This window comes from Serinus canaria, chromosome 3, assembly GCF_022539315.1.
Source record: "Serinus canaria isolate serCan28SL12 chromosome 3, serCan2020, whole genome shotgun sequence".
NCBI lineage: Eukaryota > Metazoa > Chordata > Aves > Passeriformes > Fringillidae > Serinus > Serinus canaria.
Window position 1 is genome coordinate 48,237,526 of NC_066316.1, and position 127,719 is coordinate 48,365,244.

At 39.2% G+C, this 127,719-nt stretch overlaps 2 protein-coding genes and 1 long non-coding RNA gene across 6 annotated transcripts; 2 read left to right on the top strand and 1 right to left on the bottom strand.

Moving 5' to 3' along the window:
• Positions 1-12,054: 12,054 nt before the first annotated feature.
• On the bottom strand, positions 12,055-14,458 carry LOC127059462 (uncharacterized). The gene is made up of 2 exons (XR_007777341.1): positions 14,318-14,458; positions 12,055-13,557 (listed from the first exon to the last, which is right to left on the bottom strand). It is a non-coding gene; the product is annotated as an uncharacterized LOC127059462 (long non-coding RNA).
• SHPRH (SNF2 histone linker PHD RING helicase) lies at positions 13,550-61,978 on the top strand. 3 transcript variants are annotated; one of them, XM_009092774.4, is made up of 30 exons: positions 13,550-14,087; positions 16,443-17,112; positions 17,526-17,655; positions 23,523-23,741; positions 24,061-24,139; positions 24,926-25,076; positions 26,369-26,474; positions 26,949-27,205; positions 28,494-29,186; positions 31,635-31,886; positions 32,672-32,750; positions 34,664-34,827; positions 34,917-35,173; positions 37,951-38,072; positions 40,557-40,645; positions 42,425-42,514; positions 43,094-43,201; positions 43,687-43,829; positions 46,672-46,845; positions 47,158-47,220; positions 48,263-48,488; positions 49,367-49,510; positions 50,819-50,920; positions 51,755-51,826; positions 53,532-53,720; positions 57,201-57,293; positions 57,836-57,922; positions 58,369-58,547; positions 59,945-60,025; positions 61,228-61,978. In XM_009092774.4, the coding sequence occupies exons 2-30, from the start codon at positions 16,474-16,476 to the stop codon at positions 61,322-61,324; spliced, it is 5,085 nt and encodes a 1,694-aa protein (XP_009091022.3). In that variant the 5' UTR covers positions 13,550-14,087; positions 16,443-16,473; the 3' UTR covers positions 61,325-61,978. The 3 variants fall into 3 exon arrangements, with proteins under 3 accessions (XP_009091022.3, XP_050828963.1, XP_050828962.1); XM_050973006.1 differs by having other exon boundaries at positions 61,579-61,978; XM_050973005.1 differs by lacking the exon at positions 13,550-14,087 and adding an exon at positions 14,339-14,468.
• Positions 61,979-96,178: 34,200 nt separating this feature from the next.
• Positions 96,179-113,555, top strand: FBXO30 (F-box protein 30). Of its 2 annotated transcripts, XM_030236206.2 has the most exons (4): positions 96,179-96,364; positions 100,865-100,969; positions 107,719-109,807; positions 110,644-113,555. In XM_030236206.2, the coding sequence occupies exons 3-4, from the start codon at positions 107,735-107,737 to the stop codon at positions 110,845-110,847; spliced, it is 2,277 nt and encodes a 758-aa protein (XP_030092066.1). In that variant the 5' UTR covers positions 96,179-96,364; positions 100,865-100,969; positions 107,719-107,734; the 3' UTR covers positions 110,848-113,555. The 2 variants fall into 2 exon arrangements, with proteins under 2 accessions (XP_030092066.1, XP_030092065.1); XM_030236205.2 differs by lacking the exon at positions 100,865-100,969 and having other exon boundaries at positions 96,180-96,364.
• Positions 113,556-127,719: the final 14,164 nt, after the last annotated feature.

Genomic DNA, 127,719 nt, shown 5'->3' on the forward strand with positions numbered 1-127,719 from the left:
ACAGGACAAGTAATTTAACGAGAAGTCACCATCCCTTATGGAGACAGATTTGGTACTCTGTGGGAAATATGGCAGCTGAAGCATCAGCTAGCCAAATTTTCCAGTGATTTTCAAGGACAGCTCCTTGTAAAGCCATCTGCAGGAATTCAGCCTGGTACCAGTGAAAACTGGTAACACCTACATATGGAAAGGAAGTCCTTGCTGTGTGGATGAGGGAAAGGTGTTCCTGCTCTCTCCTGCCATCTCGGCTTTCAGGCTGCAGCCGAGGGTAAGAAAGACCTTATGCTGCAGATTGCAGCTACAAATGCCACCAGTGACTTGTGAAGATGGAAAGTTTACTCCAGCTGTACAATGTAACAACACAGCTCTGCACTGCTCCGAAAGAAACTGCACCCAGCTAGTAATTTCTGAAATTTTCCCCATGACTACAGCAAGCACTGAAGAAAACAGCTCTGTGTTTACTGGCTGTTTTGCCCTTCATTTCTCCACACAGAACTCTCATAAACATTTTGAAAAAAAAAAAAAGGATGGAAAAAATATTAAAAATTGCAAATATCAGAGATGGAAAAGGCTAGCAGTCTTTTCAAAATGAGAATCTTTTACATGTGACTAAAGAATCAGAGAAAGTTTTACAAATATCAGCTTAGCAATGTGTGATAAACAATGTGTAATAAATACCTGACATACTATAAAGAACTTTTCCAGTGCTTAAAAAGATTTAAAAAGAAAAGGAAAAAAAGCCCAAATTAACATGTTGAATACCTCTAGATGTTATTTTTCCTTTTGAGGTCTGTTGCTGTTTACATAACAGTGTATACAAGATACTTTATCAGCTTCCCTAAATACCTATTTTTAAAGTCTGCAACAGCAAATAAAATAAGGAGGAATGGAATACCTTAAAGATAGTAGGATTTTGTGGTGACCTTTAACAAAATGATCTCATTTTCTGCACTGCACCTCCTTTATGCATTTGCAATTGTTCAGGATGGATGGAAAGGATGCCTTAAAAATCACTGCCAGCAGACTGGTCAGCTTTATTCACTTTTTCCTTGCTATAGCTGGTTGTAAATGAACTCAGAGATGTCAGCTAGGGGAACTTCCAGCCTATTGTTCTAGTTTCACAATCATTATTTTCATTATTTTTCTAAATGTATGTAACGTGAAAGAATAGTACATCACTGAGTAGTAACTCAATAAAATGACATAAATCTTTGCTTGTTTTAGCTGGGATAGAGTTAGTTTTCTTCACAGTAGCTGGTGCAGGGCTGTGGCTTGGATTTGTGCTGGAAACAATGCAGAGATAACAGAAAGGTAACACAGAGATGTCTTTGTTACTACTGCACTCTTACAGAGCCAAGCCCTTTTCTGTCTCTCACCCCACTCCGCCAGCAAGGACACTGGGGGTGAACAAGCATTTTAGAGGGGACACAGCTGGGACAGCCAACCCCAAGTGACCAAAGGGATAATTCAAACCATGCAACATCACACTCAGCATATAGAGCCAGAGGAAGAGGGAGGAAGGAGGGAGCAATGGTGTTTTTCTTCCCAAGTGACTGCTACACATCATGGAGCTCTGCTTTCCTGGGGCTGGCTGGATACCTATCTGCTCATGGGAAGCAGGGAATGAATTCCTTATTTTGCTTTGCTTCCATGAATGGCTTTTGCTTTCCATATTAAATTGTCTTCATCTTAACCCACGAGTTTTCTCATAAAATAGCACGTAATACTGTATTTATTTTTAATATATAGCTATTACTTAAAGCAAGACATACACAACAAGAATCTGATACCCAGAAATAGATTGAGGATATGGTGCACAAACTATGCTCCTCCAACTATTTGCAAATTACTTGATACATTTGTTCAAAACATTGATGCAGAAAAGCACCGTTCCTAGTGCTTTTCTGGATGGTTCACAGCACTATAAAAAATAGTTCTCACTACGTGCTTACACATTTACTGACATCTTCTGTGCTATAATAAAAAAAGAGAACAGTATCAGATGACATATGTTTCTTTAAATACGTATTTATAGTCATCATAAGGAGTTGCCTTGATGATAGAAATTGCGCAGACTTTATCATTTTAACTTTCCATCCAAGCAATTCATTTCTGGAAGCATTTCATTACTTCAGTATCTATTAGAATCATTGTTGTAGCTCTCTTTCCCCTCATTTCCCTGACAGTATGCTGCTGTGGCTTTGATGACACATTAATTGCTTTTTCTCTGTGACTTCCTTCTGGTGAAGTGGCTGTACTGTCTCACTGGCCACCTGCCACTGCAGGGATGTCAAGACCTTGATCCTCACTGGTTTGCCTGGCTCCTCAGCCTGTTGCTATGACTGGTTGGTCCTTGGGGCGCTTCAAATCCCAGCATCCTGGTTCCTCCTGAATCAGACATTCACTCTCTTGTCCACCAATGCAACTCTGTTTGACCTAACTATGTATTTATCACAAAAGTTGCATTTATTAAGGCTGAAAAGCAAACATCAAGTGTAACACGACCACAGTGATAAAATGGCTCAAGTCCAGCTGATCCAGCAGCTTGAATTCACTGGCTGTGAATGCCTGTCCTCAGTAAGTACATTCAAATGCAAATGCTTTTTATCTTGAGTTTCCATCAACTAGTTGACTTTTGCCATTCTTTCTCAAAGCAGGCACTATTTCATTTATATCTCCTATCCACTTCTGATTAATGGCTCACATTTGGTTCATGGATTAGATCACAGTGCTCCAAACACCATACTTGGATGTTTGCTTTCCTGATTATCTTCCCTAAACATTATTATATTTTTTTGGCTCTACCTGAGCAAAACATGCTTACAAGGCATTAACAGATTCTGATTTTCTATAAACATTAAAGTAACAATGTTCTGAAATACCAGACCCTCTCAATACACTTTGAATTGGACATTAAGAATGCACTGAAAACCATTCGTTTCTTTAAAAAAATCCTACTATACTATTTGTATACATGGGGCTGAATTGAAAATGATCCAAAGGGAAGGCCAGGAGCAGTGAAGAAAACTCAAAGAGAAGAGTCTCACTCAATTAAAGAACACTTTTATTAACTTTGTCTAAGGAAATATAGTCAGCATGTTAACTGCGCCTATTGCCTCCACAGCCCTTCCTGACAAAATACCAAAAATATTCAGAAGGCAATTGAGGAAAAAAATTCACTGAAATTTGGAAAGGTCTCAAAGGTAAATACATTTGTCCAAACTTTTGAATGTCAGTAGTCAAGTAAAAGAAATAGACCAACATAGACCTCACTGGGAGAGAGACTGGGAAAATTCTTCACTCAGAGGGAAGTGAGGCACAGATACAGGTTGCCCAGAGAAGGTGTGGAAGCCCCATTCCAGGAAATGTTTAAGATTAAGTTGAATGGAGCTTTGAGCAACCTGGTCTAAGGGAAGATGTCCTGGCCTAGGGCAGGGGGCTTGGAACTAGAAGGACTTTAAGGCCCCTTCCAACTCAAACCATACTATGATTCTATGAAATAACCAGCAGTTGCAAGCAGGTGCCCAGGCAGCACAGCTCTGGGCCAGCTGCAGGATGGGGTGTCTCTGTCCTGGGGAGGTACAACTGAGTCCTCACGAGAGATGACTTTCAGGGATGGAGGGTGGAGCAATCATTAGGCAGGCTAATGATACACGTCTGATTATAAGGTTTGTGTGGGAAAGTGGGGTCCTCACAAAATCCCCTCATGTATATAAATCATGTAGATTTACAGGTAAATCATGTAGATTATTAATTGTAACTCACAGGGTGATTCTCAAATCTTGTTTAGCAATGACCAGATGAAAGGACAGAGAGAATACATGGCTGAATACATTGCCATCCTGTAAATAACAGTCATAGGTAATCAACCTTTGCTTCAATAAATTTGACAACTCACTAAAGAGAAAATGTCTAAATAGCAGCTAGTTGCATTGTTTTGAGAATGTCCACATATACAGGATGATTCTATGTAAACAGTGTGTCCTTGTGGTTTTCAAGTTTTCTGTACAAGTCTGTTGTGAAAGCACATACTAATTTCATGGCACAGTCTTTAATTTTATTCTACAGGATGTTTTCTCAATAAATATAGTATGTGCTTGTTTCCATAGCATATGCTTGGTTTTGTTTCCTCTTTTCTTAGCAACAGCTTCTAAAAAGACTCCTTTCATCACTACTGCACTTTTTATTTAGCTGCAAACCATAAGTCTCCAATAAATTAACCCAAACCAGCTCAACCAATTTGGCAGCTGCTGTCACTACAGTAATAGACAGTTATTGATTTCCATGTCTTTACTTAAATTCAACTAATGCTTGTGCTGCAGTTTATGCTGCATTTAAATTCATATTGTGTTTCTGATTTCTAAATGGTACCTGCACTTAGTTTATCTTTTCTTTAGCTGGTTTTTATTTTTCTCTAAATTCCAACCACTGTCCACAGGGTATACAAATCTGTACATCACTCTTTCTTCTTGCTCTCCTTTACCAGACAATGTAATATGCACCACTCAAACAACACATTTTCAATCAATTTTCTAAATCATCCTAAAATTTGATTCTTCAGCCCAAATCCACATGAAAATTCTTTGTGTGCTTTCATTTTGTGACTACATGTACATAGACTGATGACACATGTATAGGACTTAATCCCAAAGAATATTTGGACATATGCTTAACTCCACCCTCATTTAACATAGCTTTTAAGGTTTTGACCTCATTTTTTCTTTTAGAAATTGAGGAGGAGGGTAAGGATAGGAATTCAGGGATATGTGGTGGGAAGACGGCCTTCAGCTTTGGTTAGGTACTCCATTTTTAGTTTTGTTCATTCATTTCTAACATAGAAAAAATTAAAATTACAGTAAAACTAAAACACAAATAAGTCCGCCCAGTAAAAATTCAGAGGAAGTACTATTCTGTGAAGACCACACCTGTTTTCAGCTATGCCTTCCACCTCTGCATATACTTTCTAGTTCAAAACCCTCACAGCTGAAGAAACAGAATTCTTGGCCCATTAGGTGTCCAAGGAAGAGCTGATGCTGCAAGACCAGAGTTCACAGTGGCTCCTTGAGGCTGCAGGGTATGTGTGAGAGTGTGGAAGATTTTTAAGGAGTGTTAAAAAAAGTCTCTTAACATTTCACAGTTGTAAATTGTACTTTTTAGGATGCTGAGCTTAAACTGCTTCATCTCTTTTTCCGATTTAACTATCTTGGTTGAAGATATGAAATGTGGGTGAGAGGAAGATGTTATTCAGTTGGATGCTATTTTTAATTTTGTAGTGTAGATAATGTATTCAGAAACCTTTGCTTTGAAGGCAATCTGCATTCAGTGCTGGTAAGGAGTATCAAATCTTTACACAGTTTATGGGATAATTCTGATTAGATACAGTTCTTACTCTGTGGACAGAAGTGTACAATACCTACAATAGTTATGGTAATTGTGTATTGGAAGTCAGCTATTCAGGGGAAAGCTATTTGTTTAGCATATAATAGTTCAGGTCTGTGAGATAGGGAAGTATCTGCAGCTGAAGGACAAACAATAAAGACTGCTTGGGAGCAGGCTGTTCTTATGTTTCTTCGCTTTATAAGTATCTTAAAGATCACTGAAATTAGAGTTTTCTTGCTCCAAACAACACTAATGCCACCAGAACCCCTCAGAAATGCAAGGCATATATGGGGAACAATCAGCCTGGCTCCTCAGGAAACAACCTTGCCTGGGCAGAAGCAGACGTGAAAGGGGCATATTGCCTGGGAAAGGTGGCACCAAAACATCAAACCACACCAAACTTTCATCAGGCAAACCAAACCCAAAGAAAAATTTTGACTGAGTCCAATCAGGCCAAACTACACAAGCTTTCAAGTCACAAGAAGTTGAAACAAAAGATCTGTGAGGATTTACTTGGTGTAGATGCTACCTCTATTTCCCTTCTCAAATGGTGCTGGGTTTTGGCTTGAGAGCAAGGAGCAAAAATTTTGGAACAACACCAGTAGCTGCAATAATTCTTCTGGAGTTACCAGGGTAGCACAGCAAAACAAAACTTGGCGTCCAGGGTTACTTTTGGTGGATAGCTCATAAATAATGGTGAGTGGCTTGTTCTCTGCAAATAACCTGACCTTTCTCCACTACCAGAGATGTGCCTTCAGGTCTTCTGACATCACACTCCTCAACAATGCCCTGGTCTGTGCACAGAGTAGGACCAATCCCAGGGCAGCAGCAAGTGCAGGGAGCTCACTTGACTTTTCTCCTTTCTACGATCCCATCAGCAGCAGCACACAGCACTGCCATACTTCCAACCACTTGGGTTAAAATTGGATAATGCAGGTATTTCCCACCAGGTTAATCTTTTCTGGAAGGCTTCCTGAAAAGTGTGTTTTCCAAGCAGAAGTGAAAGGAAAAACCATCCTTGGCCTTGGTACCCTCATTGTCCTCCCTGTGGATCAGATATTGTAGGGCTCCCAGGGAGCTGGTGGTGGAAGACCTCAGCAGGTGTCTGTCAGGGCAGAGCCTGGCAGCCAGGACCCATCCCATCTCCTCAGGCCAGCAGGGATGACCAAGAAGGATCAATCTGGGCTGGCAGCAACATACCAACTTGTGCTTTGGGCAGGAGCCAGAACTGTTGCAAAATTGATCAGCCATAAACAAGATGCTTACCAAGCCAGCAGATAAGCATTCCTTGTTTTGCTGATATCTCTACACACAACAATTGTAGTATTGTTATTTATATCCTATAACATCTTAATCATTTATCACTTTCCATCTGTGCTCCAGACCCAGGATTTCTTTAGCTAGGAACATCTGCAGGTCCATAAGCATCCCAGGAGAGTATTTTTGCAAAATTTTTGTATTATGTTCCTATTGCCTAGAGAAACAAACCATAGTTATGAAAAGTAAGACTTTGTTGGAAAAAAGGGAAAATATTTATTTTGTTCTGACCTCATTACTTTCTCTTGCAATCATTTTTCAAATAAAAGCCTGTTCTCTCATCTCTCGATAGCTCCCAATTACCTCCTCAATTAAAAAGGTTTATTTTTACTCAAGCAGGGTCATGAGATGTAATATTTCATTGTTTCATCGTGTGACAAGGTGGTGCTTTTTTTTTTCCCTGAGACAGTGCTCAGTGATGCACAGTAATTTCTGCTGACTCATTTCCCCAGTCAGAGAATGTGTGTGCTACACCAAGCTCGGCCAGGAGGCATGAACACTCCTGTGGTACACAGATGGGGCACCATGAAGGACAATGCCTTGGAAAAAAAACAGTCAAAAAAGAAAACTCCTCAGAACACTAAAAGCAGGAAGGAGATTGGGTTGAAGCATGGTTTTTTATTGACCTTTGTGTACAAACTTTGGAACTGTAGGGCAACATAACAGGTTATGCATCTACCCTAGTGAGAGCACAGCAGACACAGAATTATTTTTTGTTGTTTTACAGCTGGAACAAAATCCATACATCTGGGTTTGCCTGGATGGGGAAAGGCAAAGTAGAGAGGAATAACAAGAAAATATCTACAGTTGCTGAAGATTAAGAAAAAAAATTAAAACTTGATTACAAGTTTCTGCAATTTGAAGTGGCAAATATATATAGGAGTACCAAAATATAAATACAAATATGTATAGAAGTACCAAAATACTTAAATTGCTTGTACCACTTGTGCTGGTGATAAAACCACAAACCAGAGCTGCACATTTACATGGGTCATTCCATCAGCCCCCATTAGGTTGGACTCCCTGTGGTACTATGTAGGAAAACAAACTAAAATACACATTTGGAGTCCCAGACTAACTTCTCATCGCTCATTGCATTTCTAAATTTTAGGCCAAGGACAGGCAACAAAAATATAGTTTGATTAATAAGCCTCAGTGGACACGTATTTAGACATACAATGACATTTATATCCAGAGAAAACATCCTTTCTCACTAGTTAAGGTTGTTGCCTTAGTGATCTAATGCCCTAGGAGGAAGCAAAATCTCCTCTCAGGGATGATTCAGGGGCCTTTCTACTACAGACTTGTTCCAGAGACCCACATGACAGAGGGGCTAAAGGCTTCTGCTGTCTTAACATTTCTCCCTGAACAGCAGCATCAACCAAGTACCACCACACTCTGGCCTCTCCTGTGCCAGATTTACTGCACCTTTCAGGGAATAGTTACAAGGGACCAGGTGCCAGTAGCAGCAGAAAGCAGCCGGTTCTGCTGCCAAGCTGAGATCTGCCTCTCTGCAATTCCCCTGTGGCTCAGTGTCACATCATATCCACCTCCCTGGGATACTGCAGAGAGAAATATGCCTCTGTCTCCCACAGAAATACTGCCTGGAACTAACGGCATCCAGGTAAGGAGTAGCTCCCCCGAAGCACCGGGCAGTTTGCTGACAGCAAATGCGCAGCCTGCCCTCTCTGAAACCTGCTGCTTTTCCTGACTCAGGTAGTCACCCAAGCGGGCTCAAAGGTGAATTTTGGACTGACAATTTAATATAACACTCCTCTGAAGAGGATGATTGTTAACCTTCTGCAATGAAGCTACATCAATCTTTATATACTTGTTTTAACATCAAACCTTGTTAAACTAGAGAAAACATCTGTGGAGGCAGATTTTCATCGGTGTTAAATAAATACATCGATTTCTGGCTTGACAACTGCAGATCTTTCTATACTTCTAAGTTGATAAATCAAAGAAACAACAACCCTGACAAAGTTTGTATCTTCTTTGACAGAAACTACCAAGACTGCTTATCACTTCTTTATGAGGAAAGAGACCAAAATAAAATAGTTTCAGAAGACTTCTGGACTAAACAGTTTCATTTTTGTTTCAAAATCGATTTTATTTGCCTTTTTTTCCATAGTATAAAACATAGGTAAGAATTGTGCAAGCAGTTTTGGTTTGCTTGTTTTTTATATTACAGAGCAAGTTATGAATTCAAATCTTCTCTTGCCAGAATGTGAAAATCAGCATTTTTCACTGCCAAGAAATATATCTCTAATAGATAATGTCTGAAATATCTCTTTGTTGTGAGCATCCTTCAGCTCTCTTTCAAACCATTGTGCCCTGTATTATCTTACAAACATCGATATTTTGAGCCTAAATTTCCAAAAGCTTTTACTGATTTTATTATAAAGATTTTATTTATTTAATTCCAGTTTCATTAGAAGGTTCATTTTTTCCTCAGGAACTGCAAATTTTCCTTTATGCATTTTTGTTACATTAAAAAAAAGGCTTATAAAAGGAATATTAAATCAATGAAAACATTTTATTTAGGTATATTTAAATAACTCCAAAAACTGGATTCCAAATCCTACATAGTAACTCTAGATGATGTCCTAGATGCAATGACATGGTTATTTTTTTTTTCTGCTCTATATTTAGATAGTCTTTTTAACTGTCCTTTTCTCTTGGGAAAAAAAGGGAGATGGGCTTAACTCCCACCAGTGACAGATCAGCTGCTGCTGTCAGTCCTGAGGTCAGGTGTATCACCTGGTTTTCACAAAACCAGCACGCAGCTCAGCTGAGTGGCAGATGGACAAGGGTGTACAAGAACTGTGCACACACGTGAGCTGAGACAGATGGCCTGCAGTGTGCTGTTCTGTGGGGGGCAGCTAGATTCCCCCAGGAGATTCTATGCTGAGAGGCAAAAGGGCACAAGTGATATGTTGAACTTCTCTGTTTTGAGGAAACAGAAAAGAGTGGAAGCCCTGAAGAAGTGAAAAAGGGGAAGTTTGTCAAGCTCCATAGTGTTTTTCCCATGCTGGATTCTTAGCCTACTGGCTTACATGATGGTTTCTGGCACACAATAATATTCTTCTCTTTGTAGCTCTCCAAAAAATATTTAAATCCTACACTCTTTTGTCCCAAGCAGCATTATGCACTGTGGATGGTGGCAATTATATGATAACACTTATAAAGTCCCACTATGACAGTTATACTATTTTCTATTATATATACACCAAACACTCTGGAAATTGGGTAGAGCTTAACCTACAAAAAATAGTTTCCTACTAGGCCATAGAATACTGCTCACAATGTTATTAATCTGGAGCAATATTATGCCTCCACTGGGGTTCATCTTGCCATTTCTGTCACATGGTGATTTTTATCAAAGGAGCTGATAGATTTCTCCTGCTAGTTAACCACCCGAGTAACACACGGGTTTGCTGAGGCACAGCTTAACATAGTCATTGTAGTGCAGGGAACAGAGTCTATCTGCCCTCAGTTTTATTCATTTGCTACAAACATTCACATTTCCTGCCAGAACCAATTTGGAGGCGCACAATTTTTTCCTTAGAAGATTTCTGCTTGCCTTTGCAACTAAAAAAGGATTTTAAAATACCGTAACAACTAGCATGTTGTTTTCTCCAGCCTCCCTCAAAAAAAGAAACCCTTTGCAAAGGAGCACATCTCTTGATTTTATTTGCTTACTTGTCCTGGGCTTTAACAGTTGCTACTGAAATCATAGGGGAATTTTTTTTCATAGGCAAGGGAGGCTATGTTCTCAAGTGTGGTCAAAAAAATCACACGGTCTTATGCCATATTATCCTCTCTTTATACTGCTCCTTTTTATTTTGTTGGATTAAATGGCAATTATCTTCTTTCATGCACTGAAGTTCTTTAGAACAGTAGAAAAATTACTGGGTGCTAATCCCTAGGATCCTTAGTCATTAGCTGCTGAATAGAAACAGGGATTTTTCCACCTGCTCTCAACCCTTATTTCAAAAGATAGGTTTGTAAGTGGTTAGACAGAAAAGCAAAACTCCTTCAGACAAAAGATGGACACAGTGGGTGGAGACCCCTTTGTATCCTCCTAAGAAATGCCTCAAACACTCCTGTGGAGCCATTACAGGCAAGATAACAGTCAAGTGTTCCATGAGATATGCCACGAGATATGTAGCTAAGAGATTTCCATGAGATGTGTGAATGCTGACCTGGGAGGGGGGGAATGACCCTTATCCTTGCAGCCAACTGGAAGAGGGAGTGCTGCTAAGGTGTCATGGCTCTGCTCTGCCCTTTCACTAGACCCAACGTCATCGTTATCTTTCTCTTTGTTCCTAAGTATAAATTGTTACTTTTACATATAAATTGGCTGCCCTGCCCCCATTTATGATGGCAGCATGGTCTCACCTCCACTTCTTCCAAAAGAAAAAACTAGTGTTTGAAATCATTCATGACAGAGAATACAACCACCTTACAGACTAATCAACAGGCCTGCTCCTCTTTCTTCCCCAAAGCAGGGACAGCTCTTTGGTAAGACTTGTGCCTCTGACTGTGTTGGAGTGTACTTCAGAACTAGTGCTCCTGACACTGCAAAGATCTCCACTGCTCTTAGAGATCTCCAAGATTTCTCTTGCTCTGTGCTCTATGCTGCAGGACAGATGATCTCTCTCTCTTCCCCCGTCTTTTTTCTTTTCTCTCTCTACTTTTCTCCCGCCCTCCTCTTTCTCATATGATATTGCAAAGTTTACCAACACAGTGGTTTGATAGCTGTGTGCCTTCATCTTTGTGTTAACAAATGTGAATATTTCTTCAAATAAAATCATTACTTTTTAAAGGACCTCTAGTGTTGTTTCAGTGCACCTCTACCTAAGGATATTTTCGAATCTGAGTCTCTTTCCTCTCCTTCTTGAGTTGAAAAGTACTAAGGGGTACTGAGTCTTAAGTGGGCAGGGAGAGCTGGGAAGTGACTTCTCAGCTTTAAGCCAGGAGGAGTTTGAGTAGTGCCAAGACAATGGCGATCTGGGAAAGGCCAGAGTGTAAAAGTTACCCTGTTTGGAGTTATCTCCTCCTTCCCTCCGCAGGAGGATCATGCTAAGGTTGTTCATGCTTCGAACTAGGAAAGACACTTCTTACCAAATGAGGGTGAGAGAAAAAGAGAGGCTCAGACAGATACTGTCATGTACAGCAGGCACCCTCTTGGGGCCATTGTGTTTTCCCCCTCCTCAGAAAGCAGAAATGTTACTCTCTTGCTTACTAGTTTTCATGGCATACAGATGAGAAAATAAAGTTCAGTTTCACAAATGCTTTATATTCTAAATCTTTAAAGACCATCATTACTACCAAAGAAAGCAAAAGTCCCAGTCCAGGAGAGGAAATTGTTAATAGAAGACAAGGACAATATAGAAATAGAAGAGCTAACTAAAGGGCAAGACTCATTATTAAGAAATTCATGGCCCTGTGAACAGCCCTGTAAATGAATCTATGAGCAGATTTCACTGAGTCACGAATTATTGTCCACTACTCCTACAAGAGTTCTGGAAATGTATGATTTTTTTCCTGTTTCCCTTTGCTGGCGGAGTCCAACCTCACCAAGTGGAGGAGGGTGAGCAGCAGTCACTTGTGGGACTTTCTTACGGCATCAGGTCATCAACAGCAGGTGCAGAACATTCACATGAGGAGTCACAACCTCAGCAAATGTGATGGAAGTTGTCCTTTGGCTGCCCTCACTCCTGCCATCAAGATAGCCAGTTCACAATGAGAAAATTTGATATTCACACCTTGCAACACAAACCTAGATGTCACACCTTTAAAAGTAGCTACCTGTTCCACCTATCCATATGTATAGGGATACACACCAGTAGTAGGAGTGAAACAGGGCAGCTTAATGAATTGGTGCCAAGTGCATCACTTCTGCTGCTCACTGCCCCTCAGACTGGCATCCTGGCCTGTATTGGAAGTGGTGTGAGCAGCAGGAACAGGGAAGTGATTCTCTCCCTGTACTTGTGAGGCCTCACCTCAAGTGCTGTGTTCAGTTTTGGTACACTCACTTCAAGGACATTGAGGTGCTGGAGTATGTCCAGAGAAGGAGAACAGAGCTAGGGAAGGGTCTGGAGCACAAGCCTTACGAGGAGCAGCTGAGGGAGCTGGGGGTGTTTAGACTGGACTGAATACATTGTCAGCTATACCAGTACACTAAGGGCTATGTCCAGTCTTTTTTTGAACACCTCTGGGGACAGTGACTCCACCACCTCCTTGGGAAGACCATTCCAGTGTTAATTTGCTCTTTTTATGACGAAATTCCTCTCATTGACAAACCTAAGCCCTCCCTGGTGCAGCTTGAAGGTATGTCCTTTCATCCTTCCTGATAGAAGAGGCTGACCTTCGCTTGGCTACAGGTGCCTTTCAGTGAGCTCCAGAGAGCGCTAGGGTGCCCCCTGAGCTGCCTTTTCTCCAGGCCAAACACTCCCAGCTCCCTCAGCCACTCCTCCTAGGACTTGTGCTTCAGACCCTTCAGCAACTTCACCAGCTTCCTTCCATAGTTTTTACTGCAGTGATATTTCTTGTTAAAAATTAATTGGCCTGATTCTGCCTTTTCAAAGTGCTAACAGCCCAGAAACTCGCTCTTTCCATCGCTCCTGTCAGATGCCTGAACAGTCCTCTCTCTTCTGCCAAGTGTTTCACGCTCAAAATCACAGAGGGGTTCACGATGGAAGGGACGACAGCGCTCCATCTGATCCAACCTCCCTGCTCAGGCAGGATCATCCCAGAGCGACGGCCCGGGATTGAGACCAGACGGTTCTCGGGTATCTCTAGCGAGGGAGACTCCTCAGCCTCTCCGGACAATCTGTTCCAGTGCACGACCGCCTGCACAGCAAAATTCTTCTCAGGTTCAGGCGGAACTTCCCGTACAAACCCTGGATGCAACTGCGTTCCCACGCACCCCCTCCCCCCAGAACCCGACCCTCAGCACCACCCTGAGGGAGTGCCGCGCGGCCACGCCCATCCACATGACGCCATAACACCTTCGCCCCGCCCTCCGCCACGCCCCACTGAGGGCACGTCGCTTTAGCCCCACCCCCTCTCCAGGGTGCACCCAACTCCGCCTGCGCATCCTCTCGGCCTTCCCGTCGTTGTTTTCCGCTGACATCAAGGAGGGGCGGGGCAAATGCCACGGTTCCCGGAGCCCATTGGCTGCCGCTCGGGCTAGCGCGGGTGCGCGCTCTTCCCCGTACCTGCCTGCCCCTCCACTCCCCCCGCCCCGGGGCTCCGTCCGGCACTGCCAGGGGCGGCGCGGTCTCGCGCCCCCCGGACCCCGCCCCCTGCCGCGGACGCGCGGGGACCCCGCCCGAACCGGGAGGAGCCGCGGCCGCCGGGGCAGCAGCGTCACCGCTCCGGTACGTCCGCGGCTCCTTGCCCCGCTCCCCTCACCCCAGGGCTGCCCCCCGTCCTCCGCTACGGCCGTGAGCGGCCACTCCTCCCGCCGCGCTAGTCTTTAGCCGCGCGGCGGCCGTGGTGCGGGCGGCGGCGGCGGGGCCGGGCAGCCCGCGGCCTGTGCGAGTGGCCGCGGGTAGCGGTGGATGCCGCAGGCCCGCTGCGCGGTGACCGGGAGGCGGCGGTGGGTCACCTCAGCCGCGCAGAGCCCGCCGGTGGCCGGCGTCGCGATGGTGCAGTGCCGGCTGTCGAGGGTTTTGCATTCCGCTGCTGGGCTCGCCTTCCCGAGATTCCAGTCTCTTTCCTCTTTCGAGACAACGAGAGCGTCCCTGCGGCGGAGCGCGGTGCGGGAGGCCCCGGCCCTGGGGTCGGCGGGTGCTCAGTGGGGCGGTGGAGCCGCGGTCCTCGGGGCTGCCTCTGCAGACAGCCCCGGCTGCTTCCCCTGCCCCGTGCGCGGCCGCCGCTTCCCCTCGTAGGCACGGGCGTCTTCTGGCCCCTGGAGCTGTGGGCAGAACCCACTCGCACAGAGCGGTTCCCTCCCGCTTGTCCCTCAGAGTGCGATGCCCAGGCTGGCGTTCTCGTGCAGGCCGGGATGCCTCAGGGAGCCTTTTGCCTCTGGGTTAAGCGCGGTGTGTGCTCGCCGTCGGGATTTGCTTCCAGTGCTGTCAGCATCGCTCCATGTGCATGAGCATTGTTTTGAAAAACTCGCCCTTCCTTCCCGGAAGTCTGTTGTGTAACTGTGGGAGGCTATCATTCTCTACAACTGCCCGAAGGGAGGCTGTTCTCCAGAACAACTGCGACAGTTTGAGAAGAAATGGCCTTAAGCTGCGCCAGGGAATGTTTAGATTGAACCTTTTGGAAGAATTTATTCTAAGAAAGGGTGATTAGACATTGAAATGGGCTGCCCCGGGAGGTTGGTAGAGTCACCATCCCTGAAGATGTTTAAGGCAAGATTGGATGTGGCGCTGTGTGCTGTGGTCTAGTTGACAGGGTGGTCTAGTTCAGTCACAGGTTGCACTCTATGATCTTAACGGTCTTTCCAACCTAATTGAGTCTGTGATTCTGGGTTTGAGTTTCAAACACAGGAAAATTTGTATATTCCATGATGTGTCCTTCGGCTTTCATGAATTATCAGTTCGTGTTTGTTATGTTTTTTGGGTTTTTTCCAAGACCCTTACAAAATTATTCAGTAACAGGAATTCTGTTCTGTTTCAGCACAAGCCCCTTTAACATTAGGATACGGTGTACTGGATTTAGTAGCTGGGAATATTTTCCTCTTATCTTCCTACATTCATTTAAAAGTTGTATGCACAAGCTGAGTTGACACAAATATGTATACTCACAAAGTGTAATATGAAGTCACAGACCTATTGCTATGTTCAGGCTCGTTGTAAAAAAATCTTTTGAAAAAAGTTCCTACTTGCTTGAGTATTTAATTATGAGCATGTGGTTTTGGCAGTGTAGTTATTAGCTTCCCAGATGGATCTAATATTCTATATTTTGCTTCTTCATGTATACCATTTAGTAGTTGTACTTTATTTTCTTGTATGTTATCCACAAAGTCTATTCTATGCCCAGGGTCAGTTAAGGAGTTGGATGTCTGTCTTGACTTAGGTTTGCAGTTAGTCAGTATCAGTAAGACTCTACATTTAGTTTGCTGATTGGTCCCCCTGAAATGCACAATAACTAACTAAGGGCTCTTCTGTAAGCAGTTTGTAAATCAGGGCCCAGGATGCACAGTTTCCTGGGACAATTATTCAATACTAGTAGCAAGGTCATTGGGGACTTTGAAGGACAGAACTTGATAGCTTCGGCTCTAAACCATATTTTATGTAGTGGCATCTTCAGACTAGGCCTGTGTCAAGTTTAAGTTTCAGCTCTATGTAGGCTTTAAAAGGAAAGAGGAATTTTATGTGTTTACCCCACTCCCAGATCTCCTGTACTTCTGCACTTTTGTTTGCGGAGGTTTGTTTTGGTTTTTTTTGCTGTCTTCCTCCACCCCCATCTTTGAAGGATTCCCGTGCTTCTTGGTTTATATCTATCCCACAAGATTCTGAGGAAGAGCTCTGAAATGAAGCAGTCTTGTTGATCTTTGTCTGTAGCTGTCTGGCAAATTTGTAAGATCTAGTACGAGACCATGCTTCATGTCCAGCTTCATGTGATGGCACAGGAATAGGAGGCCCTCTAAAGCTAATACTTCTGAACAGTTTGAGTGCATATTGCGTATATTTGTGTCCCAGAATTTTGCACAGTGAAATTCTAGTGTGGCCATTTGATTTTGTAATGCCTGTTGTTGACTGATTTACTTCACCTTGCAGATACTGAAAGCACCGTCGAGAAAACGGCAAAATGAGCAGTCGTCGGAAACGTGCACCTCCGTCCAAAGTGGATGAGGAGAAGAAGAAAAAGCTCTGCTGGAATATGCATGAAGACCGGGGAAATGAGATGGTGGCGTTGGATGATGAAGTAACTAATGAGGACCATATTCCAGTTCCAAGCACTTCTGCATCCTTCATTGTTATAAACGATGATAGCACTGATGATGATCTTCTACAGAAAGAAGGCAGTGGCTCAAAATCTGTTAAGTTTTTGACAGTTAACGATGAAGAAGACTCTTATTCCACCTTGACTCCTGTGTCTGTACAGCTAAATATTATAGTCTTGCCATACCCTGCAGATAGGTCCTGGAAGGCTTTGTTGGGAGAATTTGCTCTTCGTCTGCCTTCTGAGCAAATTCTAACTGATGAATTCCGTGACAGGAGCTTTACTTTAATGAGAGGAGACTCTGATGATGAGCTACAGGTCTGTGTTCATGAAAGAAGTGAAGAAGAGCACAGTAATGAAACAAAAGAATACCTGGGCACTTATGAACAACGTATTCTGGTGGAAGCAACTTTAAGTGGTGAAATACTGGAAGGTTTGAGATGGTTGCAAAAGAAGAAGATAATTGGACTTTATCAAAGACCTGGAGAGGCTCAGGCTTTAAAGGTATGTATTCATTATACTTGTTTTGCATTTTGGAAGTTCTTTTTTTTTTGTTTGAAATATAAAATAAAAACATCTGAACAAAGTCTGGCAGCTACTTTGTATTTATAATGTGATGAAAATATTTCATTTCTACATGCTTTTGTAATGTTTTCAGTGTGTTTTTTCCTATAAATATATTTTTATTTTTTTCACCATTACCAGTGTATTACCTGAAGGAATCGTAGAAGATTTTAGTTGTGTTTCCTCTACATGGTGTTTTTAGTAGATTTATTATATTTGTCTGTACCAGCTAATTTTCAAACTACTGTTATTATTTTTGTGCTCTTCTGTTTATAATATTCTTGTCAATTAAATTAAATTGTTAATTTAATTTAATTGTTAATTAAATTGTTAACTGTACAACCTTTTCACAGGTTGGAATTTACCTTCTTGAAGCTGGGCTAAGTAAACCAGAATTTCTCAGTGACGGAGGTGGAAGACCCAAAAAAGCTAATCAGATTATTCAAAAACTCATGGAAAAGTTCTACAGTTTTTTAATTCCAGGTAATGCAATAAAGTTGATTGTTGAAGAAAGAAACAGTTTTGTCTTCTGTAGTAGTTGTAAATGTAAGGGAAAGTAGTAGTTATTCCTGCCATCTAGAGCAACTCTTCTTTTCCAGGCAGCCTTATTAGGTAATTCACCCAATACTATTATATGGCAATTAATCATATATACTTATTTTTTTATGCTGAAATCAGAGGTGATAATTTTTCTCTACAGGTACTGAAGCACAGAGATGTTTTGAGTCCTTACTTTTTTGGAAGTAAATACTGTTTTCACTGTTTCTTGGGGGTAGTTTGAACAGATCTACAGTATCTTCTCCGAATCATACAGGAACAATGTAAAAGAACCACAAATTAAATTTGGAAAACTTGTTCCCAGGTTGGGGCCTATCACACAACTGCAGCAATAGATTTCTGTTTGGTTTATATTGTAAAGTAGTTACAATGTAAAATACTACAAAATGCAGCTTTATGACAGTTTTGAGAATATACCATTGCAGATTGAGAAACATCGGCCTCCCTATCATTTTAGAATTAAAGGTATGTTTGTCAGATTACCATTACTAGTAATACAGATTTATAGGGTGATAAACAATGCCTTTTATGTTGTGATGTCTTAGCCAACTTGTGGAGAAAACAAACAAACTACCCAACCCACCTTTGTCTTGTTCCTGAGTGTAGAGTTGATTCAAAATTTTGACTGAAAACTGATTCAGTGACTGTAGTATACAGGGTTTGTGTTGTGGCAAAAGCTTAGCACCCACCCCAAACAGGAGTGCACTTATTTAGAAGAGGCAGAGTTGTATAAAAATCAGGCAGCTCAGGCTAAAGAGAAGCTAAAAGGAAGCACTAACAGAATAAAATCTGAACATCCTTACCTGCTGCGAAGAACAAACATGAAGAATGGCTTGAGCTCTACCAAGGGATGGGCCAATATAACTCAGTAAGTGGGGAGGGTACTGCAGATAAGAAATCATCCTTCCAAATACTGAAGTCCAGCTGACACAAATATGCCAGTTTAGGTTTGAAAGCATGACAAATCAGATCCAAGAAGAGGTCTGAAGAATAAATAGTTTGAGATCTAGAAATGAGTAGTAGTGGTTTAAAATCCATTTGGAGAAATGCATTATCATAAATGCATTAGAAGCAGAATAGTTGCCAGAGAATTCATAGACTTGAGATGTTTAAGGCATATTAACTTGAGATATTTAAGGCATATGAAAGAGTGCTGAAATAAAAGTAATGCTATAGCAGAAAGCAGAATTTTCTTCTCTACATATCTTCTCATTGTGGAAGAGTTGGGGAAAGAGATTGTGAAGAAAATTACTAGTGACTTACTTTAAGGTCCATACTAATTTTCTGCTGGAACCTGGGATATTTGTCTTCAGTACACTAAAGGATGTGTTTGTAGGGACTACCTGGTTCAGTGTAGCTTACAGGTGTAGAGGCACTTTCTGAAAGGGAAGACATGCCCTTCAAAGTTTCTGGGGCAAGAATGTGGTCCTGAGAAGTTGAGTTGTCATGCCTTAACTTTTCAGAAGCCATGCAAGCAGCTCAGGTTCATAAAGGAGCTGTGTTGCCAGCTGGTAAAGATTTGGACTGTTTTTGAGCATGTACATTTTTATGTGCTGTAAAATAATAATAGAGTCTTGATTTCACACCAGTGAATGCCATGTAAGTGATGAAGTAAAATATCTGGCACAGAGAACAGAAATAAATGATTGCAAGTCACCAGTCAAGCCATACAAAGGCATGTGCAGCTTAATGTATTACTAATGCTTTGAGAAAAAGAATGGTTGGTGAAATGGTATCAGCAATGTTTAAATGTATTATTCAGCATAACAGAGATGAAGAAGAGCTGAAAGCTTGCAAGCAGACTAGACCATGGAGTTTCAGTAATAATTCAATAGATTAATAGAAAGCAATGCAGAAGCAAAAAATTATGGCCTTTTTGCTAACTGTTGCAAGCAGGGTTGCAGTTCAGTAGGTAGGTGTATAGCTCAGTAAATGCATCAATTTAATGTTCAGGATTAGGAAACTAAATCAATAGTAAAGAATTATCCTAAAAGTGTTAGAGAGCAAAACATGATCACTAAACCCCTGTGTAACTCCATAGTGTGCATTATGCTCTGCGCTGAATTCAGAAAAAGCATGTCACAGAGATGAAAAATATTTGTGAAGGAGGATCCAACCCCAGGTGATTATGCACTGTGAAATTAGTTTCATTTCCTAACAGTTTTTGAGCACAAACTTACTGATGTGGCATAAAATAATATAGCCTTGATCTTGTTCTGATTAATGCATTTCTCTTAAGTGTTTCTTACAACTTATTTTAAATTCCACCCATTTTTAAACAGGATCAGTTAAGGTTTTGTGAAATTACACTTCTAAGTATATATTTTAACATTTATCAATATCCATCTAAAGTGAAATCTATACAATAACATTCCAAGATGAAGCTTCTTGTTCCCCCCACTGATGAACAAATTCTCATACTGACGGGGTTTTGCTCAAGGATTTACATAAATAACGGATATAACCTCTCTACTGCTACATTTAATTTTAATATATTTTTCCTCACTCTACCCAGTTAATTCTCTTAATATCCTTCTAGATGGTTTTGAGACCTTGTGGCAGGAAGTTTGTCTGTGTTATGGCAAGAATAGCATAGGTGCATTAAGTAATCTGAAAAAAACCTGATGTTTAATATGGAATCATTGAATCATTTAGGTTTTAACCCAGCACTGCCAAGTCAATCACTCCACCATGTCCCTAAGTGCCACATTTACATGTCTTTTTAATATTTCCAGTGATGGTGACTCAACCACTTCCCTGGGCAGCCTGTTCTTATGCTTGACAACCCTTTATGGGAAGAAATTTTTCCCTGTTACCCAACCTAACCTTCCCCTGGTGCAACTTGAGGACATTTCTTCTTAGGAGAAGAGACCAACCCCCACCTCACTATGACCTAGTTGTAGAGAGGACTAAGGTCTCCTCCTCATCTGCTTTTCATCCAAATAACCCCAACTCCCTCAACTGTTCCTAATAAGATCCATTACGAACTTTATTGCTCTGCTCTGGATGTGCTCCACCACTTCCATGTCTTTCTTGTCATGTAGTGAGGGACCCAAAATTTAATACAGTAAACTCACAACGTTGTAATCCTGAACTGCCAGCCCTTTCTTCCAAAGGTCATAAACTCTGTTTTCCCTGGGTGTCAGCCAAATCTGCCTGCTCAGGCAGATGTTTTCTGCCATCTTACCTTTTCATCATATACCATTTACCCTCAGTTTTCTGAAGAAGAATAAATTCTTTGCACAAAGATGGTTTTGGTGTTTGTTTACTAACTACCATATGTGAGGCAACAAGTTTTCCGTTAATCTAAGCTGTTTTCATTAGTGCAGATATTGTTATACTGCAGTCTGGAGAAGGAAAGATCCTACTGCAGATGTAGTAGCAGAACTGTAGTTCAGTCATTGAAGGAATTAAATAGAGTACTTGAAAAGCATCAGAGAAACCAAATTTTTAGATAGTACAATGCCATCTGTTTCTCAGATGTAAAAAAGATTAAGATGAGACCTCTGTAACTGAATTACATTTTGAAATGGTTGAAAGCATAATTAAATATTCACTGTTTAATAAGTAACTGAGAGAGATAAACTTCCCTAGCATCCTTTTCAAAATCCCCATGGTATGTAGAACCATTTAATATTGAAAAAGAAATCTGAAAGAATGAACAAAACAAGAAAGGTGTGTACAAAAAAAAAAATCCAGTTGCATTAAAAAAAATTTTGCTTTAAATTATATTGGAGTCTTTGCTCTCGTGTAAAATTCTGGATACACTTAGTTTATGTAGAAGTCAATGTAGCGTGCTTAAACATGTGAGATTAGAAGACTGTTATTTTAGTGAGTATAATGATAGGTGTCATTATATATCAAATTCTTTGATCAAAGTTATACTTTGCAAATACTCTAATTTTCTGTTCTTTTCCTAAAGTGAGGGGTATGTGTTAAAAGATCCATTTGAATGGTTTCTTTAATATAAAAAGCTGAATTCTTTCTTGGTGCTTTTTATTTGGCTGGATCATTAATAACCCTACATGTGCACTCTGATTGCCTTCTTTACACTACAAGTCATATATATAGTTTTCATGAATATGTAGAAGCTTAATGTCTTTCAGTATTCTCATTTCCCTTGACAAGCTCTGGGATCATTCCTTTGATTTAGAAGAATAGGGGAAGGCACTGATGGCTGCCATTTATAGGTGTATAATTTCCTCCTTTTGTTTTGGAAATCATTCATCACCTTCACCACCCATTTGAATGAAAGAAAGCTTTTGCTTTTCAGGAAAGAGAGTCCTAATACCAGCTTCTGAACCTTGTGATAAGATTAAGCTTTTTTGGTTTTTCCCAGATACATCTCTTCCTTGTTAGCCCGAGGCATCAGAATCAAAATCTGATTTAAGTGTGCTAGCTGTTTGCTGCTTTATTAAAATGTTAAATATACTTTACGGTCACTTCCTACCGCAAACGATAGCCTTGACTTGCTTCCAGTTTTGGTGCTGGGTTTTTTGTTTGTTTGTTTGTTTGTTTGTTTGTTTGTTTGTTTGTTTGTTTGTTTGTTTTTTAAAAAAAACTTCTTCAGGGTGAGTTTATCTCCAATGCTAGCTGGGGTTAGAACTGGTCTGTATTTTTTTGATACTGATGTTTTAATTTTATGCCTAAAACACTGTTAAAACTTGGCCTGCAAGTTTTCATTCTCTCATATCTGTTTTCTAGAATGCCAACCCTTGAATTTTTTATGAATTTTTGTTCTACATTGTTTAAGTTCTGTGTATGCCCATATATCCAAATTATGTGAAAAATATGTAAGCACAAGGCCTTCTTTCTTAGAGGGTAGAAAAGAAGGGTCTGCCTTCTGTCACAAAGGGCGAGGTGGGTTTTTAATTTTGAAAGTATGCCTTGTCTGAAGTTTTGCAGTGATGCAAGTGGTGAGAGTTATATTTTGTCCTGCTGCTACAATTTTCTTAGCCAGATGAATAAGTTAAGGTTAACTTTTCTCATCTCAATAAGGTCATTTATTAATATTTAAATCAGAAGCATGAGATAATCGTGATTCTGTAACAACTGGAATTTTTTAGTGGAAGGTCTTCATTAAATAAATAAGATCTGGTCATTCTATACCTAAATTCTAAAGAAAGAGCTTTGATGATTATGTATAAATCTCTGCTCACCATAGCATGTTAACTTTTAGGTGTCCTGATTCCGGTTGGGGCAGAGTTAGTTTTCTTCTTAGTAGCTGATGAGTGCCGTGTGTTTGGGTTCACTGTGACAATAATGTTTGTAATGCAGTGATTTCTTACTTGCTGAGTGGTGCTTGCCCCAAGTCAAGGACTTTTCAGTCCTTGTTCTGCAGGTGCACAAGAAGGGAGGGAGCATTGCCAGGACAGCCAAAGGGATATTCCACACCACAGAACAACATCCTCAGTTTATAAACTAGTGGGAGTTGGCTGGGAGCTACCAGTTGCCACCTGGGGATGGGCTGGGAATTGATCAGTGAGAGGTGAGAAATTGTATTGTGCATCACTTGTTTCTTGGGTTCTTTTAATCTCTCTTTTTTTCTTTTCATTGCTATTACTGTGATTGTTACTGTTGTTATTGTTGCAATGTTTTTCTTTATTTCAGTTATTAAACTGCTCATTGTTTGCTACTGCTGCTAGCTGAGTCAGATGCAGTCATGGGCATATGTTTAAATGACACTTTGCTTATTTTCATGTGTGTAAACTAAATATGTTGCTGCAAAATTTACTGAAATGTTGTCCCAAGTTGATTGATGATGTGTGTCTTGAATTATTTGGTGTATGCAGACGAGCTGGAGGAAGATGAAGAAGAATCTGACACGGAACTAGAGCGACAAAATATTGAAGAGCTTTATGACTTCGTACGGCACACCCATCAGCAGGATATCCAATTACTGAGAAAGGATGTGCAGCATCCTGCATTAATTCCCATTCTGAGGCCATACCAAAGTGAGGCTGTGAACTGGATGCTTCACCGAGAGAACCACACAAGTACTCCAAGTAGTGGCAAGTATATCGATCTGAAAAACTTGCATAATTGTGGAAAGTGTAATTGCATTGTCAGCAGTAATGTTTCCTTGCTGTTTGATTAGAAGTTTTGAGTTATTTCATTAGTATTTTCATAAAAGTTGTTGTTTGGGTCATACGCTAAATGATAAGCTAGGTTTTGCTGAACAGCAGTAGATGTATCATGTTGGTCATGAAGCTCTGTGGAGGTGGACTTCAGCTTTTTTTCACTTAATATCACCAAAAGGCTGAATAATTATAAGGAGTGTGCTGTTAATAGAGAAACTTCATCACAGTAACGTGAACACTTTCTCCATAGAAAATGCACTGCACTTCTTATGGCGGGAGGTGATCACTCTGGATGGAATAAAGATCTACTATAATCCATTTACTGGCTGGTACGTTTTTGTAGTTACTCTTTCTGAGGACACCTCAGGGTTGTACTTTGTGAAATCCATGTTGGTGGCTTTATCCTGCAGGATATAAGATATTCCATAACTTGTTTTTCAGTTAGCAACTAAAGATTTAGAACGGTGATATCTTTAATTTGAAAAAAAGAACAAACTCGAATATGTAATGCACAGATAAATATGTAGATCTGAAGTTGAAGATGTAATTATTAAAGCTTTTCTTAAAAAAAGTCAATAATTTAGTGGCTTAATATTAACTTTTTTTAATTTGGAGTATTGGAGGCTTTGATCTTCTGATCCACTGTTTTCAAAGTCCAAGGGAAGGCAGCAGTATAAAGCTTTTTATTAATGCTAGGTATTGCATTACTAAGCCTGTTTCTCTTTTCTCATTAACTTGGTCAGAATAGAATCTTTTGATTGCTAGTTTGCTTTTTATTTTTCCCTATGTAACTTCTAGATCTTTTTCACATGTGAATATAAAACTATTTCATATTTATTGAGATTAATGCTATGATACGCTAAGGTTAGCAAGGCAAGGCTTATTAGGAGGTTAAAAGATGCTAAAAATTTTGGCATGCATATTTGTCTTGGTCAGGTTCATACACCCAAAAAGCTTGCTAGTTTTTGTTAATATCATCTTAACTAATAAAAGATAACACCTCACCTTACAAACTTTGCCTTGCTGAAGCTATGCTGTGTGTCCCTGAATGCACCCTTCTCTGTCACAACATTCTGTAGTAACTGACTTTCACTGGGAATGTACTTGAATTTTAGCATTATCCGTGAGTATCCAACTGCTGGACCCCAGTGGCCTGGAGGTATTTTGGCAGATGAAATGGGTCTTGGAAAAACAGTAGAAGTGTTGGCTCTTATTCTGAATCATACTGGACCAGAGATTAAACAAGATGATTTGACGTTACCTGAGGTAAGGAAACCAGGTTGAGTGTTTTTATTAAGAAAATGCTTTTCAGAATGAATGCAAGTACACTTTTTATTGCTTTAGAAGTCCATATTTAAAGCTCTGTTACTGTGAAAGTTTTTCCCTTGGTAGGACATGATACTTAGCAGCATAAATGGTGGAACAGTTTGCATGAGAAGCTGTTGATCCTTTGCCATTGTTCAATGGTTTTATCAGGCAATTGTGCTGTTAATATAGTTTGGACAGGCTTCAGGAATGTATAAATAATTTAATTTAGTTTACTATGTTGGAGGTCATTCTCCTTCACTTCATTGTATTGATGGATGTGAAACATCCATTAGACACATGTTCTTTGCTAAAATAGGGACGGTTTACATTCTGAATAAAGATTTCTGCTCTCTCTCTGTTTCATATAATAAATGAGCTTATCTAGCAACAGTTTTCCATCTTTTCACTTTCCTCATCATGCATACTGTGAAAACTTGGCACATCCACTAAACCCAAAAATTTTTTCTGAAGGGAAAGGACCATTATTTTTAAGTAAACTCTTACCACTTCGTGAGTTTCATCCCTTGGAAATCCTGGCATCCAGTTTCATTGCACATTTATCATAGTGATCTCCTGCCTGCTTGTCAGTTTATCAGTTAAAAGGACTCAATTCATGAGAGAGAGTAAGATGATTCTTAAATATATAAGAGGGTCAGCACCTAGTAGTGCAAACAGAGGAGTATAAGCACTAAAGTGCCTGGACACCAACTGATAACAATAGGTAGAGACCAGAGCTTTTGGAGGGCTGGAGTTATTGAAACTCTTTCATGATGTAAGTAGTTGGGACAGACATCAGCTAAAATATTACTCTAATAATAGAGTAAAATTTTGGGAGGCAATCCCTAAAAGGAGAAACATACTTTTTATACAGCTGACTAGGGGTCTTCCTCTATATTGCTTACTTCCTTTTGTGTTTCTAGCTATATATTAAATATATATTTTCCTCCCCCATCAGGAACCTAGATCACTTATATCTGTAGATTCCTGCAACTTAATGCTAAAGCAGTGGAGGACCCAAGAGGCTTTCAGAGCTGCTCTTTGTGTTTCAGTTAGGGTGCTGAATCCTGTTTGCCAAGAAATTGAACTGCATGATGTGTCACTCTGTACATTAAAAAAGAGCTATCTGAGCAAATTGGTGAGATCATATTTGTAGCAGCTCATGCTTACTTTCAAATATGAGGAGATTAATGAAGGTCAGAGGGACTGTCAAGATACATGAGCTAATAACTATTTAATGTTGTCTGCATTAGGGTAAGCTTGTGAACTTCTTTGTTCCACCTCAACCTTTAGAGGGAAATAAAAAGAAAAAACCAAAGGAAATGGAGCCTAAATTAAAGGAAAAAATACAGTATCCCAGTAAGTATTTCTGATGAGTTTTAAAATACAGTTTGCTTTTAGCGTTATATTGGCCACTGACTATGAGTTCAAGGCTATTCTTGACTTCTTCAGACTGAAGTTTTTCTTTTGCTGAGCTCTGTCATGTAGGACTGCATGCTACAAACTAGTGATCCACAGTTAAAAGTAAAGCTACTAACTCAGAGCTCTGCTACAGAGCTCCATCCAACTAGAGGTCTTTGTAAAGAGTTTATGCTATAAATGAAATAAGCTGTCTTTTTTTATGCCTCAGTAAGAAAATTGAGTGATTTATTTCTATTGCTATCCAATGTTGTTTTAGAATCACTGCAAAACAGCAATCTGTAGAGCTGCATCAAGTAAAAGCTTGTCAAAACTGCTGCCTATCTGCATTTTTTAGATGAATGCTGTGTTTAGAGTTCCCTTAATACACATTCCACGAGGTAACTTAATTTTTTGTTTTGACTCTTCATACAGGCTTACGAGTAATGATATTAGCAGCTGTAAAGGAAATGAATGTGAAGAAAGGAGCTTCCATAATTGCAATATTTAAGTACATCAGTTCTATATATAGGTACGACACGCAAAGAAATAGACGGCTTCTCAAAAGAACTCTAGAAAAACTAATTGCAGAACAGGTGGTAGAACAAGTTAAAGGACATGGTCTGGCTGGGTCTTTCAAGCTGGGAAAGAATTACAAGGAACAGAAGAAGCGAGAAAGAGCCAAAGAGCAGGTAAAACATGCTGCTGTAGTTCCTTCAAAAAATGTTGCAAAGACTGTTCTTTTTTCCTGCCAATTGCATGCTACTTTCAGCTGTACTGTCTATGTACACTAGTTCAGTGACACTGATTAAAAATGAAGAAAACTAGCAATTGCTTTGACACTCGTAAATAAAGAAGCAGAATTCATAAGTAAATAAAATTTGGGGCTAAAATATTAACTACATCTGTCATAAGTCTTCAAAATAGTGTTACTGGGAGTTGTATTGTTCTTACTATGAAGTTGTTTTTTAAACACTGGTAAACATTAAGCAAATCCTCAAATTGGAAATTGATGTAAACCCTTAATAACTATGTACTGATATGTTTTTATGTTCATTTAAAAAAAGGGTGAGGAGAAAGTTGTTTGGGTTGGAAGGGACTTAAAAACTCATCTAATTCCAAACCCCCTTACTGTGGGGACAGCTTCCTCTAGACCAGGTTTCTCAAAGCCCCATCCAACTGGCCTTGAACACTTCCAGGGCTGGGACATCATTGTCTCTGGGCAACCTGTTCCAGTGTCTCACCACCTCACAGTGAAGAATTTCCTCCTAATATGTAAATAGTACATGGTCTATTAAATAGTAATAGTAAATAGTCTCTTATAAGCTTCTCATAGCCTTTGATCAGGTACTGGAAGGCCATAATTTAGCCTGAAGCCTTCCCTTCTCCAGGCTGAACAATTCCAACTCTCATAGCCTTTCCTTGCAGGGGAGGTGCTCTAGCCCTCTGATCATCTTCATGGCCCTCCTCTGGACTTACTCCAACAGGTCCACATCCTCCTAATATAAGGAGGGGTTCCAAAGCTGGATTGCAGTACTCCAGGTGGGGTCTCACAAGAATGGATAGGCAGGATCCCCTCCCTGGGATCCTGCTGCCCATGCTGCTTTGGATACCATCCAGGACACAATTGTCTTTCCGGGCTGCAAGTGCACATTGCTGCGTCGTGTCCAGCCTCTTACCCACCAGTACTCCCAAATCCTTCTCAGCAGGGCTGCTTTCAATCTATTCATCCAGCCTATGTGCAGCACCTTGCACTTGGTCTTGTTAAGCTGCATGAGATTCCCTCTGGATGGCATCCCATCCTTCAGGTGTGTCAGCTGTACTGCTCAATTTGGTGTCATCTGCAAATATGCTGAGGGTGCACACAATCTCTCTGGCTATGTCATTAATGAAGACATTAAGTAGCACTGGTAGCTGTTAAATGTCACTGGGCAAGTCAGAATGTAAAGTCTGACATTCTTGGTTAATTTTATTTTGTAGGTAGCAAGGACTTCAGAAAACACTCAGAAGCAATTGATTGATGCTAAAGCTCAAACCAAAGAATCAAGAAACAGTGACGAAACATCTGAAAATGCCTTTAAAACTGCTTCACATGAGAACATCGCCATGGAAGAACACGATTATTGTACAACTAGTAAAAATAACAGGAAATCTGAAGCAGATCATGAGAACTCTGTAGAAGAGAAAAATGTTAAGCAAGAAACTGTGGTCCCAAAATCTCCTGATTTTAATGGCAACCTCCTTGTCTCCAGTGACATGAGCAGTCATGCTGATATTGATGTTTCTAAAACTACACCTGTTATCCAGCAGGAAATCCCAAAGGTCCAGTCCTCACATTCCCAAGAACATGCTGGCAGTAGCGTACAACATACCAGTTCTGTATTTCCATTTAATACCTCTGAATATCGTTTTGAATGCATCTGTGGTGAGCTTGGATTGGCTGACTACAAAGCTCGTGTGCAGTGCCTGAAATGTTACCTGTGGCAGCATGCAGAATGTGTAAACTACAAAGAGGAGAACCTGAAGAGCAGGCCCTTCTACTGTCCCCATTGCCTTGTGGCAATGAAACCAGTTCCCACAGGAGCGACTCTGATAATTTCTCCGAGTTCTATTTGTCACCAGTGGGTAGATGAGATCAACAGGCATGTAAGATCGTCATCTCTTCGAGTTCTGGTAAGATTATAGAGCTTCCTATTCTGGAGAGTTATTTTATCAAGGCTCAGGGCTTGCATCACTCCAAGTTCAGAAGTATTTGTCCTCTCTGCCAGGGCTCTACATTTCTTGCTGCTAGACCAGTGCTTTGGCATTATGTGGTGCATGGATGTCTCAGAAAGACAGTCTGCAATTAGTTCTTTTTTTTTTTCTGTTTTAGTTGGTCACTGGGAGATAAACTAGTGGACTAGATTGTATAGCAGCTGAAAGCAAATTTTTGTACGGTTTCAACAACATTTGTTTTCTGAGAGGGAAGGCTGTTTGAAAGATTACCAAGGAACTTAAAAAGGCTTATGGGTGTTTTGAGTGTTGTCTCACTGTAAACGTTCACTTAAGCAATTCTCAGACTGTTGCTCCTCCTTTTGTTCTAGATAAAAAAATGTTTCCATAGGTAAAGCCTGTAGTTTTGTATTTCTGGTTCTCAGGCATTGTAAAAGAAGTCTTTGGGTGCTGGTCTTTACTGGAAACAATACTGTTACAAGTTGTGTCTATAGCATCTACCAAATTTATTAGGATATTGGTTATTTAGAGACCATGTATTGTCCTTTTACTTGATTTCTAATAACCCTGTCACTAGAATAAATCTAATAATACTTAAGAGTAATAATCGCCATGCAGGTTTTTTAAAAATACCATTATCACAGTATTCAAGAGTCTTTTATTACCGATGCAGCCAGGTTTTGTCCTTCATATTTTTAGCAGTCAAGAACCTTTGTAATGATCAAGAGCTTTGAAAACCATTATTCACTTGTATTTTAAACAAAGTAGTAGCAGATTGATATAACTGTATTCAGAGATATATCCAGTACCTTTGGCTATTACACATAGTTGCCCAACATAAAAATGAATTCTAGGCCTCCAGTGCTATTTGTGTGAGTAGTCCAGTTAGACTTAATGCAGGAAATGTGTAAAACTCATGGTTTTTCTAGGGCCCAGTCCATGTTTAATACCAGCTTTAATGAAAATTAGCAGAAATAAATTTACATGGTGACAATAAAATAGTTTAAATACTGAATGTCAGTACTTTAAACAGTGTGACATCTTCCATTCTGCAAGATAATTTTCATTTTCTTTTAACAGCCAACTGTGTGACTTGTTTTCAGTGTTGCTTCAAAATGAAAATTCGGTGGTTTATTTTCTGTTAAGGTAAAATTAAAGTAATGGAGATGTTTCAAAGAATCAGTTTCCCATGTTAACAACTTTTGCATTGTATGTGACGTGCTTTTTACTCTTTAACTGCTTACAACCCTTAGGAAATTCTAATGGTTTTATGTAATAGAACAAGAAATTAAAATTTATCAGTAAGTCTTGCTTTGTAGTTATTGTCTTCCTGCTGCTGTGAAAACCAAAACTTGGTCAAGTTATAAATCTCCAGAAAATCTTCATGAGTACTTGAAGAAATCATTAGACTTTGGCAGCTGTTTGTTTCTTCTTGGTTGCTTCAGAGAGCATGCTCTTTTTGGTTAATTTGTTTCTTTTTTCTTCCCCTTCCAAGCTCCTCTTCTCTCTTTTGTTTCATGTGCAATGACCTGGGTTACTCTGTTGTCCCACTCTGGGGCTCAATAGTAAGAAATTATCTGCAGGTGTTTCTTTCAGTTGACAGAAATACTGTTGCCATATGCACAAATGTAGAGGAAGATTATTACCAGGAGAAAAAGTAGGGTTAAGAGTAAAATTAACCGTGAAATCATGTGCTGATCATCAAGGGGTAAAGAGCAGTTATTTTAACTTCTATAGGTTTCTAAAGGGATTTGGCTTAACATTATGAGGGAGATAAGAAAAGTACTTCTGGTAATAGAACAAATGTCAATATGGAGGGTTTCTGTTAGTGCACAGGGACTGTATTTTACTTCGGGTATTTTTTTTCATCTCTTAAATCTCTGTAGGTAAAACTTTACTCAGAGTGTAATTTCTGGTTTTTATATATATATTGATGCATATTTCTGTCTTTGCCTAATCATCCATTAAATTTTAGTGGGTAAAGTTTTCGGAAAAAGGTAATGATCTGCAGTAAAGGAGAGGAGAAGACCGAACATGTAACAGTAACTTGTATAATGTTGTTCCATACAACATTATGGAATACTTAATCTTCAAACAACTGTTATAACAAATAACTCTTATAGAAAATAATGAAGTCCTCTCTTCTTCAAAGGAGGAAATAAATGTTTTGCAAAGTCATAAAAAGTTAGACAAATTTTGCATCCATGACTCTATTGTATTTATTATTAGGTTACTTAGATGAATTTCCCACCATACTATTAGATGATTACAGATTTTATGAGTAGTTTCTTTTTATATGAGCAACAGTGCTAAAAGCTTGCACGTATTAAGCTGTGCTGATATGTTAGCACTTTTATCATTTTTACCTCCCTTCTTTGCTCTTGTACCGTTGCCTGTGGATCCCTGTAGGTGTATCAAGGCGTGAAGAAGCACGGCTTTTTGCAGCCGCACATGCTGGCAGAGCAGGAGGTGGTTATCACCACCTACGACGTCCTGCGCACCGAGCTGAACTACGTCGACATTCCCCACAGCAACAGCGAGGACGGGCGCCGCTTCAGGAACCAGAAGCGCTACATGGCCATCCCCAGCCCCTTGGTAGCAGTGGAGTGGTGGAGGATCTGCCTCGATGAAGCACAAATGGTTGAATGCACCACTGCAAAGGTATGACATTCCTGGTCATGCATTCATTTAACTTGAAAATGTTTGGACAAATTTATTGTAAATAGTAGAGTCCTTCCTTCCCCCCTCTTAACGTTCAGAGTATGCTCATGAAGTTTGTCCTTGTCCCTTGTTCTTCAGGAGGGAGTTTTCTGTTGGAGATAAATGGTTCTCCTGTTGGAATTTTGGCAGATTGTGAAGTATATCCAGCTCAAAAAATACTTAACATAATCTATACTGACAGTTTAAAGAACTAGGTCATCATGTTGTATATGGTGTTTGATAGTTTCAAACAAGACACTAGCCTTGTTCAGTGATGTGGTTCAGAGGCATAAATATGTCCTTTGGGTCTAGAAGCTAAAATAGTCAGCAGTCTGTCTGCAAACTCAGGGGATACAGTCTGCAGGGGGGATTATTTTAATTAGTCTTTGTCCAGTTTTTTAGCCCAACAGAGGAAAAATGCTACTTACATAATGCCTTACAGGCTTTAATGTCTAGAATTTTTTAAACATACAGTTTATTTTGCTGTTTGTTTGCCTTCTGTGAACCCTTAATTGCGCTTGATTGCTTGGAAGAGGACATGGCTTTTATCAGCTTTAAATTACCTTCTAAAAAGATCGAAAATTTTACATATGCTTTTATACTATATTGCAGCAATGCTGTTTCTAGGTCTAAGGGTACATTCTGAAAAGATGTTCAGACTTCTCAAAAATAAGATCCACGTGTTGTCAGACTGTGTTTCACTCTGTTTTTCCTTTCCCACCATTGGCTCTATGTTCTTTCACTAGGCTGCTGAGATGGCACTCCGTTTGAGTGGCATCAATCGCTGGTGTGTCAGTGGCACTCCTGTGCAGCGAGGATTAGAAGGTGAGATTTTATATAGCGGTGTAATCTCTGGGCTTTTATTATGCTGATAACTAGGTGGGGCTTTGAAGCAGTTAAAATGTCTGCTAGTTTTGTTCTGAGTTCACTAGATACTCTAACTTTGTAAGCCATAAACTTTAAGCATGATAATAAAGCCACCAATACATGTATCAATATAAAAATTGAAGACCTGAAATCTTTTTGTCTACCTGTTAGACAAATACTTTGGGGAGCAGAGAAGCTGTGTGTCTAATAGCTGACTCAAGTGTGTTCTTCAGTTTTCACTTAGTGGAGTGGATAAATATTAACCCTTCTCTATAGCAGATAGGCTGCTCTGGTTACAGAATCCTGTGAACTGTCAAATACAGCAAGCAAAGCTGTATTTGCTTTTTGCATAGCTCTGTATGAACTACTGTGGGCATCCATTGCCATGAATATAAATCCTAAAAATCATGCTAAAGCTTATGAAACTGTCTCCAGTCCTTATGTAAGGACTTCAAGAATTGAGATGTGTGGAGTAGGTAGCTGTATGTTAGCAGGTGACATTTATCTTGTCTTTTTTTTGTGTGGTGTTCAGTTTCTGTGGAGAGAGATAGAATAAAAGAAAGGGAGCTGACTTACTGCTTTGTCTCTCTGTGTTCTCTGATGGATTTTGGAATATATGGTACACATTGGGGCAATGTGTTTGGAAGAGGACGAATCAGTGTAAGCATTTGTGGACTGTTGTTTGGATACTAAGTTATAAAAAGCAATATTTCAGATAAATTCATAATGGAATTCTGAATTAAATTTATAAATATATGTAATAGTTGCGAGAATACAGCGTTAATAAAGCAAAGCTGCAGAAAGAAGTGATTGATTTTAGTGTCGTGATGAACTCCTTCAAGGCCCTGTGTGTGATAGTGTTGATTTAATACATATCTGAAATGTCATACAGTTCATAATACATGTTGACAGACTCTTAAGGCAGCCTGCCCCATCACTTCAGGGATGAAAACTGCTGACTCATTTCAATCTGTGCCACTGCTGCTGTAATGCAGTGGGATAGGAGCTCTAGGTAAACAATTGCTTCTTGCACAGAAGTGATTCCCAGGATTTTTCTTCCTCTGGTCTATGATGTATTTGGTGAATGTCTTGATGCTTTCAGCTGAATACTGAATTATGATAAAGCTAACAGAATAAGGAATGTAGCCACCAGATTTTCAAGAACTAGAAGATATCATCACATATCTCTGTTTCTACAGTATCCACATGCAGCATTTAAATGTGTGCTTCTGTATTTTTCCAGTAGGATTAAGACAGACGTTTAAAGTCAGTATGTCCTTAAATTTCATTCCAAAAAGTGACGGGTTTCTGAATTAGGCAGAATTAGCAAGATGTATTTTCTCAATTAGCAAGAAAACAACTGAAGTGTCTTTTGTTAATTTCTTATGCATTAGTAGAGAAGTGAAAATTCTTCTGAATTGCTGCCCCTTCTAGGATTGTGGGCAGCAGACAGTTGGTGCACAGCAGGCTCTGAAGTAATGATGCTGAGCAATATTGGTTTAGAAAAACCTGGCAAACCCAGTTAACCATATGCAATCATGTAATTTCTGCCTCTTGTCTCTGCTCTGAATAGGCTTAAATTCTTTGCTCTCTTCTGCAAAGCTTGAAATTATGAAAGTGTTTCACAAACAGCTAAGTTCTGTCAAGTTGTGTGGAAATCAAAAATGAGCTAAAGGAGAGAATGCCCACCTTCCACCACCCAGTCCCCTGCCTCAAATTAAATATTTTGCTGAGGGAGTGACTGGAAAACAAGTGCAAAAGATAAAGGCCAGAATGGAGATGGTTTATGCTTCATAGGCTTTGTATGACAGTTAATTTTTTTGAGACATATTGCAAAGTATTAAAACACAAACACTTTCTTTTCTTGGCAGATTTGTATGGATTAGTCCTTTTTCTTGGAGTTGATCCTTACTGGGTCAAGCATTGGTGGGACCAACTACTATATCGACCTTATTGCAGGAAAAATCCTCGGCCTCTTTACAGTCTAATTGCGAAGATTATGTGGAGATCAGCAAAGAAGGATGTGCTTGACCAAGTAAACCAAAGTTTTGAGTTTTAGAATTCCTGAACATCATTTATCAATAGTTTTATTTGCAAATTACTTACTTTATTTTTTAATTTCAGATTCAAATCCCCCCTCAGACAGAAAATATACATTGGCTTCACTTCTCTCCTGTGGAGAGACACTTCTATCATCGCCAGCACGAGGTGTGCTGCCAGGATGCATTGGCAAAACTCAGGAAGATTTCAGACTGGACTCTCAAGCTTAGCAGCCTCGATAGAAGGACTGTGACTTCTATTCTATACCCTTTGCTACGGCTCAGGCAGGCCTGCTGTCACCCACAAGCTGTTCGGGGAGAGTTCTTGCCACTACAGAAAAGGTGAATTTCTGTCATTTCTTAAATGGCCTACTTTATTCAAAGCAAAACTCTGATTGTCTCCAGCAGTGCAACTTCTTGTACAGTCCTAAAATAAGCCTAATTTAAGCTTCTTTAGTTTAACGTGTGATTATGGCATACCAGGATAATCTGACCTCAGAAGCTGTACAGGCACAGTGGGTTCATTAGTGTAATTCTTGTGTTAAAGAACATAGTACTGAAGGCATTTGATTCTCCAGTTGCATTCTAACCTTACTATGACTAGAGTGTTGCAGGTAACAGATTGTGTGAAACAAACCAGATTCTTTTTTTGTTTTAAAATAAGCCCACTGCTTTTTTTTTGTCTTGTACAAAGATCACATTCACAAATGAGAACAATGAAAGAATTGAATCAACAGAATGGAATAATTCTTTAGTTCAAAGAAAATGTTAACGTGAGGTTGCAGAATTTGTAAGTATAGATCCAAACTTGAAAGCTGTACAAATGCTCTTCTATTTGCATGCTTTCAAGATCATCTTGCCCCACAAGTGCTCTGCAAGTACCAGTTTGGTCTCAGCTTTTGTTAGAACAGAAAAGAGCATGTTGCCAGTCCTGTTGTGAAATGTAGCTGCTGCCTTTTCAGTCAGTTAGAAGGAGGTTGTGAAAGAGCAGGCTGTTTCAATTCCAGCCTCTCAGGGTGATGTCTATGTTTCTTTTTGAAGCTACAGGTAGGGAAGAACTTCAACTTTTACCACTGCCACTGTTATTGCTAGTGTTTCCTGTTCCATCCATTCAAATCAGTCACTTTCAATCCTTGTTACAAGTTTTGTGTCCTACTCCTTGCTCTTTGTTGTACAGGGCACCTGCAGTGCCTAAGAGCTGAAGCTGACTTTGCACCTACTTCAGCAGAGACCAATAGTTAGGCACTGCACTGTAGCACTTACTGTGGCAGTCTGCTAATGTAGAAGCAAGGGACTCAAACATAGGAGAAATCAATATTCTCACCCATCAAACAAGATTATTTGCATTAAAATGAGCCAGTGTAGTTTAAATAAAATATATGTAAACTGAGCAGAGTAGGGTGGGAACAGCTTCATACTATGTTGATTTTGGTGGAATGGTTGCACAATGACAGCTGCATAGTAACTGATGGAAAAGCCAGCAGTGAAAATTAAATCTTTCTTAAAATTGCGTGAAAAGAGAAAAGTCAATTCCCAGCACTGTTTACATACCTTTTTTTTTTGTGACCCAAACTTGACTGCAGCATTCTCAGTGGACATTCCCAGAATAGAGAGAAGATTTGGTTCCTGTCTTTGGTTATATGTAGGAGAATAATGAAGAAATTCTCTGCTAGGACCTTTGATGAATAAGAGAAATTACCTGAAATAAGAAGGTTGATGCTGAAGCATATAGATAAGAGACATTGTCCTAGATTAAAAACCTGAGTTTGGAGCATATTCTGTTCTGTGATAGATGACCTTTTTCTCCCACCTGTGTAGTGAAGGCACTAAATGAGATCTACTCAGGAAAAAAAAGTTCTCAAAAGAGATTTTTCTAGGTTCTCCTAATTTAACTGAGTAAAAACCCCTTCTCTTTGCCTAGTTGGTAGTCTCAGGCTGTGTATCAAATTATATATTTTATATGTACATCCTTCTGCTGTAACAGTTTTTCTTGGAACTGCTGATGGCTTTGAAAGTAAAAGGTAAGTAGCAATGGTGGAAGTATCAGTATATGTTATGTGTATTTACCATTTCCTTTGCAGAATTCAGTAATTATGAATAGTGATTATATTAATTTAAAGCTGATTCTGGTGTAAACCTGTACTACAAAACCAAGAATCGGTTTCTGCAACTGGAACAATGCAAGGAAGGTAAAATAAAGGCCTAGTGAAGGGCATCCTTCTAGCATAATTTGAGCCCAGTCAGTGCAAGAGTTCAGTACTCTGTTCCACAGTGCTGAACACCAAATAGTAAATGCTTCTCCTGAAGGTGAATGAGGCTGAGGAGCAGGGTTTCAGAGGAGGGGAGTGGTGTCTGGTCTAACAGCAGCAGTTGGGATTAGAAGCAGCCTTAGGTCAGCTGTTGTAGGCTGTTGCTATTGTTTACTCTCCTGTCTCTTCATATCAGTCCTCTGATTCTTTAACCTGTGGCTTTACTCCAAGGTACCCTTCAAGCTTCCTTCTTGCATCCTCCTCATTTCTATTCCCACTTCTCTCTTTTCTCTTCATTTCTGGTATTTTTATGTGATGATAATTCTCTTCTGGTAAAATTCCTCTCATAATCTGCAGATATGACAAATGTAGAAAAAGAAAGTTTAGAATGATTTTTGCAAGTCTTCTCTGTTCTCATTTCACACATTTTCTTCTTTACATTGACAATTCATGTGTTTTGTGTTTAGATTGGTAGCAGAGGGTAGAAGTGTAGTCTGTCATAGCTGTTTTCATCTGAACAGCTTTTTACAAAATGAGGTCTATTTTGCTTGTTTGCAGTTCACCACTAACAGAAGAAGAACAGTATTTTGCCCCATGAAGGATTATTCTACCAAGTTCAAATTTTCTTCTTGCTCCCTATTTCTTGGTGTTCCAGGAGATGGCAACCTCTGGACACACTCAAGTTAGGGTAAAGCTCTAGCAGGAAGAAAATCTGACAGCAAGAGGTTTTTTAATAAGTAAAGAAAACTCAAAAAAAACCCCAAAATGTTGGATGCATATAATGATCTACTATGCTGCTTAGCATGACCCTCTTACTTTTCTAGTACTGTGATTTTGTTTCAAATTCAAGCTATTTGGTCTCCTTTTCAGCACCATGACCATGGAGGAACTGTTGGCCTCTCTGCAAAAGAAATGTCGAACAGAGTGTGAAGAAGCTCACCGACAGTTGGTGTGCGCTCTTAATGGCTTAGCTGGTATCCACATCATTAAAGGTAAGACCAAAGGGCTGTAGCATATTCTTTACTCCTTTCAGCACAGGAGTAAAGGATATGCTCCATCTCTGTGTACTGGGAAGTTAAAAGAAGTCATACTTGTGTAATTGTACTTAACCTGCTTTTGTTTTATCAGTTCTGCTTTCTGGGCTTCCCTTGTGTCCCTGGCCATGCAAACTGCTATGCTGACTGCTAAGATTCCTTTTGCTGCTCCTACTAGACAGCTCTGTCAATGTCAATTTTGTCTGAATTACAAGGCAAAAAAAGCTTTGAATGAGAAACAAAATAATTATATGAATCTTGAGTGTCCCACAAAATAAAAATAAATTAAAATTACTCAATTATGATTGTGTAAAAATGCCACTCTTCAAAGTTCTTCTAAAGTTGACATGCTCTTTGAATTTTTCCAGCTCATGTCAAAGTCTTCCTTCAAAGAGAACAGGCAAACTGTCTTTTCTCTTACTTGCCTCACAGAAGGACAATATTCAGAATCTTTAATCTGTAGTTAGTGGGTTTGAAATACTTTGTTACAATTGAAGCATGGAGATAAGTGTTTCTGATACAGTGAAGTGCTTAAAAAGAGTTACATACAGATGTAATGCTTCTACAATGCAGTAGTAGCAAAACTTATGGTTGGCCTATTTTGAAAACCAGATTGATAAAAATTTTGTCTGATGAGAAACAAAAGCAGGACAAAAGAGGCAGAGTTCTGGTCTGTAACTCCTTCCCCAATATTACCCTTACACTCAGTCTTATTTATCAGGAAGGGGGAAGCATACTTTACATAAAAGTGAGGCTGTGAATTTAATCTTAGTATAATTGAAAACTTATAGGTCTATTATTAGTCCAAATTTATTGCTACAGGCAAAGAAAAGAGTAACAATTGCACTTACTTGTTTCTACTTGTCCTGCTTTTCTGCTCACCTTTCTACTAAGGCTCATCTGGACCCTGAGGTCAATGGTTTGGTAGATGTGGTGGCAGTGCAATTGCCAGTTGCCACTGCCTTCATCAGCAGGAATAAGATATTTGTGTTGATGGTTTCTTCCTCACACAAGAGTCCAGTGAGGGTCATTTTTATGTTTGCTAGCATGTTTGCATCTTTCTCTTTCTTCATTGGTCAGCAGCTCCATGAAAACGCCGAATTTAGTGGACATGATGCCTTTTATGAATGTTACATACTCTTTCTTTGTTCTCTTTGTTGCCCCTAAAACCAGTTTTGTCCAGCTCTAAGTCTGCATTTCTTTGACTGTGGGTGAGTTGTTTATAGCCATGGCTTTCTTATTCACTGCCAAGCCTGTGCACCATCTCTTAGCATCCCATGGCTTTATTCTACACTGCATCCTGTATCTTTACTTGTCAATAGCCTCTGCTGTTGTTACTAGGCCTGTATTTCCCTACACTACATCATTGTGGTAGTTGTAAATATCTCATTCTACATGGAATAACTGCTTGTTACTGCTGTCTATATAAAGCTGTGTTTGTACCACACAAAGATAAACAAAAGTTTAAAAATTTACTAAAAATTAGCCATAGACACCTAGTGAATTACAGAAATTGCTATCACAGCTAAGCCAAGTAAAAGGTTTAGGCAGGTGAAGAAAAATTCAAGGGCAGCCTGACAAGCTTCTAATTAGCAAATTCAGCACCAAGCTTTTGGCCAGTTTTTAGTAATTGCAATCCTATACGGTAGGACTACACCCTTACAAATGCAACTCTTTCAATGTAAGAAGCAGCAAATCTTGTTGACGTAGAATTGTTACACTTCCACATAGATAGGATGATGTTTTTTGTTTTACTTTCTTATCTGTCTTTATGCATTTCTTTTCTCTGTGCTTCTCCATGTTTTAAGAGTCTCTAAGATTATTACTGGCTAAGTAAATTTCCATCAGTTGAGAAAAGCAAATTAAGATGGATTTATTTTTTCACTGCTTTTCCATAAACAACTTCAATTTTGTATTTCTTTTTAATTGATACAAGCTATTTTCTGAGGAGTAATTGTGATTCTGGCAGCTTACATCAGTAGTTATGCTCCCTGCATGTACCTAATCATTTCTGCATTTCTGAAGTATGACACAACTTTCATGATTTTGACTGTGAGAGTGAATAATTTGCAGTGCAAATTTAGCAATGCATCACTGCAGTGAGTTGTAGATGATTTTTTTAAGCACAACATGAGATTTTTTTTATTAATGCAACTATGAATACGTATTTAAAGATTAAGAGGTTTACAGATCCTACAGTCACAAAAGATTTAATTTGAATACCGCATTAGTCTTTGTAGAATATCATATTCTGTCTTTTACCAATTTTTGGGTGAAAGGAGTGACTAGGAAAGAATTGCTTGAAGACAGGCACTTAATATAGAGACTCTCTGAGAACATCTTAGTATGTTACAAGTAATGTAACACTTGTAAGGTCATAGCTGTTTGTATATTTAAAAACTAACACAATGTGTCTGTTTTTGCTACTCTTTTTTAATTCAGGAGAATATGAGTTGGCTGCGGAACTGTACAGAGAAGTACTAAGATCATCTGAAGAGCACAAAGAAAAGCTCAAAACAGATTCCTTGCAAGTGAGTGAGCATTGAAATGTAAAGAGACATAGTTAAGAACTGGAATGCTTTAGATTTAATTTAACAGGTCAGTCTTCTCTTCATTCCAGTGGTGTGCTGAATTACTCTTTCAGCCTGCAGTAATGATAACAATCTTTTGATCACAATCTTTAGATAGGAATCTATCCCATGACCTTCATGTTTCCTTTTTTTTTTTTTTTTTTTTTACAAAAAAAGCCCTAGTCTGTTTGTAAAAAACCTGCTTGTGGGTTTTCTTGATGTCCCTGGAGCAGTGTATGATCTCCACCTGCTGTTCTGCTGTACAGTTAACAAGCTGAATTCCTAGTCATGTGACTGTGATTGCTCACATTAAGTCTTACATTGCATCCTGCAATTACAGAAGGCAGGGTTTGCACTGAGAGTGATATTAATGTGCCAAATGATAGAGAATAATAAAATATTTACACTGAAGAAGATAAAAGGGCATCAAAGCATGGAAAATAATTGAAGTGCCTTTTCTCTTTGGGTATTTGACTTCATGCCTTTTGAATACTGTTTAAAAATAGGAATATGTTTTCCAGATAAAAAAAGTCATGGTTCTCTAAGTAACATATTTATAGTTCTTCAAGGACTATCAGTTCTTAATTGACCAAAATTTTCTTCAGCATAATAAGTGATTTAAAATGTTAGTGACACATAGATAAGTGATCAGTTGTCTCTTTCTTTACTTGCTTCTATGAGCAAATTATTGTTTGATTGTATGCATTGTGTTGATTGTAGTGTGGTCACCTGATATCTCTGTTGTGCTTCTTTGATTCCTCCATTTCCTTTGTGACTTCCTGGTGACTTTTTTGGCCCAGCATAGAGGTGTTAGCATAAACTTGTTAAGCTGTACATAGGTTGTTCATTAAATTGTTCTACTGGATTGTACAATCCAATTAAGTTTTTTTCCCCTTTGAAGTATATGCTGACTAATGTTGCCTTAGTGTAATAAAATTTTATTTCTGCTAAGGCTTCTTAGTTGTGTAGGATTAGCTCTTTGGGATAATGGCAAATCACTGCTGGCCAGTCCTCTTGAGTGACTGAAATAGTAATAGGGCAGAGGTGAAGAAAATCCAGATGTGAGAAGGGCACAAGTTTATGATAGTGGAGGTTATTACTATGAGTTGGTGGGAGCTGTGCAGGAAGCATAATATTATTGGTCTGGCTTGAGGAGCAAAGAGTGAAGCCAGAGAAGAGGAGCAGAGTTTCCTTATATTAATAATCAAATTTATTTCCCCCAAAAGTATACCAAAAGGTCATGTGTTTTTCAATATCTTTTATTTCAGAGAAATGAAAAATATGAAAAATTATTATAACTCTTGATATCTGGTCTTTTCCTTGCACTTTATTTTGCTTTGGATAGGCTAAATTAATTGTTTCCTCTAAATATTCCAAAAGACACCAAAGTAAGTGCTCTGAGATAATTTGTTTTTCATAATAGTCAAGGGCTGTTTTAATTAGGAGGGTGAGTATGGCATAGGATCTGATGACCTGGTAGCACTCTTGCCTGCTGATTTTCTTTGAGATATTAAAGAAGGTCTTAATATTTCATTTTCTGTCAGTTCCTATCTCAGTAAAATGTGGAAAGGAATCTTTCTTTTCTTTAAAAGATGCTTCCAGATTAGCAAAGAAAGACAAAACTGATTTTAAATTCATGCTAATTTCTTGCTGTAAGCTTTCATTGCTCTTCAGGTCTTTCCTGTCACGGATGTTCCAATGGATTTTTTTATGATTGCTCTTGACTTTGTGTATATTTAGAGACTTCATTCTACACATAATTTGATGGAATTGCTGGCAAAGCACCCAGGAATTCCCCCAACTTTGCGTGATAGCCGACTTGCAGAAGAGGTAAACATCTTTCATTTTTACATAAATATTGTAGAGCACGTTTTTATTTTTTGTCCCCTCAGCATTTTCTCTAACAAAAGAAACAGTTCTTTTCATTTCAAAAGAAATAGCTTTTTTGAGTTAACTACATACATAAGCCTTTCTTGTTATTTTATGAGTAAGTTTTATATTATGAGTATATTTTATGAGTAAGTTCAATTGTACTGTTCTCAGACTGTTCTGGGATCTTTTTATTGTTTGCTTATTCAACATGGATAAGTAGAAATACTGAGTTATATTCCAGTTCCCTTTTGTAATACTTTGTATTCCTATTGTGTTGTTTTGGCTTACCCAAAAGCAAAGTTACACAGTTAGCATCTTTATAGTGATTTGTCTTCTCACATGTTTTTTGTGGCTTACTAATAATTGCTGGATTCTAGAGGAAAAAAAAAAATTGCTAAATATTGCTTACAAATGAAGGTGGGTAGCACATAGATAGGTAACCACTTGAAAGTCCTATGGTAGTTGGGGAGGTTTTACATTTGCAGTATTCCTCACAGATATGATTTTTGCATAGTTTAAGCTCTTATTTCCATCCAGGCAGAACAACTCCGACAGCATTATATGAGTAAATCCAACGCAGAAGTTGCAGAAGCCCATCAGGCCTTACAGCCAGTTCTTCAAACCATTCGGGAACTTCAGAGAAAGGCAGGTACCTCTTAAATGTTTTGTCTCTGACTTTCGGCATTTTTAAAGAATATTTTTTCATCTTTTTTGTCCAGAACTCTAGCTGTTTATCTTTTTTCCCCTGGTAAAATTACAAGGTCACTTCAGTGTTACTGTCTTAATTTCACAGTGAACTTTGCTTTCTCTGATTAAATGATCTCTATCTCCTTTTGAGAGAGAGATAAGGAAGAAACTTTGAGATCAAAGTATCTCTGTGTGACTGTTCTGTATAGAAAGCCTTGATGAATCCGATTCTACTGAAGGAATATACAGGTGTGGAGAATGTAGACAGTTTCTTAGTCATGATTATACATGTCAACGGAAGACGGGATATTTTTTAATCACACTCTCATCCTCCACTTTTCATGGAATTAGCCAGTCTGTGTTTGACTGTGGCCTAAAGATCAATATATGCAGCTTGGTTTTCTGTTGAAAGTTCAAGGATAATTCTCTCGTTTTTTATACAGATACATTCAGGTTCTCCTTGGTGGTTGGATGTCATCCAGACAGCAATACAATATGCCATCGATGAGGAGCTTGTTCAACGTGTGCAAAACGAAATAACCTGCAACTACAAACAGGAGACAAGTAAACTCTCTATGGCTGAGAAGTAAGAGAATAAATGAAACAGGCTGTTAAATACAGATAAATCTACTCAGGTCTTCTTACTAGTTTGTGCTAGCTATTGCAATTAGATAGAACACATTTTTTTTTCAGAGCATCTGGACTGCAATTACGTTTCAAAACCGGTCCCTGAAAAAACCACAACTAGATAGAAAACTTGGAAAGAAAAGCAGGAAAATTACTGTTTTCACTTAGACAAGCATTCTTAGGAATGTTCTTCTGTATTATCTACAGTGGTTTTATAGTCTTCTATACTCATGAAACTGCTGAGTAAGAAGAATTCAAAGTTTAGTACATTAAAATTGAGTAACCTGTGAAAGAAATTGGCTTGCTTAAATGGAAAGTAGACAGACAATATCAGAAAATCCTTGTGTAACACCATAAAATAGCATCACTCTTTTTCTGAGCAAAGAATTTGAAGCTGGTTTCATGTTCAAGACAACAGTATACCATTTCTTTTTGGGTTCAGTTACAGAGTTACGAATTCGGAAGGGACATTCAGAGGTTGCTTAAAGCACCCCCCCATCTTAAGATCCAGACCCATGCTTGTTCAATCCAGTAAAGCTGCCCAGTGATTTGACCTGTTAAGTATCTCCAAGGAGGGAGATTCAATAGTCTCTGTGTGAAGCCTGTTCCAGTATTTGGCCCACTTGGTGGAAAAAAAAGACATTAAAATTACTTTGCCTAGTTAATATTTCCTGTGTTGCATCTTATGTACACTGTCTCTTGTTCTTTTGCCTGGCGCCTTTGACAAAAGTTTGACTCAATCTTCTCTGCATGTTCCAGTTAGATATAGAAAGCAATAAGGTCTCCCCTTAATTTTAGGATTGAATAGACCCTTTTCTCCTAACCCCCTCTTGTACATTCTGGATAAAGGTCTGTAAGTTCATCACAGAAAAGGGAGACATAGGAAGGACAGTGCTCTGGTGGTCTAATTCAGGCAATTTTCTCAGATACATGAACTTACGCTTCTAATACAATCTTTCTGAATCTTGTTTTAGTCAAATACATTTTTATTATATTTATGAAATATATAAATATATGTATGTACATCTGTGTACTAATTTATAAAATGTGTGTATAAATTTAAATACTTAAGGTACACATATTCTAATTCCATGTGTAAAGATGTATTCTCCACTCTGACTATTCTGCCATCATGATTCCAAAAGGTTGAAATTTCTTGATGGAACTAAATGTATTTTTTGTTTTCAGTACTTAACATAATTATATTGGATAATCTAAAGACACAAAACTTAACCTCTTTTTTCTTCAGCACAAGAGCTAATGGGCACAAACTGAAACATAAGATGTTCCCTCTGAACATCAGGGAATGCTTTTTTACTGTGAGGGTGACTGAGCACTGGAACAGGTAGCCCAGAGACATTGGGGGGTGTCCATACTTGAAATACTCAAAAGTTATCTGGGAATGGTCTTGGGCAACTAGCTTTAGGTGACCCTGCTTGAGGAGAGCATTTGAGCAAGACAGCACCCGAGGCCCCTTCCAACCTCAGCCGGTTTGTGAGTCTGGATATGAACATGTCATGGTTCTTTGAGAATGATAGCATCACATTCTGCTATCATCACATATTTATTCAAAATAAATATGAGGAAAGGATTGTTTGCATGTTCATGCAAAAGTTCTACGCCTATCCATCCATCTGTATGTTAGGTTGTGTCACACTGATTTTTTTTTGCCTTGATTGAAAAGAGATATTTAGAAAGTATTTCTAAATTGCTGGTTACAGATTGTATAACTTTGGAAAAGCTATCTGTGACTTTCTTCTATAACACAGGGATAAAACTTACATCCTTTTCAATTTATTTTAGCATATGAGATAAAACTTAAAAAAAAAAGTATTGTATCAAGTTCTACTGGTCAATGGTGGAAGCAATAAGTACTCTGAATTGAGTACTGGATGTGATTAATCCATGGTATAGTGAGGGAGATTTTTACAAAGCTGGTATTATTAGGCAATTGATGATATTAACAGCAGACTTGTGGTTGCATTTTATATTTATTTTCGGACTACCTGGTTAGGCAAACTTTGTCTATGTTATTTTAAAATGCATATTACTGAAGTAGGTTATATTGAGTGCCAAGTTTTAGTGGTGCTAAACCTGTGCTTTGCTCTCTGCACTGTACAAAATGTATGTTTTGGATCAAACTTTCCATATTGCATAGAACCACAGTCTTTTACATCAATGTCAGACCTTGTAGTAATTATACACTTCCTTTCAGCAAGAGACTTCTGCTCTCAGGAAAAACACAATGTGGAAAGTGCTTAACTTGTGTTTGTGTTCATTAGTGCAACACCCCTCCAATCACAAAAGACAGCTAGGTAGCTAGGTTTTAGGAGAATAGTTTACTGTTATGTCCATTTAATAAATTTAACTTTGAAAGCTAACTTGCTGAATGAAGTGTATTTATGTGATGTGTGCATGTGTCTGTTGTGAATTGCACAGGTGTGTTGAAAATCATTTTGTTGGCCAGCAGACACAAATAAGACTGTATGTGCAATGGTTTCCATTTAGTAGATCTGCATTGTGGGCCAGAATGTTGCAGGTTGGTGTTCACTACTAGTATTTGGCCACACTTCTCAAGTCTTGAAAAGTCTTTCTAAAGATACCAGACATCAGCTCTGGGGATACACTGGAGTGATTTCTGACAGCATTGCATGTAGTAGGAATAAGCATTTGCTTGTGGTACCATCTTTGTATGTTGTCCGAGATTGCTATTTAGCTACTTCTCTTCTACTTTAAAATACTGAATCAAGTTTGGATTTTGTGTCTTGGTGTACAGTAATTTCTCTTTTTCTTTAAATCAGATTCCGTGACTGCAGAGGCCTTCAATACCTACTCACAACCCAGCTGGATGAAGTGAAGAAATTCCAGAAGATTGTAAGAGAAGCAGTGAAAAACTTAGAAGGGCCTCCATCTAAGCAGGTTATTGAGGCTGCCACTATCTGCCATTTGCGACCTGTTAGACTGCCACTTAACAAGTAGGTCTTGAAAACTGAAAATATACCTTAAATGTGTATTACTCAATTTTCCTTTATTTGAAATAGCATAAAGCCTTTATTGTGTACTCAGGAGCTGTATGCACACAGGTATCACAGATCTATTTGTTAGAATCATAACCTTTGGTTTTATTTTTATAAAATCTTCTAGTGTCAGCTATATTAGTGTACATATGACTGTTGTTTTGTTCTTTTTTAAGAGTTTTGTGTAGTTTTTTGTGTTGGAATAGGGGTTTATGGTAATGTGGTTTCCAAAATTTTGAGTGCATCTATTTTCAATTTTCTGTGTTGCAGCTGTGTCTTTTGTAAGGCTGATGAATTGTTCACAGAATACGAGTCAAAGCTCTTTATGCACAGGTAAGTTCATAACTTCATAAATTTCTCACTCTTAGAAATAGTGAAAGTTGGATTGGTTTATGTTGTCTGAAATAAGTTTATGACCCAATGACAGAGACTTCTTGCTGATGGCTTTGACAGTAGTTCTGTTAGGTTTAATTTTCTATGTAAATTTCATTTGAGGAAATGGTGTCCAAGGAATGAATACATGCCACTTTCTCTCAAGCCGCTACAATATGACCGTACATCAGAAATGAAGTGATGGCATGTTCAGAAAGCATGTGTAAAAATACAAGTATGCTAATTTAACACATACTCCTATTTGTGCAAATATTTACTTGCAGTCCAGCTGCAAGTGGTATAATACCACCCTCATTCAGTGTTACAATGAGAGATCTCAGACAGGATGAAGCTGAAAGAAGGGTGACACCAGCACAGGGTGTCAGAGAAGTGCGCATAGTGGGCGGTACTGAAAGACAGATTACAGCTCTCTGCATGCTTTCTTTTGGACTTCTCTCTCTCATATCCCTCACAATGTCAAAATTGGATTGAAAAGTCTTAAGGTTACTGAGAAAACATTTCAAGAGGTCTTTACTAGTGGGAGTTCTGTTGCTTCATGACTGCTGGAATCAGGAAGAATGAATTATTTTAAAATTAGCATAATTTGTCAAGGAGAGAACTGGGAAGTTGCACTGTTCTTTCACAGTGCAATATACAACAAATTTTGCATCCGAGTCTAACTAATTCTTGCTTATACAAAAAGTCAGAATTGAATTTTTTTAATGAATATGACATTAATAACTACTGAAAGATGATTTTGATGTGTAAGCCTTTACAAAAGCTATAGATGACTTGGGGCTGACAGAATGGCCTGAGGATTGGTACCAAGGTCACTGTGTTCAAAGTAAGCTTTTAATTAAGTAATAAAACAGCTGTTTATATTTCCTTGGTTTGCATTATCGTTTAATCATATATAAGAAGGCTGAAATAGATGATGAATAAGTACAGATGGATGTGGAAGTACAAAATCAGTGCTAAGTGCTGTGCTTGGTTTGTTTTGAAGTGTTAAAGGCCAAATGGCAATATTCGAGGAGATGATAGAAGACCAAGAAGGGCTTGTCGATGACCGTTTGCCCACCACAAGCAGAGGGCTCTGGGCAACCAGTGAAACTGAGCGTGCTTTGAAAGCTCTTCTTTCCTTTGCCAAAGCTCACCGAATGGATGCTAGGGTAACCGAAGAAGGGAGCGTATTCCTGGAGCTCTTTGAAGCATGGAAAAAGGAATATAAGGTACAGTAAATTACATGGTGATCAAACACTTGTGTGGTCCATTTAATTTATTATAAACAAATTGCAGCTGAATATTAGCACATCTAAGTCGTATTCCTGAAATTAGGGTTTTCCTACCAACCTTTTCCACAGTGCTTATTACAGGATTTGATTTTAAATGATTTATATGTGAGCTAATAGTTTCTAAAAGCTATACTGGCTACTAATCAAATTGCTGAGCAATGTAATTGCATCTATTAAGACAGTAGAAAGATATAATTAAATGTGTTCATCTGTTTATTTGAATCAGAATGTAACAAGTCTCAGCAAATCCAACAATGGTCCATTCTGTAATTCAGGTTACCTTTAGTCTTGTGAAGAAGGAGCACAGTTTTTTAATGTGCCTTTATGTTAGGAAACAAAAGATGGGCCTAAAATACCAATGAGATTGAAGACAGTGTTATGATTCCGTCTGTTGTGACTTGGAAATACTGATTCAGTGGTCTGTACTACTCCAATATACACTGAGCTACAGGAATGGTACTCTGTGAAATAACTACTATTTTTTTTTATTCAGCAGGGTGTGTTTTTTTTTGTTTTACAAGGCATTTTGTTTCTGAATTTTTAGTAGCATTAATTATTGTAACACTAATTGTTGTAGAAGAAACGAGTGACAGCTATTTCTAGTTATTTATCCAGAGAGGCTGGAGAAGAGAGCAGGCAAATGGTCTATACTGCTTGTTTTCCATTATAATTAGTTGTTATGGTTGAATGCTGTAAAGAAGTATTATCTCTTCCTCCAAAAAGATTCTCACATTTCATTTTACATTGTACAGCAGAGTCATGTAAGTGTAACTCAATTCATTTCTGCTGTTCACTCGTTTGGGGTTTTCTTACAGTTACTTCATGAGTATTGGATGGTCCTTAGGGATCACGTGTCTGCTATCGATGAACTGGCCATGGCAACAGAGCGACTGAGAGTGCGTCACCCTGATGAGCCAAAACCAAATCCACCAGTGCTCCACATTATAGAACCACATGAGGTAGAGTAATGGGCAGGAAGGAATGGTTTCTTTTTGAAGGAACCTACCTCTTACAAAATTAAAATCCACATCTGGATCTATGTATAATGTCTATAATCTGTCTCTGTTTTCATGTCAGACAGGCTTGGTGGAGTATAGAATTTTTCTAGGTTGAGTACATGGGCCGTTTTGAGCTTGTAACTGTTACTCTGATATATTTTTGTTAGCCTCCTGACAGAGTGGCATGTTTCCAAGAGACTGCTGCCCTTTCAGGAGCAGCAACTTCCTTTCTCTACAATTGCCCAGTTTTCCAAGCTGGGTGGAAAATTAAGTTGACCTGATTCTTTACCCGTATTGATACTTTTCACAAATACCTATATAAAACAGAAATAAGCACATCAAAGAAAAATCCTTTATTCAGTGTTTTGAAATTTCTGAGCTACCCCTGACTCTGTTTATGATGGTAGAGAAAATGTTGGGTTGATTAAAGCTTTTAATTTAATTTTTTTTTTTTTTTGCACCAACAGAAGTGCATTTTCTGTATACACATTTTGTGCTTTTTTTCTGTGAGATTGAGTTAGATAAAATTGCTTCTTTCTATAAGGAAATATATTTCATATCTGTATTAAAACAATTTTTAAAAAGGAGCACTTTGCTTAACAAATGCCTAATAATGTTTTAAGATTTATGCATGTATATGCAGCCATAAAAGAAGCACCCATTTCTTTGGCCTTCATCCTTTAGGTGCCTGCCTCTTCTGTTGTATTAAACTTCTCCACTATCAGCTGTAATTAATCTAAAAAAAGGTCAGCTTGATGCTTCTGTCTTTGTATAGGGTAAATAAAAATTGCAAATTTCTAATTATAAAGAAAATCATTGTCTCATACAAATTGTTTTTGGAACCAACAATTAATTCTGGTATATATATATATATATATATACACACACATACACACAATTGTAAGAAAAGAGATGATAAATTGAAGAAACTTCAAAAGAAACTTCTAAAAATTTGGGTTATTTTAATTTTGTTTCTGTAAAGAAACGATAATGTAAATAAAACAATAAAAAGCAATTTTGTGTGCCTTCTGCGTCTCAGCCCATTCATCATGGCGTTGTGTTCATATTGGGTACAGGAAAGGAGTAGATATTCAATTTTTCCTGGGAAGAAGCACATCTTAAATTTCCAGCATGAGCTGGTTTTCTGTCTGTCGCCAGTAAATTACTCAGCTGAATTTCACAAAAAAAAAAAAAAATTAATTTAAGCCTTACTGTAAAACTTAACTTTTTTTCCCCCTTTTTAACATATATTTAATGTTGCTTTCATAGGTAGAGCAAAATCGAGTGAAACTTCTGAATGACAAGGCAGTTGCCAAATCACAGCTTCAAAAGAAATTAGGACAACTTCTGTACCTCACTAATCTGGAGAAAGTAAGATTAATGGTCCTTGATCTTTATCTAAGTGTTGTACTGTATTTACCTGTGGAAGGGAAGAAACCTACCATTATTTTTATTTAAAACTTCTATCTCAAAGAAATTGTATTTTCTGTGAAGATTGATTACATTTTGAAATTCAGTGCGCTGTTCTTTGTGTTACTGTGCACTCATAAAATTGTTTATTGCATTATATATTTTAGTAACTTGCTTTATTACATGCTCATTAAACGATAAAAATAGTTTTAGATGTGTAAAGTTTTCATTAAAACTAACTGGGTCTTATAAAATTATGTATGTCTCTGCATACCTTTGGTATTTTTCTAAGAGCTTACCTGAAACAGAAGGATAATCACTTCTGGAGTTTAAATAAGTGTTAAAAAAAAAAAAAAAAAAGGCAAAATAGACAACCTCCATGTATCCATGTATTACTTGTCATTTTAATCATAGTGTTTGAGTAAGTGCATTTATGTTAAAGTAAGCATAGTTAAGCAAAATTTAAGTGGTTTTGCAACCACGTGAAGTTGATAGAAAATATGTGGAGTTTCTTGTATTTTGCCAGGATTTTTCAGAGTTGTTATAGAGCTGCAGATGCCATCAGAAGGACTGCAGAATGACAAGTGCTCCTTTTGCTTACCATAAGTTACATGTTTTTTAATTCCTCAAGATAGACTTGAGTACATGGATATGTTTTTAATTTGCTCAGACAAATTAATTTAGTTGGTTTGATTTCGTTTCCTTTAAGGGCTTCATTATTCATTTTTTCTGGAAGCTTGTTTTAAATATAGAATAACAAAACACAAATCTTATATATTTTTTTCTAATTTATAGTCTCAGGATAAAACTACTGGAGGAGTTAATCCAGAACCATGTCCAATTTGTGCACGTCAACTGGGAAGACAGGTAAGATACTTATTCAGCAGGTTTTACTTCTAGATCATCTTTAGCTGGAGCTGAGCCAGTTGTGTGTCACATTGTCTTTATAAATGGATGTTGTATTGAAACAGGGGAAATGAGCTGTTTCTGTAAAGTAACAGCCAGCCTCTCCCCTGAAATAACATCTTTCTCAGATGCAAGCACCTCTACTTCTTTTAGCATTCAATATCTGCTTAAGCATTCCAAAAATGTGAGTTCATGATTGTTTTATAAATCTGAAGTTATGCTTTTGACAGAAAGATTTATTTCCCATTTATAAGCTAAAACAGAAAGAGGAAATAAGTAGTTCTTATTGGTAGTATTTTTTTCTTCTAAAGAAGAGGTTATTACACAGGCAAACAGTAGCAAAATCCAATAGAATAAATACTGGCAATGTGGATTTCTTTCCCTACTGAAGTGCAGGAGTTGAAATTCAAGTGAGACTTAAATCTCTATCATAAAGTTCAAAGCCATAGTTTAAACTTGACTTACCGTGCATTAGGGAAAAACATAAAAGGACTCGTTATGGTAAAACTAAATTGTCTCTTCCTTTTAGGGTGGCTATATTGAGGAGGTTTAGCTTCTCTTTTCATTATAGACATGTGTAAGCATGAACTGCAGTCCTGTTATGTTTCCAAAATCCCTTCTGTATTCTTCTTCCAAGGGTAATACAGGTTTTTACAGAGGGCAGCTGTTAGTCCTGTTAACTGCCATTATTCTTTATCTCAGAGCTGGAAGAGATCGCTGAAAGTGAAAATAATCTTTTAACTTTCTGTATCCTTTCTTAACAGCAAGACTGCTTCTTTACATTATAGCAGCTTTCATGTTGCAGAGAACTTTTTAAATACTTCTCATTCTGTTTCTGCACAGTTGAAAAAACCTCACAAAGCCTAAAAGACCTGCTTCATAATCAGTGGTTAGTCAATCCCTTTGCTACAATCCCTTTTCTCATGAAAACTTCTAGTTTTTCCTCTTGGAATGGCCTAAAGAACAGGCTGGTACAGCAAAAGATACTATTTTGAATGTCAAAACTACTTGTCTACAAATTGCTTCTCTATTATGGAAGGCTCCAGCTGACATGTAGATGCTATAGGCTCACAAGGGGAGAACAGCTTCTGCAATGCAATCCAGTTTCACATACATTCTGTAAAAAAGAGATTGAGACACTGTATAAAATCTTTCTTTGTAAGTCCAAAGATGCTGCCTTGGACTTACCAGCAGGGAAAAATTAAAGCATTTTTTCTATCATTAAATAATATGACCAATCTAGTATGAATGCACAGACAAAGAATTGTAGAGAAGGAAAATAAAAACATTTTTGTAATTTTTGAAAAAGTATGTAAATACTTAATTTGTGTTTACATAGAAGCATTAAGAATCATCTTTCATAGAAATGGAAGATTGTAATGTCTTTCCTGAAGTTCAAAACTGAGAAAATGCACAATGAACAATAAATTCAGAGACTTCCTTTAGATCATGAATGTCTCTTATGCTGGAAGACTTTAAAATTCAGGCTTTTTAGCAACTGTATTGCAACAATTGTAAAATTCTTCTTTAATCTTATGAATATAATGAAAATCATGTAATTTTGCTAATAAAATATAGTTTATCATAAATTGGTACACTGTTTTTCTTTTGCACTGGCCTAAAACTGAAACTCTGTTGTGTTTGGGTTTTGTTGTTTCCTGCACAGTGGGCAGTGCTGACGTGTGGACACTGTTTCTGTAATGAGTGCATAGCAATCATCATCCAGCAGTACAGCGTTGGCACCCGCCGCAGCTCAATTAAATGTGCCATTTGCAGGCAGACAACATCTCATAAAGAAATATCTTATGTCTTCACTGCAGAAGCTGCAAATCAGGAGGATGATATTCCTGTAAAGGTGAGTTGTTTATGCAGGAGCTCTGTGGCCCAAACTTTCAGCAGTGCATATTTGTTGTGTTTTGTAGCAGCCTGCATTTAGGTGGACAAGTGTACTATAAAGTTTTATAAATAGTTTGTCCTAATGACAAAACCTCTAGGCACAAACATGTAGGAATTCAGTCCTGATTGCAGTGTTGCATCTGCTTTTTTTACTAAAGGAGGGTTTTCATGGGGTTGAAGAGGCAGCATCTCCACGAGTCTTTAGCAATACTGACATATATGTAGTGCATAGGTATGTGTTAGCACTGCATGAATGTCTTGTAGAATTGTCTTGTAGAAACCAAAAACTTGTGTTTGGTGCAGTTGTGGGAAAAATAGAGGACTCTGGGCTAAAATGCAAAGGTAAAATACATTGATGTAGATTATTATTTGATATAGATTATACTGCTATCTTTTATTAAAATATTATTATGATAGAGGTGGATTAAAATACGATTGAAATGGTTTTCATAATATTAATCTGATTAGTGTAGTTAAAAATAATAACTAGTTGTCCTGACAGACTTCCATGATATCTGTGCAAGTCTCCTTGAACAATTTTTAGGGCTGCTACCCTGTATTGGAGACTATGCTACCACATTCGCAATAGTTATTTCATCCTCCCTGGACAAATGGAATTCTATTTTATAAGCAGATGATTCCTAACTTGAACTATTAAAGTAGTTGACAGTATGTGGCACCAGGGGGAGTAAATAGGCTGTATTTTTCAAGTGCTACTTCTTAGAGCACAACTTCATGCAGGGATTTTTACATATTACTTCCATATACAGTTTAGAGATATCAGCCAGTTTCTAACAAAATTTCAAATATTTTTCTTAAATTACATTAAAAGGTAACCGAAGTAACCAAATTTCATAAATAAGAGACACTGAAAGAATATGTCATCTCCTATCCTGTGTAAAGAGTTGTAGCGTTTTCTTGAACTATTTCTGCATCATTTTGAACAAAGCAAAAATAAACCAAAAATATGAATTCTGTGTAAATTTGCTTGAGCAAATCTCATTCTTAGTTAATGAAAAATTAAAAATTTACACTGTAGCTTCACTGTATTTACTACCTAAACAAGCAACATTGTTAAAAATTTCTACTTTATATTCCTTTAAAGGACAGTTTACAAAGAATAACAAACTTACTATAGTTTCTATAGAATACTGATATTAAGATCAGTATCTTTCAGAACAGATATAAAAATAGCGTGATTTATTCAGTGTTCATATTTTAATCTGGTCTTTCTCAATCCCTCTTAAAGTATTCACTACCTCTCTCTTTCTAACTCTTCATTTTACTGACACTAACCATTTTAAGGTAATGCCTTAGATGCAAAAGGACTACTGTAAATGGAAGCATTTTATACTGAGAGAGAGATTACTGGCATCCCTGCATGTTTTGGTTTCGTAAAAGCTTCCTCTGTCTGGTCAGTATTACAGTGGATGTTGCCAGCCCGTCATCTGAGACAGAAATTGTTTGTTAGAGGGTAGTTTTGGTTCTAATGTTAACTGTTCCATAATTAATTTGATCTAGCCAATTTCTTTATAAATAGTCATCTGAATATTTAACAAAATGACAGACTCATGGGTGTAGGGGTTATGCATAGGGTACCGTTTTTTAAGACAGACTGAAAAACAAGAGTTTTTCTGTCAGTTTCCTCTCTCCATAGAGGTCAAAATTGAGATCTTTGTGTGTGCTGTGAGCCAAAGTTTTAGTCACTTGTAAGTTCAATAAGTATAATATAATTTAACATGATGTAGGCAAAGGGATGAAGAACTTTATACAGTTATCTTGTTTATAAAATAGAGCAAAAAGACTGTGACCACTTTGAGCATTGTGCTGTTCTTTTCTGCACCATAGTTCCCCTTACTGATCTTGTTTGAAGTCACCTTTGTGACATCTGGGTCATGGCAATCTAAAAGGTGGAAAAATCAACAACAGTGGCTAAAGCCGCTATCTGTTATAGCAGGGAAAAATAGAACCTGTGCTGAGGTCTAAAAACAGTCTCGGAAGAAAAGACAACTAGAACATATTAGCCAGGATTGTCATCACTGAATCTGAGATTAATAGTATTGGAAAAGCCATAAATGATCCTGGAATTATGTAGGAAGTCCTAAAGGCTAGCCTCAGATCTCCTAACTGTAGGTGTTTATGATTAGCAGGCAGTAGCCTTAGGGCTGCAAATATGTCATCCTTTCAGACCTGCCAACATAAGCATTTCTAATTGTCCATCTGACTTTGCAAACAGTCAAATGGACAGTCAGTGTCTACCAGGTGCAACAGAAATGACGTGTAAGAAAGCTAGTTAATTTCTTTGTCTGTGACATTGCAGAGTTGGAATCACTGTGGAGGACCCTAGGTAATAAAATGGCACTGCTTACTGCAGCCTTTGGTAAAACAGTCTGCAGAAAGTCTTTTTCATGTTAGCTACCTAATGTGTGAGTGATTAAGCAGCCCAGCATTGGTTCCCAGCTTGTGCTGATACTGCTGACATCCTTCCAGCCAATTCTGCACACAGCATGACTTCAGTAAATTTGATCTGTCATTGTAGTGAGCCAACATAGTTAATTCAATGTTCAAAAGACAGGTGCAGACAGAAATAAAACAGTATTTGTCCTGCTGAATCTAGCACAGTTTGAAATGAGTATGTGTGTAGTAAGAAAGTAAAGGCTTCTTTAAAAAAGACATGAGGTAAAATTGCTGTAATAGAAAGTACATACTGAAGAAGATGGAAAAAAAATTGCATCTCATTGTATCCTCTTGCTGACCTAAGGAGAAAGAGAAGAGAACATAAATCAAAATGGACAAGATGGAGAATAAAGTATTGGATTCATTAAGCACTGAAATACGTCTGAATGCAGAATAGAAAGATGTTTTCATTGCAGCTCACCATCATTCAATAATTAATTATACTTACAATTTTCATACTGCTTTAAATATAATTAACAAGCTTCATAGTACTGAACGTAAGTTTGGTGTTGCCAGAATGAGAAACAAAAGCAGCATAAATAGCATTCAGGTAGGTTTTTTTCTTGGTCCATTTTCAAAAGGTGTGAAGGTAGGGAAATTTTAATGAGCATTTGAAAGATTCACTGAAGACTGTGCCACAAAGTTAAACTGCAGGAGGCCTAATGGACACATTTGGTGCCACTGCACTGCTTGAGCCATCTGTTTTGCCTCATGCAGAACTAGAGGGAGTGTGTGCATGTCACTTCATTCCTCCGTGTGCTGCTCATGCTGGTACATGCTGCTGATCCTAATGCAGTGTGTTGTGAGGGAGAAGTAAAAGCAGTTCAGTGCTACTTAACCTGCCCTTTCTCAAGGCTGATCATTGTTAACTTTGTGTAAGATGTGTAAGAGACCTAATATAACGTCATTTAATAAAGCAATGAATGTGGAAGAAGTTTTTTACTATCCTACTTTACTAATGCTCTTCTTTGACTTTTCAAAGGGAAGTCACTCCACCAAAGTGGAAGCTGTGGTCCGAACACTGAAGAAAATTCAATTTAAAGATCCAGGGGCTAAGTCCTTAGTTTTCTCAACGGTATTAATCACCATTTTCTGTCTTGTCTTTGCATGTGTCTTTGAGTTAAAAGCATTCATAATCTTTTCAGGAGCTAGTTTAGCTACCAAAATGTTGAATCACTCTGTACAACCACTTGATTGTTTTGAGGATTTGTAGGGCAAGTCTTTTAACTGGAACAAGAATAATGGTCATAGCAGATGTGAAAGCTTGTTTCTTTAAAGGGCAAACACTTAGATTTCTATGGAAGCAGTAGATATTCTAGATATTTTTAAATGTGTTGTCCAGATGTTTTTGATACATTGAAAACTGTTTTTGCAATGGCTACCAATCTCTTTTATTCAAGTTATCTTTCTAATTACCCGTCTTACTTAGTTTTATGAAAGATTCGGTTTCTAGCACACAATTTTTTTAAAAAGAATTGCAAATCCTAGCAGTTTGAAAAGTTTTTAAATCTACTCTTTGTTAGGGAAGCTAATTATTATTTTTTAGTTGTCATTGCTATTTGTAATGTTGAGTTACTTTTATTGTGTTGTGTGGTTTTGTTTTGTTTTTTTTTACAGTGGCAAGATGTCTTGGATATAATTTCAAAAGCTTTGTATGACAACAACATGGTTTTTTCTCAGATCAATGGAATTAGTAAATTTCAGGTACATAAAGGATATTTTTCTAAATTATTTTCAGTGGGAAAATCATGGTTCATAGAGGTTAATCTGATCCTTTTTACTTTGTTGCTTCATTTCAGAAACTAAAAAAGCAGCAAATTCATATGGCAGAAATTTTGATCTCCAACTTATTAATTCTAAAAACTATAATCTCAAAAAGTCCTAATTTAAAGCATTTGGAGATAAACAGTACATTTGCTCTTGAGAAAGATGTATTGGCATGGAAGTTAAGGATGTGACACAGTGATCCGTGTTGCAAGAAGCTCATGCCTTCCAGAAACTGTCACGTATCTGTTCTGGGATGACAGACCTGCAAAGATTGTTGATCTGGAGCCTGTATTAGCTGCCATAATTTATTGAAAATATAGTCTTGTCCCCCACATGCTGCATTGAGGAGCTTTTGTCACACTGCTGTGATGTTTGCCTTTTAGGAAAACCTGTCTGCATTTAAATATGATCCCAACATCAATATTTTGCTGCTGCCTCTTCACACTGGTTCCAATGGACTGAACATCATCGAAGCAACTCATGTTCTGCTCGTGGAGCCCATTCTGAATCCAGCACATGAGCTACAGGCTATTGGCAGAGTACATCGTATTGGCCAAACAAAGTAAGATTTACAGTTGTGTTCAAAGGTTTAGATATGGTCCAGAATAGAGCTGAAAAAACCTTGTTGAGCTGCTGCCCTATTTTATGTGTGCCACTGATGCCTTAGTTTTTAACTTTGGACTTCTGCTTGCAAAAATGTCCAGAAATGTCTTAGCTTTGCAGGTCCAAGCAACTCATCATTTATGTCATATATGGCTACATTCAGGCATGGCCTTTCTGAGTTTCCTTGAGAGCCTCTTTCTAACTGGTCATTCTTTTCTCCAGATTATGAGCTGCATAAATTGTTGGGGCTTATTTATTTCCTTGTTTTGGGGCTTTTTTTAGTTATTGGTTTTTTGGTTTTTTTTCCAAAAATAAAGTTATAGTACATTCTTGTTAGAATGTACTGATAAGTTTAAAAATCACAGTTCTGCCCTCACCCCTGTCTTTTTAAAGAAATTTATGAATTTGCATGTCTCTTGTTTGTTTCAGTGTTGTTGCTCTGACATAGGTAGTACTGAACACTTGAAAAAGGTTTGAGAAAGTTTGTCCTCAACTATGAGATGTATGTGTTTTTTCTAAGATCTTTTGACTTTATTAAAAAACATTTAAAGCCCAGTACATGGAGAAGAAAAATAGCTGCAGTCAATTTTGGAATAACAATAGTGTAGAATAATAGTGGGGGTTGTGTTCTGGAAATGAAAGCAAAGAGAGAGGAGGACATGAAGGACCATGTATGTGAAAAAATGTTTATGAAAAGGTGGATTTTTATGTGTGTTGGTAAAGATTTTTAGTTAAGTGTGAGGGCATAGAATTATAACTCTGAGGGAAATAGATTGCAGCAGCCCCCACTGCAATTCTACATGATGCTGTCATGAAAGGTGCAGCAAAAACCTCGCAATAAAACCACCAAGAATTCAATGTACTGACTTCTTTTAAAAAATTATTATATTTTGCTGTCTTAAAAAATAATACTATTTAAACTCTGGGTATTAGGTTTAATTTCCCATCACATTGAGCTCTTTTCTCTTGGAATAATTTGTGGCATTGAAGTATGAACATTGTATATAACCAGTGGGCAAAACTATTTTTTCATTGGGCTCTGGAGGAATGTTTCTAGTAAGGACACAGAAAGCAGAACTTTGGCCTGTATCTACATTAGGATTTTAGCTAATACAGCTTACATTCATTTAGTGTGTGATCAGTAAAGTGAAAGTGTGTTTACAGGGAAGCACTAAGCACTCTGAAATGTCAATGGAAGTTGCTAATAATTTCTAACATTTATTTCTTAAAAACCAGAGGCATATTTTCAATACTTTTAATAGAATTAGTATGAGACAAAATATAGTTATAAACTTTGGCAGTAACAGTAAAACTTCTCACTTATGGTTGCATTTTCTTTTTTATAAACACATACAGATCTACGATTGTTCATAGGTTCCTGATAAAAGCAACAATAGAAGAGAGAATGCAGACTATGCTGAAAACTGTAGATAGAAGGTATGTGTTGAATTTTTTTAAAATGTCATTATTGCACTGAAAATGAAAAGGTGGTTCTCCACCATACTTTTGTTATGGTTAGGAGTGGACATCTTATATATAAATTTCAACTGTTTTGATTGGCAAAACAGTTTTAGGACTTCAAAAGTTTTAACCTGATTCCAGCAACTTGCAGCTTAAGGTATTTTAATTCTCTGGAAAATATTTGGGTTATGTTTTGCGTATTTTATTTCATAAAAGCCCAAGTAATAAATTACATATTATGGTATGATTTATCTTTTCAGTTTACCTATGTTCATTGGTATACAAACATTGCAATTGATGGAGTAGCACTAAGCCTGCCACTAGAGCAACAATATTTTATAAACTCTAACACAGGATATGGGTTCTTTCTTCTGTTATTTTATATTTTTAATCCTACAAACCTCATCTGACGGTGCTGTGTCACACTTCTTGGTTTCACAGTCCATGCAAGCATTGCCCAGATGCTAAGTCATACATGAGGCTGGTGTGCAGACACAGAAGGCAGTTCTCACTGTGGTTTATCTTTCTAAAATCTATAAGCAGTGATGGATTGGACCAAAAATGCTATTTACATTCCTTATGCAGACAGTGTAAGAGGTTTGTACCTTTTAACTGGATGGTATACACATGACAAATATAGGAGGAGGCCTTAGTTTAAGGAAATTTTCCCTGTTACAAATCATGAAACTAAAAATTACATGCACATCTTTGGCTGTAGTTAGGGAAGATTGCAGTTTTAGCTCTTCAAGAATGATTTTATTCTCCTTATCTGTGAAGTAGCACTACTTTTGCACATAAAATTTGGATAAATGTACAGTGGTTGAATGATCCCATGGGGACTAATGTTTTCAAAGTGATATTAAACTTCATGCTTGGAAGCTCAAGGAAACCCGTTAATTATTAAGAGGTCGAGGTGGATTATCCCATGTTCTGCTGCCTTTGCAGTGTTTGGTGTTGACCACACTGGGGACAGTAGGTGGACTTTTCATCTTACTTAGAATGTGCAGGAGCAGTAGCTGATGAGTGTATGTGTTTACTGGACAGAAGTTGTGCTTTCCTGCTGAGCTGCAAAGCTGAGCAGGTGTTGACTCTGAACTGTGTGCTCTGTCTTCAGTGCACACAGCTCATTTCTTACACGGATTCTTTCTCTGATGCCCACATGCAATTTTTTCCCACAGCCACACGAGCTCTTCCATGAAACAGTCAGAAGCCTCAGTGTTGACAGTGGCAGATTTGGCTGACCTTTTTACAGAGGAAACTGAAGAACTTGAGTAAAAACATTGGTTTGACCTAATGAAATTGCAAAGTACCTGACCCAGTAAGCACCAGGATAAAATCCACTTGATCTGTTATTCCTGTAGACATCATCTAACACTTGTCCATAAGAGAGCAATCGGAAATTGAGAAGTCTTAATTTTTACTGATTTCTTCATTGGTGATGTTCATAGCAGCACACACTTCTGATGGCACTGGATAGAAGTTGCACTTTGCACATTATACAATTATGGATTTTTTTTTTTTTCCCAAAGAGAATTTGCGCTGGATGCTGAAACCAAGATCTTGGACCCTTGGTTGAGAGGATTTTTACCATCAGGCTTCATTGGCTATTAGCTCAGTCTGAGAACAAAACTTTGCAGGTGGTTGGGTGGGGAAGGGAAGCAAAAAAATACAAATCTAAATTTTTTTATTGTACAAAGAGTTGTTAGAAAGAATGACTGTAAATTAATATTCTTCTAGAAAAGGCTTGTTAGATTTAATGCAGAGTTATTAAATGTCTTATTGTTAACACTTCAAATTACAAATGTTTACTAATAGTTTGGATATTTGTATTAGGTCTTTAGATATTCATAAAGACTTTTGACAGTTAAATATTTCATTGTTAATGCTTACTCACGGCAAAAAGATGATAATTAAATTATGCTTTTTGTATGTGTGTTGGTCTGTTGATCAGTTAAAGACTTGAACTTACTGTACATTTTTTCACTTGAAGCTGTGACTAAGTTAGTGCTCTGTTTGAAAAAAAAAGAAAAGCATTTGCTACAGAATTTTCAAAACTTAATTGGTTACACTGCTGATCACTTCGTAATTATTTGGTGTCTCTGTGCATTGTCTCACCCTGATCTTTTCTCTAGTTCTTCCCCTTAAAGATGCAGCAATTTAAATATACAGAATACATGAAATTATGGTAGGCAGGCTAGTTATTAGGTGCCTAGTCTAAGTTAGAAAAAGTGTGGAGAGAAATGGAACTCTTGTGAAGCTTCACCTTTAGATATGCAAGAACACTCTACCCCATCTTTGTAGATAGTTTGGAAAAGAAATCTAGGCTAATTTTCTTTTTAAGGTAGGCACGATAAATTTTAAGCCTTTTGGCACTGGGTATGGATTTGCATTTATATAACATTAATTTCTGAAGGTATTACAAAAGCAAGCTCAGTTGTGCAGTTGGTGTTAACCCATTTGCCAGCAAGTGGGCAAATGTGTATGCATAAGCAACAGGCTACTTCCCTCAGTTTGCAGCAAGAGAAATGGTGGGGTCTTCTTTAGGTAAGATTGATCAAGCAGTTTACACAGAAACTGTGACATCTCCATCCTTGAACATACTGGGAACTCAATAACCCTAAGCAACCTGATCCACCTTCGAAGTTGGTCCTGCTATGTGTGGTGTGTTGGACCAGATGACCTCCATGGATCCCTTCCAGCCTAAATTATTTTACAGTGTACTGGAGATCATGCTGTACAGACACTCCAGGAACTCTGAGGACAGCAACATTCCAATTTCCTCATCAGCTTCAGATAATTTAGATATTATATGACACAATGTGACTGCACAAGAAGCTGCTATTCACTCTGAGAAATGATGTATCTGTGCTACAAACTGTGGAAGCACATAGTTTTTACATTCATAGCTCCCATTTTAATTAGCTAGACGTGGGAAGAATAGTTGTCAATGAATGTGAAGACAGAAAGGCAAACTGAAAAATGTCAGTTATGAGAGGTTTCCCAACCTCTTCATGTTTTTGGCTTGATGCCTTTTTCAGGGTTACCTAGAAACAGGCCAAATTTAAAAGGATAAAAAGTGGATGTATTTGATTAAGGGCCTTCAGGTACATTAAGGGCAGACAAAGCCTCCCCAAGGCTGGGGACGATGGTCATGAGTTTTCCAGACAGATACAAGTTTGGTCTACTTGCAAATCAGGGGGTTAATGCTCCAATTACAGCTTCAGGTAGTGAAGTCATATTCCCCCAATCCACACACCCCTAATTCACTTTTCTTTATACTTTTTGGGCCCGAGGCTGTAGGGTGTCCTTGAGTTTTAGGCCCGGAGGAACTGCTTTGTCTGACCAAAATGTGAAGACAGTAGTTAACACTTTCTATAGAGTTTAGAGTTATGCACTAATGTAGTACAGGATTTAAAAAATAGAAAGGCTAACATCTTAAGGCATCAGGCTTATTTATATAAATATTATGGTTTCATTGCTTATTTATAAATATGTGGCTTTTGAATTCCTAACCAAAAGCATAGCTTCTTATCAAGCACTGCATGCGTCTTTAGTCCTGGCTTACCTTGTTTTCTACCTATATAACAGCATAGAATGCCAGAAAATCTGGTTCTAGGTGCTCTCCTGACTGCCCTGGAGCAACAGCACCTAGAGCTCTGGATATATTACATTAAAATCTGGCATGAGTCGTGTTAAAGCACCTCTTGAAATTGGAGGGTTGAACCATCAGAGTATATAGTCAGTGTCAGTAGTAAAATGAATTCTTCAAGTTTTACATAATATCAAATACAGAGACCAAATTTAATACTTTTTCCATTTTTTGCAATATTTAGTATCTTTGACAAAGGTTTTTTTTCAGACATCTTAAGAGACCTCTCATGATTTTTTTTTTTCTTTTTTTTGCTGCTAAGGGTGTAGCTTGTACATCTGCAGTGCTTTTCTCTTATCAAAGCACAATAAGCTTGTTTTCATGGTACTGTCATGGTTTTGCTCTCTATCAAAACACTTTTGAAAGACAGTATCTTAGCTGAGAACAAAGTCTGCCCTATCCTAAGACTTCCAGTATACCCATAGAAATGGGATTTTCCACGGAAGACAGAAACTTACAAATACTGACTGCAGTGTTTGCTTAACATTTGTGTGGACCTACCAGAGGCATGTACCAGATTCTCATGTGTTCTCCTGCTAAAACATGTAAATATGATCCAGGTTAACAGTATTACTTACCCAGTGAAGCCAGTCCCTTGAAAAATGAGGCTTCACGAACTCTTTCCAAAGACCTCAGTGCTGACTTTTAATCTCTTTCATTTCCATAACAAAGAATGTTAAGAGGTTTTTTTAATTGTAGTTGGTGAGGATTTTGGAACAGGTTTTCTCACTGTACATAAAGTTCAGTGCCTTGTAGAACAGAGCTGTCATTTTGGTATCTGTAAAAGCTTGATGCAAATAGTGAACTTCCTTGAACCACGCAACATGATCATGTTGGAAACTGAGGTGTTAAACTTGTTTTGTTAAATTGAGCTCTGTGAGTGTCACTGTGGATCTTAAAGAGAATTTGTAAGTTAAGATTCTCCCTTGCTCTCTAAATCAGCCTGTGCCAGGAATAGGTTTACATCTTAACCTGTTAAGTAATTTTTAATATAGTAATGAAAGTCCAGGATATACGACAATTTTCTTTGTAGCATATTTCAGGTCAGGTACCACAGAAGAATATTTACCTCAGTCTTCTCTTGCATATTCAAGTTTCATGTTTAGAACTGGACAGAGTTGATGATGCTTTTTGTGAGACAGGCCTTCCAAACCACGTCTGCCAGTGTGTGCAGATGTATTAGAGTTATCTCCGAGTGGGATCCTACAGAGATAAAAAAAAATCATGTCTGGTTAAACCCATAATTAGACATAAATCCTCTTGTAAAATTCTGTCTGGACTCTAGCTGCAGATCAGCTAACAGCTCCCTACCTACCATTGTCTCTTCTGATACAAACAGTGCTGTCCTCTTTCCATCCATTTTGCAGTCTTTATGACTGCATTAGCTCTTTCAGGAGTCACAGATTTATTTGTTCAGTTGAAACTGTACTTCGGTTAATTTGAAAGGAAAAAGGTCTGTATTGGTCAATCTTGCATTGACTGGTGTAAGAAAAAATTAACCTTGAAATTTATTGCTCTCCCAAGGTAAGCAATCAGATGAGTTTCTAAGGAAAACCTAGAAATCTAGGGGTTGGTCTAGCTGTAAATAAAGCCCATTTCTGAAGTGAAATCTAAAGACTTACTGCTTCAAATCCTTATGCTACGCTTTTCTCTAGATTGAAAGGCGAGCTACAAAGCCACTGTGCCTGTGCTTTTTTCCTTCCTTTGTTGGTTGCCTGAAACAAGTGAGATCTTTACAAGATTATATGCTATAAATGTAGATTAAATGGATTTCATAATGGAGAAAAAAATAAGGTGCAAGACATCTGTTTTTCCCTCTGCCTGTGTTTTTCTCTTTTACTGTGTCGGTCATCTCAACCCACTCTCCACCCACCCCCAGCTTGCTCAGTTTGTTACAAAGAATGTTTGTGTTTGGTCAGTGGAAGTAGAGTAAAAGAGTAATAATCTATAAAATGGCTACAGTCAAACTAGCTTAGTGTATCACAGGAAAAGTCTCTGTGGTAAAGAGAGAGCCTGTAGGCACACATTGGGAGTGGGGCTGTGGCTGATCCTCATCCCCAGTGGGCCACAGCTGTGAGCAGCAGGAGAGCAGCATTGAAGGCAATGAGACCTGGAGTGCCCAGGTGCCCTGACCAACCACCAAAGGGAACAGAGGGCACACAGGTGCAATGCACGAACATGAGGGGTGTAAAAGGGTGGGCTAAGAAAAGTAGATGCTTCCAGCCTGGTGATGTGATGTTATTCTGTATGAGAAGATGTTTGAAGCCTTCTGAGGTGGTAAGGTTTACTCTATATGGGTTGAAGCTTTCTGAAATTGTAGGATGATCCTCTGTATATTGTGGCCATCTCAACTGCAGCATATGCTGCAATAGTGGCCTGGTATAATTTCTTTTTTGTACTGATAATATTTTTGTTTACCCCTATTCTTCACCACAGTAGAATCAGATACTGAATTTCAGTCTTTTAACTTTTGTATATCTGGTTTTATATTGTACAACTGACACACAAAAAAGACCCCAATAATCTACTTACTGAGTAAGAAATGAGACTTACAAGTTTTTACTTGCCAAGTCTATAGTTTTGGAATTCATAAAGTGCACCCAAGCCACTGTCACAAACCACAGTGTATCCACTGATTTCTCTTCTTTAAAGAAGGAGGAAGGAATAGGGAACTACTAATTCACTGTAGTATTGGATTCAAGTCCCACGTAGGCACTCTGTATTCTACAGTCATACATAGTGTAAAGAGAACAGGTAGTTGAAATTGTAGCTTTCAAATGTTGGTAAGGAATTAAGTCACCTGGTGTAGATGACATAGGGTTTCTAATACTAGAATAATTCTTAGACAATTGGATTGTGAGATACCTCTAAACCTCTGCTTTGGCTTTTTTCTGTGTACAAGATACCAGTCTTCCAGGGCTAACTTCCAAGTTCCTTTGTTTTGTGTATTTAGAGAGCTTATACAAGCAAGTGCCCAGCCCCATTCATTGAACTGGACACCAACCAAATTTTATCAGTTGAGGAACAGGTGGTGTCGTTTCCGTGATACATCTCTTGGTTTGATGGTTTCTACCCGATCTGAAAGTTGCTATCTTTCTAAATTTTACCAAGTGTAAGGTCTGATTGCTTGTAGGGTATCTTAAAATGTAAATTGTTGTTGTAGGCTGACTTAGATAGTTGTGGGGAGTTTTTTGCTGCTTTTCCTTCTATCCTGTGGGAGCAAGTGAGCTAATGGGATTCATATTATGTTGCCATGAATTGTCACTTCTTTATGCTAACAGATGATCTTCATTTGTCAGACTTTCTCTTGACTATGTAATTTGTTTAAGGAAGAAAATCTAGACTGCCTTTCTTGTTACCTTGATGGAATTTTGGCTTGTCACTCTTGGAGTCTCCTGAGATGGAGGCTCACAAGTGTGAGAACAGTGACTTTCCATTCATGAATGCTGAAATTGTAAGGGACTGCCTGTACTGGCTGAGTGTTCACAAGTCCATGGAGCCTGATGGTGTTCATCGCAGCATTCTGAAGAAGCTGGTGTATGATATGGAAGGACCCCTCTTGATCATCTACCAAAGGTCTGGGAAGGTCCCTGCTGACTGGAAGCTAGTTAATGTTCTTCCAGTTTACAAGGACATGAGGGAAGACCTAGGAAATGAAAAACTTTTAGTCTAACTTCAATTATATTTATTATACCTAGTATTATTGAAATGTGTTGTTTCTCTTCTGGCCTTCTACAAAATCTAAGTGCAGTAACGTAGGAGTTGTGGACATGATTATACCAGGTAACTGCTGCCCCTGTTGTTAGATCTTGTAAGCACATCTGGTTAAAAGACATTCTATCCTACAATTCTGTCACAGAGGTAGAAAGCCCAGAGCCCTTCACCACCAGCCAGAAAAGAGATGGACAGGATATCTCTGAGACCAGGTGATCCATTCATATCTACTGCTGTTGCACATGCTGCAGGGGAGGTGGAATCTGCACTAGATGGAGTTGGAGGAGATGGGAGGAGGTTGAGGGGGACAAATGAGAAATAGTTGTAAAATGTTCCTCTGAGTGCCCTCCTGCTGATTTTTCTGTGGGAGGAATGAGTCACTGATATGAGCAATGAATAAACAAAGGGTGAAAGATTGCAAGTATAGCCTATTCATTGGAGCTAAATGTTCATCTAAATGCAGTGGCACATTTTTGTGTCCCAGATCTGAGATATTAGTCACTTTCTGACTGAAAGTTCTTGGGCTCTGAACACACAGGGCTTTGCAGTGCTTGAACAAACGTTAGTATTAAAAAGTTTTAGCCCCTGGGATACATGTTTTAGTGTGCACCTAAGTCGTAAGATTCCCCAGTCATAAGTTTGCTGTGGATTTGTGAAGGATAGTGGTTCAAACTTGTAATATATACTTTTATAGGTTAACCTCCCTGAACCAAACAGGCAAGTTTTGTTTAATAGAGGCAAGGTAATTAATCACTTCTGCTGTAAATTAACAAGTGTCTCTGAAAGGGTAACACAGTGAAATTTGTAATTACCACTTGGGAAATTCTGCACCTTGAGAATGTTTGCACTGGGGATGAGAGGCAGCTAGCCCAGCCCAGTCCTCTCGTGCAGGGAAACGAGTGCTGAGAAACCTTGCCAAAGGTTTGAGCCAGCTGTGTCAAGTGAGGGACGTGCCATGGAGATTTCTGGGGAATCTCTCCTTTTGTATACTGTAATCTTCAAACATCTTGTAAGCATAGATTTCCTCCAAAGTTTCTAGAATTCTTAACATACTCTTCGTTCATCAACAAGTTAGCACTGTTCAGTAGGGCTTTTCTTTTTTCCCTGTGGAGCGTGTTATTTCTTTTCTGTTACTTGTTCTTAACAAAGGTGAGTGCCCCTGAATTGTTTACAGCTCTTATTAAAAACCTCTAGAATAGAATTAGAGGACATGAAACACCAAACCAAATGAGGTGAGGGAGGTTTTACTTCTGCTTACTTACAGCTGCTGCTGCTGTGACACAGAGGACAAATGAGAGTGGGGGAATGGTAGAGAGGGGTGTCCAGCCCTGTCCTGGGGGATTTGATTCTAAAATAGAGAGGAAAGGTTTTCTGAGTAGTATTTAAGTTTCCACTCGCTCCACACTTCAGGAAATCTGTTGTTGGGCACAGGACACCTTTTGGGCATTTTTGGGGGCTCTTGATTCTTTGGAGAGGTTTTAAAGTCCGAAGCCACAACCCTGGACTTAAATCCATAATTACATGTATTTTGATAGAAAATGTTTTCTTTCATATAACTGCATATTAGCAGACATTTTACCAGGAATTTGCAAGCAATTTCATGTCCTGCAACTTAATTGCTCAAGTAACAGAACACTGAAACTAATCAGCTTTTGCAGCAGCAAGTTAGTGACTTTCAGAAACCAGCCCACAGGAGAGAAAAGAGCAGTGTTCAGTTATGTTCCAAATGTGAAATTCCTGAATGATAAGCCAAAAAAGAGTATTTTGATTACCTCTGTGTTTCCTTGTTTTATACAGCTATTGTAATTTAAATGAAATAATTTTTTTAGAAAGTAGCAAAGCTAAATTTTTATTTGAAAATTATCAGGTGTGGATAAATGTACAACCTTGTGTACTCTTGGTCTCTGAGTAAGTTAACATTCCTATCAATAGCCTTTCTTTTGCATGCAGAGTTTGCTCTTAAAATTACATCATAAGTGTCTCTGCAGCTTTGTAGCTATTTCAAAGCCTTTGTGAACATCAATTTTTGTCTTAAATTAACCCGCTACTGCAATAATACTGACTGATGTAACATTTATTACCTTTTCTTTCCATCTTCCTGGTCTGTGGAAGAATAGCTGGTGTCCCTTCTGAGAGACAGTGCTTAATCATTTGTGTTCTTATTCCTCAGTGTGTAACTGAATTGCCTGATAGATGTTACTTGTTAAATAGTATCAGTTGATAGGAATGCTCTGCAAATATGTAAATAATTGTTATTCAACACTGCAATTACAATTTTACAATGTGTAGAAGCACAGGGGTCCATAATTATTCTTTCCAATCAATGTGTTTGGTTGAAGCCAGCTCCAAAACTGCTGACTTCTGGAAACAGCTCACTCTTCCCTACAGCAGTTCTTCATTACAGTCTCCTGCTCCATGGAGACCAAGCCTGTGACATCTCCTCGATAAAGGTATCTGTTGGATCAGTTGTATCATATTTTCCTTCCTAGAACTGTTAATCAGTCCTGGTCAATCCCAATATACACAAACTATTTTTAAGAGAGTGGTATAATTAGGAGACCTCTTTGGCCCTTTGGTATATTGCAGTTCATGTCTTACTGTTTATAATTCCTTTTAAGATTTTTCACAATTTAATAAAATATTAAAAAAATGCACTTAGTTATACCTAGATAGAACCTAAAGAATAAAGAAAATAACTGATACATTTCATAAAACCAAACTTCTTGACAAAGCATGAGAAATTATATTGAAAAAAGGTATCTTCACTGAGTTTTAAGACAGTGCTGCAGCAGGGCCATATTTTTCCTGGCACTGAACAAGTGGGATCTAATCCAAAGTACAAATCATAATAGGATATTTTCTGTGGAGTTAAATGGTCTGTGTAGCAGTTATACAGGGAGGGCCAACCTGCCACCACACTGCACAGAAGCTGCAAAGGGCGTGAGGGTGGTGAAGGGACTTGCCCAAAGCCAGATGGCAGCGGAGTGGAGATGGAGCCGCAGCCTCCCCATTCCATGGGGACAGCAGGCTCACCCACCCGGGCCAGGGGCAGCCAGCACTGGCATGGTGCTGCTCCTGGGCTGCCTGCATGCCCAGGGCTGCTGGCACGCTGCTCTTGGAGCCATTCAGCACAAGCTGTCGTGCACGGTGCCTGCTGGCACACAAGGGGATCCTGTTCCTGCTCTTTCTGTGGTATTTATTGTCTATTGATGCAGCTCCACAGAGGCTCTTGTGGATTGCTGGGTTCCTTGCAACACTCCCCGCTACTGAGCGTTGTGTGCAGGCAGAGCAGGATTGTCTTCCATGTTCCCCACATTCGGCTGACAGCTTTAGACAGCTGTCCTGCTCTGAGCAGCCAGGCAGGCTTCCTCAAGAGGTGTCAGTTCTAGCCATTATTTGGAACACAGTGTGACCTTGGGAAAAACACCACAACTATTAACAGACCAGAGCATGTTATGACCTGATATACTGAAGTACTTAGGTGTAAACAGGCAGGAGATAAAGTTTTCCTATCAAAAAGGCAGTACATCCATCTAAACCACTGCAGCCATTGATCCAGGCTTTTATACATCTGTTACACTTTGGAACAAACAAACAGCAAAGTGTGAAGAGTGTAAGAGGAAGGCACCAAGGCTCTTTGGGGTGAAGTTGTTAAAAGATGATTGCACAGAAAGTCCACAGTGGAGTCTGGTTGATTCAGTAGCTGGTGTGGGTGAGATGCAGGCTTTCATTTCTGAGTGTTATGGTGGGAGCACTTTATGGCATCACCTGTTCCAGCACTCATGCTAATGAAGTACACTTACACCTTGCTGGAGAGAGAGCTATCCCTTCTGCTCCAAATACTGTAATGTGATGTACAGAGTCAGAAAGGAAAGGTGGGATTTCAGGGGAATCACCCTGAAAACATCAATTTCATATTGAGGTTGGGCTGGGAAGGAGAAGAAAAGCCCGTCCAGCTTTGGGCAGGTGAGGATGTGTTACCTGTGGCATGTGACCGAAGGCTGAGTCCAAATCTGGCTCCTGAATCCCTCTTGGCTGATATTGCACAGGATGGTCCCTGTGTCAATTCCACGAGCCTCTGCAGAGAGCCCCTGTCTTAAGGAACTGTGAATGCATGACTGGGACCTGTAATCCTCATCCAGGAAGGATGGGAACGGGGATGTGTGAAGTAGAACTGCAATAAGCAAAGTGGGAGTGCATGGGTAATGCCTGGCGGGAGAAACTTTTTCTTTCTAGCGCACACAATAAGAAATTATTGCTACATCTAGTTTTCCTTTGCTTAGCTATCCATGGTATCTTAAATAAGGAAGATGGTGTGTTAGTAGAACAAAAAATTTTAGGCATTCATATGGCAAAGGGAAAATCTGGACTTCCAACAGTTAAAAGCCAAACAGAAGTGACAGCTAGAGTGAAAGATCAAAAGGCAAGGTGTGCTACTGGCCATTTCCAATGAGATGCTCAAACAAGTTGATTCCTTTGGGTATGTTTCAGTATCTAGGGACATGTCTTGCTGTCAGTCGGTCCACTGTAAATCTGGAGCTTTATGGAGTTTTGTCGTGCTTGTGCCAGTACAACTGAGAGTAAACTTTGGCTCTGGTTACATCCATCTAGAGCAAGCTGCAGCTTGCCTTATCCAGAGACAAATTCCTGTTGTCTTCATAGAAGTTTTTCATGACTTGGGACATGTGGATTTGGTACAGTAATACTTAACATTGTGATGTTGCTGTAAACACTGGGATGTTTACAGAAAGGAGAGACAGATCAGACCCCTGCCAACTATTTCACAGGAGCATAGGGTTTCTTCCAAGAAAAATATTTGAGCTCTCTAGGGCAGCATCTGCCCCCCTTCTGTTCTGCAGGAAAACCTACATTCAAGAAGATTAAAATTAGCCTCCATGGATTCCTGAAGTCAGCTTGAGAATTTCCTGTGTCTTGCAATTTCTAAGTGCACTAATTCTTCTAAGTGTCAGTGAAATTGTAATGGGTACTGAGCAATTGTCTCCCATCCCTTGGGAGTTCCAGCCTCAGTCTGCCCTGAGCCAGGGTATGCATCATTTGATAATTACAGGCTAAGACTCTGTTCCAAGAGAACAGTAAGTGAACTCCTATAAAAATTGAGGATGAAGATGTTGACTATTTAGAAAGGAAAAGCTGTATTTTAGATGCACTTCTCCTGTGCATCAGACTTTCTGAGTTAGATACAACATATGGTTGCATTTTTGTTTCTCAGTTGAACCCCTTCTTAGATACAAGTCATCCATTCAAAGCAGAAATTTATTTAGCCTTTTTTTCTACATCCTGCAGCTCACACTCCAGCATGTAAAGTTAAAACAAATAGCCACTGAGGCAATTTCAATGACAATTAATACATAAAAGCCATCATAAGCTGCTTCAGTTACAGTAAGAACTGGTTCTAAACTAGCAGGAACTTTCTGTCTGCAGTGTGGGAAGAGCATTTGCAGAGCTCTGTGCCAGAGGTTAGCTGGCAGTGAGAGGGAGCTGCTGCTGCCGAGGTGGAAGTCACTGGCTGCAGCTTCACGTGGATTGGTCAAGTTGATGTTAAGCTGGTGACTCAGTGGTAAACAGAGAGCTGGAGCTCTCCCTGTGCAAACTCTGCAAACACAAGAAATAATCTTCCCTTCATTTTGCAAAATACCAGAGGTTGTACAAATAATTGCAAAGGTGGGATAGAAGGTATTAGGGTTTTTTCACCCTGGCCAATATAATTAAAATGTTCCCTGGCATGATCACCGTCTTGGGTGATCATGCCCCAGCCTTGAACCAGAGATGTTGCTGGATTTCTGTCCCTCGTTTACCAGAGGGGGAAGTTCAGTACTTCTTGTTAGTGCTGTTTTCAGCAGCTCTACCAGCATGGCTTCTCTTGGTCAGGAGCTGAGCCCCAGAGCTCATGTGGCTGGAGATCATCTCTTCCACATCACCAACTGGATTTGCTGTTACAGCAAAGCGAAGCTGAATATTGCCTGTCTACTGCTATTGCAATACTCAGTATTTCCTTGTTATGTTTCCCAGAGAGTTCATATATACACTAAAGGAAGGGGAAGACACAGGTGGACCTTCCTCTATCAGATCATTTTTCAGCTTGAGGTCTGCTCTCTCCACTGCCAACAGGAGGAGATTACTACGGTCTTCTGTGGGAGTGTCTGTGGGTCACTGCTCTGGTGCTTCAGATCAGCTCCTCTGGCACTCAGCTGTGGTTGCTCTGCTGCCAGTGCAGCTGTAAATCAGAGTGAGCTGTGCATGGGAAAAGGGAACCTTCAGGTCTGTTGCACACTGGCGTGGAGTCCTGTCAAGCCATCATTTGGTGTCAGAGCAGACACCTCCAAAGCCTTCTGGTTCCAGAAGCCTTACTGGGCTGCTCATCAGAATTCCCTTTTCACTCTGAGGGGCAGGAAAGCCTCTTTGGCACACAGTCTGTGATAAACATTCCACTCTTCCCTACCCCATCCAAAGGTGTCAGTACCTCCCAGTCTCTCAGGATCTATAATTGTACCCAAGTCAGCCTTTGGAAGCTGCTGTGTAAGCAGTGCATGCTGCCTTCAGCACCAAGAGGGTCATTGCAAACAAGAACCTGCAAAGCAAACTACACGTGCCCCCGTACAAACTCCACATTAGGATTTGTTCCTTGCACTGATTGCTGAGGTCTGAGCAGAAGGGTCCTGCATCTGACAGCAAAAATAAAGGATGTTCTTTTCCATTTCTGCCTTTTTTTTCTGGAGACACGGTGTGCTCAGTACAGAGGTGAGGGAAGAGGTGCTTCAGCTCCACATAAATATTCTGGATCTCCACCAGCCAGTCTCCAGTTCTCCAGAACCTATGTTTAGCAGCACTAATGAAACTTAAAATAAAAAACTTGTGTTGCATTTACGAGATTTGGGGATTTTGGTGGTTTTTTTTTTGGTTTTTTTTGGTTTTTTTCCTTAATTCCTTAACAATTCTCCAGGTTGCCATACTGGTTCACAAATTTAAATTCCAGAGCCACTTGACAACTGAGCCATGCTTTGATCTGCTGCTGATCTCAACCCTAACTCTGTGCTGTGGCTGTAAGGCCCCTTGGTAGAGCTCCAGAAGAGGAACCTGTGGTATTACTAATACTGGAGCATAGGGTAGGCTTGGTTTCTTGTTCAGTTTCTACTCAGAAGACTTTTGTTGTTCTTGTTAAGAAGACATTGGCATAGGAAATGTTTGCATTTCTATGAATTAATGTGACGTCCTCTGTTAAGTAAATTGTGGATGGGTGGCTTGTGTAAAAGAAAAGAAGGTGTTAGGCCCAAATAGTTGCTTAAATTATTTCCCAAAAGAAGTTTTTCAAGATTGCAATGTATTTCACAACTGAAAAAATGGCCTATGAAAAAGAAAAAGGAGTAACAGAATTGTTTTTATGATGGAGTTTGTTTGCTATCATGCTTAAAAGATTTATTGAATCTCTATTGTGGAAAAGGTGCTGGGCTGGTTCCTAATTTCAGTGATCATTAACCACCCTGTGTGACAAAGTGTGGGGCAGTAATTACTGTTTTTCTGACATATTGTTCCAGCAATCTCTGAGTCAGGGAACTGCTGATTTAGATTAGAGCATGATAAGATTTCATGAAGGGGCTCTGAGTCACCCCCTCACACAACCAGGGATGAGAGTTTCCAGATTAAGTTTTGTCTCCTGAGATGTCCATCCCCACTGCATTAGTTTCCTAAAGGAAAGGGCTGCCAAGCAGGCAGGCCAGCAGACCCAAGGAAACGTCCCTAAGAGCTGCTGCCTGCTCTCCTCGAGGGGTGCCTGTTGCACTGGTGCTGAGAGCCAGGCACACTCAGACCTCACATTTGGCCTTTGCAGAACAATGCAGAGCTCTTCATTAAAGGCCATGCTTGGGATAAAAGACTGATCTGAACACGAGTCACAGAGAAGAAATGTTTTCCTACAAATTAAACCTGTACCTGTGAGCTCTGTACTACAGAGGGCATCACATGTAATTAGGGGCTCACAAGGCAATACCAGTAGGTGGAGTGCAAAGTTGGTACTCTGCTCAGGTGACTCTGCTGACCTGGGATTTCTAGGCAAAATACAACTTAAATACAATATTCAGTTCCTGTAAAAATTTTCCCTGAATCATGTTCCTTTGAGATTGCTAGTATAAATGCCCCATATATCCCAGGGGCCAAGGTGCCCTATGGGATTTATGGGAAAGCTGCAGTGAGTGGCAAGAGGTAGGTCACAGGGAAGAAAACAGCCTACAGGATGGAGTGGAAATGTGAAGGGTTTGAGCTAGAATTTCACAATTCTATGTCCTATTGACTTAAAATAAGAGCTATTCATTCTTAAATGTCAAAATATTTAATTTTTTTGTATATTTTTTATCAGCATTTTCAAAACTCTATCTCATGGAGAATATACTTTCTAATCAGGATGTATATAATGCTCAAAGTAATAGGAAATTAATAGACATAGACATTAATTAAATAGACATTCTGACTTTTCTGCCTTTGCTGTACTTATTTCATTGTACTTTTTGTGACTGAGCCTCAGAACAGCTGTATTTCCACATAAATTTCAATCCAGCAATCTTTTGTAGATTTTTGGGCAAGGAGGTTATGGTAAATCTGAATTAGGATTAATAGGATGAAGAATCAAACTGGCCTCAGCAGTATGAACAACTCAACTGGTTAATTTTAATGTTTATAGAGAAATCATTGAAACCCTTGTCTGTGCCAAGGACCTGACTGAGGTGGAGATTCCAAGTACCTTTCTTTTGAAAAGAATCCTCAAATTCTAGGAAGTATTCATCCACGTGAAATAAGAGGGTATTTTTATACCTTCATCTGATGGGTTTTTTTCCCCTGTAATCTGTATAATTTTCATTTTATCTCAGTGACTATTACATATTCCTGTAGTCAGACTCACTGAATAAGGTAAAACTTACCAAATTTGGTCAGACAGATAATGTTAGACTGTGAATGCCATATTAGACTGTTCCTGCAGTACAGTGGGCTCTCTAGACTTTCATCTGAATTTAGATGACTCACTAGACTTGTGTCAGAGGAAAGAGCAGAAATGGCAAACCATTTTCTCTTTATTGCTTTATAATTCTTTCAGTAGTAAAGAACACAGATTTTTTTCTTTTGGAAATTAGAAATAGTGGTGGTGGCTCAAGGAGACAACTCCAGGCTGTCAATGTGGTAAAAGACCAGAATGTTGGGGGAAAAAAAGACAAAACAACATCTATCCCATTCCTTTTGTAAGTTCAGCTGCAAACCTCTTCTGATCATTGCAAGGACTTCACATGACACAAGACCTCTTTCTCATCAGGCATAAATCAGCAGAGGCTCAGGGAAGTGAGATGAGGAGGATCTTTCCTAAAGGCTCTTTCCTAATGTGATGATGAGTAGTTGTTCCTGTCACTCACTCATGGGCTTCTGAAGCATTGACAAGGAATCATCAGGCCTCTGTCACAGTTCCCTCCAGCAGTAGATGGGAATCTTGCCTCATTCACTGTGAATTTTGATGGATAACATGTTAAAAAAAATATCAGGAGTCTTTAAATACAAGAGAGTTTGCAATGAAACCTTGATCTTATCATATTAATATTCTATTAATTTTTCTACAAGACTAAAGGTTTGCTTTGCAATTCCCAGCCTGGAATATTTTATCTGTCTCTTTTCTCTTACTTTTACATGAACAGATAACAATCTTTACATCCTGTATCACAAGTGACATAAAACTACATTTGGCTCAGTTTATCATGTGAAAATCCTTTTTTTGTCCTGTCTATTAGAGTCAAATGAAAATGTGCTGATGGTTAAAAATCTTTTATTTTCTCACTTTACCATGTATTTTGCTGAGCTGTGAGAGACTTGCATTCCTATTTGTTGCCTGCCTACAGTCAACAGTGCACAGTGACTTGCATTTCAGGGTGCAAGGACAGATAATGTGGAAAATAGCAAGAATACAAGAGAATCCAGCTGTTCTTTGCATGCATCTGCTGGAACTGGATAAGAAGTACCTACACGGTGTTTGCTGTTGTGCTTTGACTTCTTATATAATACTAAGCAATTTATTATTCTCTCAGAGCATTAATCAAACCTGGTTGAAAAATTAATTTTTGTATGGTGAGAAGGCAGTGTTGAGGGCAGAAACATAGAATTTGAAGGTGAATTTGGCAATATGCTCCAGTTAAACCAAAGAGTACAGAATTATAAGAATACTGAAATATTTGATATTTTAATTAATTGTTTCATGTTGGAAAAGTAAATAAATTATTTCAATGCTTTCATAAAGAAATATATTTATATGGCTTTAAAATAACTTCTCATTTTGCAATTAACCTCTGGGAAAAGCTGATCATTTGAATTGGTTCAAAATGTTCTTGTTTGTTGGTCTGCTTGTTTTATCAGAGATAAACATCCATTTGATTTCCATCCAGGCAATTTTTTGTTGTTGCTTGCTTCCTTAAGTTTGGCAGTTGATTCAAAGAACGTGCGGAGATTGAAGCTCTGGGAAATGTCACCTGTTATGTAAGTGTGTGCTTTAACCCCAGCTGTGATGGGATGGGAGTGGAGGGCAATCAGGACAGTGACAAAGCTCATGGCTTGAGGTACACTCAGCTGAAAGAGAAAACAAGGGCTGCATGCATGAGCAAAGCAAAACAAGGAATTCTTTCCCTGTTTCCCATGGGCAGGCAGGTGCTCAGCCATCCCCAGGAAAGCAGGGCTCCATGATGTGTGTAGATTACTTCAGAAGACAAACACCATCACTTCAGATGCCTCCTCCTTGCTCCTTCTTCCTCCAGCTCTATGTGCTGTGATCCCATATGGTTTGGAATATGCCTGTGGTCAGCTGGGGTCGGCTGTCCCAGCTGTGTCCCCTCCTTGACTCCATGAGCACTCCCAACCCCCTGGCTGGTGAAATGGGGTGAGAGGCAGAAAAGGCTTTGGCTCTGTGTAAGCCCTGCTCAGCAGTAATGAAAACATCTCTGAGATACCAACACCATTTTTCCAAAAATCCAAACCATAGCCCTGCAACAGCAACTGTGAGGAAAAGGAATTCTATCCAAGGCAAAGCCATCACAGTAACAAAATGCTTTGCAGCAAAAATCAAGCGGCAAAAGTGGAACAAGACTTATACTGGAGCTCCCTAAATCAAGCTCAGAGGATTTTATAATAGCTACCTTCCAATTCAGATGATCCAGGCAGATGATCAGACACAGGAGATTGGCCCCTTCTGATTCAACAGCAAAACTCTGCAAGAAAAAACCCAGTGCTTCTGCCTGCATGATTTCAGGGCTGTCTGTGGAGCCAAAATGGGAGCTCTACTCAGCTACCAAAGAAATTCCAGGTAAATGAGGATATAAATCTCCTCCAACTCAGCATCCTCCATCAGTGCATCTCCTAGATACCTACTGGGCATCCTGTAGGAGTGCAGTTCAGAGCTCCCCATGCAATGGCTGAAATCTGGATTCTAAGAAAATACTCAAGCCCCTATTTCGGTATTTTGAACCTATGGTCTTTCTGCTGCAGAGCACAGCTATAATTAATAGCTCCTTGCTTATTTCTTTCTTTAGAAATTAAATGTTTCTCTTTCAGAGCCCAGAGTATGTGTAGATAATGCAGCTACAAAATTACCTGATGTTCATATATAACAAGCTGCTAAAAGTTATTATTTCATTCCAGATCCAGATTACACCTGAATGACAAATGCCAAATGTCATGGCTTTGAAAGGGAAATATTTATGTTCAGCATTAAAAACAATTTGACCAAATGAGGAAGAGGAGTGGCAGTATGTGCCACGGCCTGCTCTCAGAAAGAAACCTATTTTTCCCTAAACGTTGTGTCTATTTCTTCTGGTGCTGCAGATGGGTTGGCCTAAACTGCAGAATAGCACATGTCTGAGGATTAGGCACAGAGTTCTGCGCCTTCTCTGTCTTTTCTTCACACTGTGAACCTGTCCTAGTTTCTTTTTACTCATTTGAACATCTGTGAAGCCTCCTAATGTTTCCAGGACATTTTATGACTGTGAAGAATTTGTGTAAATTTAATGCACCATTTGAATAACTAATATCAGCAGTATGATATATTAGTATGATCTGTTAGTATGTTACTAACATAAGGCAATGAGAGCCAGCATGCCTATTCTGCAAAACTGTAAATTTTCTTTAAAAGACTGACAGACACTAAGCAAGAAGCTTTCTCAAAGTCCATGGGAATAGATCTTTAGATAGACAAGAACAAAAACTTGCTATGTGTGCAGTTTCAGAACATACATTAAAGAATCTTACAAAGGTCAAATTCAGAAGACTTACTGTTTGCTATTTAAGATTTACTATTTCAGAAGATTTTTTTATATCTGTTATAATTTGAGAGGAAAAAAATCCAGCAAGGCACGGCAGCTTTCTACACTTACATTACTTGGATTAATAGCCATAATTATAATTTTATAATAGCCATAATTTGCAGTGTGAATTACTAAAATGTGCAAAAAATCATGACAAATAGATGTGTGCTTTGGGGAACTGAAATGAACAACAGTTTCCCAGAAGCCAGAGTACTCTGCATATGGAAGGAGGGGACATGTGAGTGAGACTGCCTGAATTCCAGGTTTTGAACACCTATTGCAAGGTGATGTGTACTTTTGGCTTCACTGCCTTACACAGTGTGAGTTTAATCATGTCTGGCACCAGCTGTTAGTTTGAAATTAGACTAATGAATGTTCATTTTCTCCTTTTAAGCTGCTCTGCTTTGAGAGCTAACAAAGGCTGTCTCCTTATGAATTTGCCCGTCACCTCCCACCTCCACCCTGATGCCATGGCACCAGCCTCTGTAAACCCCTCCACCACAAAGTTTTGTTTCCTTTCATGTTTTCTAGAGCATCTACTTTCTGCCAAGCATTCAAAGATTCTGTTCCAGAGCCCCTGGGCTGGAAGGGACCCAGAGACCATGTGGTCCCAGCTTCTGCTGAAAGCTGGTGTTCATCCAGGACCTCATCAGACCAAGGCTGGAGTGTTCCTTCCCCTAGACATTTGCGCAGTGATGCCTCTAGCTCTCCTTCACCTCCCTTTTAGGCCTTCACCAGCACCTCCAAGTGCTCACCACCCACCCCACAGTGGTCTGTGGTGGAAGGCAGCCTGGGGCTAGTGAGCGACGTGTCCATTGAGTCAGTGGGGCTGCCAGCAGCTCATTTCCCAGGAAAGGGAAGGGAGAGGTGTGGTCCTTCTCCCTCTCAGCACAGACAAAGTCTCCCTTCTCATCTTGGCATTCCTTTACACGTGACACATGTGGCACTTTACTGTCCCTGGCAATGCACCTCTATCAAATGTGGTTGAGTGTGGGCTGTAGGCTCGGAAGCTGCCAGGACCATGCTGGCAAACAGAGGGTGTGGTGCTTCAGGGAACTCCCTGCAATACACTGCAGTGCCCCCTCAGAGGCACTAGGGTGTTATTAGGGCAATATTAGGGTGCCAGCAAAAGCAAGCCTCGAGCACGTGCCTAAGGCTCCCCTCAAACCACCCCATTCCGAAAGCCGGGTTCTGGAGCAGAGCAATCTCATGCCTCAGTGCTAATAAAATAAACATAATTGCATTTAACAGTGATTGCTTTTAATGGAGCTGCATGTGCATAAAGATGGAAATGTTCCCTTTATGAAGGTTTGTACAAACAGCAGCTGCTGACAAGTCTCCTTGTCTCCTAATAGTTCTTCATTAACCTCCAGACTTCTGCTGGTGCACATACTGTCTGCACAAACACAATGCAGAGCAACATCTCCAGTATAATTGCAAGAACCTTTATCAGTACTGTGCTTGCTTGGCAACACTCATCCTGTTAGTTATATGTCACAGTGGCCTGACAGGTAGAATAAAACTGCTGTTGACATCAGGTAATTCTATTTTTCCCTTTGACTGAAGCTAATAAACTGTCCTGTTTAAAGATGCAGTAAGAGAAAAATTAAAGTCTAGGGATGTTCCTCACCTTAAAAGAGAGCCTTTTCACATGGCCTCTGTAATAAAGAATGAGGCTGGCAGAATGGGTTCTGGTCTGCTTCAAACTGTAAGATCTCATGATTAACTTACATACATACAATGACTAACTGCAGCTGTGGTCTCTCCCCAGGCCACAAAGCCCTGCAAATTTTCAGTACACTTACTGGGATCCTACAGATAAAAGTGTCAGAGTCAGAAAGCTGTTGAGCTAATGCCTTAGTTTGCCACAGGGACTGTGACCAACACCTACAAACAGCTTCTCCCCTGAGGGGAGAAGATTCATGGGACTGGCCAATTCTCCTTTTTTGTGGGAACCTAGTGTCCTGTGGTTTTGAGTGGGGAATTTCTGGCTCACACACTGGATTAATGTCAGAATCACCCTGCACCAACAATGTGGAGGGGACACGCTCCTCCATGAACCAAGGGCGGATCTGACAGTATGGGCAGCTCTGGGCCAGCTTCAGCATTCCAGTGAAAAGTTCAGTGTAGCCTTTCACCCATGGACCCCAACTCAGCAGAGCACTGAGCTCTGCTCAGTGAGCTCATGCTGCAGTTACTGTGCCTGTGCCCTAGTGACTTGAGTAGGATTTGAGTTTTAATTTCTGGCTTTGCTGAACTCAGTTTCATCTATCATCTGACAGAGTGTGGCATCAGAAGCACGGTGTGTCTGGCACCACCAAAGTTTGGAAAATATACTGGCTTATGTTATTTCAAAAGCAGTATTTTTGTTTCTTAAAATAAGAGGCTATTCAAAGACACAAGGAGGCAAATAAAATCTAAAACACCAAAATATGGACAGATGTAAAGCATGCAAAGAGTGATTTTTCAGTTCAGACATGCTTTTTATGAACTGGTCGTGGACTGTTTCACTGTAACTATGTGATTGAACTGAATAGTCCACAGAACAGTTACACCAAATATAGAAGATGATAATTTCTCTAGAGATGCAAATTTGAGGATATATGAACTGTTACAGCATTTTTAATTCTGAAGGACAGCATTTTTGTTAAAATCAGTTTGGTAAGTTATATGCTTATATTTTGGTTGTGTGGTAAGCTTTTGATTATGTGGGGGGCTACAGAGGTGGCTTCTGTGAGAAGATGCCAGAAGCTTCCTTGATGTCTGACAGAGACAATGCCAGCTGGCTCCAGGACAAACCCACCAGCAGCCAAGACCAAGCTCATCAGTCACTGTGCCTCTGCTGGTCTGGGATCATGTATTTAAGAAGAGGGAAAAACCCTGCTGTACAGCACACCTGGAGAGAGGTGTGCAAATAGAGAGGAGCAGCTCTGCAGACACCAAAGTCACTTCAGAAGGAGGAGCAGGAGGTGCTCCAGGCACCAGAGCTGAGATTCCCCTGCAGACTGTGGTGCAGACCATGGGCAAGCAGCTGTGCCCCTGCAGCCCATGGAGGTCCACAGTGGAGCAGAGATCCACCTGCAGCCAATGGAGCAGCTCCATGCCAGAGCAGATGGATGCCCAAAGGAGGCTGGGACCCTGTGACCCTGTGGGAAGCCCATGCCAGAACAGGATTTTGACTGTGTGGCTGTGTGCAGAGACAGAGAGGGACCTATGCTGGAACAGTTTCTGAAGAACTGCAGCCCTTGGGAAGGACTCAGGCTGGAGAAGTCCATGGAAGACACTCTCATGGGAGTTACCTCACACTGAAGTAGGAGAAGAGCAGGAAGGAGAGGCAGAGATGATGTGTGATGAACTGACTGCAAACCCCCACTCCACTCTTCCCTGCACAACTCAGGGGAGGAGGCAGAGAAGTCAGAAGTGAAGTTGAACATGGAGGGGTGGGGGAAAGGGGATTTTAAGAATTTGGTTTCTTTATCATTATTCTATTCTGATTTTAATTGGTAATGAATTCAATTAATTTCCCCCAAGTTGAGTCTGTTTTCTTGTGATGGTAATGGGTGAGTGAGCTCTGTCTGTCCTTGTCTCAACCCATGAGCTTTGTGTTCCATTTTATCTCCCTGTCTATCTGAGTAGGGGAGTGATAGAGTGGATTTGTTGGGCACGTGATGTCAGTTAGGGTCAATCCATCAAAGATACTTCTGAGGTGAAGTGTAGAAGACACACTGATGCCAAAAAGCTGCTGCTACTACTGTGCTTCACAAGCACAGAATCACAGAATCATTTAAGTTGGAAAGAACACTTAATATCATCAAGTCCAACTGTGAACAGAAGAGAGCTCTCATGGCACTTCATAAACATCAACATTTAATCCAGGGAAGAGGCTTAATGATGTAACAAAGGAATCATTTCAGTTGTTAAGCACAGGGGGTTTTAATAGAAATATTCTCACTAAGAGTTAATTAAATAAAAAAACTTTTGAAGGACAATGACTGCCATATTTTCTCTGAGGCCAGAGTGCTGAAACGGCACTAGATAGCAGAGAAGATAATGACTCACAAAGCTCTGTCATGGGGTTCTGTACCCTTTCTGTCACAGTGACAATCACCACTATGACCACCCCAAGATGCAAGCCCCAGGTCCTTCTCCTGACTTCTGCTTATGCTTCTCTATTCATGCTTCATTCTGGTTCCTAAAGTTTCCTCTTTTCATATGAAAGTTCCATTACACAGTTAGATCATGCTTTAGATTAGCATAATGAGTGATGACTGAAGTGGCTTGCAGCAGGTTTTGAGCCTTTGACTTTCCCATCCTGAGTTGGTGGAGAGGAACCCTTTGTTGTTTCCCCACAATGACAGAGGCAGTCAGATGGGAATGGAAAGTAAACAGCTCACAAGAAAAATGCATTTCATGGGTATTACACACAAAGGATGCTGCCAGAAAGGTTGAATCCTCACCTAGCTGGTAACCTGGCTAATCCTTACCTAACAGGTAATGCACGGCTTTTGGTCAAGAGAGGAGATCACAGAGAATGGGAGGCTTGAGCAACACAAAGCCTCATCTGACACACCTGCTGTAGCTGACCAAGGGAACAGGCATCCTTGCTGCCATGAGTCAGCAGAAGAGTCAGGCCAAATGGCACCTTTAGTACTTTTGTGGTTAATTTTTTCCTGAGTTGTCTTTTCTCTTGTCTCTGGAGCTCTCTGCCTGGCTCTCCTACTCTTGAGAAGGAGATTGCACAGAATACCTCACCTTTGCTCTCCTGTGTCCATACCTGGTACTTTCTCTCTGTGTATTTGCCCTGGTCACTCATCCTCCCTCCCTGGACATGGACTGCCAACATTGCCCCCATGCTCCCGTGGCTTTTCTATCCCCAGCTGTCAGTACTCCTTTATAGAAAGAAGGCTTGCATTCCTATACAATAATTAAACATTTTCTGAACTGCATATTTTTATTGTAGAAAATATGCAGTGAAATTGAATAATTTTCCACAGGAATATTTTGACTTTTATAAGAAAATAATGGAAAGAATCATTGCTTTGAAGAAAATCAGTGTGCTTCATTTGCATGTAATAGGTTATAAATGGAGTTGAAGCTATTCCAAAAAAAGATCTTTACTTTATGAGATTAAATAATTGAAAAATAGCTGCTTGAAATTTTAAAATAATAATTTATTTAATTCTTACTTCATGGACAACAACAAAAAAATTAAGTCATCCTTTCAATTCAGGTGAAAAGGAAAAGTCAAAGCAGAAATCTACCACAGAGGATAAATTTTTCTATATTGACCAATTCTATTGCACTGTCTTTAGCTGAACAACATGTACAGTCTGACCATAAAGTCATACATATTTTCATATTTGTACCAGTTCCAATGTAATTTTACTCCAGAATTTAAGAAAGCATTAAAATAGTCACTAGCTAATGTAGGTGGAAAAGAAAATTTGTTAAGTAAATGTAGATTTGCATTGTGATACCTCTGTAAACCTGCACAAAACACATCCTTCTGTGAGGAGTTTGCAGCTCATCTCTGTGCATTACTAAAATGAAGACTGACAATAATTTAAATATATTACCTCTTTTGCTGATGATAATCTGAGCAGAAACACCAAGCTAATGTGTTTATCTGCCAGTAATAAATGGAATGACAAGCCAGGGATGAGCAATAGCTGGTGCTGCAGACTGCAGGGACAGGTACGTGGGCTTTGGTCTGACAAACCATCAGCTGCTCTTGACCCAGGTTAAGACATCACTAAACTGCTGTCTCCCAGCTGCCCATCACATCTTCCTCTCTAATCCCTCATCTCTGCTGGTTTACCAGCTCAGCCAAGTGCTCTGGCTTACCAAGGGAAGCAGGTATTTCTTGAAGCATCAGGTTTTAATTTGGACTACTGTGCAGAAGCAGGTTACTGACTAGGAGCCAAATGGGCAAGTTAGCAGGAGCTGTCCCCCCAGCAGGATTCTTTACAATGTGTGCCCCCTCCCTCAGGGCCTGCAGCTGGGTGAGAGCACGCAAATATTTCTGGAATGAATCCAAAATACGCATGCCAGTAATTTTAGGGTAGTCTGTCTTGCAATTTCAAGTTAAATCTTTCAATAAAATGATCATCACAGTTTTCACTCTAAGGGACAATTTTAAATTTTACAGTGTGCAAACTAACATGTGTAAAGGCTTGAAATAAATAAAAGAGATAAGTGTCACTGAACATTTCAGCCAGTGAAAACCTTCACTGAGGCAAATTTATTTACAATAACAGAGTCACTCTTTCCTGTCCTACTCCAAGTATATTACCTGTTTGCATATTTCATTAAAAACTCAAATCCAAGATGTTGATTGATTCAGGATGGCACCATGTTCCCTGAAGTTCACTTTGTGATCCAATTCTCCTCTTCAGAAAAGCTTTTCTGGCTAAGATTTTTTTAAACTTATTTTTTTTAAATATGGAAGATTATAATAAAATCTGTAATGTCTCCAGAATATCCAGATTATAATGTTCTGGATCTACACCTCCAATTAGGAATGCATTGTCTTTAGTGACCATCAAATTGACCCATCAAAAAAAAACCCCTTTTTTCATTAATATTGAGAACTTGCAATATTGGATTCTTCTCTAAAATACAATAAACATATGCAATGGTGTAAAATGTGCCTTACTCTACAGTCAAATGTTTGCAAGACTGACAAAGACTGACTGCAGATGATATTAACTCAGCATTTCACTGTAACAGCTTTTTGAACAAGCATTAAAATACTCTTTGTTCACTCCTAGCATTAAATCACATCCATCTCAGGAATGAAAGCAGAGAGGTCACCTTCTCCAGCCCCTGAGCCAGCCCACTTGGCTGCCCAGCCTCAAAGAGAAGGCCTGGGAGGGATCTCTGAGCACCAGGCAAACAACAGGCATGGGCAAGGGGAGGCAAGAAATGTTGTAAAAACACACCTGAGACAAGGGGTTGTATGACACCCAACACAACAGCCAACACTCTTCTTTAGACACCACCTTGTTTCAGAAAAAGATATTGCGACTCCACCCCAGGAATTTTTTGCTTTTGATTTTTGATTTTATTCAAACTCTCACAGAAGACAGTGCAGACAAAAAAACAAAATAAATGTTTTTTTCCTTGCAGTCCTTCACTTTTTCTATCCTCTGGCAAATCTGGAAAAATTAAAAATGCTTAAAAAGTAGTGTAAAAATTTAAAATTATTATTTGAAAATTGAAGTGGATATTGGGACTTCTAATATGGAAATGGAGTTAGTACCTTTTTTAAAGAGTCTTCTGAATAAGTAACCAGTTTATTATTGAAATTTAGCAAATTCTCACTGATTTCTCAATCTGATTTTGATTCTTTCAGTTCACAGTTAGGTTATTTTGTGGGATGCATGAATATCCAATCTAGTCACTGGATTCTGCTGTTTAGTTAAATCACTTCAATATCTGATATAACCCGTTCCACAGTCTAAAAGTTTAGTGGATCAAACTACATCATAGCTTTTATTTTATCCAGTTGCCCAAAAGTTGCCAAGGAGGAACCCTGTCTATATTGATCAATGGAGCGTTTACAATCCAGGTGTTCAGATTTTTGCAGAATTCAGATGTGTCACAGCAGCTGCTTGCAAGCCCATAAGTTCTGCATGTGTGATGTGAGGATAAAGATGAAGTTACATTACCTCTGGGCCAAGAGAGCAGGTTTCTTACATGGCAGTTTCTGAATCCCAGCTGCCATCATTTAGCTGATACATAGCCCAGAGCAGTGTTCAACCACGGAGTTTTAGCATCCCCTTTACAAGAATAATAATTCTTGCAGCAAGCCTGTGCAATGACTTGGCAGAAATGAAACTAAGGGGCAATCAGCACAAGTTTTTACTTTAGCTTTACTATTGCAGCTAGATGGCAAACAATTTAACCACGATTAAAGAGGCAAAAATCCCAATAAAATCAATTTGTGCTTTGTCTACATTTTGTGGACTGATACTTTATATTATTTCTAGAGCAGCTTGCCCAGTGATGTGCACAGAAAAAGTTCCGTAGTGATGGTAGTTTACAGCTTAAATGACACACTTGTAGTCCCAAAGGAAAACAAACAGCAAAGAATCTGTCTCTGTCTCATCAGACAAGGTATGCAGTGCCAGAAAGCACATGATAGTACTTGCTCCTACAGGAGTTATAACTAGGTGACATTTACAAGCATTCAGCCAATGAATTATGAGGTCTTGAAACAGGAGTTGTCTAATGGGAGCACTATAATATCCCAGAAGAACAGATTGTTTTATGCTGGGGCATCCTATAGAGATGATAATAGCAAGAAGATATATTATTCAAAGCCCAGAGGGAGAATACCTTGTGGATCAGAGGAGAAAATCTTGTATGGTATTCCTAGTGCTTATGAGATACCATGACACAAAATACAATACCTACTTGATAGGTGTCAGGTGGTAGAGGTTTAGTCATTAATGGCAGCTGCCTCATGGCAACAAGGTTTTATGAACTAGTTTATCTCTTTAAAGATATATCTGAAAGTCACCACACTGACATTAAACAAGGGAAGAAATCAAAGCAGAAGACACTGTGACATTTTGGAAATGGATTCCAAAACAGATGCTAGGTCTGAGAGTCACAAGATTGTAAAAGCACTCAACAAACAAAGTCTGAGGAAAACAGTACTAGGGTTTGCTTCTGCTTCCAGATATAAATGTCAGTTATTGCTTCAGCCCTTGTTATGTAAGTTGTCCACACAACAGTATGACTTCCTTTGAAAAGACAAACCCCCCAAAACTTTAGGAACAAAACTTTTAGTGATCCTGTTAAACCAGTCCTTAGTTCACCTTGTGACTCAAAACCTTGGCAAAATAATGTAATCATAAAATATTTTTGAAGGGCATAAATAAGTAATTTAACATAGAACCTGATTTATTTTATTTTTCCTATGAGGACCTAATATAGCCTCATCTAATTATGAAGAAAAGGAGATCATGGTACCAAAAGGGGCAAGCCATATTCCATATTGATTATTGCTCATGTGAGAAACAAAGACCCCTCAAGATGTTCCTTCCTACTACTATAAACTATAGCTGTTTTACATTTACACATCCATATGAATAAAACTGATGGGGGAGGAAAAGGAACCCTTAAAAATGCATTGCTGACCTTTTATCTTCTTCAAAATGTGCAGCCTTAAACATCAGCATCTATTTGCAGTAGCTGACTCCATCTTTTCTTTGTGGAATAGGGTAGATTTTTGCCATGAAATTTTTGGGGTTTTGGAATAATGATTTCTTAGCCTATCATATGGCATGTGGCCTTCCTCAGCCTTTTGCAGTTGTTAGTTCTTATGAGGTCTAAGGTTCATAATCTGACAAGATTTAGTCTCCTGCTTCTAGACAAGAAACTGGAGTTCTGCCTAATTAATCCTTCTGCAGACCTCCTTCTTTGGTATTGCAAAAGATCTTTAAGTGGGGCATTGCAAGCCTCCAGCACGTGTGTTTATGAAGCAGGAGAGAGAGCTACAGCCCCAGTAACTTCTATGCACAGCTGTGATGGGAGGGAGTTATGGGCTGAGAGCCCAATCAGTGAAGCAAGTTTTTATTTTTGTCTGTGCAGCTGACCTGGATGTTCAGTTCTGGGTATGTTGCAAGGGTGTGAAAGGGGTAGAATTTCTGAATCCTGATCTGTTTTATTATGGATGGTGAAAGTTCTTCCTTAATTTGCAGTCCTGTTTTTGAAATTCGCTATTTTTGCAGAACTGAATCAAGACAATGACATACATATCAAGATGTTTCCCCAGATGACTGAGCACTTGGGGAATTCCCTTCCCCATTCCAACCAAGATGCTGAGAGATTCACTAGCATTGCTCACTGGAGTTCCCCAGCATCATTCCCTAGAACTTGATCTCTATATACAGGGCCCAGGGAGAGGGAAGGCTTTGTCCTTGGAAAAAGGGAGTGTGCAGGATGACAGATTTAACCTGTCATTGCAGGCACAGGCAATTAATATGAAGGAATAACCTATCTTCTCTGTGCAGAGAGTCTCAGTTGAATCAGCCTGCTTAGAAAAAAAATGGAATCAAGGACATTACTGTAAAAGGCAAATTGTACAAATAACTTAAAAATAAACTGCTACTTTGTATCATTTTGCCCATATACTTCTAAATGTGAGCATTCATTGTAATATTTCTCTTGGTTAAATCTTCCTAGAATTCTTCCTTTTAGGATCACATTGCTCTGTGCCTTTCATTGTCATGCCAAAACTGCCTCTGATTTATCTCCTCATGATACATCTGTCAGTTTCGTCATGAAGAGGTAACAGTGTATTAGCTATTCTTTGAAACAGCTACAGTGGTTACTTGTCTTTGCATCTGGTCACCAAAACTTAGACTTTCTGGCGTACATGGAATTTTGTTCCATGTAAGAGTAGGAAAATAATTTCTGATTGGCAAGAAAATAATTTTATTTTCATATAATATATAGAAATTACCTATAATTATGTATAATATAGAAAAATAATGTTTAAAAGTATTCTATGTAAAGACATATTATTCTATTTATTATAGACAGAAATATAGGCAAATATGGGCATTTCTTCTTGTCAAATGTGGAAATACTAGGGACAAAGAAAAAGAAATTTTTCAAGCTCACTAAGTAAAAATATATCTTTCAAACCTGAGCCCAAATCCTAACATATGTTCCAGTATGTCCTTTACCATCCTAGAAATTCACACTAATATGTACAAGTAAACTTCCCCAGTTTGGATGTGAACAGCATTGCTGATAACAGTTCTGAAGCACAAGTACAGTTGGGAGAGTCAATAAAGCCCCATTGACTTACTTTCATTGTTCTTGTTGCTGGGTGTATCCCCTGTATGACTAAAATAATATTTGATTAGGAATTAATTCTCAGAGGCTGTTAGTACCTCTTTGTGAACAATACTTCTGCAAAAAAAAACCCCACAACTTTTGCAAGAAGTGCATTGATTTGCAGTGGTGGAAAATGCAGTCCAGTACAGTTACCCTTGTGCAAGCTGCCCTGGGCCATCTGCAGCTCCATGTCTTTGTGTGCAGGTTCAGGCCACTGCTGACCTCAAATGACTTCAAATGAGCCTGTCTGCAAAAAAAGTTAGTGCTCCACAACAAGTCCTCTAAGTAGCAGATAGTCCTGCTTTGGCTGCAGGACAAGCTGTTCTGTGCCTCTGGAATACATGATATATGGGTTTGTATATATAGGTGTCAGAGCCCTCTCTTGAAAGGAGATAGCTCCTATACATGGCCTCAGAGAGCTGGCAGAGCTGTTCCTTCCTCTTCTTGTTCAGCTTTTACTCCTGAGCAAGCAGTTTTGAACATTAATTGACTTTTCATTTTAGAGAAGCACACACACGCCTTATAATTTGCTATTTTTTAATCAGAATTGTACTAATTATGGCAGAATGACCAGAAATAATAAATTCAACTTCATTTCCCACTCACATGGTCTCTTATGGTCCTATTAAGCAGCAGCTGACAGCCAAGAGGGAAGCAACTCCAACAAAGTGGTTCACTAGAAACAAGAAAATCCTATGTAGCCTACTTAAAATCAACATCATGCTTTTAAAGTAAAAACTGTGACACTGGTTTGAACTGGAATTCTTATTACTGTTTTGAGATTAAAACTGAAGTCTCCTGTAATCCAAAAAAACTGAAATATCTTCATGCACATATCATGATGTGGCTTGCTTTCTTTGCCACTGTACTCTTTTGGATTAGCACATGTGTGCACAGCCTAACCAGATGTTCGTATGACTAATGAACACACTGCTTTCTGATCAGTCCGAAGGGCTGGGAGCTAACATGCCTCCCTGACAGTTAGCTGTGGCAAAAACTAAAGCCAGACATTTTGAGGCACAAATGGTTCAAAGTTTGCTGGGTGATGAATGAGCTCTAAGTGCACTCCTGTTAGTCCTGACTCTTCTTCTCACCTATCACGATACTGCCATAGTGCTGTGCAGCAGGCAGTAGTATATATATGATATTTTTACCCTTGCTTCCCCTTGCAGCCCTGCATGACAAGTTCAAACATTTCAGCAGTTCCATAACTTGATCTTCAGCTCCTTTCCTCCTCAGATAAAATACTGAAGTGACATTTGTCACACCACCAGTTCAGTTTTGTAAGGGAGAAATGAAAAGAAATGAAAAGCACTAGTGAGTGACTGAATCTTTCTAAGTCTTCTGAATTAATCACCCATGACAATGCTAGCTAGCTTTTTGCTTTTACTTCTAAAACAAATGACGTAGCTTGGAATCACTAAAACTAGAGGTCACACAGTGTGGCAAGGTTAGCTAGAAAGAACATTCCCAAATGTATGGAAAAAATATAAATACTAACAGATAAAAATTGCTGAAGTGTATCTATACAAAGAACTGACTAGTGCCAAAGAGAATTACATCCAGTGAAGGTGTTATGTCACTGTTTTTTATTTGTTTAATGGGGCACTCTAGTTCTGCTAAAACCCAATTTTGGGCTATTAAGCTCAAGAGATGCAATGATCCTCTTGAGCACTGCAGCTTCCAAAACAAACCTGCCATGAGCTGAGAGAGGTCTCCTGAGGCTGCTGTGTAAAACTCAGCCATTCACACAGCTCCTCTCAAATGTGCTCTCAGAGGCCCTCTTTCCCTCTTTCCACTACTTCAAATCAGACACAGCTCCATCAGGTTCCCTATGCCTATGCTGTACTTAGACAGCTTTAGGAACAATTCAGTCCTAAAGTCCTGTCTAGCCTAGCTGTCATCCATAATGGAAGATGCAAGTCCACATCATGGACAGTCTTCCCTTTAGACTGGAGTCTGATTCATCCTCTCACAGAGGATGGATCATACAGGATAAAGACCCTGTGAAACTACAGGAGAGACCCACAGGGCTGAAAACAGCTCTTCCCCATGAAAGCAACTCCTGAGTTGAAGAGGCAATATCATATCCCAGAAAATCATATCCTGCACATGTGTATGGCACTGGATCATTTTGAGTTCCTTTTGTTTAGAAGACCACCACTGTGATGCTTAGTATCACACTCTTCCTCCTGGGTCTACAATCATCCACGGGAGACCAGTTTGGCAGGATTAAAATTTCATTGATTTTTTTAGGCTGTGGAATCTCCTTCTCTGGAAATACTCAAAACCTGCTTGCATGCAATCCGGTGTAACCTACTCTGGGTAAATCTGCTTTGGCAGGGGGCTGGACCAGATGGCCTCCAGAGGACCCTTCCAACCCTAACCATTCTGTGATTAGGAAGGTATTTATATCCCAGAACTTGAGTCAGAGGACCAAGAATTCCCACAAAACAACTGGAGCAACCACCCACAGCAGCTTGAATGGTTGTAAATAGGTAGGTGGGCAACTATGCTGACATTGAAACACCTGACCCCAGAGGGCAGATTTTCCTTCCAAAATACCCTTCTTATGCTAAAGACAGAGCAGAATGAAACAAAACAAAATCCCAAAATTCATTACCTTATCAGGCAGCTTCTTTTATAACCAATGTTCCAGATGTTTTAAAATATCAACTCAAAAATATTTTAAAAAGGTATTAGTATTATTACTATGCTACTTCAAGTCTCTAGGCTATTTAATAACCTTTTTTTTAAATGACAAAGCACCTTATAAAAGAGGAAAGGCTTTGCTTGAAAAGGTATAACCATAAAGGCATTAAAGTAAGTATCAGACCTTTTAATGGGCCTAAGTTGAAAACACAAGCTCAAAAGCTGCAAAAAACTTCTTTTGAGGTCTCTGTTGTTTGGAAACATCCTGCTGTCAAAGCTGTGCAGTGCAAATTGCATGTGTGGCTTTGTGGGCAGATCTCAGCTGTTTATTTTTACACACTGCTAAATATGAACGCTGGCGCATTAGTAAACCTACTTGCAAAAGCATTTCGGAAACACTTGAAATTTGTTTTCCTGCTCCGTATCTCCATGTTGAAAGAATTTCCAGACATTAATACCCATCAGGGAAAAGCAACTGTGATAGTTCAAATTTGAAATTAGAAAGTGCTTAAATAATTCACATTTTGTAGAAAGTGACAGCAAACAAATTGCACTACCCATAACCTTAGGAATAAATGTGGTTTATTTCACATACAGCCACTCGCTTACAGGAAATTGTTTGCACACCTCAGGAAGTGCCTTGGCATTTCATGTGGTCTTTACTTCAGATGAAGGGAGAGACACAAATCACACTGCCCCAAGAATTGATACTTCACTCTCCTGTTGGCTTCAGTGACAGTGTCATGTACAGAACAATAGTGGACCAGACACGGATATCCATTTTCCATTTATGAGTAACCAGAATGAAGTTTCAGTCATTTTGGATTTAGGCCAGTAGAAAATAACACCTTCAGTGGTTCACCCAGTGAATCCTCAAAGCCCTCTGGTTTGTAGGTCAGTGCTGCTAGCCAAACTGTATGATTAAAACTCACCTGTTTACCTTAAGCAGCAGTTCATGAGAATGGTGATGATTGTCAGGTGGGATCCTATGGGATATGGGACCATGAGCAAGTATATGCACCTAAGCATTAGAGAAGAAACAGATTGTCCCCTGAATGACTGAATGACCAGACAAGTCTCAGCTGAAGTATGGGAAAGGAAGTCCAAGCCACAGAAATTCATTCTCCTCACACAAAATAAGCAATTAAAATAAAAAGCCCTGTTTCTCTCATAGAAGCTCAGCTCCAGCACAGAGCTAGCCAGCCACAAAAGCCCTGCAACAGCCCATGTAATGAACACCTCAGCCAGCCAGCGAGCACACTCCACTGAGGTGAGAGCAAGCAGCTCAGTAACCTCACCTGTCCCACAGCAGGCATTGCCAGTAAGAGGCAGTTGTGAAAAGCAGTGACTGTCTGCATGGATTCTGCCCAGCAATTTATATAATTGTCTGATGAGCAGATGAAACGATTCTGCTTGGCTTCTATGAGTCATGATGCCAATCCCTACCATCTTCCAGAACTCACCTGGCTAGATTAATATATACAGATCTATAATCAAACCTATGAGGGGAAAAAGGGCCTGTCCTCAGGATCAAGGAAGATCAAGGCTGTCATATAAGGGTGGGGCAATCCTGAGAGTGCTTATTACAGGAAGTGTTGGCAATGATGCCTCAATATTAAGGTCATCTTATATTTTGTCTTACATAGCTAACACGGAAATGATTTCTTATTGAAATGAGCCTTTTCTTCATGCTCTCTAAGAGTAGGAAAAAGTAAGACTCTTCTAAGATGATAAATCTCAAGTTTGAAACGGTCACATTTTTACATATTCGCCACAACTGGGTTAGGTGCTGAGAGATTGAGAGGATCTATTTGATCTATTTTAAACATGTACAACCTCTCTCAAACAAAAATTTACACAAATGGCACAGAAAGAAGGTCTTCAAAAGCTGGGTGCAGACCAACAAGGTTTTCCTGGAAGTTTAAAGAAATATATTTTTTCTTGTCAATTAGCCAATCTCCTTGCCCTGTATCTTCTGTGGCCACACATATCTAGCTGTACATTTAAAATTCTCCCTCTGAAAAAAAGGTATAGTCCAAGTTAAACTGCTTTTTTTCCCCCTCAGGACTCTTAAGACACACTGCAGCCCCTTAAAGCATGGCATGCACATGAGGAATAAGAACCCTTACAGGGGTAACAACACCCTGTGTAATTCCTACCTAGCTACAGCCTCTTAAAGGACTGGCTTCCATAGGCTGAAGGGCAGGACCTGCAAAGGAAAGCTCAGCAACCAGCACCTGTGGGTGCATAGCCAAGTTTCTGGGAATAAAGTTCTGGACCAGAAGTCTTAACACACTCCAAGAATGGTGTTAGAGAAGCATGGCCAGGAACACTGAAAGGTGTGCTGCGGTATTACTGACGGCCAGCAGGAAAGGTTTTGTTGCGGTGACAGCTTTAGCAAGGCCCAGTGCCTGCAGAGGCCCCGAAAAGGTGACTTTGGTTACGGGATGGATTGTGGTGGTGGTGGATCTACGCTGGAACCAAGGCTGGTGATCCGACCCCAGGCGAGCGGAGCGGAGCTGTCTAGACTCTAGGCAGCAGCCGTGCTCGCGGTGCTCTCAGCCCGCGCCACTGCCTGCACAGGAGGGCTCGGGAGAGCTGCCGGAGCAGCGACCCCAGGGGCCGGGCAGGGGCTCCCGGCGGGGCCGGGCAGGGGCTCCCGGCGGGGCCGGGCCCAGCAGCACCGAGGCGGCGGCGCGCGCCCAGCCCCACACGCCGCCCCCGATCCCGGCCGCCTCCGCGCACGCGCGCGGAGAGGGGGGAGAGCGCGCGCGACATCCGGGCACCCAGCCCCCTCCGCCGAGGGGGAACGGGGCCGCGCCGGCGCGCGCGCGCTCCCGGGCCTCGCCCCCCGGCGGCCCCGCCCCGCGCGCTCGCTGGCCCTGTCCCTGGCACGCGCGCGCGCGGCCGGCGGGGGCGCGGCCGGAGCGGGACCGCGCCGGGAGCCCCGCGGGCGGCGAGGCCGGGCCGGGAGAGGCGGAGCGAAGCGACAAGAAGAGAAGAGAAGCGGAGCGAGTACGGCGGCGGCCGGAGCCCGGCGGGGGGAAAGCGCGAGGCGCAGCTCAGGCACCCGCGCCTGCTCGCCTGCCTGCGGAGCTACGGGGACGGGTGAGCCGCCGCTGCTCTCCGCGAGTGGCGGGGAGAGCCGGGCCCTGCGCCCGCCTGGGGCCGCGCCCGCTGCCCGGCAGCCGGGCGGTAAACAAATGGCGGCCCGGCGGAGACCCGAGCGCCCGGGGGCGCCTCCCCGCCGCCACCCCTGACAGGTCGCCGTTGGAAGAGGCCGCGAGGGGCTCGGTGTGCGGCTCCGCCGGCAGCGCCTCCTCGTCGCGCCCCCCGTGCCCCGCGGGGCCCGGAGCGCCGGGTGTGTGCCGGCCGGGCCGCGCCGGGCCGTGTAGGGTGCCCGCTGCCGCCGGGCCCATGGGTGGCGGCGGACCGAGCTGTGCCGCGGCCGCTTCCTCTGACCCCGCCGTGCTGCCAGCGCTGTCGGGGTGTCGCGATTGCACGTGGGAAGGGCGTAGGGCCGGGGTCTGCCTGGGGCTGTGGGACCGCAGTCGGAGAGTCGCCTTTCTGCGTGAAAGGAGGGACAAGAGAGCAAATAGTCCAGAGGTATTGCTGAAATCCTTCTCTAATCCTCCGTGTGTGTGTGTTATTTCGAGTAGATGTGCTCAGACCGTACAAGAGGTGGTGTTTTCTCTCTTCTCCCAGTCCCATTTTTAAATGGCAGTTTTTTGACGTGCGGTGGAGCCTTTGTTTGCCTCCTTTCGGAAGGTAACGAGGGTTGTGTGGTTGCACTCCTGTAACCCCACGGGTCGGCAATCAGAAGCATACAGGGAGATGACAGCAGCTTGTTGAACGGCTCGCGTCTTGGAACGGTTGTGTGGCCTCACTTCCAAAAGTTCTAGCGTCGCTGTTGTTCGCAGCAGGTCTTCCAAATTCTTAAGGGAAATAACCCGTGGGTTGGAGAGGTGGTTTTCTTTTGTTCTGTAAAGCTCTGCTCGGATTTGGCTGAGGAGCTTTTCATAATCCTTGTTTCCCTTTCCCTGATTGTGTTGTTAATAATGCCAGAGAAGTGTTTGTTAGCATAGTAGTCTAAACCCAGTGCCCCTGAAGTAACAGCCCCACCGTGCTTGTGCTAGCACTTAAGGCAGGCTATCTCCTCTCCTCTCTCTAGAATTGGTGTGGAGTACTTGATGGTTAAGTCCTTCACCTGGAAACCTGCTGCCTTCTGCTTCACGTTGATATGATACACCTTAACTGGTGCTGTGATTTGGGGGGTTAAGGTGCATGCATCCGGTTTGAGGAGGATGTCAGTTATCTATGGCCTTTTCCCAGAAGTACAGAACATATTAGAAGAACTTTGTTGGTAAGCAAGTCGAGTACCTGGAGTACTGAAAAATGCACTGGCAGCTTTACTCTGTATGCATGTAAATATGGATGTGGAATTTCTCCATAGTGGTCAAGTTTCATGGAGAGAAGAAATAGATTAGAGAGAGTGAATTGGGATTGTACTTCAAGGTGAGACTTTTTGTGGGGTCTCTTCTCTCATTTGCTTCCAAAGTTAGAAGGTGTTAGAGAACAGGAGAATCCCAGCAGAATGGACAAAAGCTATGCAAAAGCAGGTTTTTACTCTGCTGCCTGAATATTCTTTTTTTTGCACAAAATTCTGCATTTACGCAATTAACTTCTTAAATTTGGGCTATATATCCCTTGCCTCCTACTTCAAAGTTAGAAGTCAAATGGGCAAAATAAGTGCTGCATTTAACAAGCAATATCTGGTTGGAAAGCTTCTGAACAGGATTTCTGCTGGTTTTTGAACAGCCAGGCTTTTAGGTCGTAAGGAGTGTCTACAGCAGAGGGTGTAGTCTACAACTTTGTGAAGAAGAAAGCATATGGTTATTAGTCTTCAAATGAGTTCCTGTGGCTGCTGCAGATTTCAGCTGTGTAAGAAACCCCTGGTTTGCCTTCAGTCCAATTGAACTAAAAGGAGCAAAATTTCCCTCATATCGATAGACCTATTTCTTTGGTGGGCTCTCTCTAAAAAGAGTCAAATGCTGTTTGCCTCTGGTAATGAGATCCAGTGGAATAAAGACAGGGAATCATGTATAGTCATCATTGTCTGAGTGACAATTTCCCTTCAGTTTCCTTATCTGCATAATGAGAATAAAGATAATGTATCTATTGGTGAGATGGTTAGATTGTATAAGGGGTGGTAAGTATTCTTGAACAGACCACAAAGAAATGAATATTTGCATTATTGATGGTTACAGAGAAATCTGTGTAAGTTGTCCTAAGTGTCAGGGCACTGTCTAGTCTCAATATTGAATGAAGGAAAAAGACTGAAAAGTCTTGTAATATAAATTGGTCTGAAACAGGCCAAGAGAGTTAAAATGGCAGGGGAGCTCTAGATTCAGACTTACTTTGCAAGCTACTGTGTTTAATAGTTTCGGATGTGACACTTGGTGTCTTATTAAAAGCTTTTAGTAATCTTTCAATGATGTTTGAAGCTTCAGGACCCTGCAAACCCCTACAGTCAATACAGCATCCAGTTGAGTAGATTGTGCTGTTTCTTACCAAATGTCCAACATTGATCTGAGCTCTTATGTGAGATCACAATGAAAAAATGATAGGTCTAAACTTAAGACTTGAGAATGAGAGGCATGGTGAGGTAAGTTTCTGAGTGATATAGTTACAGCTGTTCATGTAAAATTTTAGGTAGTGGTTCAGGCTGAGTGTGATACCTGGTTCAGGCTTTGCTGTAGAGGTGCAGGAAGGTGGGTGGTGTTTTGTTGAAGTTCAGGCTTTTATTTGTCTATTTAGAAGCATCTCTAGTACAAACTGTAGTTTTCCAAAAGTCCTGTTTGACAGAGAAATTTGTTGGTGTGATAGTATCATTGCAAATAGGATCTTTATAGGAGTGTGCTTTATTGGCAGAGCTTTAATGCTCTTACAAAACCTTGTTTTGTCTGAGTCACTGTTGTCACCAGATAAGGAATGTGTTTGGATAGGATCGTTCTGCTGGAGTCCTTGGGCAAAAGAAATAGCATCAAGCCTGCTGACATTTGGAAAAGGTGGTCTAAATGATATTAGAGTTAATAAATTGATGAATAATTGGATTTCTTAGAACCCTGTACCAACTTGTAGCAAAGATGTTCACGTTTTCCAGTTCTTCATTCATGTTAGAAACATATTGAAAGAGCTGGTATAACATGCTCACTGTGAGATATATTTCCAGTTTTCTGTTGTCAGCTATTTGAGATAGGTGAGGTTTGGTTAAGACAATGGTTTTATTTATTTATTATTTATTTATTTATTTATTTATTTATTTATTTATTACCATTTTGTTGGTTTTAAAACCAAGCAGTTTGGAAGGGGGAAAAGCCTGACAGTTGCTGGGAAAAGTGCCTTTCATTTGATAAGAAATACCTGAAAATAGATAAAGTTGTTAAAAGTTTGTCCTATAATATTGAATATTTTTTTTTTACTTCAAATTTTTTGAAATATTTTGAGACAAACTCCCATCATTTCTACTACAGTATAATCTGATAGGGTATCTTTGTGGGTATGTCTGTTAAATTTTTTTGTGTACTGTCTGTTTTGCTACATATTAGTCAGGCCATTGTCTACTAATGAGGTATATTTTAACAGAAAAAATACATGGCATTGCACTTCAGAGTAGGATGTTGCAGAGAAGTTGCTTTCATAGTCTATTTACTTTAAAGTTGTTTTCTCATTTTGCTATGGGACCTGGTTAAACTTGTGTAGTAAGACCTGAAACAGTATATTAATGAGATATTTGGCCTGGTTTCTATAAGTACGCAGAGGTCAGGAATTCTTCGGCAGCAACATGTATGAATTAAAATATTATGTAAGAAGGATTTATTTTTGGTTTCTTTTGGGTGGTTAAAACTACCTGCTGTAATACAGAACACATTTTTTCCAGTAGTTCTGTTTCTGGTTAATGAGAAATGGCTTATTTTCTTTCCTGCTTTTCTGGAGGATTTGTGAATTGGTATTGGGATAAGAATTTAATTGTTCCTTTGGGCATATCACCTCGGTTTCACCTCTCTCAAGTTTTAGTGGTAATTCTTGGGAATGAAAGAATGGAAGAAGCATCTTTTTACAGTAAAAAGCTTTTTAGTAGTAATCAACTGCTCAATAAGTTCCCATATATGAAGACTGAAGATGGACAAATTTTAACTAGACTAAAATGCAGTTTGTAAAAGAATCTAACTCTGTTTATATATTTTAGTTCTCCAGCTGTTGCAATCTTATGTATGAGTTTAGTTTTTTTTTTCCCTGAAGTGGTCAGAGCAGTGAATTAACTGCAGTAGCTCAGAGTAATAACTTTTAATAATCTCTTACAGCCTTAAATATAATTAGGTTACCATCCAGTGTGACTAATAGCTAGCAATAAGCTAAAATGACAGAACTTAGGTTGAACTTGAGAAGTCTATTAAAAACTTGTTTATATTCCCATAAAATCTACAAAAGATTTCAGTGTTTGTAGCCTAGACAGTGTAAGCGCATGACCTTTTCAGTGTAGTGTACATACATACAGTAATGTCTACACCTGAAATGAAGCCTTACTTCTAATCTCATTTCTTGCAGAATCTGCAGCAATCGAGGAGTCACACTGTGTTCAAGTTCAGAAGTGCTTTACACATGAAATCTACTGGCTCTGTAGCTGATTCTGCTCTGTCACCATCTCAACAGGTAGAGTGCTTTTGTGCCTGAGCCATGCAGCAAGTGTAGCTGTTCCTCGTGCAATTGTCCTGTGTCCGTGTGTGGCCAAAGGCATATTGAGGTCTTTGGGTTTCTTCTCAGGGAAATCTGTCAAGGAAGCAAGAATGCATGGCAGATCTGTCACAAAAGTACTCTAAAGAAAAGCCTAGTAGTTTTGCTTTTGATTTTTAGCACTCTTTTAACTGAGTTTAACAAGGATAGAAGAAAGTGTTCTGTCATTTCATCAGAGCTTCTGTTCTAAAATGTAACAAAGCCAGATAGGTAGGGCATCAGTGGAGGGTCCCCTTCAGTCAAAGCAGTGTTTTGCTTTGGCTCTTTTCCCCTTAAATTCTATTTTTTTTTTTTTTTTTGGCTGCAATGATTTGGAAGGAAATAATTGCACTGCATTCTCTGAATGGTAGGAAGATGGTTTGCCACTAGGAAGAAAGGATATTTGGGGCAGGGGCAGACAGGGAAAAGTCTTTCATTATAACGTTCCATAAAAAAGGTTGCAATTCCCTATAATTCTAGTGCTCATTATTTCTGCCATAGTTAGAGATTTCTCTTTTTTTGGTCTGGTTTGTTTGTGAGGTGCATAGGTAACTTTGATTTATGCTTAAAAAAGCAGCTAGTATATATTCCTTTGATGCCAGACCAGTGATAAAACTAGTGTCTTTGCAGAAGTATGTGTCCCCAAGGTTTTTTTTCTTGCAGTAAAAAGCCATGTTTTAGTGTAACCTCTTTCTGTTTTAATGTAACCTTTTCCAGTCTCTTTTGTGTAATATATAATAATAGCTGTAGACTATGATGGTAATGGTTGAAGTAGCATCCTGCTTACAAAGTAGTTTGGGCTTTAGTAATAGGAGCTCTTTTCATGTTTTCAGTGATTAACAACAAATTAATGTAAACTCGTTCTAGTATGTTTAGTATGTGCAGTCACTACCAGCCAGGGAAGATGCTCTTGTCTTTGTTGTGGATGAATTTATGTTTGAGAATGCAATGAACACTCATTCATTCAACTGTTTTGAATATAGTTTTAGCTTCCCTGGTCTACCTTGTTGTAACAGAAATCAGGGATGTCCTGATGAACTTAGGGGTAGGGGATGGTAATTAGTATTGTGTAAGGTTGAGAATTTAAGTTTGGCATCTGAAAGAGACGCTCCTAACAGAAACTTGGGAAAAAGATGACTATATACAGCTGTCTCTTCTGGTGTCTTGGACTAGCTAGCTTGAACAGAGGCTAGACAGAGTTAAATAAAAGTTAAAAAGAGTTAAATAAAGTGAGCATTTATTAAAGGCCTTTAACAGTTACACCTTGGGCAGTGCAAGAGCCTCACTGAGGCTATACCCAAGATGGATAACACTCGTGAGTTTATTGGGCAGATACAAGTGTAGTCTATTTGCATATCAGGGGTTAATTGTCCAATTACAGCATCAGGTAATGAAGTCACACTCCCCCAGTTTGCTTCCCCCCCAATTTACTTTTGTTTATTGTTTTCGGGCCTGAGGCTGTGATAATCACCTTGGTTCTCAGGCCTGGAAGAATTGTTTTGTCAGGCCAAACTGTGATGAGGACTAACTAACACTCTGTGTGGAGTTCGGAGTTATACACTAATGCAGTACAGGATCTGAAAAACATAAAAGCTAAAACTTAAGGCATCACTTCTGCAGTGTCCAAAACAAAAGGGAATTTTTTGGTATGGTTTGCATGTATTTGCTTGTGGGTGGATTTGGATGCTCCTGGGAGTTTAAACCTGTAGTACAGCTTGTGTGTCTCTAGTCTTCTACTTCCTTGAAGCAATAATTTAAGAACCTGTTGGTCTATTCAATTGAATTTGATAAAGGAGTGTTAAAGGTAGTTGAGCTTTATAGGTTTGATGAATAATAGGGGGCTGTGTAATGGAGGGCTCCAATAGCAGTACTGGTTGCTGTGATTTCCTGTCTTATTGGTCCCAAAGTATTCATATAGGAGCGAGTGAGCAAAAAGGCTTTGGGTTTGATAATACTAAGTACAGTTTTTGTGGTATAGAAGAAGGAGGGAGCTCACACTTGGAGCTGAAGCATTGTGCATGTCTGAAACCCTTATTATGCTATTTTAATGTTTGTGTTACAACAGCAACTGGAAATCACGTGGCTGTAGCAGCTGGAATTTTAATCCTTTTAATTATGACAGATTTTCAAAGCATGTTCTGGCTGATTTAGTCAGCTGACTGTATAGTATGTACAATAACATCAAGTGATGGCACAAATTCTGAGAGCAGTGGTCACCTCACTGGAACGGGATGTATTTTTAGGTTTCTCTGCTAGTAACAGTCAAGTGTATGTACTTCAGCACCCTGAACTGAAGGAACTGAAGCTGGTTGCTGACACTACACTATCAGAAAAGGACAGCTGTTCGTTCTTGCTGTAGTCATTGATCTGACAATGTCTTCTGACCGTATTGTGACAAGGAACACAGTGGGATATAAACTCTGTCAATATTATTGGTGTTTTAACAACAGGTATTTTTCTTTATGTCAGCAATGACATTCTTTGTTAGCCCTTTCAATTTTCTGTATTAGAGGAAATAAAAGGACTTGTTTCCTCCAGCAAGGATTTTCTTTATCTCCCCTTTACCCAACAGGTTTTTTCTTTACAAAGCAGTATTTGGGAAGAGGGTGGTTCTTGTTCTCAGTACAGTACTAATGATATATTGGTTCTGGTTCTTTAATGGGAAATTATTCATATGTGAATGCCCTTAATCTATCAATGAAAGAGGTGCTAAGTTATGCAGTTTACAGAGCTTACAAAATAGATGAGTCATGGCCATTTGCTGATTAATCAGTGTGCTAATTCTTGAGGCCTTATCTATTTATTTTACCACTTTGATAGGGTCATTTGTTTTTTTTCCTTTGGACTTAATTTGCAATTTAAGAATTGAATTATATCAGAAGCCTAAAGTAGTTAAAATGGTCCAGGAACTCATGACTACTCAAAACAGCTGTTCAGTTTGAAGCTCAAGTATTAAAATTAAAAATTCATGAAAGGACATTTAATATATTAAAAGAGACTTTGTAGTAACTTATAAATAAAATGTAACATTCTGACTAAATTAAAGTTTTGCAGGAGGTACTGAAGAGTTAAGGCTTGTAAGCAGAATGTAGAATTTTAGTAAATGTTCTGCTGATGGTCTACTGATGTCTGAAGATATTTTAAATTGTATGTTTAGAAAAGGATTTGAATTGAGCCAAAGGATTTGAATTTTAAGATAAATGGCAATTAATAGCAAGCTTCTTGGTGATGAGTAAAATTCTTATTTATAGAAACTGAGAGAATAAGTTACTTCAGCTATTTAATCGATTTTGTGCATAACTGTTTCTTGATAGAACCAATCTGAAGCATCTGTAATAGAACAAATTAGCATCTAGCTATTGATAGGACTTGGGATTTTAGTGTCAGCTTTGGCTTTCACACACTGTTAGTGATATTTGATGTTTTCATCAGATTTTGTTTCCTTCTTGCTTTGAAAGGTCATTTGCTTATATGAAATAATTAAGTTTTGATGAATATTAGCTTATGAGTGAAAGGAGTTCAGGAGCCTGAGAAAAGCCAGTATCATTGTGCAACTCAAGTTTCACAATCTGACTTGTAAAGACCAAGATAGTGTGCTGGGGAGGAGGATGTTTTACTGTCTTAATAGAATGTTCTGTGTAAGCTCAGGCTATTTAAAGATACTATTTAATGATGGTTGACTAATTTAGGGTATGTCTCCAGAAATGGTGCAGGCAAACGCGAGCTCTGTTTGACTGCTGCATGTGAGCCTGAGCTGCTGCATGTGGGCCAGCTTTGGCCTAGAAGCAGTAGAATAGTGCTGGCTTGGCAGTGTGTGCTGTTTTTCCAACATAATTCATGTATGTGCCTTTTCTGGGATGAGTGAAGGTGGTTCATCCACCTTGCCCAAAATCTTTAAAATTTTGGTCCAAGTTGCTGTCATGAGACACACCTTGACATGATCTGATGGTGTTGATGTGAGATTCTCACGGAAATGTCACAGTCAGTATGGAATGGGCTACAGGCAGCCATGAGGCTCTGGAAAGGATGTGTGTCTGCACCCACTCCACACACTGGGTTGTGCCCAGCATGGAGCCGTGTGGCAGCAGCACCCAGGGCAGCCCAGGCCTGCCCCTCACTGCTGTGGAGGAACATGCCTCTTCCTGTAGGTGTCCTGTGAGTCTTGACAGCACTACCCCTGGGCTGCTGTCAGACTGTACCCAGTTTTTCCATCCTGTTGGAAAGGGCACTGGCAGCTCATGACATGAGTACCCTCTTTGCACCTGGGGTACTGGGATGGTGAAGCTGCTCGATATGGTGAGAGCATCCATAAACCCCACAGTGAGGCAGAGGTCATCTCGGGTACCCTCATGGGCAGGTGAGACCTGTGCAGCTGAGCCCAGTCAGCAATACACTGTCCCAGCCTAAGAATCATTGGTACTCCTGCCCTGAACACACCCACGTGCTGCTCTCCCAGTGGCTCACTGCTGGCCAGCTCGAAGTGAGCAGGCTGTTGATTTATGGGAGCATGACTCTGTTTAGATAGATGAAGTAGGGGCTGGGCTCTCTAAAGGCCCTGGCATTATAAACTAGCAATTGTCTTTTTCAGTGCTATTTCCATTTTGTCTTATTCACTTTAAAATACACACATAACCTGAGAGCTTCCTTTTGATCTCTGTTCACCTGTTGACTTGAGAAGTAGTTTCATTTCAGTATTGATGTAAATTTCTGAGATTTACTCTGGTCTAGCAACAGGCCACAGTATTTGGCAAGAATTACTCAGAGAGGGCTTTGCTGGAAGAACTAAAATTATCTTCAGAGAAGTCAAATAATTTTTCATTCTTTACTGAACATGATTAATCTCTTTGTAGATGCTATCTGATTTAATATGCAAGTCAAAAGCAGGTTTGTGTGCCAGAGATGTTTGCAAAAACGTTGAGCAAGTCAGTCACAAGTCAGTGACTGATACACTTGACGATTTATTTGAAACTTACTGTTACTCAGTATATAAATGCTAAGGTATGGTGGGGGAAATTCAGCTGTGTTTTGCCTGCTAAGTGTATCACATATGCCTTTTTGTTAAAAGTGTTCAGGAGAGTGGGTGGCTAAAATATTTAAGTTATCCAAATTATGAAGCATGGGGGGTTGAGGACTGATTGCTACTTAAAGTTGGCATGAATTTCAAAGCATTATAAAAGAATACAAGTGAGTGAAGTGTCATATATATTTCTGTTTAGATGCTTTAAATTATTTAAGGTGGAATGTCTAAAAGGCACTTTTGTTTCCTTTTGCCTTCAGTTTCAAGGGAAGCAGTTTTCCTTTTATAGTTTAGAGTAATTTTAATTTAAGAAGGTTTAATGCATTAAACTTGAAGTGTTTAGTCTATAGACAATGCTTGAGAGCACTTGTTAGGAGAATAAGGAACCATTTTTATTAATCTCAAATTCTCTGAGCATTTTATTTCTCAAGAAAATTGCTAGATGGAGGAAGGAAAAGGTGGAATGAACAATGTATTTTTGAGATTTGGCTCTCTACAAGTCATTCACTGATACCTCTGAACTTTAATCCCTACTGCTATCACTTCTGAGAGGAAGTTTGTAAGAGCATAGGGAAGAGCTTGGTAACTTGTGTGGGCCTGCACTCCAGCTGGAGAGCAGTTCCAGACTTTCTCAAAGTGTGATACAGAGACACAAAGTTTACTCTTCTTTTTTTTCTTTCTTTTTGTTTATTTTTCCACAACAAAGAATTGAACTTTTTGTTGGTGTCAATGTGTTGTTGTAGATTGCACCATCGAGGTGTATGTATTTTGGTTTTTATTGCTGTTTGGCCTTGTTATGCAGCGTTGTTGATATCCTTACACTTTGAATTGCTGGTATTGTGATTGGGGTGGCCATGGGATGCATTAAAAAATTACCTTTTGTGGGTTGAAGTGGACATATGGATAGGACCATGTAGACAACTAAAGTTTTATGTAAATGTTTGCAGAGAGATAAAAGGACTTATTTAATATGTAGTGTAATTATGTAGTATTATTTACTACCCTTCTACAATAACTACTGTAGAAAATTAAGGGAGGGGCTGTAGGCTTTAGATGAAGAAAAAGAGTGAAGAGCTGTTGTAAAGGACTGCAGTCTGTCAGAAGCAGGGAGTGGGGAGAGAATGGGATGTGGCATGGAATTGAGATGCTCGCTGAAGGCTGCAAATTGCCTTAAACAGAACTGCAAGAAGAGGGTGTCAGCGGCTTAGGTGGTAGCAGGCAGCCTGGGGAACAGGTTGCCTCTGTTTAATTTAGAGAATTGGAGATGAGGATGAATCTGGTTTCCTTTATTTTGTCACTGTACTCTGTGCAATTATAATTGTTGTTGGCTGTATAGTCCAAGGTCATGCTTTGTTTTTCACGGAATGATCTTTTTGCAATGAACAGGGAAAAGGGACTGTTACACAGTGAAGGATTATACAACATCTTTACTGAAGTTGCATATATTAGACCTGGTAAATAAATGCATAGACTATGTTCTGGGCTCTGATACAAATGTGTATTTTTAATTTTCACCTTAACTTTTAAGCACCAGTTCTTTGAAATAAGATGTTACATACACATTTTCTTAAAATTCTACTGATCAAGCAGGCAAAACTGCGAATAGTAGCAAGTAAATATTAACAATGTTGAGTTAACATTATATGCTGTTGTCTCCTTTGTCTTTACTCAGAATCGGATTTACAGTCATGGAGGAACATCAGCAGCACTTACACTGTGTGAACTGTGTCAGCCGTCGCTGTATGGCCAGACCAGAGCCGGGCATTTCCTGTGATTTGATTGGCTGCCCCTTGGTTTGTGGAGCAGTTTTTCACTCGTGTAAAGCTGAGGAACATCGCATGTTATGTCCACTTGAAAGAGTGCCTTGTTTGAATAGTGGCTTTGGATGTCCCTTCATAGTATCCCGAAATAAAATTGCTGATCATCTAGAAGTTTGTCCTGCAAGTGTGGTGTGTTGTACCATGGAGTGGAATAGATGGCCAGTCAGTTATGCTGACCGAAAATCTTACGAAAACCTGAGTAAAGATGTCGATGAAGTGGAGCAGCTAGATATGGCTTTAGCTCTTCAAGACCAGCGCATGTTACTAGAATCACTTAAAGTAGCAACTATGATGTCAAAAGCAGGTGATCAAATACCAGAATCCAGAGAGCAAACCTCTGTCAAATCAAGTGCCCCCAATACAGTGCATACCAATGGTTTGATGCCTGTAGATGAAGAGTCCTATGGTGCACTTTATCAAGCTACTGTTGAAACAACGAGAAGTTTAGCTGCTGCTCTTGATATCCTGAACACTGCTACAAGGGACATTGGTATGTTAAGTTCAAACCTCTGCATTTCACCACATGAAATGAAAGAAGATCCCAACATTAAAGAACAAGCTTCTAGTGGCATTACTCGGGATAAAAAGTCTGACTCTGAAAATCCAGATGAAGATAATGTAGGAGCAGTTGGGGGAATTAACTTTGATAGCCTGAGTCAAAATTCACAAATGGAGCAAAATGGTTCTTGTGATATTTGTTATGATGTAGTGCAAAACCATGACTTAAATCTAAACCTCAGTGACTCCTCACTTTTATGTAATGGCTTTCATGTAGAAAATGAATGTTCAAAGGTGTTGGACCACAGTGAAGATCATGGTGTATCTAACTCAAAACCGTCCAGTGTAGCAAATGGTGAATGTACTGCATCTCATGATGACGAAGCATTAGAGTCTTGCAGCTCCTGCCCTGTAACAGCTCAAGTTGAAGTAACAGCAGCTGATCACTTAGTTAATGGCAATGCTAATCATGTGGTACTTCCCCATAATGCTAATGAAGAAGAAATGTTAGAGAGACAAGTGGAGCAAGAAAGATTGAGAAATATAGATGCATTTTCACTTTTACGGCATCGATCGTACAGATTCCTTGTTAACCATTATTGGTCAACACCAAAAGAAGACAAAGCTGTTGATACATCAGATTTGGAGATAACAGAAGATCCTATGGGTCTTCAGGGAATTGATCTAATCACTGCAGCTCTGTTGTTTTGCCTAGGAGATTCTCCCGGAGGTAGGGGGATATCAGAAAGTCGTGCTGTCGATGTGTATCATGTTGACTTTGGGACCCAGACGTTTTCTCTCCCATCTGCTATATTGGCCACAAATACAATGGTGGGGGAAATAGCTTCAGCTTCTGCATGTGATCATGCCAACCCACAGCTCTCAAATCCAAGTCCATTCCAGACCCTTGGATTGGATTTGGTATTGGAATATGTGGCTAGATACCAAACAAAACAGCGTTCAATGTTTACATTTGTTTGTGGACAGTTGTTTAGAAGGAATGAATTTTCGTCGCATTTTAAGAATGTGCATGGAGACATTCACGCTGGCCTTAATGGCTGGATGGAGCAGAGGTGCCCTTTGGCATATTATGGGTGCACATATTCTCAACGAAGGTTTTGCCCTTCAACACAAGGGGCAAAAATTATTCATGACCGCCACTTACGGTCATTTGGAGTTCAGCCTTGTATATCCACAGTATTAGTAGAACCAGCAAAAAGCTGCTTAATTGGACTACACAATGACCATCTGAGTAGTCTACCTTTTGAGGTGCTGCAGCACATTGCTAGTTTTCTAGATGGCTTTAGTTTATGTCAGCTTTCAAGAGTGTCACGTTTAATGAGAGATGTGTGTGGAAGCTTGCTTCAAGCACGTGGAATGGTGATACTGCTTTGGGAAAAGAGAAAGTGTCCAGAAGGAAGTTCTTGGCAGGTAAAAGAAAAGGTAAGTTATGACTTTTTTATTTTGAAGGTGAAAAGGAAAGTATTATATTTGTCCTGTTTCTGGTTTTTCTCTTAATATTATGTCTGTTACTACTGGATTTTGGTATAATAACCTTTCAAGAAAGAGATTGTTGTATAGAAAAAGTGAAAATTGCTGCGGGTTGTCTCAGTCTTCTCCACACTTGGAGAAATAGAAGTAGAGTCTGTATAGTTTTTGCTGGATGTAAATAAATTAGCTTCTGTTTTTTCCAATATTTTAAAATGTTAAAAGATTACTTCATGATTTGCTTTAAGATCAATATTTCATAGAAGTGGGAAATCTGCCTACAAAGTTTGCTTTTCTTGCCTGTGTAGTGTTTACAGCAATTTTAATTTTCAAGCCTGTTGAGATCATATCTATTGCCTTGGTACTGAATGCCTTAAATATTGCAATAATTTAAAACCTTTGAATGACCTTTGTGTAATGCAGTTTTTACCATTCTCCCCACCCCAAACTGCAGAGCATTTGCAGCACTCATTTGGAGTTGCACAAGTTGATAAGAAACGAACTATTGTGGCTGGTCTTAAAATACCTTGTAATTTAACTTCCGATTGTATCTATTTTATGGACACAAAAAATATTGCCTTTGTTTCTTCCCAGTGTTCAGAGTTGTCTCAGAATCAGCCTGGAACAAACAATACTAAGCTCTGTATAGTGTATTTTTGTCATGTTGATTTTTAGTATGAGTTACTGACATTACCTGAGTAAGTAAAGTTCTGTGGCACGAGCATGTGATTTCCTGCTCTGAGTTCAGGTATCTTGAAACACTGTGAGCCTAAGTGCAGTTTATTTCCTAGGTTTGGCGCTTCAGTACAGCCTTTTGTACTGTGAATGAGTGGAAGTTTGCTGACATTGTGAGCATGGCTGACCACTTGAAGAAGTGTAGCTACAACGCTGTGGAGAGAAGAGAGGAGGCTGTGCCGCTGCCATGCATGTGTGTGACGCGAGAGCTCACCAAGGAGGGACGCTCACTGCGCTCTGTTTTGAAGCCAGTACTTTAAGTACTGCAGCCACTCCAATTGCACATACACTCAAGCACCTGATATAACCTCGGTAATATTATGAGACACTTTATTAATGTACTAAAGATACTTTCTAGCTAAATCTACTCTGTCACTGTGTATATAAGGTTTGAAGTGACATTTATTTTTTATAATACTGTTTAGCTGGAAAGTAATGAAAGTTGCCTTAACGTTTGAAAAATTCGGAACTTGCTGGACAGGGTAGTTTTATCTAACTTATGTAATTTAAGAACAAAATCCTAAGGTGTGTTTTCTGATTCACTGGTGCCCATGTAGCTGTTGACTGATGACATTTCAAAAATGGCCTCTAAATGGTATCCACATTTGGATAGGAAACACTGAATTGTAGTGTCCTGTCCAAATCCTGTACCTTCTGTGTCTGGTCTTTATTTTTTTTTTAAGCAAATTATAATCCAAATATTTGAAAGATAAGAAAGAATTCAGAACTTTATAATAGATGTCTCAAACATAGCTTTTAAGCACATCTTTTCTCATTAAATCGGTGTTCTACTGCTCTCCCTAGTTAACAGGAGATCTAGGATCAGCTTTTTTTAAAAGAAAGGTTTTTTAGGAATGATATAAGTGAACTCAGATTTACAGCAGCTTAATTTTTAGTACAACTTTGTTTTGACATGTCAACAATTGCTATTTTTTCTTCTGAACTCTTAACAAGTTGTTTTACTGCTGGGAGCAAAACTTTTAGAGCTAAAACATGGAATACTAGTTTTTACTCTCACACCTACAATGATATTAATGTCAAATGTTCAAAAAATTTTTCCTTGTCCTGCAGTTGGCTGAGGGTTAAATTGCTTGAGCAGTCAGAAATTCAAAGTATGTGATGAACAGTTATGAATTTATCGTGCAGCTAATGAAAGGGCTTTACTTGTTCTGTGGTGTTGTGACATGTATTGTCTCCTTTTCTGTTAATTTGTCTGTAAAAATGCTGCTTTTATAAGGAGCATTTTAAATTACTGGTATGTATAGCAAATGTATCATCTTCATAAGATGAGACATGATTTGTTAATTGTATAAGGCATATCAGAAATGTTATGTTAATCCACATTTGTTAAACCAATAACTCCAATTTGCTTCCAGTCTTCCATAAGCAAAGATCTTACAAAGTGTTTGTGAACAGAGAATACATGCTATGAAAAATGGCCTGGTATAGCAAAACTTTAATAACTTGAACTGACTTTCCAACTTGTTTGTATTACTGGTGTCTCTAGCCTGTTGCACTTAGCAACTGTGCCACAAAACTAAAACAGAAACAGACCAGAGCTCGGAACAATGAAATACAGTGTGTATTTCCATTATAGGGAAAAAAAAAGAGCTTAGTAAGGAGGAGATGTTTACAAAAATGGCTAAATTTATTACTTGTAATTTCTGTACCGGACACTTGTTTATGGCTAATCTGGCTGCAGTTCACAGCTTTGGTATCTGTGCATTTCCCATTCTGGATTCAGTCCAGCTAAACATTCACTGCCTTTTTTTCTATTCAGAGTGCTACAGGTGCCCAGGAAAAAAATCCAAAAAACAGTGCCATGAGTTGAAATTATAAGAATTCAAATAGAAGCTTTGCCTGGATCTTCAAACTGCATGTTCTCATTCCACAACTTCTCTTCTTTGTTGTGTAAAGAGAAGAAAGGAGTAAACCCTCTACAGAAGTTAGCAACCTTTGCAGTAATTTTTAGCTGTTACCACAGTTATCTAGAAAGGAGAATCTAGATTCAGGTACAGATCTGACTATACCAACTGGGCTTTAGGTAGGAATCTTACACCCCCAGCCTGGTTCTTTGAATACATTGAAATGCTCATTACCCACAAATTCTTCAGTACAAGGCAGGAGACGATTTTCATCAGTTCTTGTCTTTCAGCTCTAATGGCTCCTTGCTGCTGCTCTCCAGTGTTTAAAAGTAGTTGTGTGACTGGAAGGATCTTGAAAGTTGAGGAGATAAAGCTTGCATTTATGGCTAAATCTACTTCAAAACATCTGTCTTGGGTTACTGGTATTTTTTAGTGAGCAATGTGGTGGTTTTGGTACTCTGCATTCTTTGTAACTCCCCAGAACCCTGAAAAGTACAGTAGGCAGGCACGTGTCTTGGTGCTTATGGAAAAGAGGATGTTCAGTTAGAGGAACTGGTGTTAGAACCTCACTTGTAGCACAGTGCAGAACTGCATTTAAAGTATCATCAGTTGTTGATCTATTAAAATGAACTTTTAAAGTACTCTTTTTAAGAAATAACACTATTTCTCAATACATGCACTTTTATTTTCAAATGTAGATACAGGCTTTTTTGTTAAATTAGTTTATTTTTTATGAGAATCCAGAGCTATTAAAATATCAATGTTGTAAACAACATATCTGCCTTGTAAACTGCTCCAAATGCAGAAATACAGTATACTTAGGATAAAACTTTTTTTTTACACTGCTATGCAGTTTGTAAAACATCTATGGTGTATAGTCAGTCTATCAAAGTGTGACCTGTTCACATTTGCCCTTGAATTTTAAAAATGTCATATCCCTTTCCTGGTACATGTTCCATACAGCATATATAGACAGCTGTTCCAGTCTTTCTTTTACTTGATACCACATTGCTACTTTAAGATGTTATGTTTTCAATCATTATGCAATTTTTTTTTTCAATGTCTGTTGAAATCTTAATAAAACTTTTGGAGTTTCTCTTTTAGTATGATTGTATTTTCTTTAAAGCTCATCCCCAGCCTTTGGATGTTCAAGCATGGTGCTCAGTGTCTGCCTATAGGATTCCAGTAAGTACTCCAAGAGTAAAATTACATATGGGAAACTATTTACAAACATTCAAACATTGCATAATTTCAGTATGAAGATTGATCATTCATTTTCAGATTATCTACCCATTTCTATTGCTTTGGTCTATTATGCAGCATGGATTCCCTTCCACAATTAAAGATTTGAGTTCATAACATTGAAGACACATATTGTAGCTTGTAGGTTTGTTCTGATTTTTCTGAATAATAAATTGAAAAGATTATCTGATCAATATGATATGCTGCTTGTTTGCAAAGAACATTTTCAGTGTGGTGTTTCGTGAGTAAAGCTTCTTCTAGAAAGTTGTAGGTTAGAATAGTACAGAAACAAAATTTAGGGTGTTTAGATAATGGTTGTATTTTAGACTGCGTATGGAATGGCAAAATATAAAACATTATTAAAATAGAAGAGTGCTCAGAAATTGACGTTTTGCCCTGACATTTGCTAATACTGGCATACTAATAGTCTTTACAAATCAAAATGGTACCCATGCTGCACTAAGTTCACTCCTAAAAACTTGTTCCTATTTCACTTTTTAGACAGACCACATTTTGGTTTTCTCTGTCCATAACTGGATTAGATATTTTTTCTTTAACTTCCTTGATGCTTAAAGTATTGAAGGGCGTTTGCCTGTATGTTTTAGGTTGCTTTTCTGAGATTACTACTGCTAAACTTTTTCTGTGCTGCATGTAGTTTCCTAAAATGAGATTTAAGTTCAGTGGACAGTTCAATGCCTGCTGTAATATCAGATTTAAATTCCTTTCGTCAGAATGTTGGTTCAGACAGCTTTAATCATCTTCAGATGAGCAGTACCTAGCAGTTGTTTACAGCACTGAAAAAAAGTAGTAATCAGATAGTATTAATAAAAAGATATGGCATGTAAAACAGAGCTTGAAGAATGGGAGTCTCATACTGTGACTTTTTGGCATGTGGTAAATATTTAAGCAATAATCCAAACTAGAGAGGGAAACTGAATGAAAAGCTAGAATAACTCTGGCATCAAGTCCCAGCATATACAGACTTTTCTGGGAGACAGTGTGAGACTATGGGAGTTTGACTTGTACATGCTGCAGCTGTGTTTCAGTGGCCATTTATCAGTTTTTCCGTAAAGCAGGAATTATTCTGCTGCTACTTGTGCTTTAATGGGCTTTAGTTGTAAACTCTCTCCAAGCACTGCTTGCATTCCTGAATCAATTATTAGTTAAGTTGAATGCAGTCCTCACTACTGAATGCAAAGTATGTATTTGATGTGGATTCTACATGCTGGTGGTATCAGTATTTGGTAAGAATAATAGAAAAGTAAGGTCCTTCAGAGACAGAGGATCCATCTGCTTGGTTTTTATTGATATTTGCCAGAAAAAGTGACCAAAAATGTCTTAAAGAATGCAAGGAGTAAGACTGAAAGCATTCAGTGTAGCTTTCTAATAACCTGGTAGTCAAGAAAACATTATTAATCATCATTAGATGCAGTATGATGGCAAAAATCTATACCTCTGCCATTTTGACAGACTAAATGCTGTGATACATGCAGCAGTAGATATACAGCCTCCTTACAGCTTCAAGTAGTAGGAAAAAAACATATACAGAGTTTAACTGCAAGATATAGGAAAGCTAGAATTTCATTAGAGCTAAGTTAGTGGATCAGGAAAATGTGATTTTTGCCTTGAGGATATTTCAGTGTTCTGGTTCTTTGTTTCGTCCTAAACTGGGCTGACATTTAGGTATTTAACTAAATCATAAAATGAACGAGCTGCAGAAAAACAGTAGTAGGAAAAGATGAAATGACCTCACAAAATTGTTTAGTTTCATAATATCATCATGTCATATTGAACCGAGAATTTTACAAGATGCTAAAGCAAGGAACAGAAAAAATAGATTGATATACACTTTTCATTTAACATTTGACTTTTTTCAGCCTCGTCTATGTTTTCAAGTATGTAACAGCAGAGCTGCCTTCAAGTTTATTGTGATTTAAATGGAGGCAATTGTGCTAGTAAAATGAAAGTTGGGTTGGCATTAGTATTCATAGCACAGGGGTATGCTGCAGGACAAAACTAATCTGATTATGTGACTGGTTAACAAATGAACAATCAACGACCTGGTATGAACCTACATTGGACTTTGTTCAGAAGTGTTAATGTTTGATTGTTATGTGTTGTGTAATCTTTTGAATATTGTTTTCTCTTTAGTATTTTAATTATATAGTTGTGTTCCACGTGTGATTCCAGAGGCCTTTGCAGCAAACAGGAAATAGTGTGCTGCTTAAAGAGATTTGAACCTTGGTTAAGGTAAAGTATTAGTGCTATGAACTGTGACAGCTGTTTATGAGCATCAGCTGTCCGGAGTTTCACGTCATTGTGTATTTGAAGAGGAAGGGATGACTGGATGCTGTGTTGCCTAAGCAAGGTGGCTTTACTTACAAGCAAGATGTTTAGAAGGTACAGCACTGGGCATGTGTTTTTCAATATACAGATGGTAGGATATTCTTGAATTCACAATGCAGTAAGACTACTGAGTAGATAGGATTGCATACAACAAAAATTGCTTTCATATTTTGTGATAAAACAGACTGTCCAAGTGACCTGCATCTTTTTCATCAGTTAAATGGAGTTGTAACTTGTAATCATATTTTTCAGTGGATGGCCTTTTGGATTTACACAAAAGTCTTTAATATAAAGGTTAGAACCAAACCAACCAAGAGTAAGACCCCACACCAAAAAGAAACCTACCCCAATAATTGCAAAAATCCTCAGTGATTTTTTTTTTAATGTATAAATAGTGTTGATTAATGGTTGTTAGGAGAACCTGGGAAGTAAACAGAAAACTCAGTTTCCATATTTTGTTCAAATTAAATCTGCATGTAGATAAGCAAGTGCATCTTTTTAATGAAAACCAAAGCCAAAACTTAACAGATTTACAAAAGCTGTATGATTGGCAATGTGACTTTTCTACTGTCCTTTTGATCTTCAGGTGAAACTTTAATGATCTCAGATTTGCAATTTTACCATCCAGAGGGAGGAAGCTCTGTGAGAAGAGACTGGACATTTAAGGAACTGTGAAAAACACTTATGTAGCAGTTGTGAGAGAAGAGTGACAAAAACATGAGAGAAACAGCCCTGCAGACACAAAGGGTTAGAGGCAGGAGGTCCCTGATGTGGGAACAGAGATTGCCCTGCAACCTATGGAAAAGAGCATGGCAACACAGGTCATTACCCTAGCTCATGGAGGACTGCAGAGGAACAGGTATCAGCTCTGCAGACAGTGAAGGACCCCATGTGGGTGCAGGTGGATCTACCTTAAAGGAAAGCTGTGGGCTGTGGAAAGCTCCCACAGGAGCAGGCTTCTGGCAGGAGATTCCACCCATGGAAGGGAGTCTATGCAGGAGAAGGTTTTGTGGCTACTACATTACCTAGTCCCAGAATAACACACAGAAACCTGTGTGAATTAGTTACCTTGTGCAGAGGTGTGGTAAGTATGGTTGGCCAGAACATCCATAGATGAAATAAAAGGTAAGTAAGGAATCATCAAAATAGGTGGAGAATATGGAATCATTTATATTTTTGACAGTTAATGTAAATCGTGACTGCTCTTTAATTTTGCTCTGACCATGCATATACTCTCAGCAAAAGTGGTTTGAAATCCACTTCTCTAAAGGTCAGGCACAGCCTGCCTTTGGAACATTCTGTGTGAACTTTAAGCCACTCTTGGTTGATAGCAATTGAACAACTTACTGTTAACTATGGTACTTAGTGAGAACAACACATGGAGTAAATGAATATTCCCTGGCAGCTGTAGTGACCTAGCAGAGCTTGGGGAAAAGTTAACAAGTGGCCAACTGATGCATGCCATGTGACTTCAGATCTCAAGCAAAGTACCTGATGGTGGCACGAAGATCATGTGACCATGTTTTTCTTCCATATTTTGACCAGGTTAGAGTGACTGCTTGCATCCATGGTGGTAAAGTTTTAGAGTTGTGCTCAAGCTGAAACTATCATGAAGATCATTATCTGGGGAGGATAAACTATCAGGAAGATCATTATCTGGATCATTATCTAGCAGCCCCCAGACAACTGTGATCACACAGCTTATAATTGCAATGGTTCTCATGAACTTACCCATAATGCAACTTGTAAGGAAAACAAAGTCACTCTTTATTGCTATATGGATCATATAGATCTAGTCACATTTAAATGAAGTGAGATGCTAAAGCTATGACTGTAGTAATTCTTTGAAATCTATGTAGAGTTAATTTTATGCTTAGTTGGATCAATGCATTGAATGAATTGGTTTCTGTCTCCTTGAATTTATGCAGGTAATGTTTGAACAAAGATGTGCTACAGCAAAGCAAATATTAATAAATGCAGAATAATAAATGCAGAATAAAATGACTCATTCTCTAGTGGTATAGACCTAGACCTTACCAGAATTTAGGGAAGACCACTAGTAACTATCAGATGGATTTATTATGTACATAACAACTTTTCACAGATTTTGAGTGGTTTTGGTCTCAGTAGAACAATCTGAAGTTTGTTAGCTTATGTGTTACACATATTCATGGCATAGACATTTGTACATGTTCACATTCTATCATATGACAACACTATTGCTAAATTTACATAAAGAGGTGTTGGTGGGGAAATGACTGGATTCATTTGACTTCCATACAATTTTCAAGCTGTTCTAATCTGGGTCACGTGGGTTGTAGCTTAAAATACATCTCAGTTCTAAACCAAATACTCTGCAGGTCTGAAATAGCCCCTTCCAGGTAATAGTGTACCATTCATCCATCACTCTAGTCCATTGCCATGGAACATTTCAGTGGCTTTCCCTTTTATAGATCTCTAGTCAATGACTTGTCCCTAAAGAAAAGGCTGTTATATTTGCAAGCATTTCTGAGTGGCAGAGAATTGCAGTTTTCAAGAAAAATGTATACAGTACCTAAATCAGATGCTGAAGTTTAATAGTTCCCTTTACCTTTTGAGCTGATTGTTTCTGAGCTTTAATGAAATCCACAGAACTTTGCAAAAAAACATGGCTGAGGGAAGCAGTAGAAAAAGGATCAGTCTCTCTTGGTGTCTGCATAGGTCAGACAGGGAAGAGCTTCTTTGCAATATTTCCTTAATTTCTGTAGTTTTCTTAGCATTGTTCAAAAAATAATAATACCCCACTGGCTGTTCCTTACTAAGACACTTCTTCCACAGTCATACTAGTGCAAATTATGTATGTAAAAGACCATTTTGCATAGCTTTATAAACTGCAGTTGTATTTTCATAAAGTTTAAAGTTAAAACTTCCGTCTTTGTTAAATACCCATGGCTTAAAATAGATGGTCTAAAAGCACAGAAAATGAAATATATGTTTCCAGAGGTGCATAATCCTTTATGTGGTAATAAAGTCAAAGGAGGGTGTGGATTTATCTGTTACTTCTCATAAAGTCTTATCTTCCAAAAAAGAATGGCTTTGCTAGAGTCACTTTGAATCTTTCTACTAGCAAATGAAGGCACTGACACTCAGTGCTTTTTATTTCATGCTTTTTAAATATGAAGAGACAAAAACCTACATTGTGAGGTTTAGTGTTTAACACTCTGCAAAAAACATGGCTGAACCTCATTTGAGTAAGATTGGTTTAACTTTCCCTACAAAGACATGGAGACCAAAATGGTATGAATACTGGTTTGTCTCTCTCCTTAAAAATATAAAAAGGAAAAGCATTAGAAAGTAGATATAATTGAGTTATAATTACAACACAATATGCCACCCTTGGCTCAGTTACTTTTGGAGGCAAATAATGATGGGTTCAGCTCTTGCAGTGTTAGATCTAAAAAAGTCTCATGCTTGTCCAGCATAGGATCCTTCTGGAATCAAATAGTGATGTTGCTGTTCTGCAGACGGTTGTTTTGTACAGATGTGGATAGGTCTGTGATTGCCACCTCTCCTGCAGAACTTGGCTTTGAGCATGCTGTAGCAAGGATTATTCCACTGGTCACACATAGCAACAGGCTTTATTTTTTTTTTTTTTTTTTTTAATAGACACTGATAACTTGCCAGACTTAACTTCCAACCCACAGGAGGAAGTTAAGAGACAAACAAGTATCTGCAGTGACTAAAGAAGCATGGAGATCAACATGCAAATATTAAAAGTGTCTTTTGTGTGCATAATCACTCTTTAGGACTAGCACTGAAGGAAACCCTGTCAATTAGCTTAGCTTATTATTTTATATTGATAGAGTTTATGTCTTTTGAAAGCAGTATGTGTACAGCTGAAAGTGAGGTAGTTCAGAAAGCAAAGGTAAGACAAGTGCTTGTTATTCTTGGAACCCACAGTCAGTACCTCCTCATGTAATACACTGGTGTTCTGGTGAGGAGGAACTGTGCAATAACACTGGTCAAATTCACCATGCCAGAGGTGATACTCTCACAATTTCTGATTATGGAAGCAACAGATTGAGTTAGCACACCAGTCTTTGCAAAAAGCTGAAGGATAGTTTGTTTGATGTGTCATACTGTTCAGGGTAGTGAACACTAACAATATCATTGATCATAAAGGACAAGTTATTTTATTTGCATATTTATACTTACAGTCAAAGTGAAAATGCAGAGCTTAATAGTTGCTTTCAGTTTAAATCACTTAAAAATGTGGATGGTTCCAAAGGAAATCTAATAGTGGCACATCAAGTGCTTCACTTTGCTGCCCCTGTCAATCCGGACTGGCCATCCTGCCAGTCTTACAGCTCTATTAGCTTTGCCTTTTCCTCCTTAGAAATATTTTAGCCACTGGGATAACTGTATTTGGTAATAAATACAAGTTACTCATAAATGTGTGCAGTGTAAAAAAACTGTTCTTTAAATAAGTTTATGTTCTTGAGAAATTGGAACATGATATTCTACTACATGCGACAAAGAATTGTTAGCTGGCTGACAGGAACTCAAAAGTCTTTGAAATCTGCATGGAACTAGTTCTAATTCCTATATAAATATATTTTTAAAACCTCCCATTTCACTGTTTTTTGGGCAGGAACCTAAAAAGTGAGAGATCAGGATTTATTCTACAAGTTTCACAGTCAAGGAATTTGCTATCAAGCAAAAATAAATTCTGATAATTTAAGAAAATAATTCCACTTACCTGGAATTTGAGGTCATGAGTGTAATACTTGAGAAATATGCAATTTTGACCAAATTAATGCCTGGTGTTAATATATGAATCTGTTACCTTTTCTAAAACCACTTTAGAGGGTGCAGGTGTAAGAAGTTTCAGACAGCTTTCATTATCGTTTCATGCAGTAAGAATAAAAAGTAAGCACTGAGAAAGATGTCATTTGAAAATTCAAGTGTTCTTATAGCTGTTCAAGACAATGTATGTGTAATTCAAGTGTAACTCTACACAGAGAATAGTTGAAGTGTGTGCTGTACTTCCAAGGCTGGTTTAATACTGTTGCTTAACACAACAGATGTGGTTTTGGGCTGATCTTCAAAATCCATTATTCTTTCAAACAGGTGAAGAAAAACCAAGTGATCAGCTGCTGACTTAGGGGCCAGGTACAGCTCAGCTGTGGTTTCTGTGGCAGTACCTTGAGGGATGGCTGTGTTAATGGGGAGGCATCTGTGTGAGAACTTGAGCTCAAGTGGAAACGGGTTACTATGGTACACAGCAACATACACATACCAAATTAAGTAGCAGGAGTCCCCTGTCTATGATCTAGTCTGCAAAGTATGTCATACACATCTCCTGGTTCTTGGCTGCAGGCTGTTGCCATGGCCTGTGGAAGGTTGCTAAGTTGCAGGCTGTTTACACTCTCATTCTAGACCGCAATTCCCATTTCCCAGAGTTTCTTTCTATTTGGATGAAAGTAGTGCTTGTTTCTTAGCAAGGATTATTTGTGTGCCAGGTAAGTGAATTTAGGGAAGCTTGCCAAAACAGCCAAAATAAAGATTCTTTAAAATAAAGAGATGTGCAGTGGAAAATTTGGTAAATACATGAAACCAGAGAGATAAGCAGCAGCAATGTGTTGTATTGATGCAGTGATACAGCACCAGATTCATACATGGAAAGAAGATAAGAGAGTAAGATAGTCTGTGTGCTGTTATATAGACTTGAGCATTAAATCTCTGTTTTATAAGATTTAGCTGGTGATATAACCACTTCTTACTTTTTGTATGTTGTAGAACTGTTAGGTAGGGAGCAGGGTGTTTTCTGAATTTTTTTATTTCTGCTACCACTTTTTCTAGACCTTAATGTGTTGATCTAAAGATAACTTCTGGATTTATTTTTTGATCCAGTTTCAGTCTAAGAAAAAGGCTTTAAGTTGTTTTTACCTTTTTAATATAATTAGAAAAGTAAATTGATTGGTAGGGTCAGTCACCAGTAAGTTTGATTTCTTGCACTATATGGAGCATATAATAACCACTGAGAATTGTATACTTAAATGAATAATCATTTCTGTTCCCTTTTGTGATATAGGTCCGTGGCTTGAAGGATAATATCCTTCACTTGCTTAATTTTTTCAAAAAACAAGTACAGGGAAACCTTTACTGTTCCAGTTTTTGTTCCAAAGCTGTTTAATCATTACGCAGTAAAATGCACAGTAACTTAATTAAGTTAACCTAATTAATAGTAACTTAAGTAATTAGTAACTTATCTAAAATCTAGTCAGACTTGTCAGCAAGACTTCCATTTTTTTTAGGCTGTTTATTAAATTCAGTCAGCTTTGGAGCTAGAAACCTATTGCTTAAGCACATATTGAGAAGGAAATTCTCTTGACAAACTTTCTTTTCAATGGTTATTTTTCTCACCTTTTACCCCGTATCTAATGCTGTGTGACTTCCTGAAATGTTGCTGGTCATACATAGAACAATTGCAATTAAAAGGTCTGCATATTGAAAAGTAAGCAGTTAAATTTTTTGTCAAATGATCCCAGGAGTATAATATACAGGAACTTTCTATCAATCAGTAATTTCCTGGAGATCCCAAGAACAGTGAAACCCTGCACAGGTACAGAGGGTGCATTAGACTGGAACACAGTTATTAGGATCTGTGAGCATTGGCTTTTTAAAGTGGAAGGATTTTTTAAGTCTCCTCAGAAAAAAGGCAGGTACATTGTTCTACTTAAAAATTAATGTCATATTATAAATGTTGGGTCATTTAATGTCATTACATAAATTTTGGGTCAGATTGCATTCTCCTAACTAATGAAATAGAGTTTTGCTATTCCATACAGTCACATATTTGTTTTTACACTGTCTTGTTTCTAAACAGCCTAACACTTCTTTTTTCCTTAAGTAGACATTTTAATTAGAAACTCGATATAGTCTTGGTGGTAACCACCTGATTTCAAAAATGAAGCTTACAGTGAGTTTATACTGTAATGATTACTGCTACATACTGGTTTTCACTCAGGAAGCTCCAGGTACTTTGATCTCCAAGTAAGCACTTGGCCTCTCTCATCTCCTTGTGCCCAGCAGAAGAGCCATGTTCCTGCTAGGGCTACCAGAACTCTGGGTTGGGTCACAGCATCCCAGGGCAAATGCACCACAGATAACATGGAGCATCCTTGTGGCTCACTCTGGGCAGGAAAGGAGCCATGTGCTGGACTAGTCCGCAATATTTGTTAATTTCTGGACATTGGTGAGGCTGATAGGACATCCTGAAAGGGCCCTGTGCTGAAATATGTTGGGACTTTTTCCAGCTCCTAAGGCATATGAGGCTGGGGAGGATGCAGATGGCTTAAATGGATGTTGAAAATAGAAACCTACCAGATCAGTCATTCCTGTATGTATTTCTGTAGTGTTTACTGTAATGTTATTGCATATTTATACTGCCAAGTTACTTCTAAAACCAACAAACTTTTTTTTTAAATATGCTACACAAACCCCCATGCAAAAGTGGAAACCATCTCCTGTCGTGTCCTATCTATTGTTGCAGAATAATTTTCCAATGCAGTTCCTGAAATGGTCAGTCCTGACAGAACTTCTGTACCTTAGTCTGCATAAAAGGTTGCTCCTAGCAATAAGTAGCTAAAATGGTTCATGCAGTTATCACTGCTCTGTCACAGCTCAACACTAAAAATTATGGATAGAAGTGCTTATCTGTTAACAAGTTCTTAAATTCTTAGTCTTCTTTCAGTCTTCAATCTATAAAGGTATTTCTTAGCTGCTGTATTGCCATTAGAAGTATTAGTGAGAGCATTAGTTCATAGTTCTATCAGAATTAATATGAGAGGGACAGTTAGAATTCAATTAGAAGGTCTGGGTCCATAGATCGATTAGTTTAGATCAATCAACATAATCAACTTTCACTTAAACCGGTGGTCTTAAATTATTTGCACTAGAATAGGCTTTCTTTTATATTTAGCTCAATCTCTTTGAAGTAATACAGTCTGTCTAAAGTTTTTAGGAATGAACATTTTACCCAAATCACTAATACATCTAAATCAGCTTATCACATAATATAAATGTTTGCCTTTTTACAAGCAAGACTGAGTGTGTACCATGTGCTGCCTTTCTCTTTTCTATAATTAGCAGAAACATTTGGGAATTGCAATAACACTTTCTCTGTATCTTTACAAGAAAGAAAATGACCTAAAAAGGGAAGAAAGGCAAGTCTAGGAAGGAGCACTGCTAATCTAAACATCACCCACAACTTGCAATCAGGAACACTCCCTCCTTCTCCAACCAGCTCTTTCCGTATTTGTGTTTTGTTTCTGTTATTCAAACTCTCTCTCTTCACTACAGATTTCCCTACTTGGAAATATTATCATCTGAGATCACTGTACAGCAATAACAGATAAAGCTGTTCCAAACTGCAAACTGGGCTATGGGGTAAAAGTTTGGAATCACTAAAGAACACTTATACTGCAGACACAGGCTACCCCAACGTGGAACTAATAAGTTCAACTGTCATTTTAATTGATCGGATAACTGTGTGCTCTCTCTATACCTAGTAGACATTTTTCAAATAAGAAAATTGTGAAGAAAAATATGCCTTTGCACTTGGAAAGCTGAATTTTGAACTGCTCTATACTGTCAAATTTCTCCACTACTGTCTACTAAAATTTCAGCCAGCAATATTTTGTCCAAGTTTTCTTGGGCTGTAACAAATGCTTTAAAACTCTTGGGCTCACAAAAATACCATGATAATTTTATCCCTGAAAGAGACACTGTAAGAAATTAGACTTCTACAGAATGTTAGAATTGTGATTTTACAAAAGATTAATGCACAGCAAGTGAAATGTGTTTTACATGTCTGCAAATAAAGTCACAGCTCCAATTTCTGGACATTTAGACTTTTCCCTAGAATTCTTTCAGATACAACTTCTATGCAGAAACCTGAAGGAATAACTAATGGTTGGTTTATGTTAAGTTGGTACATGACCTCAGTGATTCCTCCTGTGAGATCCCCACCACCTGCACAAATTTTGGATAATAAACCAGATAATTAGTTAGACATTACATAAGGCAACTACGTATTGGTACAATCTAGCTGAAATCCACAAAGCAGTTGATTCTTGCAGAAACTGTGTTCTCTCGAGTCCCTTCTTGCACACTAATGCTGTGTAAAAATAAGCTGGCTCTTTTTTTTTTTAATACAATTCTTCCCTTTTTGCCAGTTAGAAACAGCTTTGTCAAATGCCTGGGATAGTAGCAGAAACAAGAAACTGAAGGCTTTAAAATAAACTTGGCCCTAAGCCTCGCTGTCGAGTTGCTAGTTCACTGTTCGATTTGAGGTCAGTCAAGGCTTCCACTCAGCAAGTAACTGCTGTAAGTTAAGTATACTGAGAGATCCTAAACAGCTGTGAGGGGCACAGATGCACAGCATTTATTATTACAATGCAGACAGACCACTAAGATGGTAGTTTGTTCCCACAGGAATCAACAATTGACAGTAGTTTTTGTGACAGTTAAAAACAACTTGACTATTAAGGTTTTGCCCCTTTGTGCCAAAGCTTTTTAATGGGAAATGTAAGGCTTGCCAAGTTGGAATGAGGACTTACTATAGTGGGGGGAAAAAAAAAAAGGAAATAGTCATGTTTAATTTGTGGTTGTAAAAGATGACGGGATTATAGGGAAAGCTTTTAGATTTCAGAATAGTGTTGAGGACTGTAGGGGAAGAGCACTGGCCAGGCAGTACTAGAATAAGAGGTCATTTTGGCAAAGGAAACTATTGTTAATTCCTTAAGAGGCTTAGGGTGACACTTAAAACTAAATTTAGGGTTATGGCAATGGCTCAGCTGTGGAAGTACTTCATCAACTCCTTCAATCCCAAACACTAGCAGTAAATGGAATTCTTCTCCACCTCTCCTGCCTTTACTCCAGCTGAAAATCCAGTTTAGAAGATGATGAATCATAGACCATGCAAATCTCACAGGGGGAAAAAAACCATACATTTGCCTTTGTTTCTTGACCTTAAAAACAAACCTTACAGTACCTTTAGATCCTCAGTCTCAGATCTAATGCTAATAAATTTTATCCTGTCTACAGCCCCCATTCAGCCTGCAATTTCACCAATATAAACTGCTCTTCTGTTCCCACTACACTGAGCCATGGGATGTGCCAAACCAATCTACATTTCTAGTTTTTATCTCAGGATCCATCAGTAGATCCAGTTTTTCAGCCCTTCCTGTTGCTATCTCAACCTAACCCTAATCTGCACTAGGGCTTTTGAGGAAACCACAAGAAATCAAGCTGGCCACTTTCTGTCATCTTTAACCTTAATCTAACACACAATATTGAGTGGCACAAAATGAATTAAGCAGATCTTGGAGAAGAAATAGACTGAATTATTTTTAAAGATACTACTTGGCACATCAGAGTCTACAGAACAACTTTTTATTGTTTCACAAGGCTTACAGGTCTAAGATGAGGACTCAATATTTACAGGCATAAAGCAGTGCAGTTCAGATTTGTCCAAAGATGGATGTTGCTGGTCTCTCTTTACACTCGGACATAGACAACAGCCAGGAACTAAACTGTCAGTCAGATGTCCTATTGGATCCTGCAGTTTTTAAGCTGAGACTGTGACTGGTTTTAAAGCATATGGTTTTATGCAGACACAATATGCTGGGGTGGTTTTAGGACTCCTGTTATGCTTGAGCTTTAGGATAAAACTCCAAAGTTGTTTCATTCTGTCTCGTCCATACTATTAAAATGAAGATGTATGGTAAAGACATAGATATCTGAAAGACAATTATGAGACAGGGTATGGGTAGCTCAACTGTAAGGTTGAGAAAAAAAAATTAAAATGTACTGCACTCTTCCACAAAAGCAGCAGTGCTACAGTGAAGCCAGCAGAAATGGAGGACAGCTAGAATTTCATTTGCTTTGGTTATGTCTGGAAAAGTGGTGGAATATCACTTACACAAGTTCAGTGAGTATCAGTGAAAATTGGCTAAAGCACTCTTAAAAATAAATTTGGCAGCACATACACTTCAGTGTCATCACCCCTGAATAAAGGAAACAAACAGGCAGGATTGAGGCAGGATTTCTTTTGACTCATTGAAAGGCCTTCATCCTGTTCCCAGAACTTGACCTAAATAAAGTTACCACTCCTCTGTTTCTGTCCTTAAAAGCTTCTGAAATGGGTGTATTCAAGCAGGGACCGCCCATTAAATGGTTGGATTGCATCCTCTCCTTCAGTCTTTTTAAGTCCTGAGTATTGCTACACGTAGAGTTGCCAAATTTTCCCCTTCTAGCTGTAAACAGAACGCGTTCAGCAAACTCCAGATTTCTTTTAGAAGGACTCCAGATTTCTTTCTAACTTCCCTCAGCATTTCACATTTCTGTTCTCACCACGACTGGCTGGCTGTCAGCCGGGAAAACATAAACATCATGAACACTAAAGAGTTATTTGCTGCCAGTCCTTGTTTGTAGCTGCAAGTATGGCAATTTTCAATGATGTTTTTGCTGCGCTAAATTAAGCCCGGGCTCTTGGGAGTAATTGCAGTGGCTTCCTTTAACGCAGCAATAATCCTTGTTAAAGTCACCATACGTGACGCGTAGCCTTTGGCAACCAGGAAAGCCAGCGTTTAGCTGCGGAGAGGATTTTCCCTCCCCGCTTTAGGAGGCGATCGA

Excerpts from the sequence above, each read along its gene's own strand:
- SHPRH (XM_009092774.4), top strand. The coding sequence starts at position 16,474 with ATGAGCAGTCGTCGGAAACGTGCACCTCCGTCCAAAGTGGATGAGGAG. Across the intron at positions 43,830-46,671 it reads AAACTCTCTATGGCTGAGAA|ATTCCGTGACTGCAGAGGCC; the intron begins GTAAGAGAATAA and ends TCTTTAAATCAG. Across the intron at positions 46,846-47,157 it reads GTTAGACTGCCACTTAACAA|CTGTGTCTTTTGTAAGGCTG; the intron begins GTAGGTCTTGAA and ends TCTGTGTTGCAG.
- FBXO30 (XM_030236206.2), top strand. The coding sequence starts at position 107,735 with ATGGAGGAACATCAGCAGCACTTACACTGTGTGAACTGTGTCAGCCGT. Across the intron at positions 109,808-110,643 it reads CTTGGCAGGTAAAAGAAAAG|GTTTGGCGCTTCAGTACAGC; the intron begins GTAAGTTATGAC and ends TTTATTTCCTAG.